We start from the raw sequence: 105,821 nt of genomic DNA, 5'->3' as shown, positions 1-105,821 counted from the left end.
TGGCCTCCCATCAGAGAAGCAGCCTCTCCAGCTCCTGCCCTTGCCGGCTGCCAGGAGGAGGACTGTTCCAGGGCTCTCCACTGCTCCAGAGAGAAACACAAGAATCACAAAGCCCAAATCCCCCTCCGTACCCCTAGCAAAAAAAAAATGCAGGCATTTTATCTCAGCACTTCACGTCTGGCTACAAAAATCAGGCCCTGCACCAATATGAATTACAGCATCACATCTGTGCGGGGCTCTACTAATTTTAAAGCCAGAAGTGAAATATTTCTTGCTAAAGGTCTTTCCCATACTCTTCCCACTGACTTAACATCAGAAACCATCCCTCCTGACATCTGGCAGGACAAATGTGCCATTTGGCAGCCTTTGGGGTGAAAAGTGCTACAGGAATGCAAGATGTAAGCGTGCTTCTTCAGTGGCATAAATCATTGTGTCCCTGACTTACACTTGGAAAAGCGTGGCCTCACAGTGCCCTCCTCTCTGTTCCTGACGGACAGATGCATCGGAGAAGCGCAGTCACATTTTTAGCTGCAAGAGCAGCACAGCCACAGGGTCTTGTGAGCAGCAGGACGGATTTACTGCTGGAAATCACACGCTTCTCTTCCCTTCTCTCTCTTTTGTCTATTGTCTTCTATTTAACAGCTCTTCTCCTGCTTTATTTAGATACCAAGAGGGTCCTGTGCTACTTATCTCCATCCTCCTCCTCCTAACCTTTTGCCCAGCCATGGAAAGAAGGTAATTCTTCGCCACCCCAGTTGCACAACACCTATCAACCTCATACTGGGAAAACCCCAGGCAAAGTAATTGCCGGGCAGGAGAGCAGCACACTGTGCTTTTGTAGGGGAAAGGCGAGACCCCTGGGCTCGGGAAGGGCATGCCAGTCTCCTGGTTCCCCGGGAGCTGCTTAGCATCTGTTCAATTGGAGTTTGTCTCCCAGGCCTTCGATCTCCGGGAAGGACACTCCCGCTGCACAGCCTCAGCCAGGGATTACCCTCGTGCAGCTCAAGCCTTCTGTCCTCATTTTTAGTTATCAAATAAGAATGATCAGGCCTACAACAGGAACAGTCTAAGCTCTGTTGTTAACAGGATGACGTCAAATGCAGGCGGCGTCCAGCCCTTGCGCTAATCTCTGCTAGCCTGCCCTCACAGCTCTCTCCTCTGCAGCCGGCATTTTGCACTCACTGAGACGCTGCCCATGCATCTGGAATGAGTTACGCTGCAGAGCCACAGCGACAAAGGCTGGAAGAGGCATCTCGATAAATAAACAGCGCATGCTTCACTAAAAGGCCATTCACTGTACATACCCCAGCGCAAGTTTTTCTGCTACAACTTTGAAGTGCATCATGGGTCTGGAAAGTCAACAAAAACGGTATCTTAAGGCTGCCTGCTCTTGTGCTGGGGACTCTGGGTTAGATACGCTCAGTCACAGATCCCGGTTGTACCTGCCCGCTCTGCTAACTGCACCCAAAATACCAAAATCAGGACAGGCTTGGTGGTCACCGGCATTGCCAGGGTCTTCCTGCAGGCCAAATCGAGTCACACTCATGCCTGCAAACCCTTGGTCACCAGTTTTATTAACCTGGTTTGACTCAGAGCAGAGTCCAGGTGATCAAATTTTGTTTCAACGCTGCAATCAACAAGTGGAACGGATACACGGAGAGGAGACGAACAGAAGCGGCAAACAACAGACCATCCTTACACCATCCCTTCCTATGTGCACCGAAACACGGCTGTATCATACGTGTCAATACCCGAGGAGCACGCTCTCAGTACCCCAGCCACCTCTTTCTCCACAACTAGCTGTACACATGGCTATTCTCTGGTATTTTGTGCTCACAAAGAAGGAAGAAGCATTGAGAACATGAGAGAGGCAGCTACTGCAGTGTCCTGTCCTCCGGTAGATTCGTTTAGAGAGAGAAGGAAGGTTTGTACCGGGGGTCCCGATCACGGCTCTGCGCTCCCACCACGTGCTGATGGCCTCTGAGGTTGAGGGGACAGAGTCCTGCCGCTACCATCACCACATGCTCTCCCACCTTAGGATAACGCGGTGGATCAGCCCTGGGCTCCCAGGTCCCAACCCCAAGTGTGCGTGCCCCCACGGACACGGAAACAGTCACTGCTCAGCCGACTCCGTCGCTGTGACTGCGGAGAGCAGGACAGAGCCCACCATATTGCGATACGATTAGCAAGAGGCTGTCGGCCTCACCTCTTGTTGCAGAAAGGGGAGCAGGGACATCAACACCATCGCCGCAGGCTTGTCAGCATAACTATTACCAAAGCATCACGCGCGATGCAGATCGTTCCTGGGTACAGAATATCGATGTACAAACAAGGATAATCCACCCTTTACTAAGAAAGCATTTGCCACAAAAGGCTATAGGAGGAGCTGGCAAAAAGGATGGCGGGAGGCAGAGGGAGCAGGTGATGCTCCCGCAGCTCGGTAGGACCCCACCCAGACAGGCAGCCTCGCTCAGCTGCACAGACAGACCTTTGTCATGAAGGAGCCTGGAAACCGAGGGGCCTCCCAAGACAGTACTTCTGCTGGAAACCAGTATAAAGGTACTGGATGCAGGTCCGTCATCTTCTCCGCCTGTGCGCCCAAAGTTTTGCAGTGATAAAGTGGCCACTCCCCACCTGAACCCGCAGCGGAGCAGCTCCACTGGCAGCCTAGCACCGATTAAGGGGCTTCTCTAAACCTGCAGCATCTCTGCCGAGATGACTGCTGAGCTGCGGGTGAAACAGCAAAGCGCAAGAGGAGAGGGACCATCCCAAATTTTGTCCGCACAGGTTCTCAGGCCTCAGAACAGGGAACCACTCGCTGACACCGCAGTCGGCAGGATCTTCACAGCCGCGACTGCGCCATGTCCCAGGCCGAACGCTTCAGTGGCGAACGCTTCCCAGGAGGCACTTCCTCAGTGCCAAGGCACAGGTCCTGAGCCACCGGCGCAGGGTTTTCTTCTTCTGACTTGGTATCGCACAGGAATTCCCCTGCTGCAACACCTTACATTCTCACGTTACATTAACGTCAGGTTTTCTCCCCTAGTTTTGCTCTCTGATGTGGATGTTCACCTGTGAGAACAGCCGGAGGGGAGAAGGGAAAGCTTGGGACCAGAACCCCTTGCAGATCTCAGGGGCAGCACAAAGTTGGATCTTCCAGTTGCCTGAATGGCGTGTTAAATGGAACAGCCACACAGAACATTTCCCACCTCAACGGTGCTGACAGGAGTTTAAAAAAAACACCCAAAACCAAACAAAGCAGGTGTGTAGGACAGCGTGCAATTTCCTCAGGATATTTTAGGGAACCATCTCATCAACCCGCTCGCAGCAGTGCCAATTTAGCAGTGCAATTGTAGGGTTGTTGGAACTGTCATGGTCTACACACAAAATGAGAGGCCCAGCACTCTTGGGTGCTCATAGGCAGCTTGAAAATAGCTGAAAGACAAAATCCCCCCCTAAAAACAAGTTTTCAGAATGCCTCTGCTCCTTTCTCAAGGTCGCTGGGCTCACACAGGGTGGTACTCCGCTTCTCACTAACGTCGTACAGCTCTGTCCTGCCACAAGGACAGCGGATGAGACGCAGAAATCCTGCACCGCAGGACAAAGCAGCACAGCCCATACAGGAGAAAGGATCGGCAATACCCAGCCTACACTTTTCATGCAGCCCTGCCTGAAATAAAGTCGTCTTAGAATCATAGAATCATCAAGGCTGGAAAAGACCCTTAAGATCATTGAGTCCAACCGTTAACCCAGCACTGCCAAGCACTGTCTTGCTCATGCCAAAAGTCAAACTTCACCGCTACAATGTTGATTTAAGTGGGTGCGTGTGAAAATTTCAGCATAGTCTATACAGAGAAAAGCTGTGGTTTCTATTTTCTCCATCTGGTTTCCACTGGTCTTTCTATTGCTAATACGCAGGTAACACCCTGCGTAAGTCATCCGGTAGCTTCACATCACAGTGGAAAAACAAAGAGAACAAAGACCATGGAAGAGGAACAACCAACATCCACCCAGGCCCATCAGAACTGATAGGCATAAACACACACAGAGGAGATCTTTTTAAAAAAAGCCAAACCAAACAGCAAGTTCAGAGCTCAGCAGGTGTGAGTCCCTCTCCCAGCCACTCTGACCACATGCAGCCCATGTCTTAGAAGTACCTAGAAACTATAACTCCTCCATTTTGCAAAAGACACAGCTCTGACTTCCAGGACAAACGTCCGATGCTGGGACAAGCCTAGGCAGTCCGTCAGTCATTCCACCTCCCTGCCAATCTGTTTCCCCAGGCAGGCCTGGTTTATCCACCCAGGTGCATTTTCAGTAAGTGCCTCTTCCCTCAAAAGGTCATGGTCATCTCCATTTGCTGCTGGGCTTTAACGTTTCTCCTCCAAAATGAAACAGCTGGATTTTTAAGTGGTCCTTGCTGCCATGAAAGGACACACTCCACACAAACAGAGTGGCAGCTAAAGGGAATTCAGGGCGACAGGAGGGATTAGAAAGATCCTGTGCTTGAACAGGGAACCACTACCCTGAGTCAAACAGCTTACAATAAGATGAGAAAGTAAGACATGAATCTGATGCCGTTATTCATCCGAAACCAGGACTTGCTTCACGTATGAACCACTGGCCTCCTCAAGGTAAGACGCTGTCTCTTCTGGCCTCTGCTCTCCCCCCGTTTGCAGCAGCCAGCCTCTAGACCCCGGTTCATCGTGCCCGTGCACGCGTCCCACCAGAGCAGCTCTCGGTCAGCTCAGGCGTGGCTGCTGCAGGAACACGGGCACCGACGAAGCCTCGCCAGTGACACGGAACGTGATGCTCTGTGCCGAACCGGTGCCATCGCGCAGCGGGGTCTGTGCCTGTACTCCACAGACGAGCAACGGTCATCAGAAACACCTACTGCCAGCGGACTGCAGTTTTCTTTGCAAAGTTCTCCTCTGCTACCAGAACCTGGGGTATCTGGAAACTGAAGAAAGCTGATAGCCAGTCCTGCGATGCTGGAAGGCACTAAAAATTCCACGTACCACCTTTCAGAAGAGTTACTGAACCGATGCAGCCATCTTCAATTACTACAAACTAAATACTTTCACCGCTTCCTTTCCCATCCTCCCATTTCCTTAAAACCAGCATCTTGGGTTAATTTCTACTTCTATCAATTATCAGTAGCAGAATTCCAACAACTGAGTCCTAGGCAGAGCTGGCAAAACAATTTCCCACACCACACAGGCTACTATCCTTTGTTTCCTTCCCAATAAAAGGCTTGTCAACAGTGTTGATAAGGAAGACAAATTACAGAGGCAATGATCCACAAAGGCCTCTCCTTCGCAAGGATCGCAGTCATTTCTTTAAGAGAGAGTTATAAAACAATAAAAGTTACAAGGACATTAGAACAATATCACGTAAGTCACAAATACCTATTTCAGATCTTATCTGATGCTCTGCTGACTGATGCTATAGCAGGCAAATGGAATTGGCACTCAAGCCCTGGCCTCTGGAAAGGTGGCTCCATCCGAGGGACGCCTTCTCTTCCCCCAGTCAAGCATAACCCCGGGCTCGGAGAACAAGCTCTTCCTCCCGCGACTCCTAGCTAGCGTATTGCACTCGACTGAGCCAATACGCATCCCGCAGGTGAAACAAAGCTTAGCTCTCGGGGGCGGGAGGGTTACGGGAAGTTTTAAATGAGAATTTTAGAAAAAAACTGGTCTTGATCAGGAGGAATTGCTCGGAAAACGTGAGATTTCTATCTGCAGTCATTAGCTAAGTTCAACCAGTCTCAGGAATGCTGGATAACAGGCGGATCACAACACAGAGGATTTGTGAGATATTTGCTAAGGAGCAAGGACTACGCATATCCTTCTTAATTCTCTCTGAAGCAGAGCAGTACCTGAAGGCTTCAGCGGGAGCTCTGCAGGGCCCCTCTGCTGTTTGTGTAAAACAGCAGCACCATCCAGCGGAGGAACGCTACTGGCTTCTCCCCTCCCACCCTCTCTCGTTTACCTACCTTCATCTACAGCAAATGCAGTCTATAAACTTTCCTCCAATTCCGAGTGCTTTAGGGCTTCATTCACCTTAGCCTTGGGTTAGAAAAGGTGAGACTTTTCAGGAGGGCAGCAAAAAATAGCTCCAAAAAGAATCATACTTCCTACTGCCAGGCAGCTCTGTCAGCAGCAGCGTCTCTCCCTGAGCGTTACCTTCCCCTGCACCAGGACTGCGATCTCTTAGCCACAGTAGAGGCGGAAAAGCTGAACCCCATGGATGCAAGTTCTCCTCGTACCTCGCCCTGGGATTTTACCACTGCAAACCACCTCACAGCCAGACGTGCTGCAGCGAGTCCACACGCGACCACGGGGAGAAGGCAGGCGGCCGCCCCTGCCATGCCCGGCCCGGTCCACGCTGCCAATTTTGCAGATGTGTTGAAGTCACGTAGGATTTCCCAGGACGATGTCGGCTGGCTGTTCCACCTCCTTCTACAGCGGCATCCCTAACAATTTGGCTTAATGTGTGAGAACAGTCACAATCCCCACAGTAGGTTTGTTGCTACCCTCTCATGGAAAACAAAATCAATTATCCCCTTTCTTTGAGACAAACGAAGATGACACAACCATGTAATACCTCCTCTCCGTCAGTTTATTGTTCCCATTACAAATTAGCAGTTAACAAATGCGAGCAGTAGACAGCATTCACACCGTGACTCACTACCCGTGCGTATCTCAAGGACGGCATGCCTGACCCACTTTGGGAATTAAGAAAGCATTTCAGACAAGAGATTTTTCCCCTTCAGAAAAAGGAGCGTCCCACAGCTATTCCAGAGCTGTTGGCTGCTGGGATCCAGCAATCGGATGCATCTGATGCGCAATAGGTAGATTCGAAGTTAAAAAAAAAAAGAAAAATCACAAGGATTTCCATGTTTTGCTTTGTTCCCATCCTAGCAGAGAGCCAGATTCAAATCCATGGGACTAGCACTCCATCCCCATCTCCTGAGCTCATCTTCAGGAATTCTTACCACCTAGTGCTGCTTCCGTAGCTCGGTCTGAACAGGTACTCACAGATCGGAACCTCTGCTGCTTCACTTGACATTTAGAGAAGGCCCACGAGAAAGCTCACACTCCTGGAACATGTCAAAATCCCGATAAACACTCACCTTTGTGAGGAAAGCTTTCATCGTATCATGGAGTAAGGAGAATAAAACAAAATAGCATTCACTTGCCGCACACAGAAGGTAGCGGACACCACTGTACGTTTTCCACCACCTCCCACATTATGTTGGTCAGACAACGTCCAGAGAAACGCAGGTGGAAAAGGCTACAAATACCAAGGGTTTTACAGAGATTTGTCTTTTTGGCCCATTTTTATAAAGTCCTTATATCAAAATGTGATTCACCAACCAAAGTGTGGGTGGTAATAAAGGTGGAGCTGCCTTCTTAAAACAGGAGATGCTTACGCCACACATTCGCTGCTTGCTTACTGCATACATTCCTTATAGTCACCAGTGACTGCAAATTTCAGAATTGGTTATTTCACTCTTCAGAGGAAGTCTCTTCTCTAAAACGGACTGTTATCTACAATGTGATTTTTGAACTTTGTTCCCACCATTCTTATGGGAATAAACCCACTCTATTATAAATTCAGAGACTGTGGATTTAATTCCCTGTTAAATGCGTGTAGCCTGGATACGGTGATTAAGAGACATGAGGGACCTGGGGGGAGGGAACAAACAGGAGCGTGGGTTTTTTAGTGTTATGATAACACCAAGGTTGGTCTGGAAACTCCTACTTGTTCTCCTCCGGTGGATATTAATGAGGACTTTCACCTTTGATTCATTCTGAGAAATGCCCCAGAGCAATTTATTCAAAATATGCGACAGGGTTTGCATAATCCCGTAACTCCCCTTAACAGCACAGAAGGCAACATAAGATGGAAAATAACCTTGCAGGTGCAATAAGCAGAGGGTTTATGGTGGGTGTGGGGCCACACTCTTTCCCATCTATAACGATTCCCGTTTCCTCCAAAGGAAAGGACAGTGGAAACCCCCCTCTTCACGATCAGATACACTTGACGAGTTCACCGGCACAATTCTCTTTGCCTACGCTGCTAACGCACAGGGCCCAGCCCAATTTACATAACTTACACCAGCTCCAGAGCACACCACAGAGCATAAGGTTCACCAGTTCCAGAGGCAACCTATGCAAAAAAGCTCATTTAAAAGATCTGCAGAGAAAGTCTCCAAACCTGAAATCCCTATCAAAGCTACTTACAGAGCCAGAGGAGGGGAATTCTGCTTTCTCCTTCCCCTGCCTTCACCTCCCCCACCTACTAAAGCTCCTTAACTAAATCATTCCAGTCTTTTTTTAAACCTGGATCTCTGTTTGGTGCTAAAGACTGCCCGGGCTTGAATGAGAAACGAAGCACATCCAAGAACGCTGGGGATGTGGAACGGAACGCTCTCATTCTCTGATCTACCCAGGATTAGATCAAGACAATACAATTTATTCCTCATCTGCAGGAACAGGAGTCGTAACACCAGATTACTCTAAAGCACGCTGAGTGAGATGCCGGGAACACACGTAGATAAGAGCATCAGAAAAAACGAGGCTACAAAACACCTCGGCCCAGTTCCAGGAGGAACCATTCCTGCCGAGCGCGCCAGCGGCACAGGCTCCGCGGTGCTCCGGGCACTTTCAGACGGACAGAAGCTTCATTTCCCAGCCGCCAGCACAGAGAGACCCCCAGACCGTCACCGAGCATGAATTTACTAAAGGACGGCTTCAACCGCGGTCACCCCGACTCATCTCGCTCCACTCCCACTCCAAACCCACGGACACGAGCGTCCCGGCGACCTCGGTGGACGCCGGGTCGGGCCCAGCGCCCGGTGAGAACCCGCCCGGGGCAGGCGGGGTAACCTGGACGCCTCGCGAGGCCGGAGCCCGCTGCGCCCCCGGCACCGCGGCGGCCCTCGCGGCGCGGCCGGGAGCGCTGCCGCACACCCTCCGGCCAGGCATTCACGGGGACGCCGCCGCGGGAGGCGCCGGGGCCGGGGCCGGGCCCCGCCGCCAACACCCGCCCGCCCGCCGCCATCTTTCTGCATCGCGCTACGGCAGGCGGCGGGGCTACGTCACCGGTAGCGCGTCACGCCCCGGCGGTGCGCATGCGCACTGCGTCGCAGCGGCTCCGCGGCGGGCGGCGGGGGCCGGCGGGGGCCAGGCCGGCGCCGCCGGGCGGTGCCTACGGGTGCCGGGCGGGGACACGGGTGCGCAATGGCGAGCGGCCTCGGGCGGTGGGCCCGTTGCCACGGCAGCGGGGCCTCCGCCGGGCCCTCGCCCCACGGGGCCCCGCCGCGCCGGTCCGCGGCCCCCTCGGCCCCCGGCCGCCTTCCCGCGACAGCGCTGGGTGGGACCGGCTCCCCGCCGGGACTGGGGCTGGCAGGAGACCGGGCCTCCACGTTACGAAGGGCCGTGAGAGGGCCCTCGGCCTGAGCGCTGGTTCGGGATCCTCCCGGCCGCGTTGGCAGCCCCAGAGCTCGCCAAAGGCGCGAAGGTTTCCCCCACGGCCCCGCTCCCTGCGGTGCCTTCTCACGGCCACCTTGTCCCCTGCGGCCCGTGTGAGGCCGAGGAAGAGCAGCCAGGGTCATGTCAAGGACGGTACCCAGAAGGGGGGAGCCTGCCGTAGCAACTGGTGACGTTTCCTGTATAAACATCGATGAGCCCCGAGAGGAACGTTAATCGGAAGCTGGCCGGCCAAGTCGGGACGCGGCCCACGGCTGCAGGTCCCGGCGGCAGCCCGCGGCCGCCCGCAGCGCACGCGCAGACCCGTCCGGTGTGTGCGGCCTCGCACCGCGTGCCGAGGAAGCGTGCCTCTTAAAATCCATGGGCTTTACATCTAGACATCCCTTTGCTTCCTGTCTTGGGCACAGGCTTCTTTATTTAGCTTAATTTCTTTCTTAAATTTGGGCCTAGTAAACGGCAGATCTTTTACCACTGTCCTGTCATCAACAGCATCGCAACGTTCCGGTGATGCCCCTTGGAGAAGGTGTGGGCAGGACAGGTTTAATGCCAGCTGCTCTCCCTTGTTCAGCGCCACGATTGCTGGCGTAATGTGAGGCGGAGGAGTCTGAGGCATTTTTTTTTTCTTTTTTTTTTTTTGTTTTGTTTCAGAAATGTTCCTGTTGAGAGAAGGCCCAAATGTAAACGAAGAAATATAAAAATACTTTGGAAATAAACTGTAAAGTCTACAAGAAAAAGACTAAAAATCAACCAAACCTTGACTCTCCTTTGCTTGCTTTCAAGAGGAGCTTTGGAAAGGATGCTGCTTTCAGTTTTGAACTAGGGAGACGTCCCACATACAAATGTTCTACATTTCTCCCTTTGCACAGCTTGACAAAGGAAATTGTGGCCTAGGGACACAGCAAGCTAGCATGATGTTTCGCATCATGCGACTCCCTTTTCCCACTTAATTCCTTCATGTTGAATAAGAAGAGGTAATTTACAGACATTAAATTTAGATTAAGTCATGACTTGGTAGTAAAACCAGCTTGATTCCATAATAAATATGCCTACACTTAAGTGAAAACAATTAGAAGATAAAATGATTCTTAAAAGTCAAATAGTACAGTGTTATAGAATACGCTGTAGTGGGAAACAGTGACCAGATAATGGGATATTTGGTTTCTCAGGCTCAAAAGAATTACACAAAATAAAGCAAACCTAATCTTTTAAGAGATCATTCCCTAAAACTGGGTCAGAAAATGTTGCCTCCCTTTGTCAGCAGTTATTAAAACCGAGAAAATCCTTCCTGATAATAAAGTATTTAACAGGATTTCATGGGTGAGAGAAGTACGCCAGAAGACATACAGGTAAAATTAGGACTGCTCATTGATTTACTCTAGCCAAACCACCAAGGGCTGGGCAAAACTGTTCAAAATACTTGATAAATTCACAGGGCTTTCCTAAGTACATCATTTCCCACCTCATTTTTATACTAGGAGAACAGGATCTGAATTGGACACAACCATCCTTGTAAAAATGCCAGCCACCTTTCTGCACTACTTTTACCAGTGTCAAGAGGCGAAGAGGTGTTTGTGTCTCCAGGCTGAAGTTAGCTGCTGTTTTCTCAGGCGTGAAGATGGGCTCCACGGGGTCAGCCGGAACCGACTTGGAGTTGTTTCAAAAAGCCGGCGTGAAGGAGGATGAAGCGTTCCTTCCAAGGAGATGAGAACGGCAGCTCACCTCTAATCAGCGCACTAATGCCTTGGCTTTGGCTATTTGTTTTCTGAGGTTGTGCAGGCTCCATCCTTGGAGGTTTTCAAGACCTGACAGGATAAAGCTCTGAGTAACGTGGCTTGATCTCATAGCTGATGCTGCTTTGAGCAGGAGGCTGGACTACAGACCTCCTTAGGTCCCTTCCAACCCGAGTTATTCTATGATTCTGTTATTTTCAGCCATTTTACATCCATCATCTTTGGCTTTCTTCAAACTGATAGAGACTAGGTTTGAAAGTTCATTTTTATAAAGCATGGCCAGAACAAAGTTGCGAGTTTAACTACTTTGTATGACTGAGATGTATGACCCAACCAGAAAGAGGTAAAAATCTCTGTACGAGATGAAAATATCATGATAACTCTTCAGGAAAAATGATAGAAAGGGTGAGAAATTACAGGTCTCTTGAAATATATATCACAGGCCTATATGCATTTGCAAACCAAACTGGAACTGCAAAATAACTACCAAAACATGTTTATAGCACTACAGTCTCCAGTGTGCTGCATAATAAGGGCCAAGGTGACTTTTGGGCATAGTCTCCACTGGCTGCAAGGTTATATATCATACAGCCTAAGCTGCTCCTTCATGTCTCCTTCAGACATCTCTCCAAATGTGTCACTTTTTTCCTTCATGAGCCTGAAGATGGCAGCCAGCTGCTCTCTCTGAACCCTGTCAAGAAGAAAAGGAGAAGTAGGAATAGCCAGTCCCCAGAAGGCACTTTGAGCGAGAACACCATGGTCAAATGAAACACGAAGCCAAACGCAGGTCATTTTACAGGCCTTACTGGCTGCGGGAAATCCGCCCATGTGAGGCGAGAAAGAGAGAGCCTCTGGTTCTCCTTCCTCCACCTTCCTATCTATCCAGTCATCCCGCATGTCTCTCTGCAGTTCTTCAAATATGGAGATAAAACAGACTGCTTTAACACCAGCTTTGGCGTTTCTTAGGGCTTATCTATGCTCAGAGTTTCAGGATAACTCGACATGTGGAATTTCATAAGACCATGTCCCAGTTTAGCAGACTCCATAACGAAACTGGATTGAGCTTCAATAGCCCAGTGTCCTTTCATTCTGTAATGAGAGTATGTAAATACAAAGTAATTCTCCCTTAGAACTAAAGACTAGACTGCCTTCCAGTGTGGACATGACTTTAATCAACTGCTGGAAGGTAAGACCACCGATAGAAATCTTTGATTCGAGAGTTCATCTGCCAATGTCAAATGGTGGGATGGACTCGTGTAGCCAGTCCAGTAGCGAGGTGGTCGCTGTGTGGGCGGAGGCTGACCGGTGGACCACCTAGCTCAGATTTCCGTCCCTAGAAAGCCCCATAGTAGCTGATTAACTCCCTTCTCCCCATAACAGATGGTATCCTGATTTTTCGCTAATCTGAAGCAGTTAACCATTGTTGGATGTCCCGCAGCACAAAGATTGGTGTCTGTCGCAGGGCTTTATTTGAGGAAGCTTTACAGGAGGGCTTATATTGGTCATACATCTACTGATCATCACTCAGGGAAACAGAGGGGTGGACAGCACAGGAGCGTCATTTGTTCGCAAGTAGCTCATGAACTGATGCAACTGACTTTGATGTCTACAAAATCCTCTTTTAGGGCAAAATGAATGTGCACCTTGGCTCCAGTCAGGGCTGGCTGTGGGCTGCTTCGTTCTCACTGCCGGACTCCTACCTGATTGGCATCTGATTGCAGTACTGCCTAGCACACCTCATACCTGACTCTCCTGTGTGAGATTAAAAGAACTAATGAGGTTGTGGTGCTTTATGGCTGTAACAAGGGAGAAGGAGTTTCTATTATTTCAAGGCTCGTTTTGCCCCTGCGTGACTGTGGGGCCAGAATTCAGCGACCGCCCAGCAGCTCAGAGCACAGATCTGCCACAATCCCAGCTCCTCCTGCTTGTTTAGCGTCTTTAGTCCTCCCCTGGGCTAGAAAGACAGACTCTGGCTTTTACTTCCACATTGTCACCTGGTAAAGAGTCCTCTATCCCCGTCACAGCCAGCTTTCCACATAGGAATTTAATACACTGTAATTAATCCATTTAAATGCATGCCGTTAGTTAACCTGGGGTGGTCTTCCTGCAAGTCCTGTGTGGACAAGCTATTAGCTGTTCCTGTAACAGGGGGGGTAGAAATACCTATTGACAGGCCAACCCAGGACACAGTCTTTGCTCGAAAGAAGAGAGAACAGCATCAACACATCAGAAGCAACCACACCACGAACAAGATCAATGGAAGCAGACAGTCAGGAAGAAGCAGAGGAGCCGTCGCGCGCAGAGCTGCTGCCGAGCGGGGCTCTCCATTTTCCCCGCTCCTGGACTAAGCCCCAGCAGAAGCAGGAACAGAGGCTGTCCTCCCAGCAGCATTGCAGCAGGCAGGGCAGGGAAAAAGCAGATCCTGGCAAAAGAAAGCTCATTTGCCAATTCTTTTCTATTGCAATTAAAATGCAATTGTCCTAAGGCCAAACATATCCTGATAACGACGTGGGATCTTTTGGTTATGGAAGCTCTGGCCACAGGCTGTCAAGCGCCTGGATTTGTCTGTCTCTTCTGTAATTTTTTGTGCTCACATGAATAGCATCCAACTGCCCTTTCCAGACGAGAGGAAGGGAAGCACAGTCGTTAGGGATCAATATTTTATTCTAGATCACCGCTGGGCACCAGAGGGCACGTTTCCAGTCTGGTGTGGAGAAATTCAATACCCAGCTTTGCCTCACGTGTCTGAAATGCATGCCAGCTGGGAGGGCTCCACACAGGTCTGCATCCCTTGCTCGTTATTTCACAGACAGTAACGCAGCTGAAACCTCCCCAAAGGCCCGTTTCCTTGTCTCCAAACCTCCAAAATCATGATCACAGACAATATTCATTCTGTTTTGTTAAGTGCAACATCAATGCATTTTGGCTCCCCCCTCAAGTTCAAATATCATGACTGTGCATTTGAAAAACAGAAATAACAAAGAGCTGTCACTGCTGTTACTTCTCTGTGCTACATAATCTACAACAGAGAGAGCAAAACAAAGATAAAGAGAGAGCAAAACAAAGATAAAGAGAGAGCAAAACAAAGATAAAGAGAGAAAAGAGCCTGGGAAGGAAGAGTAAGGCATCAAAAACATGAAACTGATTTCAAAAAGGAGCTTCTGTCAAAGGCGACCTTGTAAAACAACATTGTACTGCTCCAGATTGGGGTTCTTTTTGATGATTTCAGATCAAACCTACCCCATTCACAAGTAAAATCATTCTCCTCGTAAGCGCTGTCCTCAAAACTGCTTGGATTCAGGAGGTCAAACAGAATTTTACTTACTGCTGACAAAGTAGATTAATTAAAGGTTTTCAAAGCAGCCTAATTCTTCTTGATAGGCAACTGAATTTGCATAGTTAACTCCCTTAGGCTCTTTTCAGACATTTCAGTCCAAGAACGTTACGATTAACTGGAGGTTTGGGGCAGTGAGCCATAGGTACGTTAAAGGAGACAGGCGTTTCAGGAACTGCTAGGCATCCACGTTCACAGCAGCTGCACTCCTGGGCAGAGCTCGGCACTTGAGAACGCTGCTAATCGCTCCGCAGCCAAACCAGACCAGGATCCTGCTGCGACGCTGCGTTGCTCCAGCAGCAATAAGGGAAAATCCCTGACTTTCGCCACTGGTCTGACTCTATTGTTAAGGAAGCCAGTGGAATCATTTATGGGGTAAAAGACATAGGAGGACAGAATGTACCTCTAACCTAAAATCCAGATTTTCAAGACAAATCTCTTGAGGAAGAAGCTGCAAGCTGCTGGAGGCAGGGAGAACAAGCACAAACCAAATAAACTATTCAAAGGTTTATTGGACCAAACAAAGGCAATTTTTACAGATTCAAGCCACTAGAATTACAGTCCTTTGTATAAGAGCCACCATCAGATACAAAACAAACAAACAAAACAAACAAAAGTAAAAAATACCCAGACAGCCATTTGAGTTGAAGAAATAGTTTGACTTGCTGCCACTAGCGAAAATCTGGACGCAACTATAGACTTTGCTCGATGTACATATTGCCATGTAACTCAAACACAATGTATATAAGGCATTCTTTGCATAGTTGGGTGCTTGGGACACAGTCAGCCAGCCAGCACCGAGGGGGGACAGCGGCTGTACCAGCGGGATGTTGAAGCGGAGGGTCCAGATGTGCCTAAATTCATATGCAAACCACTGAACATGCTTGCAGTTGTCGGCTGGGAAGGGGCAGCCCAGCCTCTTCTAAAGCTGAAGCCTCCTGCTGTTCTTTAAGTAAGCCCTTTTATGAGGTTTGCCAACCCCAGGCGCTGGAAAGGACAACTGTGTACAAGGTTTCAAGTATTGTCTGCATAGGAATTAAAAAGAGGGGGAAAAAAAAGCAGCAGCCTGTTGGGTTTCTGATATGTTTGCAGCGTTAGCCAAGAGGCAGTTGTCCTGCAGTGAGAGAGGAACTTTGAAGGACACATCCCCACCCAGCCTGGCGTTTCTACAACATCATTAGAGGACTCCGGCCCTCTTCTCACTCTCGCAAACCAGCTGAGTTTGATTTGAAACCTGCTGTGTCTCAAGCAGGTATACACGCCCAGGCGAATTCATCTTCTATATGTGACAGAGCTGAGGAGCAATGCTGAGCTCTGGCTCCAGTGGACAAGCCACAGGGCTAGCAAGAGAAGAGGGCACTGGAACGGCAAGCAGGCAGAGGAATGGGGAGGGTGTCTCTTCCAGGACCCCCACAATCTCATCCTGAGCCAGAGGGAACCCCCGATGCCATAGCTACCTCCTTGGGCCTCTCCTCTTGGGAACCAGAGTAGGGAAAAGTGAGAATCCAGATATTAACAGCAGCCAAAGTGTGGTCTCCTAAACCTCCACCGCCAACAGAACAGCTAAACTATCAATCCGCGTGACTTCTCGAGTCATTCTGTCTACCTACAGAATCAGCTCTCTGCTAAAATAACTACAGAAGCAAGATTTGAGTCGGTCCAGCTACCATCTGCCATCCCTCGCTTGGACCCCACTTTGTCCCTCCACCCCTCGGAATAAAGCAGTGTTGTACAACATTTGAAATCATAGGCAGTTCCCACCCCCCAGCAATAAAGAGGAGTTTGGCCCCAGGAAGAAACAACTGGATAGTCTGGTATAAGGTCCAGGCTGGTCTGGGAGAAGAGCTACAGTTCACCCACCCCAATAAAGGAACCACACAGATTTCATGGCAGGCCTAATACATGGTAATGAACACAGCTAATAGACTCGCTGCATATTTAGTGTCCAATTTGGGTTCTGTTTGGGGGAGAGGGAGGAAGGTTCATCTCCGAGGACATCCCAGTCCCCCAAACACAACTCAAGTCACTGCTTGGGCGCAGCCCCAGTCCCTGGAGACACACAACAGGATCTCCTCAAACTTGACACCACAGGAGTTTTTGAAGAACTCAACTTCAGACCGAAAGGGGATCCCAAGTTTTGAGGGTTTATGGATTTCTCTTATGGGTGTGTTTGGTTGGTTTTGGTATTTCTCTCAAGCCTTTAAAGATGCCAAGGGATGCCTTTAGGAGGAGGCTAGGGACAACTTCATATAGTCTTCAGTTCTGCAAAGAGAAACAGGGAGAGAAGAGAAATCATTTCAGTCATTTCACCCCTCAGGTTGGTTCATTATTATTCACATAAATGAGCAGGGGGGAAACTCAGCGTGTGTGTGTGTGGGAAGGCAAGGCAACTTCCCACCTCAGGGCAGAACAAGCCGCTGTTTGCAAACCTCGTGCCTCGAAGGAGGAGGCGCTTTGCTTTGTCAGCTGCAGCAGGATAGTCGAAACTCAGAGGTGTCAATCCTCTCGTCTGGAACCAAGTCTAAGTTATAACCCTTCTGACCTACCGATGAGAGCTGGAGAAGCCCACCTAATTGGAAGCCTTCATTAGCTCCAGGGGTTACTGCCTGACTGTCCTGCGCGGAGCCTCCCTGGGCTGCTGGCACCCTTGTTCAGCCCAGATTCCTCCTCCCCTCTACAACCAGATGAATCAGGAACGAGTACTGATTTCACAGGGCAGTGTGCCTGAACAGGGCAACCTTTCTCAGTCTTCGTACAGATGTGTCTGTTCAAGGGAAGAAAGCAAAAAGCCCCAGACTTGCTGCAGGTCGTGGGGCTTCCTTTTGATGGGAAGCTCTCCCAACGTCCCAGGGAAGGAGGGTGAGGTGGTTAGATGTGCTTTATGGCTGGGGACATCCAGGCACTCCCTGAGGTCTTGCAGCATGTTGTTAGCAGAGCCAGGGCTAAAAAACGTGGTCCCTTGTTCTCAGCTTGAACCTCTCAGACACTCTGCCCTTACTGGCCCAGCATCTCTCACGGCCCACCATCCGCAATGGGAAGCACTTGACGGTAGGCTGGGCAGCTGTCCACCGACACAGAGACCTGCCCTAAGGTAGAGGGAAGCTACAACACACGTTACCTGGGCACTTACAAACACGCGCAGATGCACGCCAGCCTCATTCCTCCTGAATTCAATAGGGTTCACTGCCCATAACACCTGAGCCCCATTTGAAAGCCCCCTGCTCCTGACAGCCACAGCACGAAGGCATATTACAGCCTCATCTCTTCCTCAATCCTCTGCAAAAGGTTGCCTTCTCCAGCAGCCTCACAAGTGCAGCTGGCGACCCGGATCCCGGACGGGAGATGCAGGCTGAGGCATCACGTGGGACCGGGGTTACTCAAGCAACGCTGCGGAGGCTCAGTGGCCCATTAGGACAAAGAAAGGAAATTCTCTGGAGTGGATAATCGCTCTGCAAGATTCGCAGCGCTGAGGATCGGATCATCCCGCTCAAGTCACGCAAGCATAATCAGATTTCATGCGCAAGGGCATAAGCTTGTTGCCATGGGGGCCCAGAAGGAGAGGTCCCCTCCAGCGTGCCACAGTTGGAGTGGCGAGGGATGGAGGACGGGGCTCGGTTGCAGCCCCTCGCAGGGATACTCACCTCCAGGACAGGGCCAGGCCGACAGCTGGGGTGAGAAGATCTTAAACCAAGGATGAACTTAATGGAGGATGTCCATCAGAGCCATAAAGTCCCCATCTGCACAACAGGGATACCCCTTACTGCTCTTGGAGCAAGCTGTGAGGGGGATTAGACTAAAGAGCATGAGACAGTCCATCACTGGGGACATCACGGCCATAGAACCCCCAGGCTAAGAAGCTCTGACATTGCTGTCACGGAGCCTGAGAGACTTAATTAGCTTGGGATGGGGGCTGAGAGCTTTGAGCCACTGCTTATCCTTGGCTCTTCCCTCCTTTCCATTCGCCTTGGACGATGAGATAACCTGGTTGGCATGCTTTCCCCTAGCAGCACATCAATCAAACCAGGTTAGAGTCTTCTTTTGCTGGAAGCCCGTGTCCTCTCTTCAGGTAAAAAATATCCAGATATCTCTGCTCTGGCCCCGGCTGAAGGCCAAGTCAGTAAATCGTACGATTTGTCAGCTGGACATGCTTCTGTGCAAGGAACAACTGGAGAAGAAGGAGCTCAGACAAGGACAGGTCCTGGCTTACGAGGGAGGCTCAGGTACTGAAGGTCTCAAAAGACCATGCTTCTCCTGAAGCATGGAAACTGGATATCCTTCTGGTGGCCCCAGAAGCATTCTCCTCACCCCAGCTCAGCCATGGCATCAGCACAAAGGCATGGGCTTCTTGCCTTTGAGAGCAGACAGCATCCCAGCACTGACAAACGGGGTGGGCTGGTGGCATTCCCACGTGTGTTTATCCCTCACGCGTGCCAAATGCACAGCAGGAGGTCAGGAAATCCCGTAGCCCATCCATAGACTATAGCTTCCCAAAGGAGCCCTGACCCACTCCAAGGAGATCCCAGACTATCCTGCTGTAACCACCTCTGGCAATCGCCTGTGCCCTTTTCAGGAACAGTTTCACTCAGAAAGCCGACTTTCTGAAGTGCGGACCATTCCCAGCTCCTTCCCCTGGCAGAGGGAGCAGGTGCTCAGCTTCTCGGGAACATCAGTCCTCTGGTCTGAAATCCTGGCAAGCAGGGCAGATAGCAAGCTGGCTCCAGACTCTTTTCAATCCAGACAGGCTAGTTGACCCTTGAGGATCGAGAGCAGCAAAGAAAGGTTCTGGGTGCCGGGCAGACCTGGCAATGGGCGGCCAAGCTCTCCCCAGCCAGTTCCCTCCCATCTCACTGCTGGGGATGGTCCCATCACTGCTGCTTCCCATTTCTCTACCATTGGGGCCACTACAATCTCATTTCTGGTAGTGACCATAACGCAGCCTTGTCCAGGATCAGGGTATTGCAGGAAGAATACGAGGAATGACATACTAAGTCTAAGCTTTCCTGGTGGTCCCCAAAGTGTGGGCCAGTTCCTTCAGCCAACAGGTAAAACATGAAGAGAGAGGACTTAAATGCAGAACAGGGAGAGACAGTCAGTGCTTAGAAAAGAGAAGAGCGGGACAGTGAGAGGTACCAAAGGGAGCGTCTGTCAACACAAATCTGAAATTCCTCCAGTTGGACAGAAAAGACGAAAGGTGCACACAACCTCAGGAAATACTTACTGCTCCTCAGGAGCACCACGACAGCAGTCGAGGCTGCCGGAGCCTGCGCGACTGGGGAGCACACGTCCCACCACCTTTAGGATAGGGGCCAGCAAGGAGTCGGGGTCGGGGACTGCGTCACTCCCTCAGCAGACCTTGCCCACCGCTGTTTCAAGACAGAAGCTTCCCACGTTTCCCAGCCACAGCAGCAAGAGCCGAAAAGGCCAGAGCCCAGCCAGGAAGGTGGCTCAAGCTCCTGGGCAGCTCAGCCGAGAGGCCACGATCACCTCCTTCAGTCGTGTGCCCATCCCCTTGCAACACTCCTGATCCCCCCCAGCCAACACCGCAGCAGAGGGGAAAGCCATGGATGGGCCCACCTGCACTTCTCTCCATCGCTCAGTGTTTGTGCTCCAGCTCGCTTGTCTCCCAGTTTGCACCCAGCCTGGTGTGATGCCCCGATTCCCCGCAGCCCTCTGTCTCCCCTGGCCACAGGGGAGCCACAGGAGAGGCAGAGCCGGGCTCCCCAAGAGTTAGCAGATAGAGAACGGCAAGCTGCCCATGCCGCGCAGGATTAAGCAGAAGCAGATGAAGACAAGTTGTGAGCGCTGGTGAGGGAGACGCAGAGAAGCAGCCACAAGCTGGGACAATTCAGGACCTGAGCCAAAAGAAAAAACCTGGGAGCTCAAAGCAGAGTCACCGTCTGGTCTGAAACCTCATCCCAGGGCAGGATCAGAGATTCACACCCTGCAAAGGCTATGGGGGAGCTTGCAAAAGTTTCCTCTCTGGGACAGGAGAGGAGGAGACGGGGAAGGGGCTTCCTGGCCTCCCCTTCCCCTGGGCTTCCGAGGGAGGCATCCTGAGTTGCTCGGTTTTTAAACCTGCTGGGGACTCATGACTCAATCAGATGCTCTATCAATAGGGCCAGAGCTCAACTCCACTGACATCTCATAGGTCAGGGGACATTTCCCTGTGGATGTGGTGGAGGCAGGGAACAGCACCGGGCCACCAGGAGACTCCCTCCTCATACAAGTGGAGTCTGGCACCTACAGAAGGAGCATCAGAGCAGGGGGAGCTCAGCAGGGACCCCCAAACACACAGGGCCCCTTTCCTACAAGAGGCAGGCGGGAAGGAAACGTGCCTCGTGCGCTGGGTGTTTTGCAGCTGAATGCAGCCTTGCCCATGGTCGGTGCCATCCCTGTGGCTAGTGGCCACAGTGAAGCGGTGGCCAGCCTGAAGAGTCCCATGGCCCTAAGCTTTGTGGTCCCTTGCTGCTACTCCTCCTCCCCCCTTGGCCCAGGACGACTATCGTGCTGCAGAAGATGAAAAGCAAACAAATAACAAAAACCCAAAGAAAGCCCAAACTTACCAGCTTTCCTCATTCAAAAGAAGCACCATGCTGGGCAGGACAGGACAGCAAAGCCCTTGGGTTGGGGGTGAAGGTTAGCAGAAGAGAAGGGAGGAGAAAGAGGCCCAGATCCCATGCCATGCAGAGCGGGGACCAAGCAAGCGAGCCAGGGCTATGTGATGGCAATGCAGGGGGCGGACAGGGACAGATGCCGATGGAGAGCGCTCCCGAAATGCAACCTCCCCCAGCCCAGTCCACCCACTTATTTTTGGAGGGCCAGTAGTGGAGATGTTTGCAATAGGTCCAGGTCTGTCAACACAGTCATTAAACCCCTGCAGCTGCTTTCCTGCCCTTGTCTGCTCCAGAGTTGTCATCAGGAGCATCATCTCGTTCAAAACTGAGCTTCAGTGCAGTTCCCCCTCAAGCCACAGCTGCATCCCCACTTTGATCCGGGATGTCTGGCAGAGCAGGGAAAGGTCTCTCCTCTCTGTCATTCCCTAGGGCCAGGGTCCATCCAGGGCATCTTGCTTTGCTGAAACTCCGGGGTCCAAGCTCGGGTTTATTCAGTGCTTCACAACCAAGAAGTACCCTGAACCCAGCTGGGGAGGAGACAGGTTTCCATTGCTAAACTACCACCAAGAAAAGGCCTGCGTGTGAGACTTACAGCTATCCAGTTCCCCTTGCATGAATTCCAGCTTGCAGTTGAGCCCTAGGGTTAAGTCTAGCCTGGATTCAAGTAGTGTCTTCTCAACTCACCCATGGCTGGGCAGGAGATGAGAGGAGAGGATTGGGAGGCAGGAGGAGAATTTGCTCCTGGAATGGGTCACCCGGCTGTGGGAACTGAGCCCATTAGCCAAGGAAACTGGGAAGCCATCCCTACCTTCTTCTCAGTCTTACAGAGGCCAGACTGTGGTCTGGGGAATCACCTGCTCCATCCACAAGTGCATCAGCAAACAGCAGAGTGTGTCTGAGCAGCTTGGTGCCATTCACTCAGACCCTGCTCATGGGGTCTGCAAGGGTGCCCCGGCTGAGCCCCATGGGGCAGCTTCTGGCTCGCCACCCCCAGAACACGAGAGAGGACAGAGAGGAGAGCCCTTTCCACAGACCGTCAACGTGGGATCTGCTCTCCTTTCTCCAGCCAACACACCTAGCGAAGAGTGGCAAGGACAGAGCACAGACAGCTCAACCCCTCAGGCATCACCGAGACCGACCAAGACTTGGCTGGGACCTGCTCTGCCGCATGGAAAGAGAGAACTGAAAGCAGAGACCCAGGGGAGTTGGTTCTCCTGACTGTTTTCTCTTTTACCTTGAGTGGAGCCTTGTTGCAGCTGTCAATGGTCAACACAATCCTGGTCATACTCCTTTCTAACTGCAAAAAAAACCCACTAACCTCTTTCAACCTCGAGAGAGGTTTGAAAAGCAGCTGGCAGAGACCACTTCAATCCACCCATGCGAGCCAGCCCCTGAAGGCACAGTGGGGAGCCCTTCCTCTTCTTCCCTCATCTGCCAGGACAGCAACACCTAACAGTCAGCCCTTGTGGGCTGTCTCTCATGCCTACGCAACTCAGCCCTGTCTGAACGGGGGCAAGCTGCCCCGCTACGAGTCGTGTGTCTCACCCTGAACTAGTGCTTTGCACCACGGCAGCTCCAGTTGGCAACAGATGGCCAAAAGCCTCAGGTGCAGAAGAGAAGGATTTGGGAAATACACTGTGCTGGCTAGACTAAGGGCTGCATCCTTCCCCTGCACTCTTCCCCTTCCTGCCCAGAGTATTTTTCTCCCCCAGGGGAGCAAACACTACGTGCTTCTGTTCTAGAAGTACTGGTGACCCACCAGGTGTGATCAAGCACAGCCACCACCCGAACAGATGTATTTCCCAACTACCGAGAAGTCCCTCTATTTTTTAAGACTGAAGTAACCAGAGGCAGGAAGTTGCATTGCTCAGTAAAGGTCACATTCCTTCCCCTTTTAGTCCAGATTTAGCACCAGTTTGAAGCCGCAAGACTCAAGTGAATACTAGGCAAGACAACCACAGCTTCTGGAGTGATGCGGGTTAGAGCAGAAGTGGGGCTTTGGTTAAATAACCCAATCTACTGCATGCCTGTCCTCTCCTGTCTGAAGTCCTATAGCTCTTCCTGGAAAAGGCAAGTAATTCTTTCAAAGGCACCTCCAAAATCAGGGGTCCCTAAATTAAGACTCGTGGACTCCTGAGCACCACAACAAGTAGCCTCCAGGGGGGCTGGGGGACCCACCTGCATTTTTGGGGATGTTGCTTACAGGCTGCTTCATATGGGAACCTGTTGGTCCATGGGAAAACTGGAGAGCTGACAGGGCTAAAAGCAAAGACTAAGCCTGTCTCAGCTTTGGCAACACACCTTAGGACTAATTACCCACTCACTCAGCAGCCCTAATTTTCCAAATCAGGAAACAGAAGTGGTGGTGGGATGTCCAGCTCCAGGCATCCAAGATGGAAGAGGTGAGCATCCAAACGTGAGAGCCCCCGTTCCCCCCGAAGCGCTGATGGGAAGCGAGATGGAGGCAGAGGGGAGCGGACTCATTAATCTGTTATGAGGAGGGAAGGGGGAGGAACGTGGGGAGGGAGGTGGGACAGGCAGTCAACTGCAGCTCAGAAACAAGCCCTCCCCCAGAAAATGAGACCCAAAAGCAAAAAAAAACACATTAGCAGATGTTATCAATGGTACCACTACTTCTAAGAAACAGCGTGTCCTTACCAAAAAGATTTGCAAGAATATTTGTGGCTGAGGACCTAAGGTACTTGCTACAGAGATGTGAGATCAGAGGTCAGCTCAATCCTGCAACATAAAGGTGGCAAACCTGGGTCACAGCAGATCAGCAGCACGGTTGGGGCGCATGGAGACGGGGAGAGGGGTGGAACTGCCGAGGGAGAAGGATGCAGGACGGGGCTGAGCTGCTGCGCTCAGCTTGCCCAGGAGCTTACCTGGCAGCAGCCCGGCCCCCTTACACCACCTGCAAGGCCTGAAAGGAAAAGCTGCTGGTGCCGCAGTGAAGATTTGGGGGGAAAAAAAGTAAGCCAGCAACAAAGCATGACAAAAAATTCACAAAGCTGCCTTAAAGAAACAAACAACATAAATATGGAAGAGGAGAAAATAAAGGAGCAGTAGGAAAAACATGTCTGCCAATGCCCCTCAGGCTAGAAGGCTGCTGAGAGCCTCCAAGGGACTCCGATGTCCAGGCACCGTCCGTCAGTCCTAGGTGCACTGTCCTGCCCTGGGACCGCTCCAGGCGGACATGATCAGCGATGCCTGGGAGGTCCCACACGCCCAGGAAAGGACCACCAGCCCCTGGAGCCGGTCCTACCGTCCTGAGTACAAAACCCCGTCCCACTGCTGTCCGTAGGCAATGTCCCCTCAGTGTCCCCAGGCCCCCGGGTGACAGCAGGAGCATTTGTTGCCACAGAGGAACCAGCCAAAGGCCCTACAGGACTTGTGGCCATGAAAACCTGAGCAGTGATTGCTCAGCTAGTTTGGATGGAGCTGCTGGTGCAAAGGGTTTGAATTTGCCTGCTAGAGGTAGATTTTTTTTTTTTTTTTTTTTTTTTTTTGCATCGGTGTTTAGCAGGATCCTGGCAAGCAATTCCCCTTGAGCCCCACGGGTTTCCCTCACATTCACTCCGTTCATTCCACCACCACCCTCCCCGAGTGAAAACTACGACACTAACAGACCTGCTTAGCATTTTACAGGTTGGGGGCTCCAGGCATGATAAAGATATAACAAAAGGAAGAAAGCAAACAACATTTTTCCCGATGCCACCAATGCAGAATCAACCCATTGCCAGAGGAAACCGGAGCTCATTGCTGTTGCTGACCCCAGAGCACGCAGCCTTTGCAGTTCTTTGCTCCTGGCAGTGCTACAAGGCAGGTGAAGCCCAGGATTTGAGGACAACTGGGAGAAAAGGAAGACATCTCTTGATGGGAAAGTTGGGTTTGACATGGAGAGAACGGCTGCGGGCTGCAGGCTTGGCTAGTGAAGGCAGCCTGCACGGAGCCCTGTGCACCACCTGAGTCTCCCACAGGAGCGGAGCGAGGACGTGTCAGGGCCAGCCCTTGGGCAGGTCTCTGGATTTATGCTGCGTACTGCAGCGCCCTGCTCATGCCACGGGGAGAAAGCCTGGCCAGCCCAGCTGCCAGCAACGTGGACATGTTGCCCAGAGGCCTCGAGGCCAGGCTTGCCAGCAGGATCATGCTTGACCCAGGGGCAAGGTGTGATCCCTCCATCCTCGCCTTCCCTGCTGCGCTCAAGTTTCCACTTAGTCTGTGTCGGGCCTTTACACCATGCCCTGGGTACCAGCAGCGGAGAGAACAACATCTCCCAGGCTTGCCTTGAGCCAGCACTGGGAAATCGTCTCCCTGCAGCTCGCCCAAGAGGGAAGGGGTACGAGCTGCACGCGTCTGCCGGGGAGCAGCCTGCCACAGAGCCTGCTTGTAGGGCAAAGCCTCTGGCTGCTGGGTTTGGTGTCTGGTTTAGCAGGGGCTCTGGGTGCCCGGGGGCTGAAGGACTCCCTCCGCACATGGGCAGAGACTTCACACTGACAGCACAGACTGGCTTTGGATGGGGCTTTGCAGCTCGAGGTGCAAGGTTTCCCTTGTATAGGCTGGGAAATCTTTAGCTAGAAAGCTTGTTTTCGGTAACGGGACAGGCTCTTCCTTTCTTCAGGCAGGGCTCAAGCTCAGGAGGAAACTTCAGCAAAAAGTGCGAGATGGAAAATTTTCCTTCTCTACCAGGGCCACTACGCGGCAAATCCCCGCCATCGCTCACAGCCGAGGAGCCAGCCCTAGGTACGGACGTTGCCAGCCTCAGCCCCGTCACAGGGAACTCTCAAGCTCCACACTCACTCACCCTGCTCCAGTATCTCTGAGCTGTGCCCCTGTCCTCAGTTTGGAGGCCATCCAGAGGGTAAAGGGAGGGGAAGCAGCTAGAGATTGGGTCCTCAACAGATACAAATCAACGTGGTACTAATGGGATCAGGGGAACTACACCAGCTTGCATCAGCTGGGAAATCTGGTCTGAGCATCCAGAGAAGGAGCTTGAACAGCTCCAAGGGTATACAGGGCCACAGCATCTTCATCTCCTAAACCAGTCTGACTTTTTGTTCTCATGCCTTCCTGAGCGGCAGAGGTCTGGACCATGGTGCCATGAGATGTTGAGCCCGAGGCAGTTGGGGGAAGAGGCCTGAACACACCCAGCTTGCTTCAAGAGGATGCTAACCAGACGGCCTTGGGCAGGAAGAAAAAGGAAACAACTTACCTTTGTTCTTCCTCGAGTTCTTCTTTGGTCATCATTGACTTGTACTGGTTTCCCCTCAGCTTTCCAGGACTGTATTTAAAAGAGAACGTCTCATCTGCAGCTGGAGAGTAGGAGTGGGAGAGACAAAGAAGAGCAAGAGACTGTGTGAGCCAGAGACCTCCCGAGAGCAATGATCAGCAGCAGCGGGCTTGTTCCCTGGAGCTTCTCACTGACCCCTGCTCCCACGCACGCACCCTAAACGCTGTGGCCACCCCAAAAGATACTTCCACAGTCACCTCCCATCTCCGGAGAGCCTGGGCAGTGTCGGGGAAGCTGTGTGGGCTGCGGTGGAGAGCCAAGGTGCGGCTGGCCAGAGGACGGCAGGAGTCCCAGCTGCAGCTCGTGCTGGAAACAGCGAGGACTGCTGCGAGCAAGCAGCCCTGCTTGGAAGCAGACGCAAGTAAATCCTACAGCATGGGAACCATATGCTGTTGCTCTCTTTGGATTCAAAGCCTTGCAGACCTATCTTGGCTTATCAAGACATGCTAATCCCGCTCTGATTAGCTCACAGCATTTTCCACGTCTCCTCTCCAGACTTGCATTCCTCCTCTCTCCCTCTCCTTCTCCAGGGGCCCTCTCCCATGCTTGGGGCTCACGGACGGTGCCACGAGCAGAGCTGTCCCAGGCCGTGCAGCCCAGCAGCTCTCCTGCAGCTCTTGACAAAGCTCGTGAAAAAAGAAGGTGCCACACGGCAAATCCCAGGGCTGCAGACGGAGCTGAGCCAAGGCAGCCCCAGGAGCAGCGACACAGCTGGGTCCAAGTCCCCCTGCCACCAGCCAACAGACCTGAAGTGGAAACCGGGGTCTCCTTCTCCAGGCCCAGCTGCTCTCCCACCCGGCTCGCCAGCCTCAGCCCTGTGCTAATTAGAGCACTGAAGCTCACAGACTCTGAGCCAAAGCCGATCCTTTTCCAATCGGATTTTGTTCGAGCACTATTTGCTTTTAAAAACCTCTCCCCTGCTTTATCTTCCTAGGGACAGGAGAAAACAACAGGAGTGGAGGTCAATCCAAAGGGCAGCCCAGGAAGAGCGGCTGCTTCGGGTAGTTGCCTGTACTGGTTATCTGTGGGCTGGCTATCTGTGAGCCTTTATCTCCCAAGGACTGCAGGACTCTGCTGCCTCACATTGAGCCATCTAGCATTGCTCTTTCCACATCCACCCAGAAACATCTGCTGTTTCCACCAGCCCTCGGAGCCCTGGGGATACTTCCAAGGGGTCCACAAAAAGATGACGTTACCATATTATCTGCATGCCCCTGAAAAATCGCACGTTATCCACAAACCGAATATCCAGGATGATACCTCCCAGCACCAGCAAGACCCCCAGAGTGGTGAAGCTCCTCTGTCTTCTGTGGCAGGAGAGAAAGCCCCAACTTGTACAGAACCTGTTCCCTGTCCCCAGCCGCCTAGGAAGCCCCTTCCAGTCCTCGCTGCTGCTATTGCAGGCACCACGTTCACGACAGTCTCTCCTCCTCCACCTTCCCAAATGAAGACCACCCCACGGCCCCTCTCCTCCCTTCCTCACACCCAGAGGGATTCAGCGTCAGCACCTTCCCTTTATTTTCCAGTCAATACTCCCCTTAAGGAGTTTCTCCCCCTGTCCAGGGTCAACTGCATGATTTAGCGATTTCTCCAACCCCAAGCTCACGCGTGCACTCAGCTGCTGCCAGAGGTCCCGCAGACCCTGGGGACCCCCACGCGAAGGGCGAGGCAGAGCCTCGTTGTGTAGATGGGGAAACTTGAGATCTCAAAAACAAGCTGTGCGAGGCTGCGCGGGCGGGTGCGGGACCGAGCATGCCGACCACTGCAAGGTCACTGCCGCTAGCATAGAGCGTGCCTGGAGCGATGTTAGCGGGCCGGGGATTTAACAGAAACCTCCTCCCTGCAGAGATCCACATTTCTCTACATCTCTGCGTCCCTGATCTTGGGGAGCTTCCCTGGGAAGTCCTGGTGGATTACTGCTCAGTTACTGATCCCGAGTGTTTCTCTAATCCCCAAAACACTGTCGGGACTCCCAAGGGAACGAGGCAAACCCTTTCCCTAAGGTCTTCACAAGTGTCCAAACACAAGCACCCCCATGCTCCAATCCCGCAGCCCCAGGCATTCGGCTCGGCCATATCCCACTTCCCGCAGTGGGAAAACCCTCTGAACCGGCAGACAAACAAGTCCGGCCAGCTGGAAACAAGCAGGAATGCTGCAGCTTATCAGCCCTTCGGGTGGCCGTAGAAGTGCACGGAAAGAAAATTCAGCTGGCTGCTGTGAGGGTGTAACATCCTGTTTCTTACCCTGATGCAGAGCAGGAGCCGTTTCATTACCTTTGTATAGCTCGCCTGATTTCAAGGACAATTAAGATCATTTCCCTCACGTGGTTTTCTGCCAAGTAAATTGAGATTTGGGATTTTGCCTGTCCCAAAAAGGGCAGTTTAATTGCTACCCTGCCAGAAAAGAATAAGGGAAGAGGGAGGCGAGGAGGCTACCCATCTCCCTGCCCACATGTTGTGGTTAAAAAGGAGCCAGTGTGCGGCTTTGGAAACCGCTGGATTTTTTCTGAGCTCAGGAACATTCTTTGCAGACTGAAAACAAACTTCAGGAAACACACGGAGAAGAGGAGGCTGGGTTTTCACATGGACAGTGAAAACACTACAGAAATGTGAGGTGACCTACTTACTCAGAGCCTCCGTGAGTTCATATTAAAGAAAACATTCGTCTTTCATCTCTCTGCCCTTGCGTTGCCAGCGCCGTGACCCTGGGCTCGCAGGGTGAAAGCAGCCCCTGGAGCGCACCTCTGCTCCGAACACGCTCGCTCCGGCGCGCCCTGCGCACGCAGCCAGTGCCTGCCTCCTCCCGGCCAGCTCCCCCCGAGCCGGGCTGCCCGAGGCGGGGAGGAGGCTGCTCTGGTGGCTTTGGCCACCGTGGCAGCATCCCGGGCTGGTGACAGAGTGCTCGTGGGCTTGCTGGGCGGCAGCTCAGGGGCTTGAGTTGGGCCAGGACCAAGGAACGCGCAGGAGAAACGGTGAAGGAAAGAGCGAGGTTTCTCCCCAGCCAGGGCACCGCCGTTATTCCCAGCTCACACTGCTCGCCTCCTCATCATCAAGCTGAGCCATCGCTTTACCCCGTCCCGTTAAAACACCTCAGAAATGGTGTAAATAATTCAGGAGGGGAGTCGGTGGCTGCCTGCAGGAGATGCTTAGGGAGGATGCTGGGGCAGCCACGACCCCTGGCCAGGCACTGTCATCTCCACCTGCTCCTGGCCACAGCCACTTCGGGGCGATGCACAGCAGTGCTGGAGCAGCCCCGAAACAGGGCAGACCCGAAGGAGGCAGACCCTGGCAGAGCAGCGTTACTGAGCATCCATTTGACGGGATACATCCATCATTCCTCAAATCAGGTCTCCCACAGTCCCACACAGTAACATCCCCGATCACCCCGGTGCTGCAAGGAAGCCTAAAGGGGTGGAATAAGTGTCTTTTGGGAACCCCATCTCCAAAGGCCCCCACCTTGTGGGCATGGCACCAAGATTAAAGTTTGATTCTCTGTGGCATTAGGCATAATCCTCCCGAGCCAAGGGATTCCACACAGCGCCTTAAAAAGGGCAAGCGGAAAGTGGGGCAGGGAAGGGGGAACGCCCCAAGCTCTCCTGCTGCCCCTGGCCACCCGGGGCAGGGGCCCCTGGGGACACCCCAGCAGCTCCGGGGCCGCTCAGGACAGCAGGGTCCCCTTCAGACACACACTCTTGCTTGGCACCATCTGTTTCATTTTCTTACGAGTGCAGCAGTTGTCACCCCAATTAGTCAATTAATCATTTTCCAATCAACTAATTGGCTAATCAGTTAAACACGGCTCTGACTAAAGCCCCTGGAGATCGTCCTGGATGCGAGCAAGGAGCTTTTGGGGCAGCTTCATCAAAAGCTAGCTGCTGGCAAACAGCACAAGGGCATCTGGGGAAGCAAACGGGCTGCTGCTGGGGTAGGAATTTCCTCTGCATTTCCTGGAGGAAGGAGACCATCTCCAAGCACTCCGGGCTTCAGCCCCTCCGACCCACCCGTACCCTTCCCACAGGGTGCTGGCTTGCTCAGCACTCACCATCCTCATCCTCCGGCTCTCTCACCACCAGCTTCTCGTTTTCTGAGTCTGGATCTTCCTCCTGGAGGAGTTAAAAACAGAGCAGCCATGAGGAGAAAGCGCTGTGCTAAGTAACCTGTGCTCAGCCAGGGCACCAGAGCCCGCAGGGCAGGGAGGCAGAGACTGGAGGTCCCGAGGGCTGGGCACCCCTTCCCTGCCTCCTTCACGGATTAGGCCAAGACGATGTTCCTTAGTCTGCTTTGTTCTTGTGTGCCCCCAGGCTGGGCTGGGATGGACCATCCCAGCGCTAGGAAAAGGCAGGTCCCTGGCAAAAGCCACCTTGCAGCCATGGGCCAAGCAGCTGCTCCGAAGCACAGGGGCACTGGGCAGCTGGACCAGTGGCCGAAGGCAACACCAGGGGGTTCGTGCTGGGACCCCGCCAGGAGCCCTCCCAGCCTCACCTGGCAGCAACCCCCCGAGACGCCGCTGGCCGCTGCCCTCGGCCCCCCCGGCCCCTCGCTCCCGCGAGACGTGCCGGCCCGCACGCACCGCGGTGGCACAGCTGATCTCTGGAGCACAGAGAGGAGCAGCAACAGCACATTGTTTTTTATAAATGCAAAGCAATGTTGGAAGTTTTGGGGGTTGCCTCCTACAGGCTACAACAAGCTTTATCAAGCCCAGATTCCTTCCCCTTGTGGTGCACATAGCAGAGTCATGCAAATGGCAAACAGGGAGGGAGAGGACTGCTCCAGCTCTGGAGATAAGACAGGGACACATGGCAATGCCCCCACGTACGTGCCTTCCTCCTACAAAGCACAGCACCCAGCACCCTGGCTGCGAACCCCCGTGAGCGAGCCCGGAGGTCGCCAGCACCCCGGAGCACGCGTCCTCCCACGTCCTCCCCGGCCCCATGCATTTGATTCGAAGTGATGGGGCTGGCGTGCAAAGGGCAGAGCCCATGGGAGAGAGGGGAAGGAGCATGGAGGGAGCCTGGCAAGCCGCCACACTGTTGAGGACAAGGGAAAAGTCGGAGTGAAGGAGACCTGAGGGAAACGAAGACGGTCCGAGAAGGACCCTGCGCAGAGCCCAGCGCTGGCTTTGCAGTGCGTGGCTTTAGATAAACTGCTGGAGCGCGGTATGCAGCCTCGACCCAGAACTAGGTTAGTTTGTCATCGGTGAGGAATGCGCATTATTCACAGCCATTTGGCTTCTTCTCGCCACCCTGCTCCCGGGCTCCCCAGAAGGACACGCCGCCGAGACCCCCGCCCCCTGCAGCCACCGCTATTTTGGGCCACGCTTCCAAACATGGGCACTTCCCGGTGGACACCCGGGCTTCCCCCGGGGATCGCTGAGAGCGGGGCAACACCCAAAGGAGAGGCCTCAGGGAGGGCGCGGGGAGGCGATGCCCAGCCCTGGCCTGGGGACTCGGGCAGTGGTTCCCCATCACATCCCTCTCTCCCTGTGCGCTGGGATGCCCCCAGGGAGACTGGACCCTCCAGGAACCGGCACAAGGGATATTTTAGCCTGTTCCCTGCCCGGGATATTTTAGCCTGTTCCCTGCCCAGGCATTAGGTACTGAGCATTTCTGAGCATTTAACAGTGGAAGCAAGTAGGAAATTTGGGTGCCAAACCTCCAAGGAAAGAAAATATCTCTGCTCCAACCCAGAGGAAGAAACATTTGATGGGAGCAGAGAGGGAGCAGCCGGGATGCCAGGCTGGCAGGTGGCAGCAACGTGCCATGGCCGTGGCTGTGCTGGGAACCCCCCTGCTCGTGGCAGTCGGTAGCTTGCTGCAGCACAACATCTTTCTGCACGGATGGCTTAGAGGCAGATGCCAGCACCTCCCTTCCCCCCTCCACTGCAGCCCCGGCCTCGACACCCTGTCCTCTGCCTCGCCGGGGCTGCTCGCTCCCTTGCAGCCATCGCTGCCCCACCGCCAGAGCCCCCTGGCTGCCTTGGCACGACCCCACTCGCTGAGGCCCCAGGAGCCAGGCATCACTCCCTGCACACCCGAGAAGCACATTTGCACCCGGAGCACTGTTTCTCTCTGCTTTAAATGGACCAAGCCATTAAAAGCCCACTCAACCCGCCCTGGGGGAGTGCAAGAGGCAAGCTTTGCCCTCCCCGCCACCCCGGCCACTGCTACCCTGGACAATGTCCCATCCATGCAGGGACACCAGCACACTTTCCCCAGGCTGGCTCTCCATCCCACGCACCTCTGCCTTGCTGGAAAGCGTTGCATGGCCGCATCCATCCTCCGCTTGTCCCGTGTGCCCGAGGCTGGGCGCAGGTGAGGCACCCAGAAGTGGTATCTGGAAAGAGGCAAAAGCTTTGAGCACAAATGCCCCCGAGCCCTCCCCATGCTCAACCAACCGGCCCCGGCAGCAGCAGCACATGCGGACAAATGCCCGGACGCAGCTGGCAGCCCACCTTGCCCCGCTGCCTGAGCCCATGCTGCCTCCCATCCATGTGCCAAGCCACGCATGGCTGCTGGAGTGAGGAGCACCAGAGACCTTCAGTGCCCAGGCCTGGCGCCAGGGTTTGGAGCTCAGGAGCTGCCCTCTGTGGCAGCCCCAGCCCGCAGGACCAGGACCCTTGCAAGGAGCCATCGATGAGGGGGAGCAGCTCGGCCAGCACTGGGCTCTGCTGCCCGGGTGTGCTGGCAGGGCTGGAGGCAGCTGCCCGGGGATGCTGATGCAGCAGATCAGGGCTAGCAGGAGGCGAGGGGAGAGGAACAGCACAGTATGCTCAGTTTGTGAGTGCTTGCAGGGCCTGCTCCGCCAGCTGCCTTCTCCATCGCAGGGTAATACCCCCTGAAACCCTCCCGTCCCCCCGCTGCAATCCTGGAGCTGGGGCTTCCCTGCTCTCTCTCATCCCCACATCAGCTTGGAACGCAGAATGGCCTCGACCCCTGTGCAAAGCCTTCCCTCCCCTGCCCTCCCCCAGTGCAAACGCTTCTCAGCTGAACCTTTCCCCGCTGCGGCAGGAGGGCAGCCGTGGAGGAGGATACGCGTGGGCAGGGAGCAGGGACATCGCGTCCGTTGGCCTTGCAGCGAAAATACCAGTGCCGAGCTGGGAGCAGCCTCCGGGCTGGCTTGAAAAATGGTCAGCAGGGACAAAACCCCTACCCCGAGCCTGGCTGTGCCCGCAGCCCCGGCCAGCCGGGGCGGAGGGGAGAGCCCTCCCTGCCTGGAGCATCCCAACAGCCCCAGGACGCCTGCCCCAAATCTCAGGGCTCCTCAGCCCTGCCGTGGCCAGCGGGTGCTGCTGTGCCAGTCCCCCTCACAGCCATGGGGTAAGAGCAGCCGAGCCAGGGGCTGCTGTGCCCTGGCCACGGGATGCTCTGCAAGAGCAGGGTAGGGTCCTGCAGCCGAAAAATGGAGGGGGAAGGTGTTGGGGCAACGCTGGGAGACCTGGCAACCAAAGAGGACCTCAGGCCTCTATGCCAACCCCTATGGCACCCCAGGCACTGCTCTCCTATACGTAACACAGCCCAGGGGCAATACAGGGAGACTCTTTTGAGAGGTAGGGAGCGAGTGAAGCATGGACCAGGGCCAGACAGCAGCAGGAGCTGCTGGAGAAGCAGGGACCCGACTGCTCCAGCCACCAGCCCACAAGCCAGCATCTCTCTGCATTTGCACAGTGAACAAGAAAGGCTCCCCGCAGAAAAAAAAGGGCAACAAGAAGCGCTGCACAGCGACTGCGCACGTCATTATCCAGGAGCATCTGGAGGAGACTTGACACGGGCTGCCCAGGCCAGCTGCTGCGGCAAACAAAGATCGCATTGCCACCGGCATCAGCACAGGGACACGTTTGGCAGCAGCTGCCTGGCCCCGAGGCCACGCAGGGTGGGGAACGTGCCCTGCGCTCCTGCCTGCTCCTGCTTGCGGGCAGGAGGGACCCAGCCCACAGCACAGCCCGTGCCCGCTTATGGCTGAACCACACCTCTGCGCAGCTTGCCAGGGGCTTTGGAAAGCCCAGCGCCCGCCACCGCAGGGTTAAAATCCAACAAGTCATTCACCTTAAATACCAGTGCAGCGATACATCTGTCCTGGCTCTTGGCAGCTCTTGGCTTTAGAGCCGAAGCGTTTGTTGCACTATCAGAAACACGGGTTTGCCCTTTAGCTTCCACAGCCAACAAGTCAGATGTCCGCGCGTGAAGCTGACTCAGGAGCGAGGACAAGACCCCCGGGGACATTTTGGTCACAGGCACCACAGACAGCTCCAGGTTACCCAGGGGAAGATGGCTCAGACACAGGAGCTTGGTGCTGTCCCTCCCAAATCCTCCCTCGTGGCTCTGCCGCCGCACGAGCCCTCTCCCAGCCCTACGGGAGATGGAGGCCGGGCTCCCCATCACAACATCATCTGGTTTTCAGCTCATTTCTGGCCATTTCCTCCCTGCTTCCTCCTTCCCCGGCGCAAACCCCTCCGAGCAATGGGCTTCCCTTCTCAGGAGGGACAGGAGGAGCCCATGGGGCTGGTGTGTTCCTTGCCCTGTCCTCAGCCACAGGGACAGCCCCAGCATCTATGGGCAGGATGGGGACAAATGAGTGCCGCACTCCAGCTCCGGGAAAAGAGAAGATCCCAGGCTGGAAAGCAGGGGGAGAATATTGTCTTGGATTAAGCTCCCGGGCCCTGTGTGTTGCCATTTATGGCTGCACTTTCTGCTCCAAGCCTGATGCAAGACGTTGCAAGAGGGAAAGAAAGCAGACAGGAGACAGCCAGCCAGAAAGAGAAAAGCCAAGAGGAAAAGGGGAAGGAAGAAGCCTTTAAAAAAAGAATGAATAATAGTGTTGGGCAGAGTTTAGGAAAGCAAAGCAGCTGCTATGTTGGCAGCTCCCCTTCACCCCACTGCTGGGGCTCTCCGTCCTCCCACCAGCCAGAGCAGCAGCTGCTACAGGAGAGGGGTTTTCCTGCCCTGGGCGATGGCCCTGCCGGCCCCGGGCGCCTGGCGGGGATGTGCCTCGTCCAGGGGCAGCGCTTCGCAGGTCTGAACCCCCAGAGCGCAGGGAGCATCTGCTCCGACCAGTCCCCGCGTCACCGCTGCGGGCAAGGATGAGCCATGGAGCGGCCAGCGCCCCGCTGAAGCTCCGCGGCCATCCGGCCCCAGCGCGGGGTCAGGCAGCACCAGGTCTGATTAGGAAAGCACTGGTGCATCCCATGGCAGGGTGAGGAGTCCCAGCTCAGCAGCACCCGTCCCCACAGCCAGTGTCACGCTCCGGCGCGGCACCCGCAGCAGTGCACCCAGCCGGCTCGTCCGGTGCTCGTCCCTTTTTGCTCCGGCCTCTGGCAAGCAAATGCCACAGGCACCAACACTGGGACATCTCCTGCTGCCACAGATGGGCCCTGGGGCAGGGAGCAGGGGCACGCAAAGCCTGCCCTCGCCCCACAGCCCTACCCAGCGGCCGTTCACGGGAGTGGGCGCTTCAGAAGGCAAAGAGCCCTTGTGGCCTCTGCTCCAGCAGCGCGCAGGCTCTGGGCAGGCTCCCGAGGCCGTACCCTGCCCAGAAGGGATGGAGCCGCAGCCCAACCTCCCCGACCCACTGCAGGGGACACAACGTAAAGCCCAACGCAGCCGTGCCCCACACTTTGTCCCAGCACCAGCCGCATGCTCCAACCCCGTGACAGGGACAGAGGGGAGGGCACGACACGCATCCTGCCTTGCTTCTCAATTTGCAGACGCTGCAAGAGATGATGCATTCGTTATTGGCACAGGCTGCACTGGGTGAGAGCCAGGGCACATCCGAGCAGTTACGGGCCTGGCAGCAGAGCCCTGCATCCCGCTGGCAGGGGCCTGTGCCGCTGCCGAGGCTGCGGCGAGGGGTAGCACATCCCCACGTCCCTCCCCACCGTGCTGCGACGGGAGCTCCTGCCCCAGCCCTGCGCAGCGCGGAGGCAGCCTGCGCAGCTGCCAATTAAAGCCAGATTAATTAGACACCCTGTCCCCTCCGGCACCGGGAAGGCAGGCAGGAGGCGTCAGAGGGGGAGATGCTGACGACTTAAACTTAAAGAGAGCCCCTGCTGGGAGTTTGTGCGTCTGCTGCCTGGTGTGTCCGGGCGCTGGGAGCCCCCAGGGAGGCACAGCGGGGGGCGTGGGGCACAGGGGAGAGGTGCTGGGAGCTTTGCAGAGGGGGCAGGGGACATCCCCTTCGTGCCCTTGCCATCCGGGTGACAGCACAGCACAGCACGCTGTCCCGAACACGCAGGGGTTGCAAGACTTTCCCTGGCCAGGACGAGCTGGGCACCTCTGAGCGCGAGGCCCCCCCTTGCCGGATCACCTCCAGAGCTGTCCCCGCTCCCCACTGTCACTCACTTGACCCTGCTCTGTTTGAAGCCACCAGCTGTGGTTAACCCTTGGCAAACCAGCCAGGCTGCCGTGCCTGGCAGAAAGCCTGGCACTGCCCGCTCACCCTCCCCATCTCCAGAGCATCCAGGCCAGGATGGCATCCCAGCGACGGCTTCGGACCACCGCTGAAAACCCTGCCCTGCCCCTGCCATCTGCCATTTCCATGACAGAAATACTCATTAGGTTTTCTGACCGTTTCTTGCAAGAACAAGCCTCGGCAGCCCCAGCGATGCTGCAGTTCCCGCCCAACAGCTTTTCATTAGGGGATCGCTTTGACAGCACTGCCTCACCCGTTAACAAGCTGGGGATGGGGATGAGAACAGACAGCGACACACTAATTAACTTTTTTTCCAGTGATGGGAGCCAGCAGAGACAAGGGGAACCACTACCAGCAGTTAATGGAAACAAGCACTCCCGGGCTCCTTTCCCTGCTTTGCCACTGCTTCATTTTACAGCCGCGGGCACGGCGCTGCAGCGGCCCGGTCCTCCCAGAGAGGGGCAGGGAGGCCTCGGCCCACGCTGATGCTAGCGGCCAGTTGTGCACCGCAGGCTGCCCTGGCCGGAGCTGGGAGCGGGAGGGAGGCTGAGCCACACCGCTGCCCCAGCTCAGGCTGCTCAGCCGGTACTGGTTTGCACGGGCAGGGAAGGAAGGAGGCATCGGGGTGCACAGCTCCAGCCAGCCATTAAACGCACCGCGGCTGCTCTCCCTGAGCAGCTTCATCCATCGGCACTTTGGTCGAGTCGTTAATGGCTGCCATGAATCTGAAGCAGCCCGGCGCAGTACGTGCTGAGCAAACAGGAGGGGAAAAAAGCAAAAGAAAAGAAAGCTCTCCGAGTGCCTAGCACAGCCCTCTGCTCGCCAATGTACCGAGCCAACCAAGAAGCCCTGAGCCTGCAGCAGCCCCGATGCTGCCGTCAGCCCGCAGCCGAGCGGACGGCGTCCGAGAGCCTCGTCTGCTGAGTCACATCAGGGGACCGCAGCCCTCAGCCGAGCCAGGACGGGTTTGATAGGGCGCGTTCCCACCAGCAGCCGCCTGCAGAGCGCTCGCTGCTCTGCCCAAGGCCAGTCCCATCCATGCCTGTAACATCTGCTGGGCTTTGGCCTAAGCAGCGCTGGAGGAGGAGGACGAAGCAACTTTGAGGATATTTGCAGGGAGCAAAGCCAGGGAACCCAGGGAAGACTCTGCAGAGCTGTGGATGGTCTCCCCCACTCTGCCCGCAGGATTGGCTCCTGGATCAGCAGCTCGGGCACTGCTCCCCGCTCACACGTGTGTGGTGCCTGCTGGAAACGCACGCCCTCCCTCCGCCGTGCCACCCGGCACCGTGGGACCACCAGTCCCAGCCCGGCAGCCTGCGCCGAGCGGTCCTGGCAGCCACGAGATGACGCGTGGGCCAGCGCTCCCAAGCACTTTCTCAGCAGTGAGAAGCACCCCTCCCCCTTCCCGCCGCTCTCCACCACCACCCAGATCGCAGCCACCGCCTGGTCCCCATCCTTCCCCAAGAGATGCTGCTCAGGTCCAGGGTGACTTGCCCTGCCTCGCTCCTACAGCGAGGTGACCATTCCCAGGAGGAAAAACTGGCCAAACCCCTACTCAGGGGGCCCAGCCAGGCTGCTGGAGGACACAAGACCCCCTGTGCCTTGAGTAAGGGCTTGCCTCCAGGCATGCGAAACCCTGTATCGAACTGTGCCCAAGTGGGGATAAAGGAGCTGAGCCCACCTCTGAAGGCAATAAGCGTTGCAGCAGTGCCCGCTCAAAGAAATCGGGACTGAAGAGCAGCCAGAAGGGAGGAGAAACGTTCCCGAGAAGACTCAAGCTAGCGAGAGAGCAGTGGAGCCCATGAGCTCTGGCAGCACTGGACACAGCCGTCTGTCCCGGCAGGGTGCTGCGCTTCATCAGAGCGCTGGGTGCGCCCCAGGCCCCAGAGCAGCTCCAGCTGGGTGGCCAGCTTTGCTGCCGAGCTAGCCCAGCTGCCAGCTAACGGCAGCCCAGGGGCTCTCCAGCTTGACAAAGATCCTGGTACTCAAAGGCACCAATAAATCATGCGGCAGAGGGACAGATGTGGCTTCCAGGACGCTGGGATGAGGGAGGGGGCTGCTCGAGAGCCGTACCCACGGCCAAGGGGTGCCGGGAAGGGCTCAGGAACGAGCAGGGGAGGTGAGGTGGAGCGCCGGGAGGCAGACCCCCGTCCCAGCCCCGAGAGCAGGGGCTAACCCCTGGGCGCTGCAGAGCATCACGGTAAGGAGGGGGTGCGCAACCCTGGGACTTGCCCAAGGCCGTCTGGTGAGTCAGTGGCGATGCTTTCCAGGGCGAGGGCTGCCTGCGCACTGCCCGGCAGCCTGGATACAGTCGCTGAGGATTACAAATGCTGCTAATAATAGCCAGCAGGGGCCCGGGCCCCAGGCCTGCGCTCCCCAGCTGAAACATGCTGCCTGCACACGACGACGCATCGCTCCCGGGTTCCTGAGCCGCCCCATTACTCGCTTCCCCCCATCGGGACACGGGGCCGCCCCAGGAGAAAGCCCCCAACACCGCGCGTTCGGGCACCTCGGGCTGTCACCGAGCCCCATCCGAGCGGGCAAGAGCAGAGCAACCTCCTTCCCCAGACGCTGGGTCGCCCTTTTATTTTTAAACAAGATCCGGAGCTGGAGGAGGATTTACCGGGCGTTTATAGGCATCGCTGCCCCCCGGTTCGGCGGGGGTCAGACCTCGGGGCCAGCGTCCCGCTGGGGTGGGAGGCAGGGCAGAGCTTTGCTGAGCCCGCGGGGGGATACAGGCGGGAAGGACAAACACGGACACCCCCCAGCACCTGCATTAGCTCTTGGGAGAAGGAAGAGGGGCGGGATGCGCAGCCAGGGGAGGCTCACACAGGCGAACGCTCCTCTTCCCTTAAATCTCGGTCATTTTTGAAGAAGCACTCCTCGGGGGGCGGCGGTGGGAAGGAGCCCGCAGCACCCCCCGCTGCCGCCCTCGGGGACAAGGGGCTCGTCCCCGCCCGAGGGCGAACCCCGGCTCCTGCCGGGACCTCCCCCCTTTTAGAGGAAAACCCGGGCGCTGCGCCCCCGCCCCGCCGCCCGCGGGCACCGGCCCCTGCCGCGGGGAGGGACCGGGGGGACCGGGGGGGGACCCGGCTGCCCGGGGGAGGGGGCCAGGCCCCGCCGGCAGCCGCCTTACCTTGCTCTCCGCATCCTCCCGCTGCCCGGGCTGGCGGGGCTCGGCGGGCGCCGGCCGGGGGATGCTCTCGGCCGCCGCGGGGCTGGGCTCGGCCGCGGGGCCCGGCTCCGCCGCCGCCTCCCGCTGCTCGCCGGCCGCCTCCTTCCCTTCCTCGCCCGCCCCGACCTCCTCCACCGGCACCCGGCCGCCCTCGTCCTCCGGCCCCGCGGCCGCGGCCGCTCCCTCCGCCGCCGCTTCGCCCCCGGGGCCGCCCTCCCGGGCCGGCTCGGCCGCCGCCGGCTCCCGGGGCCGCTCCGCCGCCCGCTGCCCCGCGCCTCCCCGCAGCCTCACGAAGACGGAGGCGAGGACGAGGGCCAGGACGGTGAAGAGCAGCGAGACGGCCAGGTACAGGTCCACGGCCAGGTCCATCCTCGCTCCTGCCGCCGGCGCCCGCCCGACCCGACTGCGCGGCCGCGGAGCCCGCTCGGCCGGCGCGGGGCTGGGCAGGCTCTCAGCCGGCTTTACCCGGCGTCATCTGCCCGGGCCCTGCCCACAGCCCCGGCCCCCCCGCCGGCCGCGGCACCCACCCCCCGCACGGCGCCGGCAGCCGGCGGCCCCCCCGCACCCACGGCCGGGGCCGCGGCCGGGGCGGGCGGGCGAGCGAGGCCGCCGGCGACCGGCGCGGCGCTGCCTGATGCCACTGGCCGCTGCGGACAGGGCGATCCTTCGCTAGGCGCTGCCCCGTAGCCAAAAAGCCGTTCCCAAACCCTTCTGCCCAGGCACTTGCACCAGTCCCAGCTGTTTGACTTGGGCCTCTGGCAGGGCCGGAGGAGCCCGGGGCGGGCTGGGGGTCAGCTGCCCTCCATGGAGGGCTCAAGGAGTGTCTGCACCTCGTTAGCCCTTGGCCAGGCAGCGGGGGAGCTGGCAGGGCGCGGGGAGCCTGTCCCCGCTCTCCTGGGTGAGGAGCATCCGGCAGCGCATCTGCGCCAAGCCTCAGAGCGTCGGTCCGCCGGAGCTGCGGGCGATGCCGGTGGCACGTTTGTGCCATGAACCGCCGTCATGCCCGTCGGCTGCTGAGCGTAGCACCTTGCTGCTGGGGCGTCTGAAACCCGGGAGGTGCCCAGAAGCCATGACGAGCTGGCAAGGAGACGGGCCCAGGGGTGGCCAGGTCCTTCCAGACTCTGCCACCAAGGACTTCCTGCCCCTCGAGGACGCTGGCAGGATTAGCCAGCCTTTTACAAAGCAGGCTGAAATTAGAAGGCCTAAGCTGTTCCTGCCAGGGTAAAACCAGCGTGGAGCTTTCTCCCAGCTGTGTGCGAGGGGAGCAGACGTGGGAATCTGCCCCCAAAGTTTCCTCCAGGGAAAAGGCTTTGGAGATGTCTCCGGGAGCAGAGATTTTTATTGACTGGCTAAAAAAGAAACATGAACAAAGACAGGATTAAATCCCCGGGGCGGGAGGAAGGAAGTGAAGCCATGATCCTCACTGCGGTTTGTCTTTATTGGTAATCCTATCAGGCGGGCAGTCATTAGCGTATGGATAATTGTATTCTTAGTAACGACCAGCCATGGTGCTTATCGTCCCTCCTCCCACGTAGCTTTGCATTGCCTGGGCCCTGCTGACCAGGGCTGCTCTAGAGCTCAGCCACAAGATCCAGAGAGTGGCAGCACCACGGCGCTCTTCGGTTCGGCATCTTTTCCGATGTACGTTTGGCCCCGTCTTCTCCCGTCCTGTCCAAACCCACTCTCCGCTTGCTGAAGCGACCGCCTTCCAACAGTTTGACCCGCTAGATGGAAGCGGTGGAAAAGCACGAGGGACGTGGCAGCCAGGACCGCTCCACCAGACCAGTACCGAGGGGTATAACTAGGTGTGAGTCCCGCGAGACCAAAATGCTCTCTCAGGCAGCTTCTGGGAGACCCTTCCAGGGGCAGGAGGAGCAAAGGGCCTCGGCCCAAGGGCTTACGGCAGAGCGCGTCCGCCGGGACAGGGTGGTCATTGATTAGAGCCTGGCACGGCCTCGGGTACGTGGCACATGGCTGCGCGGCTGGAGAGGCAGTTTGGGAATCAGCGGTTAATCGGGTTTGTTTGCATTTCTTCTGGTTTTTCCGTAACCTCGGAGCCGAGCTGACCGCCTGCCGCAGCCACGGAGGCATCATCCTGAATCCAGTGCACCGCTTGCTTTCGGAGACTTCCCCGAGCGCTGGAGATCGCTCACAGCTAGAGACGGAGCCAGGGCGGGGAAACTCACGGGACGGGGTCTTTGCTCTGCGCTCACGCAGACCGTCACTTTTGGGGACACAGAGGAATTTTGGGCGAGACTGGCAGAAACTGGCCACTGTGGCCTGCCAGGAGGGTGACTGGGGGTGCTGTGGCTTTACACGCCGATGCACGTCGGCAGCCGGCGCTGTGCCCTCGATTACTGCTGACACCCAGGACATCTCCCACTCCTTTTCCCTGGCACCATGCATTTTCCATGGCTCTCGGTTGGAAGTCTGTTAGAGGGTGTGTGCCGGCGCGGGAATGCAGCGGCACGTGGCTTGCATGAACCCAGTGCAGAGACGGAGCGCTGCAGCGAGTGCCCTCCCAAGCAGGATTTATCAACGCCTTAAAACACAAGGCGCCGGCCCTCGCAGCTTCTTCTGAGACGGGGGTCACTGACGGGGGAACCAAGCAGGAGCTACGGCCAGCGGCGACCACTGGCGGCTTCTGCTTTTGGACCTGCAGCGATTCACTGTCGGCTGCTGGAACCGGCTGGGCCCGTGGGAGTCGTGAGAACTGCAGGGCTCTGCAAAACAACGCTCCCGGTCTTGAGGGCAGCAGCCGGGGCACCGAGGACGCCTCCGCAGGGACCGCTCCAGCGGGCAGACTCCCTGCAGCAAGGGGGTGGCAGAATCAGCCCCAGGCCCAGCTGCCCAGGCCCAGCCCGGGGGCAGAGCTGGGCTCTCCTGCAGACGCTGCGATCCCCAAGCGGGATCGGTCCCGATCCCCGAGCAGAGCCCGGGCGGCCCCGTGTGCGATCGCCTCGGCCCCTCCGCGGCTCTTCAGGGGCAACCGGACAGAGCAAACTTGCCCCGGGGCAGCAGGGCTCCCGCCGGGAGGGACGGGGGTTATCGGCCTGCTTCTCCCGTCCGCTGGCTCCTGAAGACCCGCGGCCGCCTCTCCGCCCTGCCGGGGCGGGCGGGAGACCCGAGCCCCGCGGAGCAGGCGGCTCCTCTCCGGTGCCTCCCTGCGCCGGGCCGTGTCGCAGGGCCGGGCCGGGCTCCCAGGGGACGGCTGCCGCCGAGCCCGGAGAGAGGGGACTGCGACCCAACAGCGCGGTTAACCGGGCTCCGGGCCGGGGGGGGGCGGAGGCAGAGCCGGGTCCGCCGGGCAGGGACCCCGCCGGGGAGCCCTTGGGGCAGGGACCCCGCCGGGGAGCCCTTGGGGCAGCGACCCCGCCGGGGAGCCCTTGGGGCAGGGACCCCGCCGGGGAGCCCTGCCCGCTGCTGCCGGGGGCGCGGGGGCGGCGCCCCGGCCGGCGTCCGCGTCCCCTCCGCGGGTCGGGCCGAGGCCGGGCGCCCGCCTTGCCGCGGGGCCCGGCCGCCCTCTCCCGGGCGGAGCGCGGCGCTGCAGCGGCCGGGGCCGGGGCTCGCCCGGGGCCGCGGAAGCCGCGTTTCCAGGGCCGCAGCGGGGGAGCGGGGCCGTGTCCCCGCGGCCGCCCCCCCCCCCCCCCCCCGGGGCGCCCCCGCCGCCGGCAGCGCTGCGAAGCCGCCTGCGGGGCCTGGGCTCGGCTCCCCGCGGCGCTGCGCCCGGAGCCGGGGGAGCTCCCGCAGGCCCCGGCCCGGCCCCGTTCGCCGGCTGCACCGCCCGTCTCCGGCAGCACGGGAGCCCGCGGCCGTGGCCGGCCCGAGGTCCCCCAAAGCAAGGGCTGAAGCAAGCCGAGTTTCAGTGCCCCTCTCTCCACCGCAGCTGCAGCGCAGGCAGGGATCCGCAGGAGCCTGTGAAGCCAGGCGAGCGGATAGGCGCTGGGTTCTAGGGGAAAGCGGCCGCTGCGGGTTTGGGTTTGCACAGACCTCAGCGACGTCGGGCAGCGCCTGGGCCAGACGTGATCCCGTGTCCCCAGCTCCGCCAAGAACCCGCTTCCCCTCGCATCAAGCTTGGGCACAGCCTGGTCTTACAACTGCTGCAAACTCAGATCATTTCTGCAAGCCCCAGTCACGCTCCCAGTCGCCAATACCACGTTTTCCTTGCCAAGAACGGCAACATCCTCTGCGTTGATGCCAGCAATCAGAAGCCACCCCAGGAAACGTCACCGTGCCGCCCCGTCCTTCGGCTGGCGCAGGCTCGGGGGTCCCTAGCCCATCTGGCTGCCCTTCATTTGCTTTCTCCCACCGTGCCCGCCCCGATGCTGCAGCAACGCTCAGGGAGCTGCTTCACTTGGCGGGTGGCAGCAGACAAAGCACCAGGAGAGCTCAGCTCGCCACGAGGTGCGAGCCAGCAGCAGGGCGGGGGTGGCCGTACCTTGCAGCCACTGGAAGGGACGATCCTACCGCAGAGCTCTCCGAGCGCTTGTTTCTACACCTTCTCCCTTGGCTCCCATCCTAACCCCTCTGCTCCCCCGGCCTCTAGGCTCACCCAGAACAGCTCTTCTTCCATCACGTTAAAACTCATTTCCCAGCCTAACCCCTGAGCCAGGGCAGGCTCCCAGTTGTTGATGGTCTTCAAAGTTTTGAACCAGCCGCACAATTGCCCTTGAAGGCAAGCTGATCCAAGCTCAAAGCCCTACGAGCGAACCAAAAGCTCGCGGATGCCAGCAGCCAGTCCAGCCCCAACCGCAGCAGAGCAGCCGAGAGAAGATGCAGCCTGCACCAGGAAAGCCGCCCCTCGGATCCCGCTCCGGCCCCGGTACGCCTTCCCCGCGTGCGGCGGGGCCAGCTGCTGCGCAGGCGCTCGCTGCGGTGGCAGCCCCCGCTTCCAGGGCCTTCTGGCAAACGGGGACACGCAGCCGTCACAGCCGTCGCGTACAGGTGGGCGCCGCCCGCGCTCAAACCAGAAGGGACGCGGAATGATTATTCCCTTTTGAACACATCTCCAGTCCTCTCTACCTGCCTCAATTTACACTTCTCCGGGAACAGCGGAGCTGCGGTCCCACAGAGGAGCCTTTGCAAGCCTTGAAAACAAGGCGAGCTTCTGCAAGCGTGAGGTTAGTCCCAAACCACTCTTAGGACACGTAGCTACTTGGTGCCGTGGCTAACGCTCAAGGAGCGCAGCCCTGTCCTCCTCGTGACTCGCTTTCTAACTGCCGCTAAAGAAATCGCAGTGGTTACTTGCTTTGACACCAAACGGGAGGAGAGGAGGAAGGGGATCAGCACGGGTACGGCCTGGACGATCCAGCCTCCGCATTCCCGCTCAGGGAACCTTGTCCTGTCGGCTCCCCGGTAGCAATTAAAACACAGTACGCTGCCCTCCTTGTCGAATGAGGTACTAGGTTGCAACTGTCACGAAAAGGAAGATGGGTAGGTCAGAGGAATAAAAGCAAATCGAGTCCAGATTGCCAGGCCAGAGAGGCACCGAGGGAGGCAGCAGTAGCACCCGTGCATCAGGAGGAACAACGGGATCGTCTTAAAGCTGGGAGCCGGCAGAATCGCCTCTCTTGGGAATGAAACGCAGGAGATACGTGATAAAAGCGCGTCTACGATGGCTCTATGTTGCTTTCAGCCACCCCAATTCATACCATTTTCTGGAATTGGGTCTTGTTAAATGCCGAGCCCCGAGGCGCCCATGTGGAGAGCAGGGGCTCCTTTGCGAATCCTGGCTGCGTCGAGCCAGGCAGCGTCTAGCAGAGGACACGAACAGGGCCTGGGGAGAGATCTCCTGAAGAGCAACTGGAAGGGAGAAAAAAAATTGCTTTTATAGGTGACAGTAATGAAGGAGTTTGGGAAAGGACACAGGTTTGTGCAGAAATCGGCAAGCTTGCTGTCTCCACGAAACCGTTTACTCTTCAAGGTGTTTCGTTCTACAACACATTCATATAAATACTTCAAAAGCCTCCAGGCTGCTTCAGCTTATTTCCCTACAGCTGCTGGTTTCAACAAAGCTCACTAACACAGTACCCAAGTCTCCCCCCTCCCCAGCCCTCGTTCCGCCGCACAGCCAAGTTCCCCCCGAGGCCGCTCAGCCGCACGGGAGGGCCCTCGGCAGCGGCTCTCCCCGAGCCCCAGCTCCGGGGGTCGGCTCCGCTTGGAGCCTGGCCCCCGCAGCCGCTCTGCACCGCACCTTATCACAGAATCATGGAATCGTTAAGGTTGGAAAGACCCTTGGGATCATCGAGTCCAACCGTTACCCCAGCACTGCCAAGCCCATCACCAAACCATGTCCCTGAGCACCACGTCTGCCCGGCTGTTAAATCCCTCCAGGGATGGGGACCCAGCCCCTGCCCCGGGCAGCCTGGGCCAGGGCCTGACAGCCCTTTGGGGGAAGAATTTTTTCCTAATATCCAACCCAACCCTGCCCTGGCGCAGCTTGAGGCCGTTCCCTCTCGTCCCATCGCTTGTTCCTGGGGAGAAGAGACCGACCCCCCCCAGCTCCAGCCTCCCTTCAGGTCTCCCCTCAGCCTCCTCTTCTCCAAACCAAACTTACCTAGAAGCTAAGCCGAAGGCAGCGGGCGGCACCGGGGAGACGAAACCCCCTCTCAGCAGCGCGAGGTGGCACGGGAGCTGCGACGCCGGGCTTCTCGTAACGCAGCCCGGGGAGGGGCAAAAAGCAGGCGCTGCACCCCGGCAGCACAGCTACTGACACAAACCTTCTCCCGCCGCCGCAGCCCCAGCAGCTCCCCGAACGTCCCGAGGACACGTGAGAAAGAGCTAGAGCAAGTCCCCAAAGCAGCCCCGCAGCCGTTACCCGAACACCATTTAGCATACTGCAGGACTCTGGGAAGCAGAGGGACACACCTGTAGGGTTTTTTTTCAGATCATGATATGAAAAAAGTGACTAGCCAACAGGATAATGCAAAATAATTGATTTTATTTAAAATAAAAAGCAAAACCACAATCATCCAAACAAGACAATTAAGAATATCCCAGCTCTGCTGGATGGGGCGATAAAAGCAGCGAACGGCAGCGGCAGGGTGGGAGCCGACGGTGACTGTCAAACGAATCGCACGCTCTTTCCTTCCCCCGGGCAGGGGGACGCCAAAACCCCCCGTTACCATCGGCCCAGACAGGCCTGGCAGATTTGATCCAGTCAACGCTCTCGCTTCCTGCCCCGCGATGGCTGGGCACTCCGGGAGGAAACGCGTCGAGGTTAATTACGAAAGAGGTTGCTGTCTTTCTTCTAAGCATTTGGAGAGGCTCAGTGTAATTGAGAAGACAAACCGGGGCCAGCGTACCCGAGCTGGAAAGGGGAGGAAGGTGCCAGTGCTTCCTCGGCGTCCCTGGCTCCCACGGCACTCACGCAGGGAACAGGCGTGCCTGGTGTTCACATCTGCCGTCCTGACGGGGCAGTTATTCATTGACTCCTGAACCGGCAGAGCAGACAAGCCCGTATTGGCTACCAGACTCAAAAGCGCAGCCAGCGCTCACAAATCCCTCTACCTTTGGCCAGAGCAGGCAGGACGATGACACCGATCCGCACAGGACAATCGGGACGCCCGCAGTCCAAGCCCAGCACGCGGCGCTCTCAGCCCGTCCTGGGAGCGGGGCAGCCCGCAAAGCGCCGGCGGGGGCCGAGGCAGAGCAGCGGTGCTGCTCTGGGGCTGGAGCAAGCGAGGGGCCCGCAGGCTCTGGGTGCTGGACCGCAGCAGCCTGCCACAGCCAGGGGCTCGCAGCACACAGAAGCAGCGGGGTCGGAACAAGAGACTGGGATGCCCCAAGAAGCACAAGCCTGGAGAAGCGAGAGCACAAAACCCACTCTCCCCAGTCAGCCTCCCACAAGCACGGAGCTAGGCACGAGGGGAGCACAGTTTTTAACTCTATTCCTCATTCACCCGGCCTGGAACGAGAGCCTGGCAAGCACCTGCTCCCCCCCTTCCTGTAAGGCCAGTGAAGCCGACCCCCTGATGAGACAGAATTTATTCTAGTCCTATTTAAAAAAAATCCCCATCTAGCAGGACCTCCTGTTTACAGCAGGCCACGAAATGCCGACAGTTAAACTCTGGTGGAAACAAAAAGCCTTGTTCTGCTACAGTTTCTGTACCACACAGCAATTCTGGAAGGGCCGCCACAGAACACCACGTGGCCGAGCGCGCCGAACATCCCCAATGTTTTCTACTACAAAAAGCTAACGCCAGGTTAGGAAGCCTCAGGTTGCTTAGGATGTCTGGAACACTTTTTGTGGGAGGACGACTTCAAAGCGTCTTACACAGTAATTACGTTTCAGCCTCACAACACCCCTGTGAGGTAAGTATTTTCCTCATCTACTGAAACAAAGACAGAAGCTCACCAATTCGGCTGAGGCAAGAGCCTGCAAGCGGAAGAACCAGAGATCCCAGGAGTCCGGATTCCCAGGCAGCCGGAGCAGACACACCTTTGTTTCCTATCAGAAAGTGCCCCGTGGAGAGGTCGGTATAGCGTTGCTGGTATTGTGATGCCTGCAGTCCGTTTCAAACGCACCGCTTTTCTGCGAGGGATGTCAAATGAACAGAGGCTTCCATCTGAAGTTGTTTTATTTCACACCATGGAAGAGTTCACAGGCACGGAAGAACGCGCTGCGCTCCGGATCTTCCCGCTGTGCTTCTGGGGGTAGAGGTGCGGCTCTCCCGGCCCAGCGATCAGACTTCCACGCACGTGTAAGATTTTAAGACTGCGAAACTGAACCGTGCATGCCAAATGCGATTGCAAGCTCCAGCATAAGCCATCTGACTGACATCCTAACTGTCGAGCCACCAGATCTGGCAGCGGACAGTTCTCCAAGGGCTCCTCGCACGGTGACAGAGCCGAGACTTCGGAGCCGCTGCCTCTTCAGGCCCCCATATTCCTCCAAACGGCAGCGGCTGCAGCCTGCTCTGTCTGAGACGTACAGATCGCACAGGCTCCCAGGCTGTTCCACTGGGCAGGAAAAAAGGCAACCTTGGCCAGAAATGCCAGGAGTTTGAGAAGTTTTTCTTAAAATGAAGTAATCTCATGGAAGAATCTGCAGCAGCCTACAGAGCAAGCGCGCTCGCTTACGCCTGGCTATCACAGGAAATTCAGGAGTCTGGGCCGCTGAAGAGCGTACCAAAACACCTTCCCTCTCTCCGTTTTTCCGCCACCATGCAGCTCCTGCACAAAGTGACTGGTACAGAAGACTCAGAAACAGAGATCCTGACAAACGTATTTAGGATTCCCTTGTACAACAGGATATTGCCCGGTCTCCAAGAAGGGAGAGAGTGTTTGAATAAGAAGAGACAAGGTTAAAAAAAAAAAATCAGAAAACCAAGACAAGCAATGTTGTGGGTTCCACCAAAGCCAACATATATAAGGAAGTCACAGTTAAGGCTGCCGATCTGCTTTTTAATTCCGCTACCAGTGCCTGGGCATTACTGCGTGTTTACTACACACACCCCACTTCTGCTTTCAAGTTTCCTCTCCCAAAGAAGAGCGGCTGAAGCGAGATCTCATACCCACCTCCCAGGCCTCAGGAGAGCACCCAGGGACGCAGCCCACCCCAGCTAGCTGCTGGCTGTGCTGTTCAGACAGAGAAGGATCATTTCCTTGCAGCGCACCTTCAGCCAGTCAGACCTCTTCGCTGACACCACCAGCACAAGCCCCTGCTAAAAAAACCAGCAGCTCCAACAGATCCCTTGGGGATGAGAGCTGTACCCGGCATAACACAAACGCATCTACACAGACTTAAGCAACACATTGCGTTTTTAAAAAGCATAAAACAACAATATGTCCCCCTCCCAGTCCTTTAAAATTGGCACCGCAAGTTCCGGAAACGTCTGAACCCATCACCTGAAAGAAAAGCCATTTCGGTATGTGAACTGCACTGGTCTGAACGAGCCCACGGCCCTGTCGCTGCCGGGCATTTAAAGCCCAGCAACTGTTGTTACAATATCAGAGTCAGCCTTTGTCCGTCGTTGCCTAGTGCTAAACATCACGCCTGCACCTAAAAGATCGTCATTACTGGCAAATGCCAACTTTTTCCCCACGGTTTTTGCTGTGCAAGAAACTCCCCGGTTCTCCTGCTCCACCAAGCTTCCTATCACAAGGTGCTAGTGCATCTTTGTTACCAGTCATCATGACAGACACAGAGCAAACGTAAATGGACTGTTGCTGGTTAAGGCGGTGCACCTTAGACGTACGCATGTAGATTAAGACCACGAAAGATGCTTCAGGTCGGTGGTCACCTCCGCTGAAGTTGCTTCAGTGTTTGGAGCATTCATACCACCTTCCCTTCCTGAAATTCTGGTGCGAGATCCGCCGGACGTTCAGATCGGCCAAAAGGGCTGGTGTTCCTTTCCTCAAGTGTACAGGACAACATGTAAACATATGACAGTGTCAAAGCATGGCAGGTTTCTACATTTACCTGCTGGTTTTAAAAAGAGTTCTTTAAAAACTGACCGTCGTCTTCCTTGCCAGTTACGTGAACCATTAAATACTTGGCATGTCCTTACCCAAAGGTGGGTTATTAGTGCACTCACTTGGGGCGCGGAGGGGACAAAGCATTGCACAATAACGTGGAGTCAGGGCATTCCCCTAGGAGTTATTACGGAGCCAACCTTCGACAGCACATAATGAAGACGGATGTCTGGATCGAGGAAGAGTGACAAAAACTTAAGGACTGTGAGAAACAGAAGCAGAAGAGGGTAGAACAGAGCTGGCTGGCTGCTAACGGAGCTTCGATCGGCAGCTGCCTCTAGGTGGGTGTTGTTATCTCTCAGGGGTAGCTGCGGCCTCCACAAGACTCCCTAATCCTGTCAAAAAAAGTACAACTGCTTGTCAACGACCATAGCATCTCCCCTCATAGCAGGACAAAAGATCGCAGCATGCAGGCTAATCGTATGCTTATTCTCCCTACAGAATTGTACAGGCTGGAGAAGTTTCACTGTTTTTAACCTGGCAAGTCCAGAGAGCTTCCTTCCTCCGCAACTTTACCCTAAGCAATATCTGTTCTTGGTTCTGCAATATTAACGTTCCCTCCCTCCAGACTGACCAGAAACTTGCTCTTTTTTCCCTTTTTTTTTTTTTAATAGGTAAACCCAGACATTTGGGATTTGGGATGAATTTTGCCTTTAACAGATAAAACAGCGGGCCAAATTGAAGTAATCCAGGCAACAATAAGAGAAACCATACAATCACTTGAAGGCTTTCTGTTTGGACAAGAAGGCATCGAAACCCGAGTCTTGCCTGATCATTCCTCATCTTTAACTGTTTGCTATTCATTTGTGCTCTCTGAAGAGCACAGTTAAAATATCCCACCTCTTCCATTAAAAAAAAAAAAAACCAAACAAAAAACAAACCTTCTCTATTAAAAGAGACAACTAGGAAAAGTAATAAACCTGTTTATTAAAGTAAAAACCCCTCATTTTTAAAAAGATATCAAGAATCTTAGTTTTCAGTTTGAATCAATTAAAATAATTCAGGGAGGGAAGATACCACCTCTGGCCAACTGCTTTACATTCGGTAAGGGACCCTTCGCTCTCCACCCCTCTGTCCTGATGGATCACCCTATCTTAGCTCTGCCTTGCACTGTCTTTTGCTTGTTTAAAAACAACAGTTCCCACGGGTCACCTGGAGGAGCTGCGCTCTTTGCTCACACAGTCGTCCTGGGAAGTTGTATCACCGTTACCCATCATGCTGCATGTTCTCCTCTTTTTCCTCCGGTGCATCATCCCCTCTGTCTCAGAGCCAGAGTCACACTGGAGCATGAAGAGATGAAACCAGAATTCAGAGGAACCTAGTAAACTGTTTGTACTGTGGAATTCACCTTAAGAGCTACCTCAGCAACCCTGAATAACCAATATTCAAAGAACGTGCTATTTTAGATTGGACACATGAAATATATTTTAAAGTAAGTGTTTAAAAGACAGGAACAGGTATGTTCTTAGATTTCATCACTGACTATGCTGGCTTGGGGCAAGACAATTGATGTGTTCCTTTTGGCTCCCAGAAGGACCTAATTTTCCGAGCGCAGACTTGGTGCCTTCTGAAGCACTCAGGTGCCCACAAAAGTCCCCTGTCATAACTGACCGTCTCTGTTATGGATCTTGTTCCCCCTCTCCATTTTTAAAACATTCATTTTGCAGCCATTTTACACAAGCATGGCTGAGCTAAATGAGTGGCAGATTATATATAAATCTAAAGATAGATCAAATAAACCAAATTAATTTAGCAATACAAAGAGAGGCTTCAGCAAACAGCATGGGCTAAGACCACAGGCTCCCCCACCGTGTGGATTGGTTTAGGTGCTTTCTATTAATTTCTTCCGTAAGACAAGAATATTAGGATGAGGACACATGATCAGGTATGGAAAAAAACAATATAATTGCAGGATATGGATCACCTACTGGTAGTAAAAAGCCTTACCTCTGAATCGGAGTCTGAGGAGCTGGAGCTTGAGGAACTGGAAGAATCGCTAGAACTATCGGAAGCAATACCAGTAGATTCCTGCAGGTCAACTGAATCAGCCAAGGCTGCCAAGTCAGGATGTTCCTGCTTTAGGATCCTAAATACAGTTCAAATTTCAGGGTCAGCCTTTGAACAGTAACACTGCATGTAAGTGAACAGGGTATTTTGGGGTTTTGTTTTAAACAGAGAATACGAAAAGCAAGCTACTAAATCTCTTACCTGTACCATTTCCGTGACAATTTGGGTCTCCCTCTTACTGTCTTGTGCCACACCACAGGGAAGTTGGTACAGCTGGCAAAGTTTTGTGTGATGGCAATAGTTGTGTCAAGATTGAGAACTACGTGCCACCAGCCACCTATAAATACAGCACCAATGACCGTTTCTGGCTACACAGCAGAAAGCAAGTTCAAGACCACCCGCGAACACTTTTTCCACAGCGCAGGTGGAAGCTGGCCCTTATCTCCCAAACCCAGGTGAGTATGCCACCACGACGTCTTTCCTCAGTCTTATTTCAGCATTCGCTCCAATGCTTTACAGATTCTTGTTACAGAAGGCTGCTCAACGCTCTGACCAAATTATCCAGCTCACCAACAGCACTCAAGATCTGACGTGACAGCAACACGCTGGCTACTGACGGCCTATTTCATAGCAAGAGCCATTGTAACCCAGGCCGCACACAGACCCTCTCTGTTAAGCTGGAGAGCACTTTCCATGCTGATTTAGTAAGGTTCTTATGACTACAGACTAACCTTTCATTTAAAAATAGATGCAAAATTGTTTCCCCACACAGGATAAAAATAGACAGCGGTGTTCTTAGAACCCACTTACAACCTCATAAAAAGACTAAAGAAACAGTTTAATGGAACCTGACAGCTACAAAATCTTAACAGAAGGCACACTGAGGAGTCACTAATAAGTGCCAAGACAATCACAAGGCACTCTTCAAACATGAAGACAGCTGTATGTCAGAGACAAGCAACGTGGACAGAAGCTATGGGCCACGCTGCACAAAAATGATGCAAGATTTAGAGGTCAGAATTCGTCACAGAACTCACGCGCTTTATGCGCTAGCCACCTCACCTCCCAGTTATAACGGGCACACCATGTGCAGCCACTCGAAGAGAATGGCATCCTTATCAGATCTTTCTTTAGCTTTTGATTTCAAATGCAAGATGAAAAATAACCACAGAGAGGTGGGTGGAAAGTGCCAGTGCCTTCAAGTAGTTCTTTTCCCACAGCTAAGAAAAATCCATATGCAGTCAGACTGCCCAGGCTGCAACATGAATTTGCTACAGCATACAGAAACTCAAACATTTTTGTCTAAGAAGTCACTAGTACTGAAACACCTCTATTATTTCATGCCTTGGTCGTTTCCTATTACTGCAATTTAGTTCAGATCACATTCCTGTGATGCTGCAACTGAGGTCCCATTTGTTTTGCCATCTGTACCACATGCGATCCAATGCTACAGGCCACGTATGTTTTGGACATTCAGAAAATACCTGAATAGTTTCAAAGAGTGCCTTGCAATATACATCCCTTTTGAAACCGCTCAGAATAGTTTCTTTTGCAAGAGATGGCCCATATAAGAAAGCTTAAATATTCTCTTCATCTCAACTACACGGAAACGTTAAATATATGCTTTTCTCTCTCCAAATTCCTTACTGGAGAGATTCGTACGTACCTGGCACAAAGACTGTCTCGCCTGGTTTCTGTAAGATTTCCAGGGGTTTGAATTCAGGGGGCCAGGTGGGGAGCTGCGTTCTAGGATAGATGACATTGAACCAAGTGATGGCCTCATCCTGCTGGTTCCCTCCCTCTTCTCGCGTCACTTTGATCAGCTCTCTGGGAGTGCTGGTAGGGAACAGGCACCAACGCTTATGTCCCTGGACTAAGGCGTTCCACGCACTAGTTCCCAAGGGATCGATGTGAATTCCTGTTCCAGAACGAGGTGGGCCCATCACAAACCATCTGCATGGGAGGAAAAAAAATCCTTTAGTCACAGAGCAAGCACGTAGCTACCTTCTCTTTTCTACATATTAGACAGAAAATCACAGCCGTTCATGTCACATACAGTTAGAAATCAAGGTAGGTACAGTTCCTTAATTTATCTTCTTGAGACTGTTTGGCTCATGCTATAGCAAAAGACATTACATGGGTTTAACCTAAAAAACAACATGAATTGGGACAGGAATGACTCTGGGACACGAAAGGGAAGACAGCTTTTTAAAACAAAATACAGCTACGGAATATAAACAGTTCTTCAATAAAATATATACTTATTTCAAGGTTTATGAATGTGATTAAGTCGTAACAGCCTGCATTAGGATTCTTACTATGCAGGGGGATTCTCCTAATCCTATGTTTTTCTAAAATCCGCTACTCAAACGGCTCCAGAACTGCAGAACGAGGAACAAACAGAAGCCAATGTAAGTAAGGAACAGAGCAAAGTTACGCAACCCTGGCCTCCCTCTGTGCCTTCTGTTCATTTACAACAGGCTTTTCATTCTAACATTTAACTAGTTGGAGCTTATTCTCCAGTGACCATTCAGGATTTGGTGTGTATATTCTCATTCCCCATTTGCAAGGTTTATTTCTCCCTATGGAGAACTTTATCTGCTACACACGTTTAACAGCAACAGCACCTTCAATTGCTCATTTCCCCTGTAACAGAACAGTAAGTTCTACCATACCAGATAAAGCAGCGTAAGTGAGGTGACTTAATATCAGGCATCAAGAGGAAAAAAAATGGCAATAATTGTTTATTGGGCAGCAGAAGGGGTAGAAACCAAAGTGTCAACAAGACCCCTCCATCGCACGGCGGCAGGCGTGGCGACAGGCAGGCGATACCCAGCAAGAGGAGTTCAAAGGTTCAGAAAATACAGAAGTCCGCAAGCTCTCCATCTCCCCTTTCCAATGCAGGTGCACATTAAGCTGCTTTCCAAGTATCACTTGCTAGCACCAACGGTAGGACTGTAAGTTTGGTTATCAGGCTGCGCTCCTCCTACTTCACAAAGGAGCCATTAAAAGGTAAATAGGCAGGTGTTTGTCACTTCTATTGTCAATTCACTCTTTAGATTCATATTAGCCTTGGAAAGCTAATTAAACCACAAGCAGAACAGTCAAAGCACTTACTAAGAAGTCAGAAGAAATTAAACACATAAAGATCTGTCTGGTACACAGACAGACGCACTGTTCAATACCATTTTTCTGCCTATAACCTGAATCTACACAGGCAGAAGATTTTAAAATCCTTATTTAGCAACACTATCATTTACCAGCATCTTCCTCCAGGCATTTAATTTACAATGAACATAATCCAGTTTGCCACAAGCCATCAAATTTACTGTTAAAAATTTCACAACCTGTAAATTCAATTTAAAAGCAAAAAAACCAGCCCCCCCCCCAACTAAAATAGCTGCTTCAGTAAATGGCTTCTAAAAATTCCTGCGTTTAAAGAGGAACAACTCCAATAAAGATGCTCTAAACAGCACGAGTTCTTACTTTAAGATCTGTACACTATCACACACCTCTCAATCCAGAGGTCAATCTGCAGTGCCTGTCCTGACGATATGATTAGAAAGCACCACCTCCTGTTGGATCCTCAATTATGCTCTTAAACTACTGGATACTCTTCATCTGTTTCTGTACGGAGATGAAACCCCTAACCCCAGGAGGCATCAGTGTGCCTTCTTGCATCACTCATCTCTCAAAAAATGCTAACGGCCTCAAACAAACCCACATTTTCCAGAACAAAGTACAAGAGTTGTGAATACCAAGATCACAAGCAAGGAGCCCAGCACATGCCTGTAGGTGGGGAGGGTGCGGGAGAAAGAGATATCAACATAAGTGAGTCACCGCCACATTATCTAGTTCACCTATAACTTGGATAAATGATTCCCAGCTCTGCAAGCGTATTCAATTTCTAATAGAGACTACGCCTGGTGTGTTTTTGCATTTGATCCTCTTATGTTCCTCTTAGAAGTGATTTATAAAAAGGGTCTGTTACAACACGGTAAAAACACCTACTTCGGTGATCTTAAATAGAATTAGTTTCACGCTTCACTCCTGCAAAAGCACAACTGGACTATAGACACGTGAAAGACTGCAAAGAGAAGAGTACCGTTATTCATTCCTTGTTCTACTTTACTAAAAAAACCCGAAACAATAGGAGACCCACATCACAGCCTCGTGTCACTCAAAGGGCAAGGCATTCTCTGACAATTATAATGTGGCTGTAAAGACTTTAATTACTTGGGAGCACTCAGCTTATGCTCATACTGCTATGAAGCGTTATATTAACATAGCTGGAAATCCCTTTTGTATCTAACAGCCCAAGCACAAGGTTGTCGCATCTGATTTCAGGAATGAAGTGTCATTACAATCCCTTTTCAATCAGATGCAAACAAAGAGTTGAAAAGACTACATAGATGTGAAACATTGTTCTCTCTCAAAATCATCCGAAGGAGAGCTAAGAACTCGCCTGCACACTTTGTACTAATCTAGCTTAGGATCTTTACCTTAAAAGGACTGACTCATAATTAAACAAAATCCCGCTATGTACATAAGCCACCAGTGCAAAACCCAGGAGCTTGTCCTGAGATACTTAACATTTGAAAGCCAGAAGGCACACATAGCAAGAAATTAATTTTTGTAACTTTCAGTAACTATGTATTTTTTTTAAATCTAAGAAGTGAGGTAAACTGACTTAAAAAAAAAAAAAAAAAAAGAAAAGAAAAAGAAGAAACCCATAAACTTGTAGTAACACTGGTGGCAGGACCAGAACTGTGATATGCAAATCTGCCCTTCCCTCCCTCTGGGTTACGGATGTATTTCAAAATAGCAAACATAAAGCACTCTGTTTTATACAAGACAATCATACCTGTTTAGGAATAGCTAATGAGATGGAAAATACCTACTTTTACCTTGCTGTCACTGTACTGTACCTGTAAGGTGGCCTTCGTTTCTCCCCTGCATACTGAAACAAATCATCAGTGAAGAATTTGGGTACTTTGTAGTCCTCCAGGAGTTTCCTGCGCTTGGGATGCTCTCCATAACTGCTGTCAAAGATATAGAGCGGGCTGTCATCACGCGTGGTTTCCATATACTCGATGTAGTATTTCATCTTCATCTTCACAGAATAACCGTCATTGTCCTCCCCGCATTTGAACTTCTGGTTCCTATATTTGCGTTTGAGTCGTTCCAGAGTCCACTTCTCCTGGGCAGACCAGCCCACCTGAGCATTCAGCAGGACTACAGGCTTGTACGGTTTTTCGTAACGCTCAACAAATTCCTCCACTGTTAACTGGAGTGCATCCGCCCTCTCCACGTTATCCTGCGAAGCCGAGAGAGGAGCACGGGGCAGGTGTCAGGGCAGGTGTCAGGGCAGACTAGCGTCCTGGAACCGCGCTTTCTGAGTCGCTGTGGAGGAGCCGCAGCCGCGCACTTTGCTCCATGCACCGCGGCGGTACCCAGCTGCCTACGCGTTATTTTAAGCTCCCCGAGGTCGCAGCCCGGCCCCGCTCCGTGCGCCCATCAGCGGCGCCGCCGGCGGGAGCCGTTTGGCACCGCTCCCCGGCGAGGGAGCTCCCCGGGCGGAGAGGCCGGCACATCCCCGCTGCGGCCCTGGCCCCCGGGGAACCGGGCGGGCGCGGGGGCAGGGAGGGGGCCCCGCCCCGACCTCCCCGCACCCCTCGCCACGTGGAGGGAGGAAAAACCGCGGCTGCTGCTTGACCCCCCCCCCCCCCCACCCCCGCCCCGGCACCCCCGGGACTCCGCCAGCTCCGAGCCGGCCCCGGCCTCCGGAACGGGCCCTGCCCCCGATCCCAGCAGGCCTCCCCCAGCGCCCGGCTCCCCTCAGGCCTCCCCAGGGCCCCTCCGTGTCCCCCCCGCTCCCCGCAGGCCCCCCGCTCCCCGCGGCGGGGCCGGGCCGCACCTTGCAGGCGGCGGGGCTGAGGGGGAAGGTCTCGCAGTAGTTGTGGCGGGTCCAGTCCAGCGAATCCTTCAGCTCGGGCCGGGCGCTGCGCTTCGCCTCACGGATCCGCTTCTTGCTCTTGTGATTCATGGCGGCGGTGCTAACGGCGGTGCTAACGGGCCCCCCCGCCGCCGCCGCCGCGCCCCCGGCCCCGCTCCCCGCCCGGCCCCGGCCCGGCCGCACCTTCGAGAAATTTCACCCCCTTGCCGCCGCCGCGGCCGCGGCCCCGCCCACGCCGCCCCCCCATTGGCTCGCCGCGACGCCGTCTTCCGCCACGCCTCGCCCGCCCTCGGGCGCCGATTGGCCGGGGCGGGGCAGCGGCGCGGCCCGGCCGCCATCTTGGGGAGGAGGGCGCTGCGGGCGCCGGGCGCCCTTGGCCGCGGGACCCCGCACCCGCTCGCCGGCGAGGCCGCACCGGGAGCCCCCCGCCGCCGCCTCTCCCCTTCCGCCGGCGGGCCCGCGCCCGCCGCTCCCCTGGCAGCGGCGAGCCGGCCGCGCGTCGCCCGGTCCGTGCGGGACGGCGCGGTGCCCCTCGCGGCAGCGGCCCGCGGGGGCAAGCCCGTCCGGCCCCGCCGGGGGGGGGGGGGGCGGCGCGGGCGGGCGGGCGGCGCGGGCGGGCGGGCGGGCGGGCGGCCCGGTGTAACGGCGAGGCTCCGGACGGGCCGCCCGCCGCCATCAGCGCCCGCGGCGGCGCTCCGCGTGACGCCACCGCCGGAGAAGGCGCCGATTGGTCCGCGCGGCGCGGCACGATACGTGGCCGCCCGCCATTGGCCATGGCCGAGCCGCGGCGGGGCGGCGCGCGGCGGTACCGCTTCGCGGAGGGTCCGGCGGCGCTGGCGCTGCGCATCCCCGAGGTACCGGTACCGGGGCCGGGGCGGGGGCCGGGGCTCCCCCTCCCAGCGCCGCCCTCCCAGCGCCGCGCCCCGCTGTGTTGCAGGCGCCGGACTCGCAGCACGGCACGCACGTCTGGCCCTGCGCCGTGGTCCTGGCCCAGTACCTCTGGGTGCACCGGAGCAGCCTGCCCGGCAAGCGGGTGCTGGAGGTAACGGCCGGCGGCCCCCGCGCCCCCTCCGCCTTGGTGCCCCCCTTCTGCCTCCGTCAGCGGGCTGCGGTTTCAGGTCGGCGCGGGCGTGAGCCTCCCCGGGCTGGTGGCCGCCAAGTGCGGAGCCGCGGTGGTCCTGTCCGACGGCGAGGAGCTGCCCCGCTGCCTGCGGAGCTGCCGGCGGAGCTGCCTGGCGAACGGCCTGCCCCGCCTCCCCGTCCTGGGGCTGACCTGGGGGCGCCTGGCTCCCGCGCTGCTCGCTCTGGCTCCCCTAGACATTATTTTGGGATCGGACGTCTTTTTTGACCCCAAAGGTACGTTAATGCTCCCGGGGGCTCGGGTCTGGGGCAAACCGCGAGGGCTTCGCACCCGAGCAGCGCTGGGAGCGCTGCCAGGCCGGGGGCAGCCCGCAGGGTGAGCGCGCTGCCCGGCCTGCGGTTCTAGGGCAGCTCTGGCAGCAAGCGATCATAAACACCCCCGGGTGAACAGAAAATGGAGTGATTAACTGACCGCTCCAGGCCATGCTCCTCGGGTCTCTCACACCGATGCAGTTAGCCTGCATTGATTTTTAATTGCCACTCCATACAACCGGGCACATGTCCTGGAGTCCAGAGACTATCTAGAGTAGTCCAGAGTCTCACCAGAGACTACCTGGAGTCTGCAGACTAACTAAGACTGCCTCCATCTCCCCACACTACGCAGACTTTGAAGATCTTCTAACTACAGTTTACTTCTTGCTGGAAAAGAATCCACATGCTCAATTCTGGACTACCTATCAAGTCCGAAGGTAAACTCTCTTGCATATTTAAGACTCAAGTCTTAACTCCCGCCTCCCTGCGTGACCTCCTCAGAGGCACGGCCGCGCTGACTGCGGAGGCGCTCCTCAGAGCGCGAGCCAGGCTGGCGTTAGCCCAGTGAAGCCTAGGGGCATCGGGCAGGAGCAGCCAAACCAGGAAATAATCCAAGAACCACAAATTTACTGTCGACCAGCAAACTGTTACGAACCCGTTTTGTGTACGGCTGTATTTAGGCTTGGTGACGGTCTCCTACAGCTGCTGCAGGAGCTACAAACGTGCATTACGTTTTCACGCTGGTATTTCCTCCCTCAGTGCCGACTGGTCAATCGAAGCTCTGCTCTGCAAGTGGAAGCTGAAGGCCGTCCGCATTCCCTTACACACGTTCGGCGCAGACCAGGAGCGCCTGGCCAGCTCCTCTCTACCAGGAAGACACACAATCGAAATGATGATCATCTCACTAGCAAGGTCAGATGGTACTTAAGTTTATTCTGCTTGTTGGTTCCAATACAAGCGGATACTTAACTGCTAGCTGTAGCACAGATCTGCAGAAAACAGTCCTGCTTACAGCAAGCCTCACGCGTATTTTTTGGGAAGCAGATCCCCTTAACAGTGATTCTTACAACATGCATTGTAAAAATAAAGCTGTCCAATCATTTCGCTATGGCTTCTGAGAAATTTGTGCTCCTCCCCAAAGACCGTGTCATCGTTCACAGACTCGGTTCTATTATGCACGCCACGACACAGCTTAACCACCCGACAATCCGCAAGATCCACCTTAAGTTCACACCTTCAGCTATGAAGAGAAGTTAACTGCGCTCTTCCAAGACAAAAAGTATCCCCATAAGATCCGTTTCCCAGGACTGAAACTCCTCCCCAAAGGTTCACATACAAAAGCCAGCCCCTTTGTTTTTAAGGGAATCTGCGTAGACTGCCGCTAGCCACGCAGCCCTGGAACATACAAACTCCTCAGGCTCGTAGAAAAGTACTTTTAATCCTCAATCAAGCCAGATTGCAAGTAATCGGATGTTTCCATTCCCATGTAACATACATGCATAAAGTTAACAAGGCATTACAATAACCCTTGACGGGTGATGGTTGAAGTTACAATTCATTTGGTATCCAAATCAAGAGAAAAAAAAAATCACCGCTGTAAGATTAGCTACCATCAAGCAGCAGTCTGTTGAGTCAGGGCAAGCACACAGCAAGCGCAGTTAGTACTGCTCAGGGTGCATCTTCCGTAACGACCTCCAACGGACCTGCCTGCCGCTGTTACAGCCCAGCGCGCGACGCTTGCCATACAACATCTGGGTTAGTCACAACACTAGTTCAGTTTGCCCGTAGTAATTTAAAAGCAACCCCAGTGGATAAAATTTCTAAGCGATAAAATGCATTTAGTTACCATATAGAAGTTAAACATTGACAGTATAGTTGCAGAAATCTTTTCAAGCTAAAAAAAAGCTGACTCGGACATTGAGTTGAGAAAAGTTAACACAGAAAAATGTTTAATATTAACTACAGAGACAGTGGGTATAGTACAGAATGTCTTAAGCAAAAGATACACCAATCAGTACTTACAAAGGAATGAACCATTTCTTTTCTTAACATTACATTTCTCATATGTAAGTTCATATATGTAGGTTGGTAAGTTTTACCATTCTGGAAAAAATAAGGTGTGTATATCATCAGCTAGATGTGCTCACTGTATGCTCCATTATTTTTACGCAAGGCCCGGGTGACTGGAAGTGCAGTTGTCAGGCATTTTAATTAACGGGACAGCCATTTGTTTCTGCACGACAAGGCATCGTTACACAGGAGCAATCAGGAGAAAACAGGAAACAGCCAAGCACTCTGCACTGCAACACGCCACCTTAACAGCTAACCAGCATTACTCAACTGCTACACAACTGCGCCTAGTGCACAAAAATACATAAGAGAAGAGATTAGAATTGAGTCTGATAAAACAATCCTTTCAAATATCAACTGTCACCTGAAAAGATTTCTACCAATTTGAATTTGAAGATACTATTTAAATTCAAAGTAAAAAAAAAAAAAAAAAAAGCATTTACAGTAAGTTTCAAATTGAAGTTTTGCAGAATTTTATTTAAGGAATGCAGACAAAATTGAGAATACTTTTTGACAGAGTTAGCTACTCAGCATATAATGGCTGCATGTTTCCTCAGTATGAAACTGGAGGCAGCAAGTTACCATCAGTTTAATTTCAAATAAAAGTCAGCACTATATAAACAAAAATGAAGTTTTACCTCAAATATCCAAGCCAATAATGAAATCGGTAGTCGTTCACTTCACTAAATTACAAGAAATTTGAATAACAGCAACAAAATGGCACATAAAATGTAAAATCTGCCACTTGAGGCGCAACTTAAACAAGTAAAAAGTTAGACAAAATGTTACAAAATAACCTTTTCGACAGCTGGTTGCTCGTGCCAGGGGTCTTTCCAAGGGACTGAAGACTCAAGCGATCTTTTCCCCCCAAAGGCGTCCTTTATGTAGACTCTCATTTATCTGATGCATCTAGGTTTGAAGAAAGAGAAGTTCAGCCAGGTTTCTACCTTGCCTCCTCTGGGTGTGTGGATGACTTCAGGTATACTTCTAGTTGTGTGTCAACTGGCTTTGCCTAATTTAATTAAGTTTTAGGAATTTCCATAGTGTTCCGCCTCCCCCCATGTGTTGCTTTACTTCAGAGGCCAAATGTAAGGTTCTGTCCAAGTATTTAGTTACAAAGAAGAATAAGCATCAGGCTGTACATCGAGCCATCGCTAACTTCAATTCAGCCCGCTCAACAATAAGTTATTAGAAGTTATATAAAAGTTATAAAACTAGTACTTCTTCATAGAGACTTAACTAAACTCTAATTAGCATTCAAAACAAAGTGTGACTAATTTTGCTACAGTTATCTAACTTCAGAGCTACCTTAGGCCCTTTCCTTTTAAAAATAGGACCAAACAGTTTGAAGGGTTAAAGACACACTATCCTTTCCCCACCCGGTGTATCCTTAGATGCCTCTTCAAGATGTCGACTTGAGGAAAAACTAGTTTCCATGGTTTTCTCGTTGCAAGGAATTTGCCACTTTTCTAGAACAGTTATTACCTCCAGTCAGTACAACGGCCACTGAACCGATCTTCCATTATAAAAGGATAGTGTATCTTTAACATTTAAAGACAAACCTGCTCCAACACACGCCCACAGAAACTGGTCCCTGGAGGATCAGCCAAATCAGTTAAAATCTGCAATACTGGCCAATATTCTTTTAGCAAACAGGAGACCGCAGCTTTAAAGGGGAAAATGCAGATGTTGGATAAATACAGTAAGAAATAGTCATTTGCATCATAGGTTGCGTCTCATACAATATTTTATTAAAACCAAGCCATTAATCTCTCAATAAAACATTTTCTCTGTAAAAAAACTTCTCTGTAGAAAGCCCTTCGGTATTAATTTCCCTAAACCAATAACCAAAAAGCACTGCTAAAGAAAAAAAAGCTATTAATGTGCCCCGTTAGGATTCACTTGGTTCAGGCTATTAACACTCTAAGAACTACCCAACACCCCACCTAAGTGCTACAATAAAGTAACATGCACCATGTGCTGATCCCGAGGTACATTACCATGCTCCTAGGAGGACACAGCTCCTTCTTCTTCCGGAGACTTGGGAGGGCTCTTAGACCTGGATCTAGAGTTGGATTCCCTCTTTGAGGCGGGGGGAGGGCTTCTAGACCTGGACCGGGATCTTGACCTGGACCGGGATCTGGAGACAGACGAGGACTTTGACTTGGATCTCCTGGCAGACCTGGACTTCGAGGTGGAGCGAGACCGAGAGCGTGTGCGAGACCGGGATTTGGAGCGACTGTAGCGGGACCGACTGCGGGATCTAGAGCGGCTCCTGCTTCTAGATCGGCTGCGACGGCGTCTTCTAGGGCTAAAACACACCGGGGGGGGGGAGGAAGAGCGTTAAGAGTTGAACGTGGGCGGCGCAACGGCCCTCAGCGACTGCTTTGGGACAGGGAAGGCGGAACGGGACCCACGTGGGCAAGAAAACGAGGGTGAAGAGGGCGCCATTGTTCAGAGCGAGTGGCCGGGGGCTAAAACTACCGCGGGACGACAGCCTGCCGCTCCGAGGGGGCTCCGCCCGCCTTCGCTACCGGAGCCCCGCTCCCCCCCGACCCCGCCGCCGAGCTCGCTCGGAAAAGGAAACGAAACGCAGCGGGTCCCCGCCTGAGCCCCGTCTCCCTGCCCTACCCCTGAAACCCCGCGGCCCCCCCGCACCCCTCCGGGCGCTCACCTGCGGCTGCGGCGGCCGTAGCCGCTGCTCCCGTAGCGGCGGGGCGGCGGGCCGCGGCGGCTGTGGTGCGAGTCGGGGGGGCGGCCGTAGCGGGCCATCTGCACGCGGAGCTCGCGGCCATCCAGCACGGCCCCGTCCATGGCGTCCATCGCGTCCTCGGCGTCGCGTTTGTCGTGGAAGCGGACGAAGGCGAAGCCGCGGCTCTCCTTGGTGTAGCGGTCCCGAGGGATGTAGACATCGCCCACGCGGCCGTACTTCTCGAAGACCCTCCGGAGCGTGTCCGGGGAGGTGCGGTAGGTCAGGTTGTCCACCTTGAGGGACGTCATGCCCTCCACGTCCGGCGGAGGGCGCCCGTAGCTCATGGCGGGCAACAGCCCCCGGGGGGCGGCGGCGGCTGAGGAGAAGAAACCCGAGGGAGAGGGAGCGAGTCAGGAGGCGGCGCGGCCCTGAGGGGGAAGCGCCTCACGCCGGAGGGGGAGCGCCGGAGCGGCGGCCCAGCAGAGTCCAGAAAGGAGGGGAGCTGCAGGGCATAGGGGAAGGCCGCGGGGTCCTCGGCGGAGAGGGAGGCGCGGGCACCCACCTCTGGGGTCCGGGGGAGGCGGCCCAAGGCCGGAGCGGGGAGGAAGCGCCGGTAACGGCCGCCCCCACCCGCCGCTGCGAGGAAATGAGCGGGGCGCCGCCCGCGCGCGCCTACTTAGCGCCACAAAATGGCCGACAGCGACCCGGAAGCGAAAGCGTCGCCCGGCGCGCGCGCTGCCCCGCCCGCCCCCCGCCCGGCGGCGGCCTCCCCCAGCGCCGCCTCATCTTTTTTCTTTGTGTTTTTTCTCCTTCCCGGCCGCGGATCCCGGAGGCGGCCTCGGGGGGCGCACGGGAAAGCGCCTCCTAAATTAATAACTCGCCTGCCGTTGAAAGTGACCGTTACGGCGGCTCCGCCGTGACCCGGAAGGACTCGGCGGAGGCGGGGAAATTTTGAACAATGTGTGCCGAAAACGGTAAAAAAACGGAAATAAGGCGAGGCCTGGCTTTGCGAGGGGGAGGAGGGGCGGGAAACCCCCGCCGCGTGAAAAAAAAGCGCTAACGAAGCGGAGCGCCTCTCGCGCGGAGGGGGAGGTGACGGTTTAAAATGGCGGACGCGGAGGGGAGAGCGCTGTGAGGGGCGGCGGGCGGGGGGCCTCGGCTCGGGCCGCTGCCGTAGGCGCTCTGTGCTCTCCCTGCTCCCGCCGCAGCCGGGTGTCGTGGGGGGCCTGGCGCGGGCCCTTCGCGGGCTGCTCTGCCCTCCCTTCCCCTCCGGCTGCCGGTGGTGCCGGGTGAAGCCTCCTCGGCCCGCGCAGCGATGGATGCGCGCTGCGGAGCGCTGGCGGGGCAGCGTTGGTGCCTCTGGGGCAGCCCGCCCTCTCTCCCTCGGCAAGGCGGGCTCCACCGGCTGCAGCGGCGCCTGCGAGAGAGCCGTGGGCCGAGCTGGGAAGCGCCAGGCGTCCTCCTTTCCACACAGCGCGCCTCGCCAGTTCAGGCTGCGGCACACGCGTGGTGGCATCGGAGCAAGGGTGAGGATCAGCACAGCCCTTGTGTGAGGATGGCAAACATTCCCTGAGTTTTGTCTGGGGAATTCGGTGAAAGCCGCTCCTCCATCCCAAAGAGTTGTTGCTGTGTCATTTCAGACACGGAATAAAACTCCTCAACTCCGAGTATGAACTATAATACTTAGTTCTCATTTTGCAACAGTGATAACTGTTTCTACCCGTCTGTTTTGTAATACTATGTTGAAAAGAAGAATAGAAACAAAGAAGAGACGGTTCTCTACTGATTTGTTTAATGCAATGACAGTATTGGTATGAGAAAGCAAATTCAGTGGTAAGAGTTTAAATCCTTATTCTTACTGTCATTATGTTTAATATTTTTTCCACTGAAGAAGTATAAAAATAAGCAATGACATCAATACAAACCTAGAAGCGACAGTTTGTTTCCTGCTACAAAAGACTTAAGAAATCAAATAAACTAGTACTGCACATTTTGTATCGCTTCGTGGTATCGTGTTCATTATTTTTTCCCAGAGGATTTTGATTAAAACTTTTCCGATTCATCTGCTGAAACCCTTTCTCTAAGGAGAAATTTGAAGGTTATCTTTACAGTGATTTCCCTAAAATGCAGCAGGCGCTTCCTGTGTCCCTCGTTCACTGGTTTCACTGTCACTTCAGATCAATACAAGCTGCTGCCAGAACCGGCCCAGCACAGCAGCCCGGTTTGCTGTGCAGCCAGATGAACGCTTATGCTGGCGCAAGGGGAAGAAGGTGTGAGCGGGACACAGTGCCTAGAGGATCTTAAAAATCTGCTGCTATAAATTCATGATATAGAAAAGGAAGAAGAGAACTTTGCTTGGGTTAAAAAAGCCCACCTTGACATTCTAATTGGGTCTTTGTAAAGTAGCCTCTGAATAACGATACTGATTTCTACCACAAGTAATAAATAAATAAAGAAATCTACATTTTTAGAAAATACAGCTCAGGAGTTAAAAAAGAGTTAAATATATAACAATAGCTGGGATGTGGATTTTAAGTCCTTTACTGTATATAGCAGAGGTAAAATTTGATGATTCACTTCAATTCTGTGTTTCCTTCTTCTTCTTTCTTCCTCTTTGGCCATCAGTTCAGTGGAGCTGATTTAGCCCAATGCTCAGTCCTGACTGGGAGGCCCGGCAGGGTAGGCACAGGGCAGTAACAGCAAAAAGCAGCCGTTCAGGTGATACAAGAGGTGTGGTCCTCTTTCCCTTTTGCTGGTGATTTAACAGATCTTCAAAACTTGAAGACCAAGTGATCTTAAGTTTATTATTTAGAAATACTGTGAAGTAAAATACTAAGAGTATATAATTACTAAAACCGAATGTTATTCCTTGAGACAAAGCAGTGAAAGATTATGAAGACTTTCCGGAGTCGCTGAGACAGTGAAAGGCAGAAGTGCTGTGCAGAGCGTGTGTGTTGGTGGCACTGGGGTGCTTCGTTTCTCCCAGGTGGGAATAGTTTTCCCTTTGGAATGACTTTGTGTGTGTTTGAATTCAGCTAACTAGACAGTTTTCTTAGGCAACATTCTAAGACTTCTTTTATCTTGCTGGGTGTTATTTAGTGGATGGAGATGATAATTCTTAAAAACTACTACGAATCTTTTTATTTTAAGGATTAGGAGGTTTCCACCCTGTCAAGTAGAAGTAGTGTACTTTCATAAAACTGCATTTCCCATGGTGCACAAGGGCTCTCAGGCTGGGTCAGCTGATGTAGGTTGTGAAACCTCCTTATTTCCTGTCCAACATGCATGGAAATGACTGGTGTGTGCCAATGTCTCATCTTTCCTTCGTCAGGTGATTTAAAGGCTTTGGACCAGACTTCTGGTTTAGAGCAATGGCAAGAAACTGAGCTGATTAACTACCTCGGTATCTGGAAAACTGCTTTGGTTGGGGGAAGGAGATGTCGTGAAGAAGTAACGTACTGCAGCCTGCTCTGTTAACTTCATGGGAAAAGGTAGAGAGAATCTTGATCTTTACCTTTCGTACCAGACCTTTGTCTTTGCTTTTTTTTCCAGCTGCTGATTTTGCTGTACATTATTTAAGAGAGTCACCAGATTTCTTGATTAGTTGATGGTTATGTCCTAGCAGGTAATAAGTAGCTCTAAGTAATCGTCATTTTTGAAGCTTTCTTTTTTGTTTTATTCTTTTTGCTTGTTTGTTTTTAACAGAGGTTAAGAGGAAACTTTTAAAAGAAAACAGAGTTTTTCCAGACTGAAGCTGAGGACTTGACAAGAAAACACAAAATGTCTCCTGAATCAAAAAAACTTTTCAACGTAATTATTTTGGGAGTCTCATTTATGTTTATATTCACTGCTTTCCAAACTTGTGGAAATATTGCGGTAGGTATGAATTTCAAAACCTGCCACATTTCTATCACAGTTATTCATCCTTTCTTCTCTTTCGTGTACTGTAATGTAAGAGTTGCTGTACTTGGGATTTTTTAACGTGCAGGACACCTTGACATTTTGTCTCCTTCCTTTTGGTTTAGTGTTAACTAGATTAAGTTGATTAACTGGATAATTAAGCAGTTTATTTCTTTAAGATAGCATAGCTACATATGTAAATGTGCCTGATTAATTTTCTACTTTCTAAGCAATGAATCGTATCAAATGTTTGAACTTTAAAATCTTGTCTGTTTTGACACTTGCAATATTTAACAATTGAATTACATTGGACCTTGCATATTTCTGATTATTCTATATAGTCCTTTTCAAAATATTTGCCTAGGTTGTTATTATTAACCATGCCCCTAGTTTTTCTTAGAGTGTTTTTCCTAATCTAGCTTTTTTTTTCTGTTCTAACAAACTAGACATTGAGGAGGAGTATGAGGATAACACCTGACAAGTAGTCAGACTTCCACAATTGCTAGAACTGCCAAGTCACCTTCCATCTGAATAAGTAATTTACTGCTTTAGTATTGTGTATCTCTGTGTGCTGAAGCAAAATTGGGCATAGCATAACCCAAATTTACTGTTAGAAGCAGATTGTACTTTTACTACTTAAATTTTTAGAATCCTGCTACTGACGTACTTAGCCCAGATCCTCTAACTTACTGAGTTGTTGGCATTGCTTTCAGTAATAGTTATATGACCGAAGGACAGTTAGATTTCAACATACCTCGTGAGCCTGCAGCTCGTACAGCTTCTCTTTTGTTGCACGCAAGAAGAATCCTTTCTGGGTTCAGACATATAAGTGTCCTTCGCTGCATTATAGAAATAACTACTTAGGATAGTTTTTGTAAAAGTCATACTGGCAGCGTGACACGGGTACCTAAGTACAGCCCAGTGGTCTTAGAAGTTCTGTAATGAATTCACAGCACCTCACTGAATTGGACCTAGTGATCATGCCATCATGTAATTTACTGTCATTAAAGTCATTACAAGTGACTTTCAATCAGATCTGCCCGCCAATCCAACTAATTACATGGTCTCATGATCACTAAAGCTGATTCAAGGGGGAAAAAAAGCAACAGGGAAATAACAGGAAACCAAAAAGAACGGAAACTCTTATCAGAAGCTCATAGTTAGGTCAAATTAAGAGTATTTTGAAACGTCTCCTTTTTTCCCCACTTTTGAAATTAAGATAGTCATACGTATCTGCCTAAGAGAGGTGTTTTGTGAAACAGAAGTTTTGTGAAGTATTTTAAGGTCTCTGATGAAATCATGATATCATCCTAAAGTACTAATTACTGCTTCAAACATAGATGTTTCCCTGACAAATATCTCCTTCACCTTCATTGTGGAGGTGTTGTGAGTTGTAATTAACATTTTAAATTATTTTAAGTGCTTCGTAGAGTCTATTAATGATTAATTAATTATTAATTCTAACGTTTAATACTGACTTCAAACTGATGCAAGTGTTCTCAAACTACAAGATATGTTCTAACATATTACAACATATGATTTTCTCCTCACAGCAAACTGTTATCACAAACTTAAACAACACGGATTTTCACGGCAGTGGCTACACGAGGTAATTTACACAGATCTGCTTATGACTTTGCTCCTTGCAGGGCGAAGCTGGGTATAACTCCATCTGGTAGAGATATACTCTCAAGAGATTGTAGTGTTCTGACTTCACAATTTAATAATATACTTAAAGCAGTTTAAAGCATAGGCTTCTCACATTCACTCTAGTTCTACTCTGAATTATTTCTAGTTGAACTACATATCTGTTTTGCAGGTTTTCGTTGTAGGGAGAACAAACACCCTACGGTCATCACATTGTCAGCATTTTATCTTAGGAAGTGAAGAATGTGGAAGTCTTAAAATAAATAAAACTGCTAACTAAGGCCTTGGTTGTTTGCCCTTGTACACCTCTGCGCGTTTGTATAGCACAGGTGGTGTGGATCAACTTCCAGGAAATACTGCACCATAAATGGGAAGGGAGCAGTCAGAACGACGAGCAGCAAAGCCACGAAAAGCCGTTCTGTTTGTTCATTGCACTGGTATAGCCAAACTCGCCAAGCACGATCAGGGACCTTTTGTACGCCAAATTAACCTGTCATATAGGAAAACCCGGTTGCTGCTTTGAAGGGTTTACTGTCTTAATTTAAACTAAAAATACAACTGGCACAAAATAGATCTATAAAATTTCGCTGGTGTATTTGGCAGAAAATGAAAATCTTCCTGACAGACGAATGAGGCTCTGGAACATTCTCCTTTAGAAGTACCGGGCACAAAATACAACAACTATTGTTGAGGCACAGTTTGACAAATGCGTGTTGTAAATTACAAGATGTGCTTGCCTGCAGTAGTTTGGGACGCTTTTCAGCAGTCCAAGAAACTCTGTACGCTCCTGTGTTCCCATGTAGAGCCCCAGGGGCGAAGGTAACGGAAGGAAGGAAGGAAACGTTTGACCATGAAAGTTACGTAGTTACTTAAGTTATGTATGTACTTAACTAGATACTTTGGAACGGACTGAATATTCTTAAATCAGTTGCACTTATAGCCTGTATTTATCTTTAAGTGCTTAATCATCTTTGGTGTTTATTTATGTAGCATGTCCATTATCTATGGAGTATTCTCTGCATCAAATCTTATATCACCTTCAGTGGTTGCGATAGTAGGACCTCAGCTCTCCATGGTTGTTAGTGGCATATTTTATAGGTAAGTATTAATTTTGAATTTTTGTCTGCTTCCTTTGAAATCTTTCTTTCATTTTGTCACACCTAAGGCTACCATGCCGTACATGAAATTGTACTGGCGAAGGCAGGCAACGGTCTGTATCGGTAGATGTGTGACTGCAGAGTACTTCAGCCTACTGGAAACAGAGTGTATTTTTTCCGCAGTATTTCCAGACTTTGCTGACTGTGGAGTTCAGGCTGTGGTCTCAGATTAATGACTATATAAAAAAATCTACATGCTTAGTGGAGTAAAAAGATTACCTTTTTTCACATATGACCTGAACTATTTTCCAATGTCACTTAAGAGAGAGTAGCTGATTTAGAAGAAACTAAGTGAGATACCTGATTGTTAAAGCGCATTGTCCACTTTAAGTCTATATTCAATAAACTGATCTGTTCTATTCTAGCCTGTACATTGCAGTTTTTATCCAACCTGCTACGTGGGCTTTCTACACTGCTTCTGTTTTTATTGGGATTGCAGCTGCCGGTAAGCATTGTTCTTACCCTGCTTACTCTTCTTTGCTACGTTTGAATATACCTCTAAAACGTTTTTATTTCCTGAGCAATTTTTTCTGTATATTTCAGTACTCTGGACGGCACAGGGAAATTGCTTGACTGTAAATTCTGATGAAAACACCATTGGAAGGAACAGTGGAGTATTTTGGGCACTCTTACAGTCCAGGTAAGCTTTATTTGGTAATCTTTTTTTGGTTGTGTACACATTCTACTTTTTATATTTTTTTGATAAGTGGGGGACTGCGTCTAAAAACACTCCACTGGTACCTTGCAGTCAGTGAAGTGGGAGGGAAGGCTGGAAGCAGCGTTTCTATTGCTATGGTGCATTATAGAACAATGAATGAAAGTTACATATTGCAAGCCTCTGCTCTCAACATGCTAAAAAGATACATTTCTGTTAGGGGAGCATTGAAATATGTACCAGAAATCTTGTTGATTATGGAGGGCTGTGCTAATTTGGGTCAGGATCCCGAGTGCACTAATAAGCCCTAATGGTCCTGAACAGCCTCACCTGGGACCTCTGCCACACCCTTCCCATCTGCCCGTGGGCCCAGGAGTCCCATTTAAACTCAGCCCTGGGCCTCCAGTTCCTCTGGAGCTGTACTGGAGGAGCACTGGTCTCCAGCTCAGCCACAGCTATGCCCACACCCAGCTCTGGATCCTGGTGGCCTGGGCCCCAGTCCGCAGGCTGACTGCCCACCTTGGCCTTGTTCTGCCTTGTCACTGTGGGCTTGCGTGGCAATCGCTGGACCTGGCTCCAGCCTTGACCTCAGACCTGCCCTGTTGCCACAGGCTTGTGTGATGGTCCGGGCTCTTGGCTGAGCCTGCCTACAATCTTTGGGTCTGCCCTGCTTGCTTTGCTCGAGTACCGCAGGGCTGGGCTCTAGCTGACGAGGCGCCTTCTCTGCTGGAGGTGTTATCCCCCTGCACTCTTAGCCCTCCTTCCCCGAGGGAGCAGCCGGACCTTGCTGCTCGCTGACAAGTTGAAGCGAAGATACTAAAGCTGGACCTGGCAGTCAGAAGGGAGATCTTCTTGTTGATAGTTCTCTGATATTAAGCTTCAAGTGCTGCATCGACCAAAAAAGACAACAAAAGGCTTGGCATCAAGAAAGGTAGTGAGAACAAGGTAGTGGACGCTGTGTTGCCGCCATTGAGTATTTTGTGTAGATACGGTTTATGCCTCTCGGGAGAACGTAGTATAATTAGGGTATAGGGAAAAATAACAAAAATGTGCAAGAAGATAGAGCTGCTGACTTGGAGAGACGAAAAAGGCTGGGACTTTTTCCTTTGGAGAAAACGTGTCTGAGGAGGATTATACTGATGGGTCACTAAAACATGAAGGCAGCAGGTGAGCTGCATGTAGAACTGTTGCTCACCAAATACTGCTGTACTAGAAGTCAGGTCACTTGGTGAAAATAAAGAGGATTGGTTTGAAACGGATAAAGTGCTTCTTTACACAGTGGGCGAGTAAACTTTTGGAGCTTGCTGCCACAGAAGGGTGTAGGGTTGGATGGTGTCAGCAAGATCAAAAAGGGATCAAACAAATTCATTGGCAACAGGTCCACAAGTGGTTCCTGAAGAGAGATACCTTTTGCCACCCCTAATACAGCAGTTCTGGATATTGGGAGATAATGAGGGGAGTGAATCGCAGGAAGTGCTTAGGCTGGTGAGCCTGCACTAGGTGGCATTGCTGATGCTGTTGTGGGGCCAGAACACTGGATTAGTACAACATTGCTCTGAACCGGTGGCATGCTGCTTGTGTTCTTTAAGTTTCAGGTTCCAGAATTAGCATATCACTGTGTTATCAGAGTAGCAATTTCTGCAAACCCAACTAAGTGTGTGTTTCACAGTGAGTAAAATGTATGGCTTTATATGAGGAAACTTTACTCTAAGGCTGTTTTGAATCACTATTCATTCAGAATCACAGTATTTCAGGAAACTGTAGGTAGGAACGCAGCGTTTCCCTTGAGCTGTTAACAACCAATTTAGCATTGCTGGGCAATACTTCAGACAAGACACAGGAGTCTCCTAAGGAGGTATTACAAAATCAGCTCCATAAATGTGTCAGCTTTCTAACCTATACACTTCCAAAATTAGAGACAGAGGCAACTTAGATGCAGATTTCCTCATTTTTGCTATCACCTTGTGTCTTGATTGCTGAAAACGAATAGCCAGCATTATGGGGAAGAATCCGCTACTGTGTTTGAAGTTCTGTATAGAGTAAGCAGTTTGCATGGGGAGTGGCTAGTGTCTTTATTTCTTTCACGATTGCACAGTACTATTTTTTGCATAGAATAGTATTACTGTGATGCTACAAGCTTAATCTTGCCACAAAGAGTGCTGTTCACCTTTGTTGTCCTTTTTGTTTGCAGCTTGTTTTTTGGAAACCTCTATATATACTTCGCTTGGCAAGGAAAAACTCACATATCAGGTGGGTATTGCTTGTTTATGTGGGAGGCCATCCTTCAAAATATGGTAGCATGAATAAGCAGATGAAATAATGAACTGGAAAGTGCCAAGAAACTTACACAACAGCAGACAATTTTTCCATTTTATTGTTAGATAGACTCTGTTTTTGGAGTATGTTTTTGATTCAGTGTTCCATCGTACTCATGGCCCTTGTATTATGTATGTTGTTTTTCTGCATGCAGCAAGTAACTTCTTTTAGGATATTGTCCACAAAATTCTTCAGAATGCTAAATTACAATAAGGTTTTCCACAATAGCTGCTCTGGGATTTTCCTGGTGCAGACACTTAGGCCAAAATACGCGTATTTTGGGGGAAAGGTATTCTGGAACAGCTATATGTTTAATATACACGCTATCCTGTTCCAAAGTAAGTTCCTGGAGTAGACCGTCCTTCTAAATCAGATTGGAGACTGATTGACCTATGAAATGAAGGAAAAGAAAGGAAAACGATCCCAGTTCCCTTCATGGCTGCACTAATCATTGTGCTGGCACAAAGCAGTAGCAGGACAGAGGTCGAGATGTGCAGCTGGGCTGAGAGTGGGCTCTGGACTGGCAGCGTTGCTGGAGGAGTGTGTGAAGCTCAGTCTTCCTTTCTTGGCGTAGTTTATGAAGACTAACTTCCTAATGGGATGTAATTAATACTGTAGTTTTTTTTCATTTGACATAGTGCTAGACTGGTAAAGAGCAGGGGAGAGAACAGTGAACTTAATAATATTCTTAAGAAGCTGGATAGTGGTTGAGACTCATTGGTTTTAAAGCAGAGATTTCTACTTCAGTAAGCAAGGCAAGGTGGGGGGTGTCTGCTAAGAAAATGGCAATGGTGAAAATAGAGTGAAATGTGAGACTAATTATAAAACCTGACTATTCCTGGAAAACCAACGTTTTGTAAATAAATAGGGTTGATTGTCCTGTTCTATAAGAACTGTGAGAGTTTTCTTTATTGTAGTGTTAAACTGAAATATCTACTAGAATGGTCAATTCTTTTAACGTTTAAAAGATGAGGATACTTCTGCTGTAGTCAATCAGGAATAAGATGTTGCTTTTTAAAGGATAATTGTCAGGCTTCAGAAATACTGCCCTGTTGAGATGAATAGTCCACTTCATGTCTCTGTTAGATCCGTCCTTTCAGGTTCCCCACAGACATGGGCTTGGTAGTGCAGTGCAGGTTAATTTTTAAAGGTCAGCTCCCACATTCCCTCCTCTTTAACACAAAGGCTTAAATGTTACTGAAAGTATTGGAGACCCTTTGGGTCTGGTGGGCCTGGAATTCTGTGCATTCTAAATTTCATTGCTCTTTCTAACCACAGAACAGAGCAACTAACTGTGAGGGAGGTCTGCTGTTACATTTCCTCCCATCTTTAAATGCCTTGAGACTCCTCTTTATTAAAAAATGCTGGTATCAAAAGATCTGAGAGTGTTTAAAAACCAATTCCTCCTTCCTTTTACTACCTAAATGAAAATTTTACAGGCATTTCAAGGTGAAGTACATATTCTCTTTTTGATCTGTAATCATACACGTTGTTTTTAACTGATGTAAAACAGTTTTATGTTTACCTTTAAGCTAAAAGGGAAGTAAATACAGATGTAGGCCATATCTTCAGAATCATATGCTAGTTCATTCACAACTATTAGCTGTTTCTTGGCTTTTTTTTTTCTGCTTAATATTTGTAAATGGGAATGACTTCTGCCTTACAGCCTTCCCTGTGCCAAACGGGTGGGTTAGTGCAGCAGAGCCCGTGCACAGGGCAGCGATTACCTTCCTCCAGCTGCACGCTGTAGGATGTGTCAGTCAGTGTTTTTAAGGCCTTTGTAGTTTACAAGCCTGCCAGGTTATGACGTTACAGTGCTAATATTCTGATGCTGGTGAAGAGCTTTTTTTAGAAATCTGAAGGGTTTTGGGGTGCTTTGCTGTGTCCACTCTGAATTATATAAGTCTTGAAAGATGTACTTTCTACTGCTAATAATTTATGCACTTCCTTTGTTAATTGGCTCCTCCCTGGTCATAGCCTTTGCATGGCAGAAAATGCGAGTGACAGTCTTTAATATGCTGGTATTTTATTAGCATCATAAAACTGAGACAGGAATTTGCCAGCAGCTGGGTACCTTTTGCTCCATGTGGAAGGTAAGTTAGAAAATTAGTATGCATTTTAAAGGCTGTTACATAGTACGTCTGCGTTAGTTCTTTGAACGTCGTTGGATTGGTTTGAATTGCTTTTGCACATCTAGTTATGACTCTTCTTTGTTTTTCCACAGAGAGCGATCGCAGAACTGTCTTCATTGCTCTGACTGTTATCAGTCTTGTGGGCACAGTTCTGTTCTTTCTGATTAGGAAACAAGAGGACACAAAGGCTCCAGGGGAGGAAGATTCTGCTAATGAAATCCTGGGGGACAGCTCGTAAGTGCTTATGACCATAACGTTGTCACATACACTCATCTGTGCTCCTGCTCCTCGATGGAACATCGTGCATTCACTTCCCCTCTACACTGGAAACGCGAATGCTGTGAACAACCTGTAGAATTTTCAGATGTAATAGAAAAGTGTCTGTACTTTAACAAGTGACAATTAATGTTCTTTATGTGACATACTTTCAAGGGTGGAGTGCAGTACTGCACATTAAGTTTTTCCATTGATAAGTAAGTGCCTTTGGAAAGATACCTCTTACCTCTTTTCTCCACTGATTATTATTAAATATCTGTCTGCCTTTCAAAGTCTGTCTTGCCATCATCGGCCCAGTTTGAAGGCTGGAATAAGCAGAAATTGCTCCCTTTTTATAGGTTATCTTTCATGTACTGAAACATGTTTTTCATATCTTCTCGAAATGTATATATGCCACCCTGATAAATACCTTAGAAATGCATAGGTACACAGATAAATTTAGTACAGTTTTGCCTGAGGCATCAGTTTAAATATTTTTGCTTCATTTAAAGAACAATGAAAATGTTAGAAAAACATCAGTAAGTATGCCAGTGAAAAAATGTTCAAAGCTAAAAACACTCAGAAGAAAGACTCTGTTAAGAAGGTTAATTTTTGAACAGCATTCACTAGTGCAGAAAGCAAATAAATTTTGTGGTTACTAGTTTAGATTCTCAGAAATTTTTAATAATGTATTAGCATATTCCAGTATATAGCGCCGGGCTAGAAAACGTACAGAAAACTTGAAAAATTAAGCTTCCTTCCAGCATAGCGACACAGTGTGGTTATTCTTTTTCCGTTTTGACTCAGTCATTTGTTTACCCAGGTCTGCACAAAACAAAATGACGAGAGCAGTGGCTGCCTTCAGTAAGTACTGTTTCACATGAGTTGCTTCAAAAAATACTGACATAGCCTTTCCAGCTCCCCATGATTCTGCTGATAATGTGATCGTGTACAAATCACTTAGAACAAAAATTTGTGAGCAAATAAGGTTTTAAGAATGCATTTCAGTTATTCCACTTCAAATACAGACCTTCAGGGATGGCCTGCTTGGAAAAACGACTGCCAGATGGCAGTGGTTTTCAGACCAGAGATGACAGGTCACATAGGGACACAGGAGCGATGAGTTTTGAGCCTGAGAGGAATTGAGTTGTCTCTGTGAGTATTTGCGATTTTGAGCCTAGCCAGAATGGGGCTTGCAACTGGGAAAGCTTGGGAAGCGCTGAACTAACGTGTGGGCAAATGACTGTTGACGTGTGATTGGTGTGAGCTGGCTGGCTGCGCTTCAGCAGTGCTCCTTTCAGGTGGCGATACCGTACAAACAAAGCTTGACTGCAGGCACAGAAAGTGAAGCAGTCTTCACTTCGATTACATACTAGTATAGCCAAGGAGAAATTTGGAGGGGTAATTCCTTGATGTAGTTTCAGATCCAAGCTACTTTACAACAGCTGCCTTATCTAGATAAGCTCAAAAAGAGCAGGTCACCACTTGGGAAAGCTAGTGCATGAAAGTTTAAAAACAAAAATTCACTCCCATAACAAGATAAAGAAGTAGTAACATGTTGTTTTATTTTGTCACCAAATGATACCAGTTAAAAACAACAGTTTTTGAACTGGAGCATCTGCAGTTTCCGTTGAAGTTTGATGTGGTCTGCCTGTGACTGTTTAGTTTGTTTTGAGAACATGGAGATCTTTACTGAGGATTTATTTATCCTTTTAGGAGACAATTGCCATGAACTGAGAGAGAGTACAACAATACAATGAGCAGAAAATTGTCTGCTAATTGTAAACTGTGTATCCCCTCTTTAATATTTCCCCCCTTGCATTTCTTAGAAAAAAGGATTTTGGGTAACAGCATTGCTTTCAAAGAGCAAGTCAGGCTTGGTTTGCTTAGCACTCTGCTTACTGTAATAAAGTCACAGTTTGCATAATTTTAACCTATTTTTGCAAAGAGCAAAAGAAAGTCTAGATTGTCTTAATGGTGTTATCAGTTATATTAATTTCCATTATTGTGTCTTTACAGAGAAATCTATAAAGCTGAGCTTCACCAAAGAGATTCTGCTCCTCAGTGTTACAACAGCTTACACAGGTATGAAGCAAGCAGAGTGTATAATTATGTAGCAGGGTCAGGGCATCGTTTGGAATTTTAACCCCAGAGCAGGATGGCAACTCCATATTCTCTGCAAACATTACTTGAATATTTCAATTAACTTTGAACGAGTTACTCATGACATTTCTGTGTTCTGGAAAGTGTTTCTGGTGTGGGAGGAGGAGTGCACCTAAATCTGCAAATACTGACAGATGTAGTAATGCTTGGTTCAGTACCGTTCTGGGTCACTCAAATTGAGGGTTAGGCAAAATTTACGTAGCTGGTTTTTATGTCATTTGGCATTACACTATCAATAGGTTGTAGATTGTTTAATGCAGCTGCATTGCATTTTAATTAAAATTTTTTGTCGAATACACTTTCAGCGTCCCCTTCATTGAGGCGTGGGAGATTACTAAGTCTTCATTTTAGTCTTGGTTCTATTGGGAAAAAGTTTAGCCATTTTCAACTATTTCTGTCACTAGTGTTTGCTGTGGCAAGAGCTCTCTTTCTTCTTAGCAACTTTGGTTAAACCTGGTCTGCCATTGTTAGATCAAGGTATGAGTTGTAAAATAAAAATATATTTATTTTTGCCATATACCAAAGCGATTCTTCTACAGAAATACTATAAAATGTTCAAAATGTTGCTGAGATCCTTTAATGGATTTTTGGGGGGTTTCTTGCTCCTTATTTGGCTTCAGATGTAGTTCTGTTCATGATCAAACTAAGTTTTAGGAAGAATAGATGCATTTTCAGAACCTCAGCTCTGAGTCACCATTATGAAAAATTGTTGTTAGCTCTTGTAAGTGAAAAGAAAGACTTAATGTGAACAAACTATAAAAAGCGCCATAACATCTGCCGAAGTTGCAGTCAGCTTCTGGTAGAGGAATAGCAATAGCAGCTATGAAGTCAGCTTGCACCCGCTACTAATCTGAGTTACAAGTTACTTCACAGCGTCGCCAGTGTTGTGTTAGCCCAAATTAACTACCTTGAATTCCTCTTAGATGTTTAGTGCGATGGCAATGTGAAGCAAGATAACAAGGGAAGGGAGTCAGTCAGGTTCTGCCTGATTAATCTGCAATTTGGTCCTAAAGGTAGCAGAAAAAAAGTCAGTCCAGCATGGAAAAAATAGCTGCTGCCATCTGGTGGCTCTTGGCCAATATTGCTGCTCTATGTAGGAAAATATAAAATCCTATAAGGCCAACAAAAGCTCTTATTTCTAAAATCAGGGGCTGGATTGTTAAGACTACTAAAGTTCATCCCTTTTTGAGGGGTATATGCATTCATATACCGTGTTAGGTAGCCTGCTACTGGTAGACCAGGATATGGTGCACCATATTTTTGCAATAGCAAAAGACAAAGGAGGTGAATTAGAAACAGTTTTATTTTTGAACTGTTTTTCTTTGTTTAAGCATAACACTTTGTGGTTTTTTTAAATTTAGTTTTTGTTAAGAAACTGATATTTTTACACTGGTTGCTTATGGTCATGCTAGTTGGACTCAGCTATGTTACCTTTCCTCACAGTAATGGCATTAGAAAGAAAGAAGCTTTTTAAACAAATAGCAGTTGTTCTTTCTCAGTTTTAGTTCACTATGTATGTATAGAAAAGCAGCAGTCCCTTTTAGGAATCTTAGCTCCTTATCGGTATTTGGGGATGCAGGGACTTTCTTAGGAATGCCATAACTTGGGGGGGAATCTTACACTGAAATTGTGCTTTATTTCTTCAGTTACTTTAAGTGTTATTTCGCTTGGCACTTTTCATTTGGATGGAATTCCAAAGTTCTTGGAAAGTAGACACAACCCCTATATATCATTTATATTTCAACACAAGCAGAGCATGTGCAGGTGACACTAATTAGCGACACTGATTTTTCTAATATAGCTTTTGTAAACTGGCATGGGAGATATCACAATTACATAGTTTAAAATTCCCTGTTTGCTTCTATTACGCATACCTCATTTAAATACATGTGAAAGACTTTAGGGAAAAACAGCCTTTAGACATAAAGAATTTTTTCATAACTTTCATGATAGTTCATCTATCAATTTTGTTTGGTTTCCTTCAAAGGTTTGGAATTAACGTTCTTTTCTGGAGTATATGGAACATGTATTGGTGCTGTGAATAGGTTTGGCAGTGAAGAGAAAAGCCTTATTGGTCTCTCTGGTATTTTTATTGGTGTTGGAGAAATTTTAGGTGAGTCTCAATTTACTACCTTATAGACAAAAAAGGATTAAGATGTAGTTCCTGAAAATGGTTTTTTGTATTTAACTGAATAGTGTCTTTCAAGCTTCCAGCAATGATTATGTAGACAAAAAATGAAATATTAGAAACAGTTGTCAGCGTGGTTCCTTATTGCACTGTGAATTACATATTACACCATGTAAAGTGAATGCGGACTAGGATGTGAAATACTGATGACTATGAATCCCGAGACTTTGCGTTCTTCTTGGGTTAGTGCAAAGAAATTCGTAAGACTTAGAACGAGAGAAACACTAGGCTGCAATGTTATTAGGGAATTTTCAGCATTTTGGTATTCTGTTTTTAAATAGTATTCTGTTTGCATTTTTATTATTTCTTAAGTGATGTTGTAACTATTTTAAATGTATTTAAAAAGTATTACACTAAAGATTTCTTTCTTTAAAAAAGTTAGCTTATGTTAAACGAGATCTGATATTTGAATAAAACTGAATACAGGTAACGTTCATTAAGTAAACCTTGTTTTTTTGCTTAAATTCAAGTACTGCAGTGTTTATAAAAAAAAAAAACAAACCAACAAAACAAGACACTGTCTTTGTTCACTAGCAACTTGGATCCATAGAGAGATGCATGTTTTCGCAATTAAAAGAGCTAAGCACAAGGCCATCCACTTTCACTTAGTACTGCTGCATTACTGGAGGAAACAGTGGCTGCTGGGAAAATACTTGCAGAAAGGTTAAGTGTCTTCATTGGCAGTCACCTGCTGCATCTCCTGCCCGCCTTTCCCAGGCAGCTTGAGCAACCCAAAGGTTATGTCATCTGGCAAATGCGGCTGGCAGATCTGGCAGACTCCTTGGGACTATTTTCATGTCTGTCAATCTTTGTTATCCAATATGGGGAAGTTTATAATCTAAGATTTACGCCTTTTTTTTTTTCCCCTCAGTATTTTAAGTTCGGTTCCGTTCTTTACATCTTCAGTTCCGATTTAATTATCCAATCTTTTTGACTCATACAGGTGGAGGAATCTTTGGTTTACTGAGCAAGAATAATCGCTTTGGCAGGAACCCTGTTGTGATGCTAGGCATCGTTGTCCATTTCATAGCCTTTTACTTAATTTTTTTCAACATGCCAAATGATGCCCCTATTGCTCCTATGGAAGGAACAGATGATGTTGCTTATATGATTCCAAGGTATGTAAACTTTTTTGCTTTGCTTGGTGTGATTCAAGATGCGTATAAAGAGCTTGTTCCTCTTAACAGAAAACGCCTTGAAGCAGCTTTTCTGTGTAGTTGACTAACTCTGTAGAAAAGGCTTTCAGGAATTCTGTTTTTATTCAAGGTATATATTCTACCAGTGTGCACCCAATTTAGGAATTTAAATGGCATAAAAATGAAAAGCATGAGGGTATTTGATAGAGTTCTGTCACTTGGGAACTGACATTCCTGACTTCTGGTACAATAGTGAGACCAGCAAGTATTGTACTAGGTGTCAGGAATTCAGCTTATTTTGAAAGAGCGTTGGACTCGGTTTTACTGCAGCAGGGAGCACCAGCCTTGCACTGTTGCACTGGTTTCCGAAGTCCACTTGATCTAACTGGAGCCGTGCTATGCCTGTCTCTTATACCCCTCAGCGTCAGGGGAAGAATATAGGGAGCTTTCTTATCTCATCATTGCAACTTTCTTTTGGGGTGTATTTTTGCCAGTTTGTGTGAAAATACAGTGTTGTCAGTTTGTGCAGACGTAGCTGCTAACTTGCCATTATTAGCATTTGTGCCTGTGCTAGTGGCTATTCTTTATTTAACTGGAGTATTTTTCTGCAAAATGAATTGGTATTTCTCTAATATTCCTGCAGCTTTTAAGAACTCGCCACGTGTGTCTCAGCTTTTAATCACTGCCTTGTGGGTTTTGTGGCTCCAAGCACCAAAATGAGTTCTTCTAGCAGTTCTAATTCAGTGCAGAATTGACTGCAGGTAACAGTAATAGAAGTTGTAGCATTCAAGAAATTAAAATCTGGTTAAACGATTCTTTTTGCCAAGCCAAGTGTTCCCAGTTCTTTTCCAGTGAAATTTAAAGTTTGATAACTTCCTTCCATTCTCACTTTCCAAATAAGTCTGACAAAAATAGTTTGTAGATGTGTAACCTGTTTGAACGGATGGCTTTTAAATTTGATTGATTTTCTTCTTCAGCAAAGAGGTGGCCATACTCTGCAGCTTTCTGTTGGGCCTGGGGGACAGCTGCTTTAACACCCAGCTCCTCAGTATTTTAGGATTCCTCTATTCGGAAGACAGTGCTCCTGCCTTTGCCATCTTTAAGTTTGTTCAGGTATTTGTTTCAGCCTTTTGAAATTACAATTGTTGGAATGCTATTGAAATATTGGGCTGGGTTTTTTAATAAGCCGAGAAAAATGATTTCAGGCTGTTTTTTTGTCATTCACAGGAGAGAAAAAAGTTTTTAGGTAGGAGTAGCTTGATTGTGTAGGTTGGTGTGATTATATAATCGAACTGCTATTGCTGCTTATGAGTTTTGAGGGATGTTAGAAGTGTTGGGAATTGTAGTTTAAAGTCAAAAGGCTAGTACAGTTAACCGGGCTTGGATTTTATTTAAATAATCATTTACTGAATGTATTTACTCAGAGAAGTCTTTGACAGCGGGGTGTGAGTTAAAAGGAAACAAATTATGTAAATAGTAGTTGAAGAGTTTGTGGATGTTGTACCATATCACTGGGAGTTATCGGGTGGGTATGCAGACAAAAAAGAATTAAGCAATGCTCATCTGTCCTTAAATGGTCAGAATGCCAAAATAAATGAATCCGTGCTAGCTGGAGACTCAATGGAAATTCTTCATACAATATCAATACAACTGCTGTATTTTGGATAGGTCACTTCAGTCACAGGCCTTAATCTTGTTTGGTACTGAACTTCCCAGGTCAAGATCTCTGTTGATCAGGGGTGTCAAATGTAAAAAAATGGTGGTGCAGAGTATTGAACCTGTTCATGCATGGTCACACCAACAGCAAGCTGGTGCTGGGAGCAGAGGTCAGGGGGTGTCTAGTTTAAAAGATAACAGGTGCTTGCTTCAAAAATTTTTTTTTCCATGTGCACCGCTCCATTTTTATATCATTCTCAGGGATATGTAAGAATTTAAGATGGACATGGAACATAAAGATTATATGAGCTCTAATAAAAGTTTTACCTTTAAAAAGGATAGATTGCAAGTAAGCAACACTGCTTGTCAAAGCGTGTAGCTATTTTGATATAGACGAGTTTGTGATGCTGTAAAACTGGAAATAGTTTTCTGGATTTTGTCTTAAAGCCTTGGCAGTGGTGTTTCTAGACAAACTGTTTCCAAATACCAGAGAACTGCACTTGTGATGCTAAAACACTTTTGAGTTTTGTGTTCATGTTCTGCAGTGAACACATTTAACAAATAAAAACTACACCTGTTGTATAGCCTATTAATATATAATATGTTGAGGTATAATAAAGTTTTCGGATGATGTATCTTCTACACTACTGAGAGTTGCACATCAAACTGTGTGTATGTCAGTTTGATAATCCTTGTATAGTAATACTAGCCTGGATATCTCTACTGATAATCTTTCTACATTGTGTTTTTTCTCTCAGTCCATCTGTGCTGCAGTTGCATATTTCTACAGCAACTACTTCCTTCTGCAATGGCAACTCCTGATCATGGTGGTAGTGGGCTTCTTTGGAACAATTACCTTCTTCACAGTGGAGTGGGAGGCAGCAGCAGCTCTTGTTGCCCGTGGCTCGGACTACAGCAGCATTTGACGTAGATACCATGCCTAATCCAACATAAGGAAAAACACAGGCACATTTATTGTGAAGGATGCGAGAAGGTGAAAAGATCACATTGCTGCAGAGGTTAAGATGGAGGAAGCTACTACTAAATCACTATCGGTCTAACTGAATGTGAAACATGGGAGAAAAAATGGCAAATTTGAAAGGGTTTTTTTCTTGCTTTAATCAACTGAGCGTGGTATGCATGTTCTTAAAAATCTGGTATTAGAAAGGGCAGGAAATGTAGAGATTTATGTATTGAACGATTCTGTTCCGAGATGTACATTTCGGAATGTAATGGCCTAACTTCACTCTACCACGCACTACGGAATTACAGTTTCTTTTTTCCCCTTAAATTATTTTTCCTATATTCTAGTTCTGCAGACACTTGAATTCTTGTATTGAACGAGTGATATTTTTATAAGGTACATTATATCGCAGAGCGTGTCTGCACAACTGAGAAATCAATTTATGTCATTGACTTTTTCAATAGTTAGATTTGTAGAAGTATTTCTGTGGGAAATGTTGCCTTCTGATTCTGTATCACCCAGTTCCTTGTTTCCCAACCATTTGTTTATTAATCTATTTCACGTGCTTAAATTTTATCAGACGCATGGTTTTCGGTTTTGTTGTTTTTTTTTTTTTGAAGAAAGTGGATCAGGTTGTAGTGTGGACATGAAAGATTTTATCAGAATTTGAAGAAGTTACCCTCAGCCATCTTAAGGATGTTATCCTGTGATCTGTGAAGTGTTGATAACTGAAAACAGTCTCTTGGTTCAGCATCTCAGAATTGAACTGTGTCGGCATAGCTGCTGAAAATTCCTCAGGGTAATGCTGTATGAAGGACCGTAAGACGTGGCTTCCCTCCCAGATTCCCAAATAGCTCTTCTGAGTTCAATGAAGTTTTCATCGTAGTTGGTGATGGGAGCATTGTCTAAGAAAGTACAAATAGACTCAGAATGTGAACTGTAAGATAATCTTGCAGTGGTTATTTTACTGCATAGTCTAAAAATACCTGAAATGCTTGACGTAAGTTGTTTCATTTGGTATATTTTGGGAAGGCTGTACTGTAATCGTATTCTGCCAAATGTGAAAACAAGGATACTAGCATAGTATCTAAGTTTTAATCCAAAACTGTTATAGGTGGTAGAATAGAGGCAGTGAATGCAACTCACCTTGATTTTTGTCTGTCTAAAGACTCTGTAGTACTTGCAGTTATGTTTCTGTCTGCTGGGGAAACAAGATGCAACCGAGAGCAGGTATGGAACACCGAGAAGGTGGTTTTTAGGCACTCCACGTAGCTATTTTTAGAAAAGTACCATTTGCCAACCTTTTCTTATGCACAGTCAGAATGTTTAATGTCTTATCTTTAAAGACAAGTAAAAAAAGTCGACTCTGTGTCAGTAGCTTCTGCATGTCAGAGCTACGTAGGTGTACCCAAGGTGGAAGTCGGCGGGGGAGCGTGGTATCTCCTGTGATGTTTGCTGTCGCTTTGCTCTCGCAGGGCATGTAACGCACAAGCCCCATGAAGCACAGCCCTCCCCGTGCGCAGTAAAACAGCAGAGAGGTTATTTTACAGGCATGCAGAAAGGGATTTTTAAATTCACTGCAGGTTTTTGCTGCGAGATCAGTAAGGTGTTAATGGGAGGATGAGAGGGCACCTGAACAGTTGGCAAGCAATGAAATCTGTGAGGACAGCCGGGAGAGAAAGCCTTTGTGTACTCCCAGGAGATTTAATGAATGATGTAAAAGAGAATGAGACAGAACACACATTTGAGCGAGGGGTTACCGAAGCCATTCCAATTTGTCAGACAAACTGAAAAAGCATTCAGTATTCAATCAATATATATATGATTAATGTGACTAGCAGCACTCTAATGCCTCTCTCTTATCCACTCCTGTTAGCCTGTAATTTGAAGCATACTGTTATATACTGAGCCCCGTGAAAGGTGTAGATGATAAGATGCTGCCAGTGATTAGAATTCTCTTGTTGCTACACATTTGTGTTTTCTCCCAAGTACCAAAACAGATAAAGACCTTTTTTTTAAGATAGGGAATTACTGACTTTTGTCTCCAAACTCCTCCTGGGACCTGTTTTCCCCTACATATCAACGAGAGAAGAAAGACTTGGAAGTTCCCAAGGAACAATTTTGTCTTGCAGTACATGGGGGGGGATGATTCTTGGGTCTCGTGGTGATGAGTAACTTCTAAATGTATTTAAAATGATGTCATTTAACTGTAGCTAGGTTACGGCTCTTGTGAGGTTGCTTTTTAAATTGATCCCTTTTAATGATGAACTTCTGTGTTGTTCATCTGCTATATAAGAATTATATCAACTATTTTATTAGAAGTTAAAGAAAATTGCTAAATTTATGTAGTTTCAAAAAGCGTTTTGAGACTGACTTTAAGGGATACTAATGAACTAGGACCTCTGGATTTTCAGTACCTCTGTGAATCTGATGCCTTGTTTTGTTTTGTCTCTGTTCTGCTTGGTCTGGCTATCAGATAATGTTAGGCTGTTCAGAACTATTTACTGGGTCATTAGAGTGAAGTAGTATTGCTCTGTGACAAGTTGAAATGAAATTCTCAAAACTGCATCTTGGATAGCCAGGGTTTTTTTACAGTTAACTATATCAGTATTGCTTTTGCGTTTGATCTTAAGAGACAGTTCTCAGTTATGCAAGCTGATGATGACACATGATTGCTTTTCACGTATTCATATTTCTTCAATTTGTCAGGAGGTGAAAAATCCACCCAGCTACACACAATTGTTAGTTCGGTCAAAATTTTTGGTATAGCAATATAAAGAATAGCAATGCTGACATCTGTTTATGATTCCATCTCTTCATCTTTTTATCAGCGTTTACGAGCCCTGAGACTGCACCCCACTCACTTCACCTCCTTGGCCTTTGGACAATTTCACGTTAACCTGAATGGGGAGCTTACTGTTGAATTAAGTGGGATTTGAAAAAAGGCTTTTGCTGTATTTGTGGCATCGTGGGTTTGTTTTATAGTGGGGATTTTATCTTTGTAAGTGAAATTACACATTAAGTTGCTTGGGTTTATTGAAAAGTTGTCTTTTTTAAATTTTTTTTCCCCTCTTTGTATCCTTTTAAGTTGTTACTAAGGTTTAATATCTTGACATAGCACATCCCTAAGTTTTTCAAACAAATGCTAAAGAGGAGATGAAAACTGATATTCTTGACATGTGTGCCAAAGAAGCTGCTACAAATTAGTCTTTAATGCATATCATAAAGCATATCTATATCTTTGCCTTGCCAGTTGGTTTTCATTTTGATATATGAATGTATGGAAAGAGGAGATTTCTACAGCTGTAGACCTTGTTCATAATTAAGTGATGTGCTTTTACTTTTGTTGTGTTAATGTCATTGGGTACAATCTATGTTAGCAAGCTGAGATAAGGAAGAGAACCGTTTATAAAATGTTCTTTATAAATCATCTATAAATTTCTGCAGATACAGCTAAAGTCATGAGGGATGTAAAAAAACAAACAAAAAAACCCCAAACCAAACAAACATAACCTTTACTGAGGTCCCTATCTTAGCAGAAACCCTCCTGTGGTTCAGTTATTAAAAAAAGAAGTCTTCTGCTGGCATAGTTCTTTCCATTTTTGTGACCATTTTAAATTATACTGGAAAGAGACTTTTCTGGTGGAGTTTGCTGGTATAACTTTGTGGAAAAATCATTTAATTGCAGGCAGCCACGCATTCGGGACTGCGTGTCGGTTAACCAGGCTGGGAAAGCTCCGTTTGACTTGGTTTGAACTCGGCAGGTTCCCCCAGCCGGGGAGCGCGGCTCCCGGGACGCCCGCCCGCCCGGTGCCGGCAGCCAACGCTGCAGGGGTTTCCTCGCAGCCCCTCTCTGTTTGAAGCGCAGGCGTGTGCGAAGCAAGCCTCAAGGCTTGTTTTCTAGGGCAATGATTAATTGTTTGCTGTCAGTATAAATAGGAACCGCGATGTTCAACATCATGCCAGCAGACACGGTACTCAGCTTTGACGTGAATTGTGCAAGTATGTTAGTTAAGACAGGGTCTTGCAACCATGACCACTGATTTTTCTAGCAAAATGCATTTTCGAAGACTTTATCCACACCACTGTTTTCCTTGGAAGTCTTGTAGCCCCGCTTATGCTAATTGTCTGGCAGCAGCAATTAATGCCGTGTTTTCCTTGTGCCCTGGTAGGTCTTCTAACACGCTGGCAGCAATATTAAAAAATGGGGGAATTTACAGGTGGAGGTGAAGTTGGGAAGCTAGCTGCTTAACAAGACACTTGCCGCGCTGATACGACCATGCTGGTTCAGAAGCAAGGTTGAGACTCTTGCAGTTTTCATGGATAAATTCGGAATGATGCTTTGATAAGTTTAACTTCAGAGGTTGTGTCGGTACCACAGAGAAGCACTAATGAGAGAGTGGGAAAAACATCCTTAAAGTGCAGTAGAGAGCAAACCTGGAACTGAATAATCCTCAGCGGGTGTGCGAAGGGGGTGCTGCGTTCGGCGGAGCCTGGGCGCTTGGCCGCTGCTGGCAGCGGCTCGCTTCTATTCATTCCGTACGGCCTCTGCTGTCTGAGTTATTTCAGCTGTCGACATCTCCTCTCCAAGCAATCCTTTCTCTTTTGTTTACATTTTGACACTGTAGAAGTCTAATTTAAATGATTGAAACTTTTTATACTTTAATAAAGGTGGTTTTGGGTTAGAATTGGTGAGAATTGAGAACATGCTCACACAAAGATTATCCTGATGAAAATGCTGATTCAAGGGAGTGTACCTGACTCTCTGCTGTATTTCTTGTCATGGTCGCAGCCATGCAAATAAAAGTGAATCGCGGACCATGTTTTTGTCGGTATGCTTGTTGGCAGAACTGCTCTTGTCGCTCTCGTAAACAGTCGTGCCGGGGCACGTGGCCGGCGGGTCTGGGCAGGGCTTGGTGCCGCCCGTAAGGGCCTGCTTAGGAGAAGGAGAGCGTTCTGCCCGCCGCCAGGTCGCCCTTGTGAGCCGCTGCGTTCCACTCGTGGCGTGGCCAGGGGGATGTCTTGGGGAGGCTGCTGCAGCCCGAGCCCCTCTTCTTTCCCTGCCCTGTTTGAGAGCCCATCTTAGAAAACCGACCCTCTTGAGAGGAGAATGTGCCTAACGTGGTTTGGTTTTCTCTTTGTTTGGGGTGGTTTTTTTTTTGGTTCGTCCAGTATCCTTTCCGACAACTTTGGGTATTTTTCTCCTAACTCAAGTGTTGTATGTCTGAAAGACTCCACAAAATCCATCAGAATTGTGGAGTATTTTGGGTCCTGTTTATCCCAGATGAAATGTTGGTGTGGAGGGCTGTTGTGCAGTCAGGCTGTTGTGGCTCAAAGGTGGGATTCGGTCCTGGCTTCGGACTGCGGCTGAAGGGCAGGGAGGGAGCAGCTGGCGACAGCTTTGCTGGCTGTCGTCTGGCGGGGTCGTGCGTGAAAGGATGCGCTGGCGGAGATGAAGATGCTGAGGGAAGGTAACGGGTGCCTCGTGCAAGGAGGCCGGCACAGGCAGACGCTGCCTGCTGCATTTTTCCCCTCGAGATTCAGTAATCTGCGGATTTGTCAAAATCCACTGCGGTTCCCCTGGTGTGATCTTTGGATGGCCTGGGTATTCTGGTTTCTGAGAGGGAGAATCTGTATTCAACAGCCGACGGTAAAATCCAGTATGTGAACAAATAGAAAAGAACCTCACAGATTAGCTTTTGCTGTGCACGGCCCTTGGAATCATCGGATAAAAGGGTGTTTTGGAGTTCGCACTTCAAAGTAGATCATGAAGGGGGGAAAAAAAATAGAGGGTTTCTGCCTTAAATGAAAAAAGATCATTCATTCTGTCATATTAAAGGGAAATTGCTATTTGTTAAGGTCCCTTAGTGAAATTAGCTTCAATTAAGCATCCTTACTAAATGCAGTGGTGACTGCTTATTGTCAGAGCCACTCATCTTGGGGTAATGCCTGACCTGCAGAGTTTATGATTATTAATCTTTGTAAAAAAAAAAAAAAAATTACCCAGATAATGACCTGTTTAAAAGAGCCTCACCGCCATACATCGTTACTTGTTTAGTGCTTGCAGAAGTATGACTCTGGTACAGAGCATTTGCTTAACAGCCCCGGTGTTGAATGATTGTGCGACGCAGTAAAGTATCTCCCCTGTAGCAATCCAGCAGCGGCGGATGCCAAGGGCTGCGTGCTCTGCCCCTCGGCCGCGGGACGGAGCGCTTGGCGCTAAAGGGGAGGCGGTGGGAAGAACCGCGCGCTGCCAGCGCCTCTGTCCGCTTCGGGCAGGGCGGGTGGCGGAGGAAGATGCAGGTGGAGGACAGCAGTGAGCGCGCGCGGCCTTTTCCCTTGCTGAAACTTCCCCAAACGCTCATCTAAAATTTGCAGGCTAAATTTCTAAACTACCTTTCTTCCCATTATACATATTCCTACAAAATAGCTGTATAGGATGTAAATGACCACTGTCGCGTTCCTGCGCTCAGCTTGACACAGGGCAAAACCGACTCATTCGTGAGCCAGCGCTTGCATTCGGGTGCTTTCTCCGCGGGTCGGTGGCCCGGCCTTGCGGCGCGGGCACCCGCTCTTCCTCCCCGCGGGGCTGGGGCTCCTCTGCCTCCGGAGGCAGCGGGTTAACGGCGCGGGCGTGAGGCCGATGCTCTCCCTTAGCGCGTTCGGGCAGATGGCAGGCAGTGCTAAACTCACCAGTACAACGAGCGCTTGGGCTGTAATTGGAAGTTTTGGAGAAAATACGGCATGAGTGAGTCTGAAAAACGAGTGTTCCGGCGTTCACATTTGCGTGCCGTCCTTACCTCGCTGCAGAGTGAAATAGAGCAGCAATCACAGGCAGATCTCAGTGACGTTTGTGAATAATTATAGTAATTATACTTCATAAGACCTTAATTCTGCAAATTCTCAGATGTGTTGGTAAGACGCGGAGCGCTGCCCTTTCGCAGTCGGTGGCAGAGGACAGCGCTCGGCGCCCTGCGGTTGTTCATCAGGATCAGCCTGGAACGGCGCTTGCCTACGCTGCGTGCTTTCATGCTAGCGCTGCTGCCGTTCGATATATGCGCACAGGATGACTGTAGGGGAAGGGAAGGGCATTATGCGTGCTGGGTTTCATTTCATGCGGAAAGCAATTGCATTTAAAAGTTTGCTAACCGGTAAAAATATTTATGGTGTTCTGCAGCAAACAAATAAACCACGCGTCCCAGGGGCTGGGAGGGAGGATGGCTGCAGATGCTGCGCCACTGGAGCTGTGTGTTCAAGCCGTGCTTCCCGGATAAGGCCCCTTTGCACTGGGGAGATCCAGGCGTGCCGTGTAAGGCTGTTCCTTAAGGAAGGCGCCTGTCAGACTCCAGTGGAGAGGGGCCGGTGATGGTAGATAGCCCTGAGATGCCCACAGGGGCTTCCCCACCGCGGGCTAGCTACGAGCACGTTTGCACGTGGCCGTTTGCCCAGCCCCGCAGCCTGCCCGGCCACCTGGCTCTGACCCCCTGCTCCCCTCGGGAGCCATTTGAGCTCGGTTCCCTGCCGTTGGGCCTTGTTTAAGCTACAAAGTAGGTGCACATCCACGCCTGGCCTCCCGCTGCACTGATCCTGACCACGTCTCGCTGATGTGACTCGCTTAGCCTCGGCCCGGCCTTGCCCAGCGATCGCTGGCCGTGGCTGACCCTGGCTGCCGTCGCAGGACCCGGTCTGGGTGCCGTGGGCCTGCGCCCTTGCTGGCGGCGCGCTCTGGGCTTGCAGAGCCGCTGCTTCTGCCGCTCCTGGGTGTGGAGCGGCAAAACCTGCCCTGCAAGCCGCGGGCGGCTGGGAGCCTGGTGGGTCGGCTGTGGACGGAGCCCTGGGCTGGTGGCTGCGTTCCTGGGGCTGTCAGGAGGCTGTGGACAATCTGACCTCGTTTTTTACCCACCATGAGCATTTTTTTTCACCAGGCAAGTGAAGTATGGCTTGGCATTCATGACTGGGCTGGGAAAAGGGTTCCCAGGGCATAAGCTGGTTCTGCTTAGGCGGTTTTACACAGCCCAGTCCAACCTCTGGGAGAAGGAAAAAAAAAAAGGGTCTCATTCTGCTTTCCGACACCAGCTCACCCCCACCGTGGGTCTGGATTCACTGCAGGGTCAAAGCAGACGATTTTGGTCGGTGAGGGAGCCAAAGGCTCCAGCTACAGGCGGCCAGGCCAGGTCGGTCACAAGCCAGGTGAGGGCTTCAATATGTAGAAGGAAAACAAGGGGATTATTTTTCATATTTAGGCAGCCGGGAGTTATGAAATTATGATGTGTTGATAAATAGCGATAACGAGGGATCAGCAAAGCTCAGGTTCTGGTTGCCCATGAATAGGAACCTGTGGGCCAGGCTCCTGCAAAGCGCAGAAGGAGCTCTCCGCATCTGTCGTCCCTGGCTCTTCGACTCGAGCGTGCCGTGGCGTGGTTTGGCTTTACTCTGTGTGCGCATGCATCACTTTGTTTTGTGTTGCACTATTAAAAATTAAACTTCTTTTCAGGTGGCGATGGAGTCCTTAAGGTGGCGGGGGCTTAGGCTGCAGACAAAAGGAGTGGGAAGACCCTGGTGAGTGCTCAGCGGCTGAAAGCGCCGGTTGATGCTCAGTGTTTTCATGAGAGGCTATATTTAGCGAGAATGATAATGTTCCTGGGTCACTGACTGAAACTCGCAAATGAACTTGTTTGGTCTCTGGTGGAATTAAAGGCTTAGGATATCGATAATACTTGGATGCAGAGACCGCTCAATATTTTCTACTGCAAAGTACTGCTGTGAAATACTTGATTTGTTTTTCCTCTGCTAATAAATTCCTCCCCCAAATAAACTTCACACAGGAGATAAATATTGCAAAACAGGAGAATTTTGAAATGGAAAGTGGTATGCCCAAGGCGACAGGCGTCCTCAGCGGTGGAGCTGGGATTAGCAGTTGGTTGCTCCCAGCTAATCCAGTTTGCAAATCCCCAGACCGCACTGCTGTCCCGGGAGCTGCTTGTCGCTGTACACAGCTCTTCGCCCCCTCCCCGGGATGTTAAATGCTGTCCAAAAACTCGGCGCGAGCCGTCCGGTCGGAGGGCTGGGAGGTGGGAGGAGTGAGGTCTTCACGGGATGATAGAGAGAGGTAGGTTGCGAGTGCTCGAGGGCCTCGCTGGTCTGTGAGGCCGTTGAAGGACCTGCAGCGGCGGAGCCGGGCGAGACGCCAGCTCGCCCCCAGCTCTCATCCTAGTTTTGCTGGGCCGACTGCTGAGGAAAGGGGTGGGCATTCGGCCTGAGTGGAGGAAGCTGCGGGTTCGGGGGAGCAGAGAGAAACGCACGGCATCTGTGCCGTGTCTGGCAGTGCTGTGGGAAAACCTCTGCAGAGAAACACCTTGAAATGGGCTTCTGCGTCCAGGTGCCGTGAGACGGAGCTTTGGGTCTTGCTGCCTCGGCACGGGCGCTCTCTGGGCCGGGTCCGTATGCAAGCGGAGCGTTGCCCTCGGACATGCCCTGCGGAAGGCTCGGTGCACGCCGAGGGCAAAGCAACCGGGCTGCGTCTGATTTCACAGGCAGGGGCTGAGGGAAGCGGCCCAGGGCTCTCCAATCCAGACTCAAAAAACCCAGACTCTCCAAATCCAGGCCTGGCTCTCCTTGGCGTAGCTGCAGAGGGTGCTCGCTGCTCGCGCGGCTCCTGCCCGCCCCGGCTGCTGCTGCGCTGGCCGCTCTGTGCGGAGCCTCCCCAAGGTGCCCTTTCGGATCTCGCGCTCCCACCGCCAGCAGCTGGCTTCCAATTAAATCCAGCTCAGGTCAGCTCCTGACAAGCAGCCTCCCTTGTAACTCGAGGAGGTCACCAGCCAGCAGATTCTTGAAATGCATCTTAAAAAGAGAAAGGCTTGGGCTGGGAGCCAAGATAATTTTATTTCTTCTTTTTTTTTTTTTTTTTCTTTCTCCTCCTTCCTTCTCTGTAGCAACTTTTTCTGCAGAGCTGTGGCTCGGATGGGAGGTCGTGGGCACCAAGAGGTGACAGGGTGTGCGTGATGCTAATTAGCTGTTGTACCTGCAGCACTTCCAGCATGTAAAACCCTGATAGACCCAGTTGTCATAATTAATGACCACAGAAATAGCGGACAGGCTCGTAGACCTTGTGCTGGGGGATTTAAGCCAAGTTTTAAATACAAGAAACCAGGAACAGGCTTGAGCGAGGGCGGGTTGTCCTGTGTGTTTGCACAGGGTTTCTTGCATCCTCCTGAAGCAGCCAGAACGTGATGCTCTGGGGTTCGGGGTGTTCTCAAATACAGCCTCCTCTGATGGTGTTTCTGCATTCAGCTCTGTGTCAGTAATTGCCCTCCGTTAATAAGGAGGTGCTTGGTGCTGTACAGCAGAGATGGAAGATGTGGTTTTTATTTTATAATTGAGGCCTCTGTAGCATATTTTGTACGGAGCAAAAGCAAAGGAGTGATGATGTTCGGTCTGAGGCCCTAAACGTGAGCAGCCCGGTTCTGTTGTCGCAGGGCGCAATCCAGGAATCGCTGACGGGATGGGAGGGGAGCTGGGCCCCTGCGATGAGCTAACTGGCAACTGTAGGTGCATCAGCACCCAGCTGTAAAGGTGCCTCCTTGTTCAGCTGAGTCAGCAGGAGCTGCTGTCCCTGCTTGAACGGCTGCAGGTCCTGTGGTCGGGGTCAGCTCAGCTGGGAAACCGAAGGAGGAACTGGGAGAGCTGTGGGGCGGACCTCTCCACTGGGAAGGACTGGATTTGGAGCAAATCCTCCCAGCTGTGGAGGGGAGAGGTTTGGAGAGGCGGGAGGGCAGGAGGGACACAGGAAGGGATAGGGAGACATTGTGGCGTAGGTGGGAAATTCATGGCCGGCTGGTGAGGGACTGGTGCACGGGATGCCGGTCTGGATGCGCATTTGAGCATCGGGTTGATCCTGGAAACTTCCCCTGCTCCTTGTGGGGTGGCAGCTTCATCCTCTTGGTTCAGGAAGGTGATTAAGAGCCTCCGAGGCCACTGTGTGGAATGGGGGGTGCTTTGTGATGTTTCTGCATTTAATGGGATTCATCAGAAGCCTGGCTGGGGCAAGGGGTTCGTGCGTGACCTCGACAGCACCTTCACCCTCCGTGACTGCACAGGCGGCCAAGCTTGGAGCGATGAAGCTGCGGGGTCCGTGCGGGGCCACGGGTGCAGGAGGTGAGGTCCCACCTACCTGCCCCGCGCTGGGGTGGGGGTGTGTCACTGTCACAGCTACGCAGTGGCAACCGGTCCCGTCCCTGTGGCTGCTGGCTGGCCGTGGGGCACGGTGCCTCTGCAGAGCTCCTGGCCTCTTTGCAGAGCACCTGCAGATGAGTGGGTGGAAATGAGCATCGCAAAGAGCCCGAGGCCAGCAGAGGAAGCCTTTTCTGGCTGGCTACAGCTGGCACTAAGTTCTGAATGTGGCAGCATCTCTCCTCCCCAAGGCATCGATATTCCACCCACCAAGCCGGACCTGTCGCTGGGGCAGCCCGCGGCCGGGTTAGCTGAGCACGCAGCACCCGTGTCGTCCCCTGCTAGGGCTGTTTGGAGCAGCACTCGCTGGCAGAGTTTATTGCTCTGTTGGGCACGTACCGCTGCTGACCTGCGTTTGCCTTCCCCCTTACCTAGTGGAGAGACAATTCCAGCCTCTGTAATTAATGAGTCTCTCCCGCCAGGGTCCTGGGTGAAGCATCGACGCAGCAAATTGGCCAGGATAAGTGGTGTCTGTGCTTGGATCCTGGCCGCAAGGGCAGGCCTCAGCCAGCTGAGATGAATCGTACCTTGGTCGCTGAATTCATTTTTCATCCTTGGGCCTGAAGTCAGACACAGGAACGGCTTCTGTGCGATCTGCGCTGCACACTTACCACGCTCCTCCTCTGCTTGGGGCCTCATCTCTTGCAAATATCCCACGTGCAACATGGATAAGAAAAGAAAGACTACAGCTTGTTGGCCTGCATCCCTGGGGGCTACCTGTGCTTTCGTTTTGCGATGGCATTTGGGGACCGCAGTCCAACATCGCTCCCCAGGGAGATAAGGTTACAAGATATGGGGTTAATTCTCGGAGAGCAAGAGCATTGCTAAAAGGCAACACAACCGCTCTGATCTGACCTGGGGTTTGGTTAATCTCAGCAGCTCACCCTGGACATTGGTTTTGAGATGCTGTCAGGCTCCCAGGCACAGTGACAGTGTGCACCGTGGCCGTCGTTTCGGAAAAAATCCAATTTATTTAGCTTGCAGTGAAGCACGAGATTAAACATGCAATGGGCTGCTTATTGTTTAAGGAAGGCTCCTATTCCTGTACCCCCGTGCTCGCTTATTGCATCCTTTTGCATGAACCAGGGTTCTGGCCGAATCCTCACCGCTGCCATTGGGGCCAACCGGGAAGCCCTACCCTGGGCTGGCCGCCGCTGTGCGGCGCGGATGTATCGCGGCAGCACCAGAGAGATGAATAAATGACTGTGGAGTTGAATTGCCAGTTCTTCGGAGCGGTGGCCGTACAGCCTGGGCCCAGACTTTCCAAATGCTGTTGCAATACAAATAATTGTGTTCAGGTGAAACGGCACGTCCTGTCGTGCAGAGCTGCGCTGTGGATCAGCGGGTGGTTTTGTCGGGGAAAACGAATGCGCGCTTTAGTGGACGGGGGAGCTCTGCGCTCTCACTGGCCAAGGGTTTGTAGATCAGCAGCAAGGTCCAAAAGCACCGAGAAGTTGCAGCTGATGAGAATCACTGGCAAAGAAAATTCAGAATCCATCTAGGTGGGGTGTCTGCTTTATTTTCACCTGTTGTTTGCTTTGGAAGGCGGTGGGGGTGAGCTGTGCTGGCGGGTGGCAGCAGGCGGCTCAGGACAGGGCTCCGGGGCAGAGCCGAGGCACAGCCAGCGCTGCCGCCCCGTCCCGCCGCTGCTGCAGGAGGTGCGCTGGGAGACCCTGAGGCTGCGGTGGGAGGGGGCTGGGTTTGGCCTGCTCTTCTCTCCTCAAAGCCAAATGCTCTCTGAAAGGCCATGCACGGTCCAGCCTGGGGTCAGGCTCTAGCCTGGCTGGCAGTGCAGGTCGTGCGCGGCTTCGCTGCTCTGCTGAGTGCAACGCCGGTACCAACAGGGCAGCCCTGCTCCCTAGCAGCAGAAAGCAGCAGCAAAGACTTCTGCCTGTAGCGAAAACAAGCCAAAACTCTCGTGGTGGACGTGGGGTGATGAACGTGCGGGTTACCTCCCTGCTTTCCTCTCTCTCCTTTACTTTCCCTGCTTCTTGTCTGCATCCCCCATCGCTTTTTCTCTTTTTTTCCTTGCTCCTTCCTTCCCCTGTAGCTACAGCTCGGTAGCTGTGGTCACGGCTGTCTCAAGGTTCAGCGGTGTCACCTCGTGCCATGTCCATGTGTGGTACAGATGAGGCGGTCTACCGAGCTGAGCTTTGAGCTGAGCTCTGAATTTCTAATCCTGGCTCCTTTGCTGGCCTTAGACAGGTGCCTTAGAGCAGGTCTTGGCTTCCTCACCTGCAGGACGGGACCGTTGCTAAAATAGCCCACTTCTGGGGCAGCGAGAGGCGTGCTTGGTGGATCATGTTCAAGGGAAAACACTTGAAAATGAGTTACTCAGACCATGCTGGCCAGCAACATGCAGCTTCAGTCGCTAGTTCTTCCCAGGGCTGGGAGCGATCCCGGCAGGAACAGCCCTGCTTCAGGGCTGCGGTCGGACACACCGGGGGCTGGCAGGGCTTCCAGATGTGATGCCTGCCTTCAGGCACCCCAAACAAGCCACCTTGCACCCAGGAAGGGACTGGATGTCTGCTGCTTCCCCGCGGCTCAGGGGGCAGAGGGGAGCAGGCGATGCTGCTGGAAGCGCTTGGTTATTTTTGGAGGCTGCGTAAGGTAAGCGGGGAGCATCTGAGCCGAAAGGCTGGCCTGCCAGTCAGACCCAGCTCCCCAAAACCTGTGGGCATTGAAACCAATCCTTCACCTTACTGGGACATCTTTGGAGGTGCTGCCTGTTTCCCCAGCCCTGGGAAAAGCTGGGCTCCCGTGTCCTGTTGCAAGAGCAGCCGAGCGGAGTTTGGCCCCGGGGAAAGGCTGTGACGGTGCTGGGGACATGGGGGTCAGCTGCCTCTACCTACGGTTTCTTCTCCCCTGGGTGCCTAACTTTTAAGGTGCTTTCATTTGCTGTTGTTGGCAAATCAGGGCATTGTGGAAGCTGTTGGATGGCTGGGCAAGGACTGCAGCAGCTTCCCATCGCATCGATGAACCTCTGCCAGCGAGGGAAGGAGCAGATCTGCTCGAGTCCCCCGAGGAGGGGAGATGCTGAGTGCGTTCAAACGGGTGCGGGTTTAAGCCTGTGCGTGCCTGAGAGGGAAAGTGTGTTGTGCAGGAGTAGCTTTTCCTGGCATTGCAGTTCATCTTGTTAATAAATCTCTTGTAACACCCCCCCACAGAGCCCCTCAAGAAATCAGCTAACCCGGAGAAAGTCGAGATCAAAGATAAGCCTCCTGATCCATTATCAGCAAATGCAATCAGACTCTCCATCTGCTATCAAAGGCCCCTGCAACCTGACAACTGGGAGCCAGCCATCCGCTGCCTGCCTGCACAGACGCTTGGTCACTGCGCGCCTTCGCTCGCCGCCCTCTGGGTTCAGCCCGGTGTCGCCTTACGTTAGTGGGCTTGCGTTCAAAGTCTGTGCCTCCTCAGAAGGAGCCAGGTAGAGCTGACGGGCTGAAGCACACGCACACACCTGGGTTGAAAAACAAGCGCCGGGTGGTTTATAGAGCCATGTTCGGTTTAGTGCTGTGTGCTCTGGTACAGAAATAAGAGCTCTCTCTTGGCCAGGATTGCTTTTCAGAGTGTCTGCGGAAGGAGGAGATGGAGAAGAACTCTTATGATGACTATTTATTAATGACAGGGGTGGGAGGGCTTGTTTTCCTTTCCCCCTCCCTCTGTGTCTGAGCTCAGACCCGCTCGGGAGGGAGCATCGGCAGCCCGGCCGTGTCTGGCAGCCCTGGGGTGTAGCCCTGGTCTCCGCAGATGCCCACCAAGGGATGGGCCTGCCTGGGAGGAACGCGCGCTCTAAGCTGAGGACCCCATTTTGCAGGTAGGGCACAAAGATGTTACGTGACTTCTCGATGGCATCCGAGTGCGGAGCTGAGCTTTGCAGGCAGGGCTGTGGTGTGCAGCGTTGCCTTTCCTACCAGACCATCTTTCCTGCCCTCCTGCTCCTTGGGTTGGCCACCACAGAATCCCAGGCTGCCTGAGGTTGGAAAGGACCCTGGAGGTCGTCAGGTCCAGCCCCCTGCTCAAGCAGGGCCACCCACAGCAGGGTGCCCAGGGCTGTGACCAGCTGGCTTTTGGGTATCTCCGAGGATGGAGGCTCCACCACCTCTCTCATCCCCAGGTGATCGGCATGGTCCGTGGCTGGCTCCGTGAACAACAGGGCGGTCCTGCTCGGGGGGCTGACCCGCCCTTTGCGCCCTCCTTTCCCACGGTGGTAGCAATGGAGCGGTGGTGGGACGGTTTGCTGGAGACCTGCCGTCAGGGCAGCGGGCACGCAGCCGCACGGGCGCCTCTCGGGCTGTTCCAACCACACCACGCTTTTCCCACCAGCCACGTATTAAGGTTTGGGGACCCACTAACAGTTCCTGCTTTTCTTCTTTCTCTATTCCCACTTCCTTTGAAATACTCATTATTCAGAATAAAAATCTGTTCCAGGTAGTTTTGGGATTCAACTTGCTGCACAAAATGAGCAAAAGAGCAAAAATAACAGTGGGTAAAGAATGGTTTAATTTAGTAACTGATTTTCTATAAAGTAATTATTTCTTTAAAAAACTGGGATTTGCTAAAAGTATCACAATTACTTTTTTCATTATGGCTACAGAATGAAGTGCTCATTTAATTAGTAAACATTTGGTATGCCTTTAAATAGGTTTTTAATTACATTAAAAAGACACTGTCAAGGTGTCTTTCATCATTTTTAATAGACCTGGATTTTTTTCCGCCTTGCAGTTGGATGCAACTCTTTGGGTTTGATTGGCTGCTCCAGACAAAAACTGGAGAAGCTGTTTCCCTAAAAAAGATTAAAAAAAAAAGAAAAAAAGGCTCGTTTGTAGGTTCGGAGCTGAGATGTGGTCTTCCTGCCACCTCTGCTGCTCAGCAGGGCTCGCAGCCTGCTTTGCATCATGCTGCCGGCTGGGCTGTGGGGAGGTGGGGGTGTCCCCGTCCCCAAGCACTGCTGTCCCTCCCCAAGCACTGCCGCCTGTCCCCAAGCACTGCCGCCCACAGCCCATCGCCCAGGGTCCCTTCGGGCTTGCTGGCAGCTCTCCTGCCCCAGCCAGCCCCGAGGGTCACCCCATGCTGTATGCCCTGTGCTAAACCAGCAGGTTTTGCCCCATCAATCCCCCCGTGTTGTTCGCGCCCCCTCCCTGGCAGAGCAGATGCCTGTACTACAGCCTTACGGCTCATAGCTCTCCTAATAAATCACTAGTGCTCTAACTGAGCTTGATGTGAGCTCCCGGAGGAAAATCAGCTCGGGGTGAGTCCCCAGGCTCCTGCTTGCCTTCAGATACGCAGCGTGCTCCTTCTCCAGGCTGCAAGATGTTGTTGGCAGGGGCCAAACCTGATTAACCCTGGCTGGTGACGGGGTGCTGCTCGTCCCCTGCCCGGCGCGGGGGCGGCTGGGCATGCCTGCGCTGTTGGTAAATGATAAATGAGGCTCTAAGCAGCAGCCCCAAGCGTGGCAGAGGCCGCTTCTCTGCGTCCCCCTGCTCCGCCTCGCAGGAGCTGAGGTGTCTGGCCCCTTTTCGGGGACGGCTCTCTAACTGAAATAGATGGGAGTTGCTGCAGGCAGAGGCAGCCTGGCTTGAGCAAAGGCTTCCTGGGGTGCCCCGAAGGGAAAGAAAACAGCAGAAACTGGAGTGTGGCGGTGGGGAGGCAGTGCCGGCGGCACCTCCCGGGATGTGTGACGCGGGGGTGGCACTGGGGCTGGCTGGGGACATGTGCCGGTCCTTTCTGCCCGCCTCTGAGCTGCGTCTCTGCTGTGCTCCTCAGGCCTTTTACAGGCTGAACAACCGAACCAAGATGCCTCTTGTTTAATTTCGGCTTGTGTTTCAGTCATCGTTGCTGTCCTCTGAGGAGCAGGACCCGCAGGGAATTAAAATACCCAGTGTCTTTGCTTTAATATCGTTGACTCTCTGCTCTGCTGGGTGCTGGCAGGCTTCCCTGCAGCCATGTCCTCCTCCAGCACGGTCTGAGCACCTTCCCTCGGGTTCCCCAAATTTTCCCCTTACTCCCGTCTTTTCTCCTCCACCTCATCCACCGCCTGCCCCTTCCTCCCCCTGCTCCCTCTTGGCTCCCCACAAAGTCCTTTGCTTCTCCTGCAGCGACCATCACTGCCCCGTGTGGCCTTGAGTCAAGGCGCTGAGTATTCCTGACTCCAAAGCAGATGGAGGTGGGGAGATGGGGGCACCCCCGGGCAGGAAGGGTCCTGCCCGCCGCACCTCGAGCCGGCCAGCAGAAGAGCCGTGGCCTTCCATCCATCCCCCTTGCTGGAAGGAATTGCTGCACAGCTCAGCCTCCCGCCTTCTCCAAAGGGAAGCGATGCCCCTTCCTGCCTCCCGCCTCGGCACTGGCTCCAGTTTCCCAGGAGACAGCCACTGGGAAAGCAGTGAAAGCACTGGGGCTGGCAGGATTGCACAGCTCAGCATCAGGCAGTGGGTGCCCTGGGGTCCCCGCCGCCACAGCCTGTATCCCACCCATTGGGGGACCAAGGGACCCACTCCCCCGGGAGCAGCTCCTGTCCGTTTGTGTTGCTCAGCATTGCTGTGCGACAGCTTTCTGGGCGCTGGGGACGGTGCTGTGGGAACTGTCCCTTTCCTGGGACCCCTCCTTGGGGCCATGAGCCTTCTGCTTTGCAGGATCAGGGCCAGAGACAGTGGCAAGGAGACGGGTACCGGGGCGGCGGCGTGGTGGGAGCTGCGCTTGCTGCGCTATGTCCATGACTGTCAGTGTCTCCTGTCCCCTCTGTCCTGGTGTGCCTCTCCCCTAGAGGTACTGGGGATGGATGCTGGGATGGAGGGGTAAAACTCCCCCAGTGCCCCAGCAACGCGGCTGCCCCCGTGCCGTGGGGAGCCGAGGTCCCCGAGGTGTAACCTGCACACCGGCTTCGTCCCCAGATCCCCGCTGATGGAGATTTCTGGAAGGGAGCAAATGGTTGTGAATAACTGTGATCATGGCTTTGCAAGACTTCCATAAAATATGAATGTATGATAACATCTGCATAAATTATTCAAGATAATCAGCACGGGGGCTATTTCCTTGGCAATTTCACGTGGGCTCCTGGAGCTTGATTGTCCCACCCGCTGGGTGTGCAGCAGAAAGGGAAGGTCCTGGGCATCCCAGGTCTCCCAGCTCCTCCTGTTGCTCTCCTTAGATTGCAAACTGTTCTCCCTCCTGCCTCGATGCGCGTCCCCCCAGCTCCCAGCACTATTAACACCTCTAATTAGAGCTGCTTATTGATGTACTGCTGTTTGCCTAAGTGCGGCTGATCAAGGCGGAGCAGCCATCGAGCCTGAGTGAATCGCGCCTCGCTGCCTTGCAGCGCAGCAGCCTGCGCGCCGCACACAGCGCTTCTCAGCCCCAGGTCTGGCGGAACAAGGAGAAAAGCCAGAGAGGAAAGACAGAGCCAAACAAGCGTGGCTGCCAGCCAGCCACGGCCATGCCCTGCCTGTGCCAGCAGCGCCAGGCCATACGGGCGTTTTCCTTGCTGGCAGCCGTCACAGGAGCGTGCCGTGCATGCAGTGTCCCTCGGGAGAAAGGTGTCCCTCGTGTGCACGCCTGTATTCAGTGCTGCCCCTTTGGGACTGCCTTGTGTCAGGAAAAAACCCATTGGTACAGGGGGTGCTTCTGGGCACTTACAGAAACGCCCGGCCCGCAGGGCCACCCAGAAAGCAGACCCGGCACCCAGAGAGCGGACCCGGCACCCAGGGATGGACGGACGGTGGGTGCTCGCTGCAGGAGAGCCCTGAGCACAGGCGGCTCATGGGCACGACGTGAGGGCAGGATCCAAACCCCCAAAAGCAGCCGGGCATGGGGTCGTCCCCCCCCCACAGCTGGGGTGCTGGGGGACACGGTCCCGCTCTCCTCCCAGCGCAGGTACCTGGGAGTGCCTGCGTGTTTGCATCTCCGCAACGCCACCCCAGGCGAGGGCAATTCCTGTTGCCGAGGCAGTGCTCTGAGGGTGCGGCTGCTACTGGTGTAACTGGTGTAGTGAGAGAGAAAGGAAGGATTAACGCAGCACCATAACATGCATTTGGACTCTGCCTCCTGCCAGCAGCTGGGCAAGAGTCTGTGCAATGACCTGCATGTGCGGAGGCAGCTTTCCTGATCTCCTCATCCTGCTTTGAGCCCGGCAGCTCCTCCTGGACCACGTGCGCTGAAGGTGGCTGCAGGGCTGAGCAACCGGGTGCTGCCCGAGGCAGGGTGCTGGCTGTCCCTAAAGCACGGCAGCCCCCGGCATCTCTAACCAGCGGGCATCCCGGGGACGAGGTGGAGAGGGCGATGCACTATAGAAGGAGCGTTTCCCTTCCCCCTCACCATCGGGTTTTATTAATTCCTCACGCGGTGAAGTCTCTATTAATAATGGCTCTAGGATCTGGCTGGTAAGCTGGGTAATGAGATTCTCTACCTGCTGTTCCTGTGCTGCTGTGATTGTGTTTGGAGGACAAAATTCTATGTGGATTAATTAAAATGAAAAACAAAAGTAAAAAAAAGGAGTTTGCTTGAATTATTTACTAGTTTCCAGGAGACAAAGCAGTAATTGCAAGTGTCTTATTGCAGGTGTTTGGAGGGGGGGTGCTTCCTCCTCCGAGCAAGGAGAGAAGTCTGGTTATTTACTGGTGTTGGAGGAGATTTATCAATCCTCATGAGCTCCAATTGCTTCTCAATTTGCTGATTCTGATTTTGTCCTCCTGGTTTTGGAAATTCAGAAGAGACGGGCTCTGAGACAGCTTTGACATGGGTAAATGTGGAAACGCACGCTCTGCCAGCAGCACGCTCTTCCCTCCTGTGTAAGTAAACGTAAGGGAAAAACCCCAAACCACCATGCCCTGAGGAACTGCCTGTGCTCGGTCGGCTTTCCGTCCCCGCCAGGGCCCCCCTGGGTCACACTGATGCCGCTGCGTGTTCCTCGCGGTGTCCCTTTCTGGAGTCCCATCGTGCCGGAGGGATCCTGAGCCTGCAGCAAGGGGAATCCCCCTGGGATGGGGACAAGTGCCCTCCGGGGCTGGCTGAGGTCTCATCCCTACCGGACACGTCTGGGTCCCTGACCCATGCTAGATCCGACCCCAGGGTAAAGCCACCGTGTGCCGTGTCGCAGCCATCCCACCGCATCGGGGTCCTGCGGCCGGGGTGGCTACGGCAGCGCGCCCCGGCCGGGCTCTGATGGAGGGCTGGTACGACATCAGGTGCCGAGAGCCTTCTTCCGTCACAGACCCTCTCAGCTGATGGATCAGCGGCGTTTCAGGGAACTGCTCTGTGCTTTTACTGCTCTTTTACTCCACTGCTGCTCCCCTGATTGCCTCCGTCCGTCTCCTCTCAGCCGAAGTCCTTGGGAGCCTCCTAACTGACTTCAAAGGGAACAGGACTTGCTTGAAAAGGAGTTTTGCATTCCTCTCAGCCTCCGTGACAGAGCGCCCGGTGGCCCCAGCTCCGCTCCTGCAGCGGTTCACCTTCACTGGGTCGCCTATAGGAGAAGAACGATAGAAAGAAATAAAAATTAAAAAAAAGGTGCAAAAAAATCCGTTTAGTAATATACGGCATGATCAATATTCCTTTGTCTCCATATTCAAATTGTGAATCCTGCTGAGGAGAAACAAGTGGAGCTGCCTCGTTGGACATGAGAAGTTAATCTTTAAAGCCAATAAAGATTTAGGACAGTGTAATTGCTTTAAGATTTGATACTTTAGACTATTCAAACTTTCCATTTTTAACCCAATGACCTAGATCCTTTGCAATGGAGAGGATTCAAGATGAGGAGCAATGCCACCTTGGCATCTGCCCGCATCCTGCAGTGA

At 51.7% G+C, this 105,821-nt stretch overlaps 5 protein-coding genes across 25 annotated transcripts; 2 read left to right on the top strand and 3 right to left on the bottom strand.

The window, feature by feature from the left end:
* Positions 1-10,841: 10,841 nt before the first annotated feature.
* On the bottom strand, positions 10,842-40,516 carry MXRA7 (matrix remodeling associated 7). Of its 3 annotated transcripts, XM_087750848.1 has the most exons (6): positions 40,001-40,515; positions 32,698-32,793; positions 30,504-30,564; positions 26,385-26,484; positions 23,831-23,911; positions 15,051-16,820 (listed from the first exon to the last, which is right to left on the bottom strand). In XM_087750848.1, the coding sequence occupies exons 1-5, from the start codon at positions 40,406-40,408 to the stop codon at positions 23,878-23,880; spliced, it is 699 nt and encodes a 232-aa protein (XP_087606974.1). In that variant the 5' UTR covers positions 40,409-40,515; the 3' UTR covers positions 15,051-16,820; positions 23,831-23,877. The 3 variants fall into 3 exon arrangements, with proteins under 3 accessions (XP_087606972.1, XP_087606974.1, XP_087606973.1); XM_087750846.1 differs by lacking the exons at positions 15,051-16,820; positions 23,831-23,911 and adding an exon at positions 10,842-11,915 and having other exon boundaries at positions 40,001-40,516; XM_087750847.1 differs by lacking the exon at positions 23,831-23,911 and having other exon boundaries at positions 40,001-40,507.
* A 6,443-nt stretch (positions 40,517-46,959) lies between these two features.
* Positions 46,960-58,707, bottom strand: JMJD6 (jumonji domain containing 6, arginine demethylase and lysine hydroxylase). Of its 3 annotated transcripts, none has more exons than XR_015703314.1 (8): positions 58,440-58,707; positions 57,451-57,839; positions 54,189-54,475; positions 52,724-52,859; positions 52,463-52,601; positions 51,668-51,795; positions 48,396-50,850; positions 46,960-47,472 (listed from the first exon to the last, which is right to left on the bottom strand). XR_015703314.1 is itself a non-coding variant. In XM_087751133.1 (7 exons), the coding sequence occupies exons 1-7, from the start codon at positions 58,566-58,568 to the stop codon at positions 50,814-50,816; spliced, it is 1,245 nt and encodes a 414-aa protein (XP_087607259.1). In that variant the 5' UTR covers positions 58,569-58,707; the 3' UTR covers positions 46,960-50,813. The 3 variants fall into 3 exon arrangements, 1 of the variants encoding a protein (XP_087607259.1); XR_015703313.1 differs by having other exon boundaries at positions 46,960-49,303; positions 49,559-50,850; XM_087751133.1 differs by having other exon boundaries at positions 46,960-50,850.
* A 398-nt stretch (positions 58,708-59,105) lies between these two features.
* Positions 59,106-60,974, top strand: METTL23 (methyltransferase 23, arginine). Its single transcript, XM_087751135.1, has 5 exons — positions 59,106-59,332; positions 59,416-59,520; positions 59,597-59,834; positions 60,223-60,307; positions 60,630-60,974. The coding sequence occupies exons 1-5, from the start codon at positions 59,252-59,254 to the stop codon at positions 60,796-60,798; spliced, it is 678 nt and encodes a 225-aa protein (XP_087607261.1). The 5' UTR covers positions 59,106-59,251; the 3' UTR covers positions 60,799-60,974.
* Positions 60,975-61,289: 315 nt separating this feature from the next.
* On the bottom strand, positions 61,290-65,324 carry SRSF2 (serine and arginine rich splicing factor 2). Of its 9 annotated transcripts, none has more exons than XR_015703318.1 (4): positions 64,615-64,976; positions 63,503-64,251; positions 62,738-62,849; positions 61,290-62,227 (listed from the first exon to the last, which is right to left on the bottom strand). XR_015703318.1 is itself a non-coding variant. In XM_087751138.1 (3 exons), exons 2-3 carry the CDS (start codon positions 64,974-64,976, stop codon positions 63,948-63,950), a joined length of 666 nt encoding a protein of 221 aa, XP_087607264.1. In that variant the 5' UTR covers positions 64,977-65,008; positions 65,195-65,324; the 3' UTR covers positions 61,290-63,947. The 9 variants fall into 9 exon arrangements, 4 of the variants coding, with proteins under 4 accessions (XP_087607264.1, XP_087607263.1, XP_087607265.1 ...); XR_015703316.1 differs by having other exon boundaries at positions 61,290-62,849; positions 63,503-63,606; positions 63,941-64,251; XR_015703319.1 differs by having other exon boundaries at positions 63,941-64,251.
* Positions 65,325-65,472: 148 nt separating this feature from the next.
* On the top strand, positions 65,473-100,538 carry MFSD11 (major facilitator superfamily domain containing 11). Of its 9 annotated transcripts, none has more exons than XR_015703311.1 (19): positions 65,679-66,465; positions 67,507-67,618; positions 67,964-68,123; positions 68,338-68,508; positions 70,086-70,141; positions 71,170-71,277; positions 71,702-71,781; positions 71,880-71,976; positions 74,183-74,241; positions 76,532-76,673; positions 77,518-77,558; positions 78,714-78,779; positions 80,845-80,970; positions 81,989-82,163; positions 83,159-83,294; positions 84,596-84,831; positions 93,296-93,360; positions 99,198-99,850; positions 100,151-100,534. XR_015703311.1 is itself a non-coding variant. In XM_087751128.1 (16 exons), exons 4-16 carry the CDS (start codon positions 68,413-68,415, stop codon positions 84,761-84,763), a joined length of 1,350 nt encoding a protein of 449 aa, XP_087607254.1. In that variant the 5' UTR covers positions 65,679-66,158; positions 67,507-67,618; positions 67,964-68,123; positions 68,338-68,412; the 3' UTR covers positions 84,764-89,622. The 9 variants fall into 9 exon arrangements, 6 of the variants coding, with proteins under 6 accessions (XP_087607256.1, XP_087607257.1, XP_087607254.1 ...); XR_015703312.1 differs by having other exon boundaries at positions 99,198-99,460; positions 100,151-100,527; XR_015703310.1 differs by having other exon boundaries at positions 99,198-100,538.
* The last annotated feature ends 5,283 nt before the right edge of the window (positions 100,539-105,821 follow it).

This window comes from Nipponia nippon, unplaced genomic scaffold (genome assembly GCF_047370975.1).
Source record: "Nipponia nippon isolate SJK-2023a ecotype South Korea unplaced genomic scaffold, ASM4737097v1 scaffold_14, whole genome shotgun sequence".
NCBI lineage: Eukaryota > Metazoa > Chordata > Aves > Pelecaniformes > Threskiornithidae > Nipponia > Nipponia nippon.
The sequence above is the reverse complement of the archived record's forward strand: the minus strand, read 5'-3'. Positions and strand labels throughout refer to the sequence as shown.

Excerpts from the sequence above, each read along its gene's own strand:
- MXRA7 (XM_087750846.1), bottom strand. The coding sequence starts at position 40,408 with ATGGACCTGGCCGTGGACCTGTACCTGGCCGTCTCGCTGCTCTTCACC. Across the intron at positions 26,485-30,503 it reads AGAGCCGGAGGATGAGGATG|CTGCAGATGAGACGTTCTCT; the intron begins GTGAGTGCTGAG and ends CCTACTCTCCAG. Across the intron at positions 11,916-26,384 it reads GAACTCGAGGAAGAACAAAG|GGTTCAGAGAGAGCAGCTGG; the intron begins GTAAGTTGTTTC and ends TCTTCTTGACAG.
- METTL23 (XM_087751135.1), top strand. The coding sequence starts at position 59,252 with ATGGCCGAGCCGCGGCGGGGCGGCGCGCGGCGGTACCGCTTCGCGGAG. Across the intron at positions 59,333-59,415 it reads TGGCGCTGCGCATCCCCGAG|GCGCCGGACTCGCAGCACGG; the intron begins GTACCGGTACCG and ends GCTGTGTTGCAG. Across the intron at positions 59,835-60,222 it reads CGTCTTTTTTGACCCCAAAG|ACTTTGAAGATCTTCTAACT; the intron begins GTACGTTAATGC and ends CACACTACGCAG.
- JMJD6 (XM_087751133.1), bottom strand. The coding sequence starts at position 58,568 with ATGAATCACAAGAGCAAGAAGCGGATCCGTGAGGCGAAGCGCAGCGCC. Across the intron at positions 57,840-58,439 it reads TCAGCCCCGCCGCCTGCAAG|GATAACGTGGAGAGGGCGGA; the intron begins GTGCGGCCCGGC and ends TCGGCTTCGCAG. Across the intron at positions 50,851-51,667 it reads AAAGAGCGCAGCTCCTCCAG|GATTAGGGAGTCTTGTGGAG; the intron begins GTGACCCGTGGG and ends TTTTTTTGACAG.
- SRSF2 (XM_087751138.1), bottom strand. The coding sequence starts at position 64,976 with ATGAGCTACGGGCGCCCTCCGCCGGACGTGGAGGGCATGACGTCCCTC. Across the intron at positions 64,252-64,614 it reads TACGGCCGCCGCAGCCGCAG|CCCTAGAAGACGCCGTCGCA; the intron begins GTGAGCGCCCGG and ends GGTGTGTTTTAG.
- MFSD11 (XM_087751130.1), top strand. The coding sequence starts at position 68,413 with ATGTCTCCTGAATCAAAAAAACTTTTCAACGTAATTATTTTGGGAGTC. Across the intron at positions 80,971-81,988 it reads TGGTGTTGGAGAAATTTTAG|GTGGAGGAATCTTTGGTTTA; the intron begins GTGAGTCTCAAT and ends TGACTCATACAG. Across the intron at positions 83,295-84,595 it reads CCATCTTTAAGTTTGTTCAG|TCCATCTGTGCTGCAGTTGC; the intron begins GTATTTGTTTCA and ends TTTTTCTCTCAG.